This window comes from Mya arenaria, chromosome 15, assembly GCF_026914265.1.
Source record: "Mya arenaria isolate MELC-2E11 chromosome 15, ASM2691426v1".
Lineage (NCBI taxonomy): Eukaryota > Metazoa > Mollusca > Bivalvia > Myida > Myidae > Mya > Mya arenaria.
Genome location: NC_069136.1, coordinates 2,377,133 through 2,487,241, shown reverse-complemented (window position 1 = coordinate 2,487,241; position 110,109 = coordinate 2,377,133). Strand labels below are relative to the sequence as shown.

At 35.6% G+C, this 110,109-nt stretch overlaps 3 protein-coding genes and 2 long non-coding RNA genes across 5 annotated transcripts; 1 reads left to right on the top strand and 4 right to left on the bottom strand.

Annotated features, from left to right (window-relative positions):
• Positions 1 to 13,961: 13,961 nt before the first annotated feature.
• Positions 13,962 to 15,116, bottom strand: LOC128219747 (uncharacterized). Its single transcript, XR_008258647.1, has 3 exons — positions 15,032 to 15,116; positions 14,810 to 14,921; positions 13,962 to 14,310 (listed from the first exon to the last, which is right to left on the bottom strand). It is a non-coding gene; the product is annotated as an uncharacterized LOC128219747 (long non-coding RNA).
• Positions 15,117 to 25,681: 10,565 nt separating this feature from the next.
• Positions 25,682 to 77,281, top strand: LOC128220071 (probable ATP-dependent DNA helicase HFM1). The gene is made up of 39 exons (XM_052928324.1): positions 25,682 to 25,763; positions 25,987 to 26,050; positions 26,521 to 26,638; positions 26,837 to 26,910; positions 27,977 to 28,032; positions 30,880 to 31,356; positions 31,936 to 31,989; positions 32,779 to 32,846; positions 37,041 to 37,176; positions 38,879 to 39,030; positions 42,647 to 42,727; positions 43,101 to 43,306; positions 43,935 to 44,091; positions 44,408 to 44,546; positions 47,761 to 47,862; positions 52,065 to 52,174; positions 52,406 to 52,489; positions 52,697 to 52,877; positions 53,518 to 53,565; positions 54,014 to 54,097; positions 55,055 to 55,146; positions 56,019 to 56,125; positions 56,986 to 57,033; positions 59,067 to 59,164; positions 59,579 to 59,707; positions 60,563 to 60,648; positions 61,569 to 61,652; positions 65,579 to 65,730; positions 66,068 to 66,171; positions 66,567 to 66,640; positions 70,287 to 70,577; positions 71,908 to 72,010; positions 72,562 to 72,711; positions 73,096 to 73,210; positions 73,858 to 73,974; positions 74,136 to 74,802; positions 75,687 to 75,778; positions 76,231 to 76,341; positions 76,684 to 77,281. The coding sequence occupies exons 1-39, from the start codon at positions 25,682 to 25,684 to the stop codon at positions 76,724 to 76,726; spliced, it is 5,136 nt and encodes a 1,711-aa protein (XP_052784284.1). The 3' UTR covers positions 76,727 to 77,281.
• LOC128218762 (uncharacterized) lies at positions 67,335 to 70,049 on the bottom strand. Its single transcript, XR_008258447.1, has 3 exons — positions 69,813 to 70,049; positions 69,041 to 69,183; positions 67,335 to 68,644 (listed from the first exon to the last, which is right to left on the bottom strand). It is a non-coding gene; the product is annotated as an uncharacterized LOC128218762 (long non-coding RNA).
• A 22-nt stretch (positions 77,282 to 77,303) lies between the features above and the next one.
• On the bottom strand, positions 77,304 to 80,030 carry LOC128218761 (uncharacterized). Its single transcript, XM_052926452.1, has 2 exons — positions 78,569 to 80,030; positions 77,304 to 78,228 (listed from the first exon to the last, which is right to left on the bottom strand). The coding sequence occupies exons 1-2, from the start codon at positions 79,353 to 79,355 to the stop codon at positions 77,945 to 77,947; spliced, it is 1,071 nt and encodes a 356-aa protein (XP_052782412.1). The 5' UTR covers positions 79,356 to 80,030; the 3' UTR covers positions 77,304 to 77,944.
• Positions 80,031 to 84,536: 4,506 nt separating this feature from the next.
• Positions 84,537 to 109,909, bottom strand: LOC128219862 (uncharacterized). The gene is made up of 23 exons (XM_052927990.1): positions 109,780 to 109,909; positions 107,724 to 107,804; positions 104,956 to 105,044; positions 104,584 to 104,746; positions 104,079 to 104,268; positions 103,039 to 103,288; positions 102,589 to 102,883; positions 102,076 to 102,226; positions 101,644 to 101,765; positions 100,813 to 100,972; positions 100,324 to 100,464; positions 99,695 to 99,812; positions 98,967 to 99,123; positions 98,108 to 98,458; positions 96,785 to 96,956; positions 96,427 to 96,557; positions 95,373 to 95,529; positions 94,991 to 95,091; positions 94,092 to 94,229; positions 93,386 to 93,562; positions 93,012 to 93,123; positions 90,429 to 90,554; positions 84,537 to 90,264 (listed from the first exon to the last, which is right to left on the bottom strand). Exons 2-23 carry the CDS (start codon positions 107,791 to 107,793, stop codon positions 86,004 to 86,006), a joined length of 7,632 nt encoding a protein of 2,543 aa, XP_052783950.1. The 5' UTR covers positions 107,794 to 107,804; positions 109,780 to 109,909; the 3' UTR covers positions 84,537 to 86,003.
• Between the last annotated feature and the right edge of the window lie 200 nt (positions 109,910 to 110,109).

Below are 110,109 nucleotides of genomic sequence, written 5' to 3'. Positions count from 1 at the left end.
GTATTACTCCGGAGCGTTTAATAGACAGCGTTCATACATTGCCGGTGAAAGAAAACCAGGATTTGAGTTCAAAGACATAGAATCTGTATGTGTTGAGGTAAAATTAAACAATTCTAAATGGATCATCTATGGTACTTATAAACCACCATCTTTGAACAAGGACATTTTTCAAGAAAACTGTGATTTAACTCTAGATAAGTCTTTAAACAAATATGACAACTTGTTAATCATTGGAGACCTAAATTTTAACATGCTTATTGATGACAAATGTGTACCTCTTAGAAATTGCTGTGATATTTTTGACCTTGAAAATATTGTTAAAGATCCTAATTGCTACCCTGTTAACAGTAGCCCTACATTATTAGATGTTATTTTAACCACAAGCAAGAACCTACTCGGCAACATTGTTAATTTTGATTGTGGACTTAGTGATTGTCATAATTTTATTGGTGTACAGTTCAAACAGGAAATAGATAAGATGAAGAATAGGTTCTGCACTTATAGAAGTTTTAAACATTTTAATATTGAAAATTTTAACCAGGATTTATCCAAAAATCTTTTAACTGTAGATATGTGCCAGACAGATGTAAACAAAATGTGTAATGAATTTAGCAAAACTTTTACTGAAACTGCAAACAAACATGCCCCATTAAAAAAGAAAAAGATTTTCCAAAGACCAGCCCCATTCATGAATAAAGCTTTAAAAAATGCCATTTATAAAAAAAGAATGCTTTTCAATAAATTCAACATGAACAAATCAACCAAAAACTGGGAAAATTTCAGGAAACAAAGAAATTTAGTAACTAGCTTGAGTAGAAAATCTTTAAATAAATATTTCATTGACAGATGTGTGGGGGGTTGCCAATCAGCTGACTTTTGGCCTACTGTCAAACCTTTTCTTACTAATACGGGGAACATCAAGCACAAAGATACCATCTTTCTTGAAAACACAAAACTAGTAACAGACCAACAAGAAGTATGCAATGTTTTCAATGATTTCTTTGTCAACGTAGCCAAAAATATTGGAAATAATTATCTTGATGTAAATGAAAACCATCCAAGTATTGTATCAATTAAGTAAAACAACCTAACACAAACCGAACTTCATTTTAAACCTGTAGATTCTAGCTTTATTGATAAACAAATTGACAAATTATGTATCAAAAAAGCAACAGGCGCTGATGGTATCTCATCTAAACTGGTAAAATTAGCTAAACCTGTCATCGCCAATCACATTACTTCTATCGTAAACAAGTCATTTTCAACATCAACTTTTCCTGATAGTTTAAAAATGGCACGAGTTACTCCTTTACATAAAAAGAACAGTAATCTCGAGAAGGGCAACTACCGTTCAGTCAGTATTCTTCCAGTAATGTCAAAAATATTTGAACGCGCCATGAACACTCAATTAGATGAATTCTTTGAACAACATTTTAATATATTCTTGTCTGCTTTTAGACCAAAATTCGGATGCCAAACAACACTTTTAAAAATCATTGAAGACTGGAAACAGGCACTAGATGAAAACAAATATGTAGCGTCAGTACTAATGGACCTCTTCAAAGCGTTTGACTGCCTTCCTCGTGATTTGCTTAGCCTTAAATTAAAATATTATGGCGTTAGTGAAAATGCACTTCACTTAATCAAATGCTATTTGAGCAATAGGAACCAATGCGTTAAACTAGGTGAATTTACAAATGACTTTAAACATATCTATAAGGGAGTGCCCCAAGGCTCTATCCTGGGGCCTGTCTTGTTTAATATCTTCATTAATGATATTTTCCACTTTGTCAACAAAAGTAAATTATATAATTATGCTGACGATAACACTCTGTCACATTCTGATCACAATATAGATGACGTTAAAAACACCCTAGAACAGGACAGTATCTCTTTGATAAACTGGTTTTCAGATAACAAAATGCAAGCAAACCCAGACAAATTTCAAGCCATAGCTATAGGTCCTAAATCTAAAAAGTGCAATTTAACCATCAAACTTGAGAATAGTATCCTCCCATGCGAAGAAGAAGTATTAGGTGTTACTATAGATTTTAGATTAAATTTCAATACCCATGTTTCAAACACCTGTAAGAAAGCATCAAGGCAATTAAATGTGCTAAAACGCATTGGGAAAAATTTCTGCAAATTAGGTAAACTTAACATATACTACTCTTTTATTATGTCAAACTTCAACTTCTGTCCCTTAACCTGGCATTTCTGTGGAGAAGTAAATAATAATAAGATTGAAAAGATTCAAGAGAGAGCATTACGGTTTATCTACAATGACCATACATCAAAATATTCTTCTTTATTAATTAAGTCACATCTACCATCATTAAAAATTAGAAGACTAAGAACTATTGCCTTAGAAACCTTTAAGATCATAAACAAACAAACACCAGTTTATCTTCACGATTGAGTTAAAATAAAAAAATAACTCTTATTCTTTTAGGTATAGTAACACCGCAGAGGTACCCCAGGTAAGGTCCACAAAGTATGGCCTCAACTCCTTCCGTTCAACATCGCCCAAACTCTGGAATTCACTCCCTCAGCACTTTCGTGACGAAACAAACCTGAGTCAGTTTCTGAGTTTGGTCAACGCATGGAACGGACAGAGTTGCAGGTGTTCTTGTTGCGCTTTTCATAGTTAAACCTTCCCCTCTTTTGTTTCTACCCTGACTGTTTTTGTCATTATGCCACGCTTTGATTTTTGTCAAGCTTTGCTTTTTGCCATGCTTTTTAGTTTAGTTATGCTTAGTGCTTACTTAGCCTGTATTACATCAATCATATCTATCTCTAATCAGTGCTTTTGTCATAGATATCCTTTGCTTTAAATTGTATTTATGTGCTTGCATGTTCACTGCATAAATGTTTTCTGCAACTTCTGAGAGGCTGGTGCTAATCAGGTCATCTTGAATCTGATTCAAGCTGATATGTGTTTTAGTATCCTTTTAAGACACGCACACTTGTGCTATTTTTTCCTCTCAGTTATTTATAAATTTTCATCTTAAGATCTTTTTAGACTACGGTCAAGATTAGCGCCAGCATCCCAGTTTTTAAATGTGTATACTGTATGTGATATCTGTATTTTTGTCTTAATCATGTGCTAATTTACTTTTAGTTAGGTACAATTTCTTACATATTTTAATATTTTATATGTACATATGTATTAGTATGTGATATCTATATTTTGTCTTAATTATGTGCTAATTCTTAATTAGATTCAATCTCTTTAATACTTAAATATTTTATATAGATATATGCTTGTAATAATATATATATATATATATATATATATATATATATATATATATATATATATATATATATATATATATATATATATATATATATATATATATATGTAGTCGGTCAATAGCTATGAATTCATAGCTAATGTTTTCCCTGTTATGTCATACCGACTGAAAATAAAATTTGATTTGATTTGATTTGATTTAGAGATAAGAGGGTTTATTATTTGCTGGTTGAAAAAAGATCAGGCATTGTTAAAGGACATTCAATCTTTGTTAGGAAAATTAAATTTTATAGGGGCTTGTGTCAAACAAAGTAGGGTGTTAGTAACTAGAATTTTGAATTGGCTTAGAGACGTGTACAGTGAAACAGCTGGAAATCAATTCTTGTTTGTAATTCCACTGCAAGTGAAAAAAGATTTGCAGTGGTGGGATAATTTTTTACCAATTTATGATGGAATATCAATGATGTCAGGAGGACCTTGGTCAGGGGCTGATGAAGTATTTAGTTCAGATAGTTGTTTGACTGGTTGTGGAGGTTTTTGGAAAGGTAGCTTTTTTCATGCTAAATTTCCAGAATTCATTTTGAATAAAAAGTTGCATATTGGAGCCCTACAAATGTTGTCATTAGTGGTCTGTTTGCACTTGTGGGGCAAAAACTTTAAAAATTTATGAATAAAAGTTTTATGTGATAATCAGGCAGTTTGTATTGCATTAAACTTAGGGAAGGCTAGATGCCCTTTCTTACAGGATTGTTTGAGGGAAATTTGCTTTATTGCTTCTATAAATGAGTTTGAGATTAAGGCTGAACACCTTTCTTCTAGTGACAAAAGGATTGCTGACATTCTCTCCAGATGGGATAAGTCAATAGATAATGCAGTCAAATTTGCAGAGTTAACTAAGGACTTTAAGCTTTTCAAGTATGATGTGTCAAATAAAGACTTTAGTTTTTGGAATCATTGGTAGATTCCTCTCATTCATAAAAAAAAAAATAATAATAATATATATATAGTGATGTGTGGTACTCATAAGTCATATTAAGTATCTGTATTTTATTACAGAGCTTGAATTGAAGCAGCTGCGAAGGGATTTGAACAGCTCTAATAAAAATGCTTACGCTACAGGCACTAGGAGTAATTTAAGGATTCAATTTGAGTCGTTTTTAATGTTCTGTATTTATTTTGGCTTTTCATTTTTACCAGTTTCTACAGAAACATTGCAATTATATTCTCAATTTTTGAGTCGCACATTTAAGTCAGTTGATTCCATAAGAAATTACATTAGTGGTGTTAAAACCATGCATCTTTTGTTAGGTGCAAACATAGATCATATTAATAATTTTCTTTTAAATTTGTCTCTAAAAGGCTTAACTAAAGGTAAATTACATATGGTTAAGAGAGCGGAACCAATGACCCCTGAAATTCTTTTAAAAGTGTTTGATATGATTAAGGTATCAGAGCCAGGTGGTATGGTGTTTTGGTGTTTATTTTCATTTGCGTTTTTTTCTAATGGCAAGGAAATCTAATTTAGGTCCGACTGATAATAAAGATTTAAAAGATCCTAAGTTTCTTTTATCAAAAGATGTGATAGTTACTGATAATGGCCTGTTAGTGCACTTTAGACGGTCCAAGACCATACAGGCAGGGGAGCGTGTGTTGAGAATTCCTTTAATAGCATTGCATAATTCAAGTCTTTGTCCAGTTAAAGCATACTCAAATATGATTGATGTAATTAGGAGAACGCCTGATAAGCCTTTGTTTTGTTGATGACAGGGAAACCAGTATTTTATCGCCATTTTTTAAGTGTATTGAAAGAAAAAATTATGTTAATTGGTTTGAATGTGGAAGACTTTTCTTCTCATTCATTTAGACGAGGTATGGCTACTTATGCCTTTCGTTAAGGTCTACCGGCCGATGTTATTCAACTCATGGGGGATTGGCGGTCAGATGCATACAAGTCATATCTTCATTATTCATTAAATGATAAAGTAAGAATAGGAAAATTTATTTCGCAAAAGTTAGAAGATCCTGAAGTTAGTGAGTACAAGGGTGTTTTCTGAATGGCTTTTTCCTTTGTCCTAACGGAAAAGGGGTTTTGTTTTTAGAGAGATGGTTACACTTACTGGACAAGATATGGTATTCAAATGCCAGTAAAGTCTTCAGGGATCTTTTGTTTTTGGTCAGTAAATTTAAGATAGGTTTAAAGTCATGTTTAGATAGGTTTAAAGTCCTTCTCAGTTTTACTTTCTTAATTGTAGGATTAAGATTATGTTATTAGGTAAAATGTGCTACTTTAATTAGTTCATATAAATGTGTATATTACAATAATAATAAATGAAATTTTGTCATTGGTTTACATGTTCTTCGATGTATTTTTCAGAAGTTCGTAGAGGCATTATTATTGGAGACTCTATAATAAAACATTTATCACTGATCGAGGGAGTAGATGTGTATCCATTTCCAGGGACCATTATTTCACGACTAACACGTCAAATTGCTGGAATTAGTTTGCTGCAATTTAGTTTTATTTTGATACATGTGGGCACCAATAATGTGGCCAACGGTGAAAATGTTTCTTTTATGTGCAGTGCTTTTGCTGATCTGATTAGGGGAATAAGATCACGTCATCCTTATATTCGTATCATAGTGTTGTCAGTACTCCCTCGACCGGTAGATGATGCGGTCAAAAAAACGTTATCCACGGCTTAAATTCATACTTGGAAAAGGATGAAGGAATTGCTAAAGACTTATTTTTTTTATTTATCAGATCATATAGACCATTTTGTTAAAAAGGCGAAATAAAAAAAAGCATTTGTTTGCTCGCATGGATGGAGGTCTGCATTTAAATTTTGAGGGTATTAATCGTTTGAGAATTTTTTTCCTCAGAGTCATTTCAAATTTATAGTGATTTCTACTAGACTGTATTTTCAAGGGAAGTAAGCCATGGTCTTGTTTCATTTAATGATTGTTTGATTATCTTTCTTAGATATTAGGTTTTACCATTTCAGCAATTGTTGTAGGATAGTTAATGTTACTTTTGCTGTTGTTGTGTTTTCATCTTATTGTTCATATATTTATATGAAGTTCTACTTATTTATATAGTGAGGTGACCATGGTTTTGTATTGATTTTGCAGGTTATTGTCTGGTATGAGTTAAATTTATGTTTACCGTACTTTGATTTGTTGAGTTGGGCTTTGGGTTGACGGATTTATATGTTTCTGGTTATTTAATCATAAAATGTTTAATTATATGCATTTAATGGCACGACAAGTGAACAATACATATTGACTATCATTTGGTGTTGTTTATTATTTTCCCTTTATTAACCGTTAAGAGAGTTAGCACACTCATGTATCATAGAAGAGCTGAGAATAATTATATTGATACGGTGTTTGAACTCTCTTTCGATGAAGCTATAACGAATGCTAAATGATGCATATTTAACGCGATATAAAATCAACAGCTCGGAAAACACAATAATATTGATATAATGATATACAATGATATTTCTAATAGTTCACGCTGAACTACAATTCCAATTACCAGGATCAAATTAAACATTAACATGCACGAGGTAAAACCAAGTCACACATAGCCGCGTAGCCTCGCGATTGCGCCATGATGTTAAATTCCCCATAACGCCGTAAGATTGCAGGACGAAAATGATGTTTTTTATGAAGATAGTGATGTCACGGCGTTATTACGGCGATCTTGGCGTTTCTATGGAGCTCCTTTGCGTTCTACTGCATTCGTACGGAGTTCTAGTTACCGATGGCCTGCGCTCATGGCGCTCTCAAGGCGCTTCCACTGCGTCAATCGAGTTGTCGTAGCACGCGCACTGCAAGTGCACTACGCTTTCACGGCGCTCACACTGCGCTGATGGCGTGTTGTTTTGCACACAAAAAAAACAACGTCTCCATCAGTTCTTCATTCTTCCATTTGATCTCGAACGGTTGGGATCATACCCGCCAAAAGAGGTGGTAGGGAAAAGAAGGCAGAGAAAGATAATCCTGGATCTGCTGGACCTGCATGTAGGCAAGCAGTATCACCGTGTGTTGTTGCACATCAAAGTGAAATGAATGTTGCAGATATCATTTCTTTATATTATTTTGTTGGGTTGGTTTATTATTATTCAAAAGCTAAATGACGCGGTAGAAGCGTATTGGGAGCGCAATGATCGCCGTGGCGGCTTCGTACGATCGTTGTAAGAGAGCAGTAAGACAACTAAATCTCATTGTGAAATATCACAAGTACCCACTCCTTGTCCTCAATGCTAAGTATTGGATATAAGAAAACCGCAAAGTTTCCTTTAATTGACTGACAAAGAGTGAACACACACACACACACACACACACACACACACACACACACACACACACAAAATGGTTTTCGCCGGGTTTACTTAAGTAACTCCCAATAGAGTCATACTATTACACTAAGGCGTCGATCAACAGAATGACTACTTCCAGGTTTCGTGCGCCTTATCTATTTCGGCCAATGAGAGGTCACTTGTAATAGTAAGTGCCGTAGACGCACAATATCAGCGAGGTAGAGACGCAGGGTAATCTCGGAGAACGCCGTGCGATTACCATGCGGTCGCCACCAACAATCATTGCGTTCGCAATGCGACCTCTGTACGCGCCAATGGTAATCATGCGGCGATGTAGGATATCCTACTGCGCTGCTACGGCGAACTTACGGCGATCCAACTGCACTATTGTCAGAACGCCGAGCGACGGCGTTTGTTTTCGGCATGCTCCAAGTGCGCGACGTCGCTCGGTGATCTATGTGATCCCACCGTGTTAACTGGCGATGCCATTGCAATACCGCGTCGATGCAAGCGATTCCATTGCGCGCAGAGCGGCGTTTCTAGATTTTTCTCGGACGCCGTGGGAACGCAGCATTAGTATGACAGCGGTTTAAGAGTTAAGTAGTGTTTAATTTGCAGATACAAGCACGCCAATAAGAATATAATAGAATTTATTGGTATTAAACCTATAGTTCATCAGCCACCATCATATACATATTCAACCGTTACAATTAAAGTTAACGCATGTTAAAGTAATTCACAAACGTATGAACCATATATAAAACTAAACATAATGTTATTGAAAGCATGCGTCAGAATATAGTAACAGACATCAGAGTGATCAAAATTGGTAGAGATTATCGTTACTGACATGTATGAATGACCTGAATGAGGTGACAATTATGAGAATTTGCAACCGACTACATGTGTGCATATTACTAGCTGATTTAGGGGCGGGGCGTTCCCTCTCCCGTTACATCGTCCAAGTTTACTTTTTGTGTCAATATCGGAGGAAAGCGAAACGATACGCTGAAAATGCACCATTTTGGAGTAGGAATTATTAAAAAACTGTTTGGGAGTAACCCATCCCCCTGCCAACATTTTAAAGCATATAAATTTCAGGTTTGAGGGAGGACGCATGTCAAAAGATTACGCCCCCTCTTACTTCAATTTCTGGAGCCGCCCCTGCATATTAAAAGCATGGTCGATGCAAACAAAATTATAGAGCTAGTATAAGCGCCTTTAAAGTCATTTATTCAAAATTGAAAACGGATTAGTTAATAGTATGACTGTATTGAAACATTATTCCATTGACGTATAGAGATTAAATTCAAGATTGTGTTTAAATAGGGTAAAGGGAAGCTAAATTGAATAATCTTCCTTTTTTATATCGGTTATAAGAAAAAATAATTTTCGCCTTTCGCTCGCTACAGATTTTATAAAAAATGAAAAAAAAAATGTATTTATTTATTTTTAGCTCGCTCGTTCCATTTTTTGGCCTAAAACCGAGTAACAAAATATTGATTTGGTTTGACCTTATGGTATCATTTAAAGCATCAAGAAGAAGATATAGAACAGTTGTTTTTTATATAAATCGTTCTCAATGTGACTTACTTAATTGTTTTCAAACACACCTACAAGGTACAAAGTTCCAGACATGAGCGACGGTATCAATGCGATCTCAGCTTTTGTGCCCCCATATTACTCCTCCATTGCTATAAATAGGATTCCGAACGAGTAAAGTATACCATGGGTGATCACGTGAGCGAGGAATGCACCGATCACAATCACCCAGCACCAAGCACTATCCTGAACAAAATCCAATTGATTTTCTTTCTGTATCCGTGTTTTGTCAACCAGTATTATATTTAAGAGATAGTAAGTTATTGTTTCAGAAAAATGCATTCGTAAAGCAGTTATCTATATGGCTTCTCGAAACTCTTTCGCTATCGTAGTCGTCATTTTTTTTAATCTACAATACTGAGCACATTTGTTTTAAAGTAACAGTAACACATAATTGTAGATTGATCAAAAGCGTTCAATTTTGCAAACACTGTAGTCCCAATATATACCATATCCTTGATATTATGATTGCACTGTATATACAATTGCAAATACGCCACAAACATACTGTAGCTAAAGCACGTTAACAAATAAAAAGAACCGAACATGAATAATTCAATGCAAGGTCGTTTCTCCAAATCAATATCTTCTTTTCATTTAAACAGCCCGTAAGTAAATGAGTCCAATGGAAATCAATACAACGAGAGTACTACTTATAAATGACACTTCTGAAACTTGCCATTTCTCTTAAAAATCATGTTTAATACATGGTAAATATTTAATAATTGTTTAAATGAAAGACTACTGAAACAAGTCCAGTAATCGACAGTTGAAATATAAAAGCCGTGCAAGTCTTTAAATACGTTTAAAATGGAAATATCTTAGAGCTTGATGTAGCCATGAAAGAGACATTCGATTTTTAAGTAGTATATACAAAGGCCAATATTATGACTTAAAATTGTAACCAAGCAACCATTTCAGTCATTTAATTAACCTAGACGACAAATGGCGGCATGACGAGTCCGTTGAAAGAGCATCGAAAGAGAGTTGTAAGTATTACTGCTGTATTGCGTTTTTATTTTCCTACATTTAACAACTTGAATACTCTACTCCTCTTATACTCTCAAAACAATTTTATTGAGTAGTATACACATTTGTGAAGGATTTGCATTATAACGAATTATAGAAAAAATAACGAGTCATTCTTACGTTTTATGATGATGTCCGTTCATTTGCTCTGGCTCGGAAGTGTCATTGGCTCTTTTTATATACAGCTCCTAAAAGAGCTGGAGCCACTGTTTCGCACTCGTGTGTAGATTTAACATGTTTAAATTGATTGCCAGTGAAGTGTACTATTGCAAAGAAATAAGATTCCCAAGAATTAAGTTTAACTGCTAAATTGAAATTACTACGCGATCTACTTGCAGCGAAGTTAAATGTACCGAATAATCCGGTTTCATTTCAGTTTAACGTAAAACAAGGGCTGTCACAGAGACAGCGCGCTCGACTATTCCGCCGATTTTCAGTGTAAGGATTGAAAAGTTTTGGCGAAACATGCATGGAACACAGTTATCTAACTTGATTATTCAATTAGATTGGATGGTTGAATACAATTGTATAAAGTCTTAATGCAATACATCAAATAGTTGCTGAGATATTATCCTATGTGTGCTAACATGCAAGACCTTAACCAAAATGGCTAAGTCGCATAATAAAGGGGCAAAAATTATATAATATGAAAGACAGAGCTATCTTACTTGTTTAAATGAGAAGGTTAAATGGTTGGGAGCCTGTGTGTAAAGTTTCAATGCAATACATGATGTATTTGCTGAAGCATTGACTTAAAAGTGGTTACATGCAAAACCTTAGCCAGAATTTCTATGTTGAATAAAAAAGGGCCATTATTTGAATTTAATACAAACTAGAGTTATCTTACTTGGTTATTTAAGTAGATTGGATGGTTGAGTACCATTTTATAAAGTCTCAATGCAATTCATCCAGTAGTTGCTGAGATATTAACCTATGTGTGCTTATATGCAAAACCTTAACCAAAATTTCTGAGTCGAATCATAAAGAGCAATTATATGCATTAAATGCAAACTAGAGTTATCTAACTTGGTAAATTAAGTAGGTTGGATGGTTGAGTACCATTGTATCAAGTCTCAATGCAATACCTCAGGCAGTTGCTGAGATGTTAACCTATGTGTGCTTGCACGCAAAACCTTAACCAAAATTTCTATGTCAAATAATAAAGGCTTATTATTCGCATTAAATGCAAACTAGAGTTATCTAACTTGATTAATTAAGTAGGTTGGATGGTTGAGTACCATTGTATGAAGTCTCAATGCAATACCTCAGGCAGTTGCTGAGATGTTAACCTATGTGTGCTTGCACGCAAAACCTTAACCAAAATTTCTAAGTCAAATAATAAAGGCTTATTATTCGCATTAAATGCAAACTAGAGTTATCTAACTTGGTTAATTGAGTAGGTTGGATGGTTGAGTACCATTGTATGAAGTCTCAATGCAATACCTCAAGTAGTTGCTGAGATATTAACCTATGTGTGCTTGCACGCAAAACCTTAACCAGAATTTCTAAGTCAAATAATAAAGGCCTATTATTGGCATTAAATGCAAAGTAGTTATCAAACTTGGTTAATTAAGTAGGTTGGATGGTTGAGTACCACTGTATAAAGTCTCAATGCAATACCTCAAGTAGTTGCTGAGATATTAACCTATGTGTGCTTGCACGCAAAACCTTAACCAAGGGGTGACGCCGACGCCGACGCTTGGGTGAGTAGTATAGCTCTATCTCCTTATTCTTCGAATAGTCAAGCTAAAAATGGCCAAATATGGGCATCAGTTTTTATCACAGTACAACAAGGCTGAAATACACAAACACATTTACACTAAATTTTTAATTAAGATGTTGGAATACATATTTGCAATAGGTCCGTGGTGATATCAACTTAAGCAAATAAGCCGTTTATTCAAAGACAGAGTCATTTCAAAATTACTTCGGCTTAAATTTACAAAAAAATCACATAAATTTACGACTATATGCACATATATATATGAAAGTTGGTCTTTTTCGCTGATTTGAACAAATGTCTTCATGTGCCATACATTGTATTCTTTTAAAGTGCAAACCCATTTAAACAGATATTTAGATGTTCCATGAAAGTTACACAGTGGATATGGCTTACCTATTGTATCTTCATCTTTTCAATTTTTCCCTTTTATAACCTGTTGAGGTTACCTTTGGCTAAGGCCTGATGGAAAATAACCTAATTATTTAATGAATTAAAGTTAAATAGAGCAATAATTTGCACATTGTTTTTAACTGTAAGCACGTTGTTAATTTAAGTATCAGCCCAATTTACTGTTTGGTAGATGAAAATAACAAAGTCATTATTTCATTTCAAAAGCGCAATAAAGTAAATAATTAAGCAGAAAAAAGTCAAGTACAAGTAGTAGAGGAATTATTTAAGTCAACATTGATCTACTACGCGTCATAACCAGTGAAAAGAATTATTAAGAAGGGCAAATGTAACAATTATGAGGTCAAGTCTGTTAAGTTGTAAAACTGCAACTCTTATTGATTAAATGTGGTATAAATTGAAGGCCTATAGGCGATCTCATTGGCTTGAAATGTAGGCTTTAAGTGGGTTATTAGTGAATGACAAGAATGTATTAATATATCATGTGTTTTCGGTCCGGATCGAAACTCAGACCATACAATACACTACGTTGCTGGTAACTCGGCAGGCCTTGTAATCTGTTTTTAAGTGCGTGCCCTCGTGTCGATCCTTTCTACCTGGACCGGAAACACATATGATATATTAATAATTTATTGACAGCCACTGATAACCTATCAGTATCTTTTAACAGTAAAATGTTACTATTTATAAATATTCCTGGCCGGATCAAAAACTACAAACCTCGGACACGCTGTGGTATAGTTTGTGGACGAGTCGAAAAAACGAAACCGGAAACCTGGGCTTATGTTGAGATCAGACGAAACCGAGTCTTGTGGCTGAGAGGTTTGTAGTACATGTAGTTGAAGCTAAAATCGCATTCTTAGACGAGTGTACGGATTACCCAGTATAGTCTAGGTAATGTGATGCTGAGGACTACCACAATCGTGGCAGCGATTTTCTAAAAGAACCGTTGCGATTTTCGTCAGCTCGGAAGCCTTGTGACTCAGTTTAAATTTCATTTTTAGCTTGCCTTCCAAGATAGTATGCAATAAAACTATGGATAATTTAAGTATACGAGTATTGCTTTATTTAATTAAGTAACTATTGAACTTATAAGTATCTTCCATGGCCGAGAGTGTAAGATACATGTAGGTTCATTTCGACCCGAGCGTAGGGTGTTTTGCGGAAACGAGGTTTACCGAGTTTCCGCAAAACACCCTGCGCGAGGGTCGGGGTGAAACTATCTTACACGAGCGGCTATGGTACATACTAATATGAATTTGATAACAATATATATAATTGTAATAGGGTAGTTTTCTTATGGCCACGACTATATTAACGGTCTAACTCAGCAGTAAGGGTTCAGTGTACTTGATTAACACGTCGGAAGTCGTTAGGGGCTTTTATTACATGTATTATAAATCCACAGCTCTGAAAGTATATAAACATCAACTTAAGCATATCACACAAGAGTTAACAATTAATTCAGTCTATTTTCTATAATACTTTGAGAATCAATATTCCTCATAATTAACACTATTTTCTAGCTGCCATACTATTACGTAATATAATCATATTAAAACAATACAAACATCATATACAAAACAGGTACAAACACATTTCACAACATTACATATAATCTAACTCACCAGCTGTAGGCCAAACTGCCTTTATATTCTTCCTGACACATACATTCAACTGGTGCCGCAATTCTAAAATAAGTGGATTTATTAATATTACTTATAATATTAACATGCAAGGTTGAATCACTATCTTGACCTTTTAGAAATATTATAACTATCATATTTCCAACTTACTAAATACTTATATAGATACAACTGCTCAAATGTAATTAAAACAATTACACTTCTTAATAAACAATATTCTAGAAATACTAGGTTCTAAAAGTATAACTAATAGACTAACCTTCAATATCTTTTCCCGCCAATTCCAACAATTACAGACAAAGTAAAATATGATGTGTTCGCCTTGAAAACAAAGAACCGAATGATCCAGTGTTCCCACCAAAAAATGTCAATTTAGGGATTATAGTCACAGATGACCACACAGCAATTATATTTTAAAATTACTAAGAAAGACAACTCTGTACATAACATCAAATCAGCTGATTTGCTCGTTTTCTCCCTTGCATTACATCAAACTCACTTAAAAATAAAGATGTAATAATTATGAAACTTGGACTTTGTTACACAATTTTGCTGGATGACATTGAATTTAAGGAAAACAATGGTAAATAACATGGGCCTTTCGGATCCTGATCAAAGATCACAATTACACAAAAACTACTAGTATTTACAGACATTATTCAAGAGAACAATTAACATTGTTTTCTCATACAAAGAAAGTACAAATTGGCGCGATGTCAGTTGAGGGCGAATCGGGTTGCTAAAATTTCATTGAAACAACCTGGTAAAACACCAGAAAACTATTGCTATAAACCGTTAAACATGCATTGTATCAACTTACTTTGTTGTATTATTCAAAATATGAACCGTCGAGTCTCTAGAGGAGTAACTGACTCTTTCTCTCTCGTCAATATTCGTACACCTCATGGTTACACACCACCATTTGTTATTCCCTATATAATTCAATGTAAAATTATAATTTTTAGGCAACATTTAAAGGCATTTCGAGCGAATGCAGGCTATGATAACCACATATATTCTTAAAGTACAAGCTTTAAATTACCTTTTAAGCCAATAAAAAAGGGGGGTCAAGTTATTCCTAAGAAAAATCACTCCACTCCAAAACAAACTCTGAAAATTGCACCGTCCGCCATGACAGCTCTTCCAAAGTGACCTTTCAACTATAGGGCAGCGGTTATGCTTTAATCTCTACTCTAAATGATAAATCAAGCAAGAATAGATATTTAAAGTATAAAAGTTTCAGGAATAATGATAGTTTTGATTTACAGTGAATTGAGCATGTGAAAACATGTCTATCAATCATAAGAACTTTTTTTATTGAGAATTTTCCACACAACGGTAATGGTGACGTCATTCCTCATGAGCAATATGGCGGATCGAAATGGGTTCAAAATTGCGCGCGTCTATTTTAAGATAAGGAATTACAGTATTTCTGTAACACTACAATAATGTGTTATGCTGGATTCAGGAAGGACAGTGAACAACATGCTTTCCGATATATCAAGAACCATTGATTTCAATTTGTTTGTATAAACCTCCCCCACTTGGTTTAAAATTGACAGCAAATACGGTAAGTAACCGTTTGTATTACACTGTGATAGGGGAAGTAAATAAGACTACTTCGTGGAAGGGAATATTTTATTTTCGTTTTTTTTTCTTTAGGTTAAAACGTAAGGTTCTCTCTAAAAGAAGGTTAAGCACTGCAGACGACGAAAATCAAGTTTCAGTTATTTTCATTAATTTTCGCCATCTCGACAATGAAAATGGAAGCATTTCTATGACACGAATAAAATGGCAGGATACATTGACTTTAACCAGATATTTTCCGACAATGTCCGACTCCGAAATCCAAAGAAATTTAGGAAAATGTACTCGTGAACATCTTTTTTTATTTTGTGTTATGACTTAGCCCTTTGTGCAACGACATTATATCTCACTATTTGAATTTACTGATCAATGGTAATTCTCATTTCTGACACCAAATACAATTTTTGGTAATGAGGGTGCTTTTTCGTAATACAATTGACAATTAGGGTCTGTGGGATAAAGCTATTGAATGAAATGGAAACATTCTGTGGTGTTTGATGCTAACTTTAATACACCAATTAGCAGGGCTTCTAAAAACCGGCAATTTGCCGGTATGGACCAAATTTGACCAAGCCAGACTGATTTCAGTTTCAAAAAGTGTAAAAAAATTTATACATGCCATATTGCCCGGCGGGGAGAAAAATCCTCCGGAATTTCGACCCATCCCCTGGTCCCCTGCCAGGGGATTCATATCCCCTGGAATTTTTCAAAACTTGCTTAAGGTTGACAATGGAAAGCTTCAATAATATTATAAGTGTGAAATTCCATGAAGGTCCATGATGACTAAGTCCAAAAATTATTGTATTTGAGTGTATTTCTGTATTTATTCTTTATTATAAATGCACATATTAGTGATATTAATAACGGCTAGAAAAGCCCAACCGATTCCGATAATCGATTGTGTTTTCTTCAAGTCGATAGCGGATACGAATACTCATGGGTACGAACGAAGATTTCTGAATGGGAAATAACTCTGAAACCTAGGTACAAATCTCCATCAAAAAAGAAACAAGGTATGTAACTCAAACTTACCAGATTTCACGGTAGAGTCCAGTTTTATGTAAAGACTAACATCACAATGTTAGAAACAACTGTATCAGTCTTTAAACTAAATCCTCTTTAAATTTCGTAGGCACCCGGCCATTTTACCGACAAGCGCCCAGATGGTGTCATGTACATTTAACATCTTTGTACCGGCTTGAATGTGAGCCACACATGCTTGGATGGGTCAAATACTCTTCTTTGGAGGTTGATCAGAAACATCTGAGCGCTGTCAGGAAAATGTCCATCTCAAACAAAATTTTAAAGTGGATTTAATTTGAAGACTGATACGGTTCTTTCTTAAACTGTGGTGTTAGTCTTTGATATAAAGGAATGGAATTAATTTATCTGTACACTGAAGCATAAAATAACTTTAATAGGTCTGTGTTTAGTGCTGTTTACACGGGGAAAATTGAAGATTTTAATTTGCTGTACTTTTTCCGACTTAAGAAAAGCGTGAGAATTTGACATTGAATTATGCTTGTTTGTCTAAAGACAATATAGTTATACCAACATATTGTTAATCTTTTTCCAGATATTATACACCAACACCACTGGATAGTTTACACTTTATTCAGACTTCACAATAAGTAGTCACGCAGATATATTTCACACTGATGTTGCTTAGCAAGTTCATGACGTCATGACGTCACCTAATGTTGTTTCTAAAGGAAGAGTATTCTAACTTAAAACAGAGTTGTAGAACATGAAATTAACACATATCGCACACCATTTTAAAAGTAATTGACTCTTCTTTCCATGTCACGTATTTAAAAATGGATTGTTTATATGTTGGTTGAGAAATTTACATAAAACTGGACTCTACCGTGAAATCGGGTAAGTTTGAGTTACATACCTTGTTTCTTTTTTGTATATCAAAGACACTAAATATCTTCAGATGTGTTGTTTATCTCATTGCATGTACCCAAAATGGTTTTAAACAATATTTTAGTGACAAACAATGATTCAGATGCCTGTGGTCATTCTTAGAAATGCTACAGAACTCGATGAGAATCTCATTTGAATTAAGCTTGCATCAATGACTATCTGAATCGGCTTTGCGGCTCTAGAATCCTCTTAGGAATTGCGATATCGCGAAAAATATTGACAGAAAAGACATCGCGAAAATGTGTGACATTTCTAAATAATAGGACTTTTGAACAGGCCTTTTTATTTTTTTATTTATTTTTTTTTTTTGGGGGGGGGGGGTTGTCGCCTCGGATGTATTTGGACAGTTTACATACTCGAAAAGTGGTACGTTTAAGTTTGCTGCAAATAGATCGCGTAGTAATCTTATTTAGCAGTTAAAATTTATGACTTAACTCTTGGGAATCTTAATTATGTTTGCAATAAAACACTTCACAACTTGGCAATCAATTTAAACTGAGATCAATAAATACAACTCTTAAACACTACATTTAGTTAATGATATTATTCAAAAATTTACGAACTACTTCAACTGTTGTACCGGCATACATCCGAGGTTGTTTTTGAAAAAATGGCCAAGAATGCCCAGATCCTGGTTCCCAGTTATCTCCCTTGGACAAATCTACTAGCAGGGTACCAGTACTGAATGATACCACAATTCTAATGAAGAATGAGCCTTTTGGCACTTGTTATGATGTAGATTGTACATCTATCTATCGCTGTTTAATGTCAACTCCTCTTCCAAGTGTTACTGACATGAACAGTGCACGCCGGCTTGTCAGTGAAAATAATAAAACGCTGATGAAGCAAATCAACATCAGAAAAGTGAGAACTGGGGTATAAAAGAAAACACAATTTTAGTAACATGATAAAAAGTGATTGGTGAACTGGTAAAAAGATAAAAACATTGCTCGCTTATCTAATGCTTAATGGTTGCCACAGCCATTCATTTTCTTTCTTTTTTTCAAACTGACTATAGAAACGGTAGAATCAACGCCTATTTCGTAGGTAGGGTTGGTTTTGTGAAATACATGTGCAAATTATTTTCTTGGTTGATTTCTCTGTTAATTTAAAAACTTTTAAGTGTATCCTTAGTTCCAGTTAATTTTACATCCTCAGCCACTTTTTGAAGTTTTTCAATAATATTTTTGTCATTTCTCAAAGAAATATAATAAAAAAAATCAAAACGTTTAGAAACCTCTTACAAATATCTTTGATAAAATATTCATTTGTTTTTTATTCATTTAATGATTAACTGAAAAAATACCATGAGTGAACTGCCATCAAAAATATTCCTTTGTTTTTTATTCATTTAATGATTAACTGAAAAAATACCATAAATAAACTACCATTGAAAAACTTTAAATTTCAGTGTCCTGACATTCACATGTAACTTCTGCCATTTTATTATTAAGCTCCTGTAGGTGGGCATATTAAAATCACATTGTCCATTTATCAGTGTCAGTGCTATAACTTTGTCATGCAGGCAGGGATTTTAAAATTACCTGGCACATGTGTATAGTGAGGTATGGATAATATCCCCCCCCCCTCGGATGATTGCCCCCCCAGAAATTAGCCCCTAGGACCATAGCCCTCCCGGAAGATAGCCCCCCCGTCTTAGTGAAAAACGGACGATATCCCCCCCCCCAATATTAAAATGCATATTATAACCAGTTTATTTAAGCAAATTGACTTGTCATGTGCAAGACCCAAAATCTTACTTGAAAGTTCAAGGTCTCACTTGGAGTTTAATCATTATGGAATGCTGCATATATTCAGTGTATAGTTGGTTATGTCTGGGCTGTAACTTTCTCATGCAGAGAGGGAGCTTAAAATTACTTTGCACATGTGTTCAGTACATAAAGACGACATGTTGTGTGCAAGACTCAATCCCTACCTCAAAGATCAAAGCCAAAGTGACAATGCTAGCGATACTTTTTGTCTTTACAATTTCTGTTTAAGAGGGCGAATTAATTATCATTTTCAACCTACCTTATGGATAGAACAATTTGCTTGTTGAATGTTCATGGTTTGTCAAACAAAATCAAACAAATTCAGATATTTTCATGGCTAAAAGATAACAAGTTTTCTACGGTATTTGTCTATTGCAAGAAAAACTTGTTTCAAAAAGAAATTTTGGACAATGTAAAGATGATTGGGGTGGAGATTTTTACTTCAGCGGCAATTTTACAAATTTTACAAATAGCGAAGGTGTTGCAATACTGATTAATCTGTCTTGTAGAAATAAAAAATGTTCATGAAATAGAAATAGGTAGAATATTAGGTTTGGAATTAACCATAGAAAACAAAGAATTACTTATTATTAACATATACGGTCCAAACCAAGATGAACCTCTCTTTTTTGAAACATTAGAAAATTTCATAAATGAATATAGTGATCGTTTTATAATCATTGGAGGATATTCACCACATTTTTAGATAGTAGTTTAAATAAGAAAAATGGTAATGTTGAATTACATAAGCGATCAAGACAAACTGATCAAACATGATCACTTTCTGTAACCTTTTTGATGTTTGGCGTGAACAACACCAACATAAAAAACAATTTACTTGGCATTCAAATACTAAACCTATCACCCATAGCCAATTGGACTCTTTTTTAGTTTCAAATTTCATGCAAAATATATGTATAAGTAGCAAAATTATCCACGGATATAAAACTGATCATTGTTTGATAAGAAAAACTCTAAATACTTTGCAAACCTTGAAAAAAGGCATGCAGAAATGAAAACAATTCACACTTTGAAAGTTGAAAATAAAATTATTAGTAAACCTTCAGAAATACTGAACGCTCAATAGACATTTTACAAGAAATTACGGTATACACAAAAGATGATGTTGTTTTAAATCACAATATTGAGTTTTTCTCAACACCAATTGTCAAACTAAATGATGAAGATAAAGCTAGCTGCGAAGGTATTTTGACAGAATACGAATGCAGACAAGAATTAAAAGAGATGAAAAATCAAAAAAGCCCAGGGTCTGATGGTTTCACTGCCGAGTTTTATAAAATATTTTGGAACGATTTAAAAATATTCTTTGTCAATGCTATTAATCAATGTTTTACAGAAGGTAATTTATCTCCTCTTATGAAACAAGGTTTAATTTCTTTAATTCCAAAACATGGCAGTCTCAGATTTAGAAGTGATCTCAAACTGGAGACCAATAAGTTTACTTAATGTAGACTATAAAATAGCAACCAAATCCATTTCAAATAGAATGAAAAGAATCTTAAATAAAATTGTTAGCCCTTTTCAAACAGGTTTTGTGTATGGAAGATACATTGGTGAAAACATACGACTTATAGATGAAAGTATTAACTATTTCAATACTACAAATAAGCCTGGGTTGTTATTTTTTGCCGATTTTGAAAAGGCTTATGATACTTTAAACTATGAATTTATACTTATAGTTAAATGTTTAGAACATTAAGATTTTGGTCAAAGCTTAAAATAAATTGGGTCAAGCTCTTCTATAATGATATCAATAGTGTTATAATAAATAATGGTTTTCTCTCTGAAGAATTTCAAATTGAGTGAGGTGTCAGACAAGGCTGCCCCCTATCTTCTTCCATATTTATCATTTGTATTGAACTGCTATCTAATACAATACAGAAAAATAAACTTATTAAAGGGATACAACTTTATAACAATGAAATAAAACAATTTCTTTTTGCTGACGATGCTACATATATTAATGATGGATCCAAAACATCTTTCGAAACTTTGGTAAAAACAATAGATTTTGGAAAAATATCTGGCCTAAAATTAAATTCAACAAAATGTACAGTCTTACGAGTAGGGAGTTTAAAATCATCATAATTATATTGCATTCTTAGATAGTTATCAATTTCACAATGACAGTCAGGAAGCCAAAACACTTGGAATCGTTTTTAACAAGAGCAATAGCAATATGATTCAAAATAATCTTGTTCCAAAGTTACAAAGTTTCAAGGATTGTCTCAAGAGTTGGCAGCACAGAAAACTAACACTTATGGGAAAAGTAACAGTAGTTAAGACATTAGCGCTTCCAAAACTTATCTATCCCATGACAGTTCTACCTTCACCACCTAAATACATGTAGCAAGGTGCATATTTCAGTATTTTATCAATTTGTGTGTTTGGTATGGTTCTATATCGTATATTGTTTTGTATTGTTTGTGTATCGTCGTGTTTAGTGTTGTGCTACGTGGTTATTGTCCTCTGTGCGTTACTGTCCGTCAATGTCCGTCAATGTCCGTCTACGTCCGACTGCGTCAGAGCGTGAATACTGGTTATGCGAGTTTGTCTAAATTTATAGAGTGATTGATTGGTTCATAATGCCTTTTCCCCTTTTTTCCCGCTTCATTGCACACGCCCTTATTTATATATACACATATATCATTCCGTTCTGAATCATCATCGACGCAAGTCAAGATTGCAATTGTAACAGTTGTTACTATATTCTTACTTATTTAATATTCGCTCTTATCTTTGAGCTGAAATATTCTTTCATATATTATTATTATTTAGACGTGCCTGGTAAGTTTATTACTCATAGTTCTTAGAATGTTTTATGTATTTAACCGCAAAGTCTCCCTTGATATATTTACCGATCACTGTCCATTGTCTTTGTATTTTGTGCTATTAATAATATGATTATGTTAGCAAATTCTTTTATATGTTTTATTATATGTTTTAGGTTTCGTTCGACAACGTATAAATAAATATATTCGAACTCCGAAGTTGAGTGGTTTTGTCTTGGCACACCCACACTACATACATCCTTGATGACATTAACGCGTCAATTTTTAAGTTCATTTGGAATAATAAACCCGACAAGAATACTAAGGAACATTTTAAAGATGGTGGCCTTAGAGTTCCAAATATTTATATGTTAAATAAATTGATCAAAGCGTCATGGGTGAAGAGACTACTGGATTAAACAAATTAGTGATGAAACGATAATCGAGTACAATCGATTAATCGTCGCTGGCAATGCTATATCGGCGACAGTCGATAGTATTTTTCCAAAATCGATGTCGCTAATGTTACTTCCAGTAACTACGTATTTTTTGTTCTGTGGCAAAAGTCGAGTAAATGTAAATTTTTCTTTCAGGTAAGTTCTCGTTGAGTTTATTTAAACAAGAGATGTCACTCTCTTATACAATTGATTTGAATGTAAACACTTTTGCTTAAAAACTAAAAACCTCTTCCAAAATTACAAATTAATCTTAATTGTTTATATATTTCATAAAACATTCTTCAATAACCTGTCTTTATGATGTAGTGGATCCGGTCTTTCCTGTAAATACCGGGGATCCTGGCTCGATTCATTCTGTTTTTGAAACCATTTTTGGTATCGTTTGTAATTAACTAAATTACTTTTTTGTTTAAAGTTTTATGAAATTAAGATGTTCTAATGAAATGATGAATTTAACAGGTTCACACAAAAAAAATTATATGCGTTTACATGTATAAAAAAATTAAGATATCTTACATGTTCCAGTGTGCATCATTTTGCAGTTAATGTTTTTTTCGTTTAGTTGTTTAAATACAGTGAGAACGGGGTTATGGAAACCTACTTTCTGTTGCAAAAAGCATGTCTATAGCATCACACGTACTGAATCCAGGTTTAACTATGCTCGTGATACTATGTATAAATAGTGTATTCCTTACTGATATCATGAACTTTCGATTATTTTTCGATAGTAAATTGAAATGCTTGGTCCGATTCGATTCGATTATCGATAGCAAATGGGGTCTGATTTTCAAACACTAAAATAAATAGACATCAATACAAAACTTTTTATAATGACGCTTTACATAAATTTGGAGGCAGGTTGGTTTTCAAAAGTAATTTCGACAAAGTAACAATAAACATCATTGCACATAAATATAAATTTTTAGCTTAAGTACTCTTATCATGGTCTGAAATAAGCAAATGTATTCAAACTAATAGTTCAAGTGAAACAATATTATGGAATTACTCCGACATAAAGGTAAATGAACAAAGTGTATACTATCACAAATGGTATGAAAAAGGTATCAAATTTGTCCAACATATCTTTGATTACAGATCAAAGGAATTCTATACATTTGACGAGATAAAACATCTTTTTACTAATTAGGCAATTCTGATAAATTCCTGAAGTATTACCAGCTTACGGCTAGTATACCGAGTAAAATAAAACATAAATTAAAAGAAGAATCAATAGTAAATCATGACATAGTCTCACTTGTTCAAAAGGTTGAAAATACTAAGCAAAAACGAATAAAATTCTGTATACATTACAAATAAAACCCCTTAAAGCAAACCATGGTAAAGAAGATAAATGGAATCAAATTCCAGGAACAGATTTCGAGACAATTATGTGGAATAAAATATTTACATTGCCATTAACATGCACCATTGATACAACAATAAGAACCTTCCAGTACAAATACATTTATAGGCTTATACCAACAAACAGATACCTATATCAATGCAAGCTCACAAACTCCAGCTTATGCCAATTCTGTTCAGAATGTATAGAGACAATGGAACATCTTTTTTGGGAGTGCAGACTTGTACAAAATTTGTGGAACAATCTTAATAACCTGTTCTTGTCAATAAATATCCCAATTAGTCTAAATATCAAAATCATAAGTTTTGGATTTTTTCAAAAATCCAATTTTAGTCGTCTCATTAATTTCTTGATTGTGTTGTTGAAATATTTTATATACTTTATGAAGCTTAGAGATATTACTCAAACTTTTACAGCTTTCAAAAACTACATTGGTTTGTGATTTTACAAAATCGAACATGAAATTGCATTCATGAATGACAAACTAGCAGTCCACGAGCAAAAATGGCTTGTATTAAAAGAAAAATTACATTTAAGCAACACCCTGTAGTACAGTCTTTTTTTTTCTTTCTACCTTTTCCTAGTTTTACTTTATAAACTCTTTATTTACTTGTTAATATTGTCGATTGTATTGTGTAATGTGGAATATTTATGATAAAAAAAAAAGCCAAAGTGACAGGTTTATCATAATGGAATGCTGCATATATTCATGTACAGTATAGTTGGTCATGTATGGGTTGTAACTTTGTTAGGCTAAGAAAGACTTTTGAATAAATTTGCACATGTGTTCTGTGAGTACATAAAGGCGATGTGTCGCATGCAAGACACGCAACCCCATCAGTTGTCGATATTTGGGCCCTGACTGTCTATATTAAACTCCTCCCGTAGCTGACATTTCTGCCCCTATTTTGCGTCAGTGTTTTCACAAAAGCTGCAAATTATTTGCACCCAGGTCGCCCCTCACATGCCAATATTTGTATCACAGCTGTTTTGAATACTTAACCCATCCGTCGCCAAAACTTGGAATATGCTTATAGAAATCATAGCATAAAAAAACAATTTCAGTGTGGTATGTCTAAAAAGCTAAATGCCAATATCATCATAGCATTGTAATTATCATCATCATCACATACATTTTTGTTTAAGTGGCGATGATGTGACTTCCTCCCAGAAGACAATTGTGCCTGATGCACCAGTTTTCACCAGTGTTCCTGAATTTGACACTTTGTTTCCTCGTGACATTCCAGCTTCACAGTGGCTTCCAAAAACACAAGAGAATTGTAATTGTATTTCTATTACAGAGTTTTTCAACTAGCATTTTGTTTAAACACAAAAATCTGTATTATGTTATTTAACTCATAATCACATTTTTCAGTTCTGTGTACCTCAGTGGATTGAGATAAAGAAGCATCAATTTCCTACATATTTTTTTCATATTATTTAATGATTTTCATCAAGAACAAGATGCAAAGAACACCAGCTGTTTTTGATCTGTCTGTTTTTTAAAATTTATGAATATTCTTCCTTATACGAGGGGTGTTTTGTGAGAAGTTGCAACCAGTGGTCGAAATGAGCACAAGCCCGCTTGTTCATCCAAAAGACTAATTTCGATGACACAGCTTCCTCAAAGCATAACTATTGAAAAGGTGTTGAATTTTTTTATAAGCTCATCATTTTACACTTTTCCACATGCACACATCATACGTAACCAGTGTCAAGTTATTGCACTTTATTGCATCCAGCCACCCACGCATTGCTCTGCACTGGTTACAGAATATTTGCAACAGAACAATGGCCAAGTTTTGCCACATCCACCATATAGCCCAGACATTTCACTGTCTTTCCTGCACAGTGTTCAGAAGAACTTACAAAGGTATTTTCAGACAGGATTTACCGCTCAGAGTGTGTGGATGCCATGGTGGAATACTTTGACGGACTTAAATAGATGTTTCTGACCCAAGATAAAAGCTTGTAAGTGGAATAAGGTTGACATGCCGTTGCTTCCACTTTAAGTACTGAAAACACTCCTTGTTCAATATATCTAATCATTTGTTTATTTATATCATACTTAAATATACACTGTCATATTCTTGCAGATGCGCTATCAAGTCTAAGGTGTGGAAAAAACGGGGACCGATTTGTGGACCACGTTACAGAAAAGTTTGTAATTTAAACAGTTCATGATTGTGACCTTTTACCATTTTCTATTTGGAGCAGCTATGTATCACTGGCCGGGTTAAAAAATGGACTTTTTCCAATGGTTTTAATTTTACATTTTAAGTGCAGTTCCCTATGCTCTTGTTCATAATATAAAGAGATTTTAGGCTGACATTTGGGGTTTTCAGATATGGTCATTTGTTGTGTCTGTGATATTTATCTTTTCTATCATTATAAATTCAAATAATTCTAATGGTGTTAATGAAAAAATATACTTTTAACATTTTGAAAATGGTGATATTATGTAAAAATAATCTTTTAGAGAAAAATTTTCAGCCCTGTTCAGCTGCCAAAGCCAAACGTGTTAATAAAGTTATCCATATATGATTAAGCCAATTATGAGTAACTATTTGACATTGAAGATAATTCCCATGTAATATATAATACCAGGAACTGTTGTTTATTCTTCACAGAGGAGATGGCGGAGACTTAGACCTGGGTTCACAGTTCCCTCTTGTACATAGAGTCGGGGTGTCACCGGTCAGACAAGCCGGCAAGGCCCAGAGGCATGATGTTCACATCCTACCATCTGTGAGGCATACACCCGACATTGGACATGGTAATAAAAATGCTTGTATATAGAGTAGAAGTACCAAGGTCAGACAAGCCCACAAGGCCCAGAGACACAATCTTATCAGTTCCCCCTTTTACATAGAGTAGGGGTGCCACAGGTCAGACAAGCCGGCAAGGCCCAGAAACACAATCTTAGCAGTTCCCCCTTGTATATAGAGTAGTAGCGTCACCGGTCAGACAAGCCCCCAGGCCCAGAGACACAATCGTAGCAGTTCCCCCTTGTACATAGAGTAGAGGATCACAGGTCAGACAACCCCACAAGGCCCAGAGACACAATCTTATCAGTTCCCTCTTGTACATAGAGTAGGGGTGCCACAGGTCAGACAAGCTGGTGAAGGAGGCATGATGTTCGCATTCTACCTTCTGTGAGGCATACACCAGACATTGGACATGGTAATATACACACTTCAAAATAAAGAGTAGTCAGTGTCACAGGTCAGACTACCTAGCTATGCCAATCTTTGCATTCTCCTACATTGTAGCTCTTGGCCCTCAAAAAAACTGAAAGGCAAAAGTAGAAAAAATGGTAACTAATCAACTATGAATCTTCAATGTTAGACAATGAGCTGTGGTCAGAATTATCACAAGTCCTGCACTAGTATTATATTGGCATAGTTAAAAGAGTCTCTCACTACAGATCGAGATGGAACCAAGTTCAAATCCTGCTGCTACTTCTCTCTATTCTTATTGTTGACCCCGCTTGCAGTTGAGAAAAAGTTGTAGTTCTTGTATGTGTGTGCATCCGTACATCTGGTGTCTGTCTGGATGGAATCTAATGTCCAGGCTGTATCTTGACCATGCATTATGGGATTTTCAAAAAACTTACCATGAAGGTTAACCAAGGTAAGATGGCCTGTGGCACACAAGTTTTAGCTCTGCACCTCAAAGGTCAAGGTCACGCTTAGAGGTCAAAGCTTGAAATATGTCTGTGTCAAAGGTGTTTTCGCCAGGCTCAACATGTACTTATATAAAATCGGACCTTCTTAACTATATTTTTTTCCATTATTTTTTAGACATTCTTCGATAAGAAGAAAAATGTAGCTTATTTGCAGCTGTTAAATATGTGAAAGGCAGGTAGTTTTGAAGGAATTTTGAGGGAAAATTTGCATTATAAGGCAAAATAAAATCATATGTATGGTTTCTGTGACATGTCTGAAAAAAATAGGAAAGGTAGGTTTGTTTTTTCTTTTTTTTCTGTTCTTCTTTGTTCAGGGATGATAAAATTCCGGAATTCCGGATTTAAGGCCTCACAGATCGATTTTGAGATTAATGTAAATCTGTTGAGTTTTTTTCCAGGGGGGAGGGGTACAGGGAGCGAATCAAGCTCAGTTGGAACAATATGGGCACGAAAGGTGAGTTTTCCAGTAGTGTAAAGCCGGAAATTAACGAACCATTTTACGTCTTGGCAATCGAGCTATATGATTGGTTAAGATAGCATCCGGTGATTACTGAAATTACCAATGGGACTAGAAGACAGTATCCAGATGGTCGTATCCGGATATGACAGACGACGAAGACGAATAAACGAGTATTGGAAAATTGAAAAAAAAGGACCACCACCAACTTCTAAAAACATTGATTCGTCGATTTAAAGGGTATATTTGCCATTTATTTTTAAGAAAAATTCCCGAAACGTTTCTTTTTAAGTTAATAGAAAGTGATCAAACTAATAATGAATTTTGCGCATGTAGCATTATTTTGGACATCCCGATTCGGATTGTGTCATAATAATCAATTTTTATTTTACAAATTTTATTTGGCTGATTGAAGTTTACGCTGTAAACCGTTTATTATTCTCATAATGTTTGAAGCATTGTTCTCAATAAGAAGTGACTGTTGACCATAATGGGAGGTTCAAATGAAAATTGGTTTGGTTCAAATTTAAAAAAAAAGAAGAAAATAAATATTTTGTAGTAGTACATATTACGTAGAGGCAGTCATTTTATTTTCTATTTCGGTCAGTTCAACAAAACTTCTTGAGGACCCAGTTTGAGTGAGATTTAAATTCTATTGTTGTAATTTGTATTTCCAGGTATGTTGATGGTTACAAAAGTCAGGGATGAACATACACCTCAGCCAGACTGCATCCAGTTGTTCCTGTCAATGACTGACAATTCAATTCAATCCAGAGGCCATGATACTTGGATTTATGACTGAACATGCTCCCTGGCACCACAGTAGTGTGTCTTACTTAAGACACTTGCCAAAGATACAAAAGCTCTCAGCAAATTAAAACTGCAAAGGTGTACAGCATCATACAAGATGACTTACGGAGTGGCAAGACATTTCAATGATGAACATGTGGAGGAGTTAATGGATCTCGGTTTTGTTTCAACTAAGACAAGTCAACAAACACAATGAGAAAACTGTTGCAGCTATTTTTCTGCTAGAGAGAAAGAAATAGTGTTGAGACATTTGGCCTCCTTAAAAATCACAAGAGCTGATTCTGAATCAATTTTCATAGAATTTGAAAGCCAGTTTTAGAGACTTGAACTGCCGTGGGACAATCTAGTTTGTGTGCTACTGGACTCATATAACCCCACGAGGGGAAAGAAACTGGCTTAGGGACCAGAATACGTCAAAGTCCACAATGGCTACACTGCCAAAGCATTTAAGTCCCGTTTGGATATTACTTGGAATAATATATGGTAATAATTAATAACATTATATTCTCATCAAATGTGCAGAAAATGAAATAAATACTCTTTATATGATACATAAAAATTGGATAATCAACACTTTTACAATAAACATTTGCAAGTATGATAATCGATATGTTGTTCATTATTATAAATCAAGCAACCCACAGTGTAGACTGTTCATACACAGGCATTTGATCATAGCCAGTTGAGTTTTATGGGAAGTGGACAAATGAACCAAAATGTCAGTTACATGTCTAATGCCTGTGGCTTCAGATAAAAAAAGGTAAATTTAACTTTGTTTAAAGACAAAGGTGTTAAACTTCACTGCTAAGATTCCTGATAATTGTTCTAATTGTGGATGTCTCGTGTTGAACATAATTATATCGACCAAACCGAAAGGTGAACTCCTTGAACACTATTCTAAGGCAAAAAAGGGTATTAGAATCCCTGAAATATGGAAAGCTTCGGGGGGCTTTGCCCCCCTTGTCCCCCCACCAGGGCTTTGCCCTGGACCCATTGGAGGCCTTAAGCAGCCCCCTGAACCCCACGCAGACATTTTCAGGATTGGCAACTTGGCTCTGTTATCATCCCTGTTTGTTGTGTAACATACCCTGTATATTAATCATATGCATGTATTTTCTACAACTTCTGGCTGTAGATGTTGTATTGATAAACACTGCTTGTATTTACCTTTTGGCTTATACTTGTGTTTGAACAATTTCCGCATAAGCCAATAATGGGGCTCTCTTAGTGCACAGGACCCCAGTGTTCATGTAAGAAAGTTTGTCACATAAAATCTTAAACAGGTTCACATGAGGTCTTAAGCAGCTGACCAATGATGGCTGATGCTAAAACATAATCTGATTTACCCAGGAATATGTATCTGCCTTTTACTTCATTGTTTGACATTTCTTTTGACCTGGTGACAAACTTTTGTCTAGAAAACAGACTTATAACTTAAATACTGAGCACAATGTCTGAGCAACAAATAATTGTCCGAAGGTACAAATATCAATTTATTCCACATTTTACTTGTATTAGCGTATGTAAATTACTATTCATTTCTTACACATAATTTTAAAACTAGCTCAAGAGTATTATTTTATAGTAATGCTACTTTCATTAAAACAATCTCGTCCTTTTAGGGTTATACCCTAACTGCTTTAAAAATATTACATTGTTAGAAAAAACTATAGAAAAACCCTTGTAAGGATTCACTATCCTCATTCACGGACGCTGACACCAATGTTCCAACAGTTGATGTGATGCTTGTAGGTTGATGAAAGTTGTGAAATATCTCTACAAATGTCCAATTTTGGGGATATGATCCCATTTCCTTTGAAGTTTTCAGATTTACCAAATACGTAGTTAGTTTAGCGGTTTGAATTTAGAGTTGATCTCTGGAACCAAACATATTGTTTTGTTTGGCCAAATTTTTTTGTGGGGAAACTTGATGATGGCTTTTTCTATAAATGCTTAAATGCAATCTGGTATTCTTACAACAGAGGATTATAACAGTAATTTACACTGAATAAACATTATTTTTCTCTTTTGCAGAAAGCCATGTAGTGCCTAAGGGACACCAGACCAACCCTAGCAGATTCAGGTCTCATCCATATAAACAGAATATACAAAGGCAGAGCTTTAAATCAGGAAATCATAGTTTACCCATGACAAATGTCAACAATAAGGGTACAACAAACAAATCATCTACTTCATCTGGTAGGCAAAGAGGTCAGTTTTCCAGTGACCAAGCTGAATATAGTGGACAAAGAGGTACCGTGGATAGTCATAGGGATAGAGCAAATACTGGTTGTAGTAAATTAGCCGATCACCACAGAAATGGTGAAACTATTGTTCAAGCTGGTGCCTCTGGTGGTGAGATGTCATCTACTAGTGGTCAGTATGTTGGTCAGTATGTTGGTCAGTATGATGGTGAGACAGGAGGGGTGGTTGACAGCCAAGAGGACCTGTTTGAGGCTACTGGACAAATGCCTGATTGTGGAGTCTTTTACACACCTGGAGCAGCAACCGGTTAGGGAAGTTTTGCTGGATGCTTAAATAAAAGAGTATAAATAAAACTTATTGTCGAAGTTTCTAAATGAAATTTTAAATGCCACCTTCGGTATCATTGGAAGTCCAAATGAAAATTTCTAACATTAAATTTGTTCAGTCAACTTGTTAGATTTTAACATTTGCATAAGAACTTATTTGGGGCGGATCCAGAATTGATGTTACAAGGGGCATATCTTAGGGGCACAACCTTTTGACATTCGCCCTATCCTCAGAACTGAAATTGAAATATTAGATTAAAATTTTGGTAGGGGGATTTTGAAATCCCCCTAGAATAGTTTAACAATTTCAAGTATGAAATGGTGCATTTTAAGCTCTTTTTTTTAATACTTTTTTTCATAAAACATTATCTGATTTCATATCAGATTCTGTTTTCATTCACATGAGGTATATACTATTGGGTAGATTAAACTATTAAATTATAAAAACATAATTGTCTTAAAAAATAATTATCTTTATTGAAATGAGTATATATATATATATGATGGTGCCATATTTGTGTTACATGATTCTATAACTATAAAATCATGATTTTTTCAGCCCCAGCCAATAATCAAGGACTTGAAAATCGTTTGAAGTCGGTGTCTGAAATACGTATCCTTGCATACCATTATATATCATCAAAACTCAGTTTTTAGCTCACATGAGCAAGTTGTGCTCAGGGTGAGCTTTTCACATCTGGCTTCCATTCGTCGGCCTGTTCGGTTGTGAACAATTGCTTCAAATCACACCTCCAGAACCGCCTGGCCAATTTAGATAAAACTTCTCTGGGATGTTCCTTGGATGGTTCCTATTCAGAACTGTTCAAAGAAATTCCATGCAGAACTCTCCCGGTAGCTTTGGCAACGGAAAAGTAAAACTTTGAAAATCTTTTTAATAAAACCATAAAGTATAGACCTTAATTATATGGTGTGTTACATTGTCTGTTGGTCCTCTACCAACTTTGTTCAAATTATGCCCCTGAGTCAAAATTGACCATGCCCCTTGGGTGGTTTCCCTTGAAATATGTTCGAAGAAATGAATTTCATGCATAAGTCTGGTTTTGCCATGGCAACCTAAATGAATAATTTACTAAATGTTCTTGACAACAACCATAAGACCTAGAGCTCAGATATTTGGTGTGTAACATTGTCTAGAGATCCTTTACCAGGATTGTTATGCCCATGGGATCAAAAAATTTCAAATAACTTTCTTATTTCTGTATAGCAATTCAGTTATGACAAACACTTTCTAATGTTGATACCTTTAAATGACACATTAAGATAGTGATCTATAACATTATGTCATTTACAATGACTTACTGGTAGATTTTTTCTCGTGGCATTGATCAGTATATATATATATATATATGCTGATTTACAACAAACCTTAACAAAATATCAGCTATGGATTTCAGGAGAATATTTAAATTCCAACATTTTAATGTGGTTCAGTCAAAGGTCTTTGATGATGTAAGTATCAGGTATTAATGATAGATAATTGTTGCCTACTACTACTTTATGCAAAAATCTTATATTAGTGCATCAAAGCATTGAACAATGGCATGTTCACCTAAGGAATGAATTGTGGGATTGATGTCATTATTGGGGTATAATAATAATAATAATAATAATAATAATAATAATATCTTTATTTTAAGAAGGTGACATATTAAGATCATGTACAAAACTACAGAATCTTATTTTCGATATGGCCCTCTGAAACAGAATGAAAATATGGCAAATAATCATAAGACAAACATGAAGACGATGCTAACAACGATGACGATGATGATGATGATTATAAGTATGCTGTTGATGCTGACGATAATGATGCATATGATGACATGATGATGATGTTGAATCAATATTAGACAGATACTCTCAGTTAAATATAATTATGAATAAAACATCACAATTTGTATAATCACAAGTTTCCTATGAGGTACTGTTTGACCTTTATTTTATACGTATTAAAGTTTTTTGATTCTCGTATTTCCAAAGGTATATTATTCCAAACAATTCTGCTGTAATATGTAAACGATGCTTTCAAATAATTAGTACGAGGTCTAGTTTGTAAAACAATATCTTTGTGTGCCATTGATCTTAGCATATATACATTATTGTCTGAAACTGTTACTAATTCTGACATATATGATGGAGCCATGCTATTCAACGTCTTGTAAACTAATACTGCTGCGTGGTATTTACATCTATCCGAGAAGTTTAGCCATTTTAGTTCTTTAAATAGATTTGTTGATGAATCTCGTTTAGATTTACCAAGTATGATTTTTGCAATTCGTTTTTGTAAGTTATTTATTTTATTCACATATGAATTGGTTCCCTTGCCCCAGACCAAGCAGCCGTAATCAAAATTTGGCAGAATATATGCATTGTAAAACATTCGTTTTGTATCAGGTGTGAGGAAGTATATTATATTTTTTAGAAGTGCAATTTTCTTATTCAGATTTTTACAAACATAATCGATTTGCACATGCCAGTTTAGTGTATTATCTATATACAACCCTAATAACTTTTGCACAACAACATTAACTATTTGAACATCATTAATACAAAGTTCAAGATTCCCAGTGTTTTTTAATTTATTTGCAGACCCTATTAACATGCATTTAGTCTTGGAAGGATGCAATGACATATTATTTAGTTGACACCACTTATTAACATAATTTAAATGATGTTGTAATTTATTTTGAATATCCGTCAACTGATATCCAGATTCATAAAGTGTTGAGTCATCTGCATATAGATCTATATTTAATGTTGGATGCATAACTGCAATATCATTTATGTATAAAATAAAAAGCAAGGGTCCCAGTATGGAACCCTGGGGTACCCCAGATGTAACAGTGAGTTTTTGCGATTTAATTTTGCCAATCTTTACAATTTGGTTTCTATTTTCAAGATATGATTTAAACAAATTCAATGCTATTTCAGAAAAATGATACAGTTTCAATTTATAAAGAAGAATTTCATGATCAACTAAATCGAAAGCTTTTCTCAAATCCAAAAATATCGCACCAACTAGTTTACCACTGTCAACATCTTTAAGCCAAGTATCTATAAGTCTTATTAGAGCAGTGTTACATGAATGGTGTTTTCTAAATCCAGATTGTGTTTTGTGTATGACATCGGTTTTCTCAAAGTACAACTGTACCTGTGTCGCTATATGCCTTTCAAAGATTTTTGATATAGTTGGGAGTATTGAAATGGGGCGGTAATTATTGGGGTCCTCTTTGTTGCCCGACTTGAAAATTGGTATTACTCGTGCTTCTTTCAGTTTATTAGGGAAAACTCCATGATATGAACGCAGTTGGGCTGGTTAAAGTGTGTGGAGTCCAAAGGTTCTGTAACTAGAATGACCTGAATATAAACGGAAACAGTTTACCATTTATTATTGCATAAAATGTGTGTTTTCGGTCTGTTATCATGGTGCGTTAAAATGCAAAAACATGGACGTTATCGGTAGAAAACGTGCATTATTCAGTAAATTCACGTGCCTTTAAACCAGCTTTTTGTTTTACATAAGCGCTTTCAGGGCTCGCATCATAACAATGGCAGCTGAGCGACCTGGTTTCTGACCGAAAGTGGGTCAAGGATGCCAACTTTAACACAAAAACAAATTTCAGCATATCCAGCTGTAAACAAATATCAACAATTTAAATAAACCGCATCTAACTTACATATTTTCTTCAGAGTTGTCTTTTCCTGGCAAGCTGATGTGTGTTTACTAGATAGTACTTTCTGCAGTTGTTTTGACTATTTGTTTCCCTTAAAAGCACTAAATTAAGCCTAAAACATTCAACTCCTCCAAACTTTAGTTATTTCTGTCGATTTTATTCAGAACATAGGACTTATATGGACATGATTCCATTACGTCGTATGCAATGAACACAAGAAATTTCAAGTCTTTTTTCTCTGATGCTGAAGATGCTGTACATTTTATTAAGAACATGTTTACAAAATTTTCAGGCTTAAGTTAGTTGTAAAAAAACAAATAATGGTTAAAATAGGACTATATCGGTAATTAATCAATTACCCAATAGGTATTGTGTGTAAATAATCCCAGTAATCCAGTCACTTTAAAAAAAAAAACACCTTCCAAACGAATGAACACTGCAAAAAATGGCGTTGAAACAAAATGCAACTGCCCAGTTATGTTGCGGCCTGAATCAAGCTTAATGTAAAACTTTTTCAATGACCACTCATCACGTCACACAAGCACCTGTTATGGAGGTTATTTTGAACTAACTGTTTTTGTATTTTCGTGACATTTAACAGCCTTTTTAAACACGATCATTTCTCATGGTGTGTATTTTATGCAATAATAGCGATAATACACCTTTTTTCGGTAGTTACCATCTGCAAAGGCCCTTAAAATAGTTTACAACCCTCCTGCTTCGCACACGGGCTGTAAACCATTTTTGGGGCCTTTGCAGATGGTAACGACCTCAAAAATGTGTATTAACCCTATTTTACGTCACAATAATGCAGGGAAAAATTAATCACTTCAAATCACTTTTAAACATAAAATTGAAAAGCTTGTACAACAATACATTAAACATATTATAAATTTACACTTTCTTATACATGTTGATATAAGGGTTTTTTGTGGCCTGTTAATTGGCACAATACAAACAATTACAAGATAAGCACTTTAATTTGCATGTATAATTTTTATAAATGCGATGATTCACAAAGGGATCCGAACATACCAAATGATGTTGTGTTCATCGGAAAATATTTGCAGCTGCTCAAAGTTGTAATTATTTAAGGAATGGAAGTTGAGGTGAAAATATTAGGGATTGTTGTAGGTCCTTAACCATGTTAACCCAACCTCTATCTTAATTGTAAATCAAGTAGTTAATTCCATTGCATATAAAAAAAAAATAAGCCAGCAATCAGCATATAACAAGTGTTAAATTTCAAAACCAGTCTGACTGCACTAATACTAAAATTTGATAGATGAGTGTTCCCTGGCTCATATGATTGACATAGCGCTACTGCAAATGGTTGGAGTCAGTCTCGTGGTAAAGGTGTCTTAGTTTACCTCTCACACAATGGGTTGGAGTTTGATTCTGGGCACCACACTGCAGGGGACCTTTGCAGCCTCTTAAAAATGATACCTTAAATCAGTACTGGTTTTACCCAAGAAAAGGCATCAGGAGAGATTTATACCAGTTTTCAGCTGCCTTCACAGTTGAGCTTAATAGGCTACTGTGTAAAACTACACACTGCGAATGTCAAAAGCAGTGAAATTGTTTTGGAATGTTGAATCTGATTGTTTACTATTTGCTTGTAGGAACATTTTAGGCATGACCTCTGATCTTCAAAGTGGGGTTACAAGTTTTACATTAGCTTCAGCTTTTTCATTTCTTTTAAAGCAAATTTTAGGTATCCTTATGGTTGCTTGTGAAATTGTGCATGCAGTAATGTTATGGAAATACTGTGAAGTTAATACATATTGGAATAAAGCTATCTGCATGTATAATTTCAATAAAAAAATATTTCCAAATTATTATATGGTAGCATTTCCACAATTTCTCAGTTAATGTTAAAAGTTGTTTACATTAGAGATTATTTATAAGTGCGTATATGTATATTTATATTTGTATTTATATTTGTATGGTTGTAATGTATATTTTACAGGTGATGTATAGCGACAGGTCCCTTGTGTTGTGTTCTCCGACGGGGTCTGGCAAAACTGCTGTGTTTGAGATGGCCATTGTCCGCTTACTCTCTGGACAGAACAACACATACATCAGTAGCTATAAAATAGTGTACAGTAAGTGACTTCTTTAGTAAGTGACTATACATCAGTAGCTATAAAATAGTGTACAGTTAGTGACTTCTTTAGTAAGTGACTATACATCAGTAGCTATAAAATAGTGTACAGTAAGTGACTTCTTTAGTAAGTGACTATACATCAGTAGCTATAAAATAGTGTACAGTAAGTGACTTCTTTAGTAAGTGACTATACATCAGTAGCTATAAAATAGTGTACAGTAAGTGACTTCTTTAGTAAGTGACTATACATCAGTAGCTATAAAATAGTGTACAGTAAGTAGTAAGTGACTTCTTTAGTAAGTGACTATACATCAGTAGCTATAAAATAGTGTACAGTAAGTGACTTCTTTAGTAAGTGACTATACATCAGTAGCTATAAAATAGTGTACAGTAAGTGACTTCTTTAGTAAGTGACTATACATCAGTAGCTATAAAATAGTGTACAGTAAGTGACTTCTTTAGTAAGTGACTATACATCAGTAGCTATAAAATAGTGTACAGTTAGGGACTTCCTTTACAATCTATATACACAAGCTCTCAAGTTCTTGAACAAGTCTCCAGTTTAAAGTTTTTCAAGTTAAAAAAAATAATTACAAAGTGCATCATCAAAAATTAGTTGTCATCATGGGTGTCCTCACCGGTTTGCAAAATCTTTTATCTTTCTCCATACCTCAATTATTTTTACAATTTTTTTAATATGAAACTGTGGAGACAGATTTTCACATATGGTAACTACTATTTCACACAGTTCAGGCCTTTATTATCTATTTCCCTTGACCAAATGAAAAAAAGCACAAAAGTTGGTTTGTATTTTATAAGTTTCGAGCTATAGACGATGTGCTCATTGGCATGCAAAAACTATAACCATGGCCACTCGAAAACACTGAATGATATTCAATTAAACTTGTAACTTGTTACTAGATGCATGTTTATCAAGGCACATAACTCGGGCCTTTATACCGTTTACACAAGTTTATGCTGTTGGTGTGAATAATTCCCTGTTTGTTCACACTATACCCGGCCATGATATGAGATAATACAAAGATGAAGGTGTCAAGAACATTTACATACAATGTAAAGCTGTTGCTTTTATTAATTGTGTAGTTTCCACAAGTTTATCATTTCTGATACAATATCGACAAAGAAGAATTTGAGGGCTTCGAGGAGAGTGTCACGAGAAGGACAAAATTATATTGTTGTTTATTTTTATGTATGTAACAGTGCAATGAACTATTAATGTGCTTTTCTTGATCATTTTATGTTTTATTAAAAAGAAAACTACATGACGGTATAAAACAAATTAACAAATAAAATATGGTTATCATGGTTTACAATAAACTTTGCCATTTTCACAATTCAAAAACAAATAATAACTGAAAACAAACTTGCTGCTGCATTTGGTGGCTACCAGTGTTGTGACATTTTTCCACTGCGCCCTATCTATAGTATCAGATGTTTTGAGTCCACGTCTCTCTCTCTCTCTTCCCCCCCCCCCCCCTTTTCTAACATTTATTTGCCTGTGTCCTATCTATACTAGTGTCCTTTACACAGTGATTTAGGGTAATTGTTAAATTATAGTTGTCTCAGAAAATGCACAAAAGATGCCAATGCTTAAATGTTTTTTTCTGCATTCCGGCACCTGCTTTTTGTGCTGTTGTTTGAAATGACCATAATGTTGGTTCTTCAAAAATGTACTCTAGTGGCTCCAATCAAAGCTTTATGCAGTGAGCGATATGCGGACTGGCGTGAGAAGTTTGAGGCATTTGGTCTCAAGGTGATGGAACTGACTGGTGACACGGATCTGGAAGACTTCTACGAACTGCAGCAAGTCAACATCATCCTTACCACTCCGGTGAGTTGACCCTCCATTTCCATATGTTTACACTCCTAAGGTATTCAAATATTATTATATCCCCACAAACGAAGTTTGAGGGGGTATATAGGAGTGAGCTTGTCAGTCGGTCTGTCTGTCGGTTTTCATGGTTTCCGGACGATAACTCATGAAAGGCTTGACAGATTTGAAAAAATTTTGGTACACAGGTGTTACATCAGAAGATACAGGTCAAGTTTGATATTGGGGCTGGTGGGGCCAAGGTCAAGGTCACTGTTACTAAAAATAGAATAACGGTTTCCGGACGATAACTCATGAAAGGCTTGACAGATTTGAACAATTTTTGGTACACAGGTGTAACATCAGAAGATTCAAATCAAGTTTGATACTGGGGCTGGTGGGGCCAAGGTCAAGGTCACTGTTACTAAAAATAGAAAAACGGTTTCCGGACGATAACTCATGAAAGGCTAGACACATTTGAACAATTTTTGGTACACAGATGTAACATCAGAAAATACAGGTCAAGTTCAATATTGGGGCTGGTGGGGCCAAGGTCAAGGTCACTGTTACTAAAAATAGAAAAACGGTTTCCGGACGATAACTCATGAAAGGCTTGACAGATTTGAAAAAATTTTGGTACACAGGTGTAACATCAGAAGATACATGTCAAGTTCGTTATTGGGGCTGGTGGGGCCAAGGTCAAGGTCACTGTTACTAAAAATAGAAAAACGGTTTCCGGACGATAACTCATGAAAGGCTAGACAGATTTGAACAATTTTTGGTACACAGGTGTAACATCAGAAAATACAGGTCAAGTTCGATATTGGGGCTGGTGGGGCCAAGGTCAAGGTCACTGTTACTAAAAATAGAAAAATGGTTTCCGGACGATAACTCATGAAAGGCTAGTTAGCTCCACTGGCCCTTTTACTTTAAACGACATCTCCTCTGAAACTGATAAGCGGATTTTGACAAAACTTCACAGGAATGTTCCTTTGGTGGTCCTTTACCAAAATTGCTCAAATGGTTCCGGTCCATTGCACAATATGGCCGCCAGAGCTAAAAATAGCAAAATCTTTAAACGACATCTCCTCTGAAACGGTTTGGCAGATTTTGATGAAACTTGACAGTAATGTTCCTTGGGTGGTCCTTTATTAAATTTGCTCAAATGGTTCTGGTCCATTGCACAATATGGCCGCCACAGCTAAAAATAGCAAAATCTTTAAACGACATCTCCTCTGAAACGGATAGGCAGATTTTGATGAAACTTGACAGAATTGTTCCTTGGGTGGTCCTTAACCAAAATTGCTCAAATGGTTCCGGTCCGCTGCACAACATGGCTGCCAGGGCAAAAAAATAGAAAAAACCTTTAAAGAACATCTTCTCAGAAACCGATGATCAGATTTTGATGAAACTTAACAGAAATGTTCCTTGGATGGTCCTTTATCAAATTTGCTTCAATGGTTTCGGTCCACTGCACAAGATGGCCCCCAGAGGTAAAAATAGAAAAACCTTTAAACGACTTCTCCTCAGAAACCGATGATCGTATTGCAATGAAACTTGACAGAAATGTTACTTGGGTAGTCCTTAACCAAAATAGCCCAAACAGTTCTGGTCTGCTGCACAACATGGGCACCAGAGCTAAGAATAGAAAAAAACGTTAAACTACATCTTCTCAGAAACCGATTATCAGATTTTGATGAAACTTTATATAAATGTTCATCGGGATGCCCTTTAACCAAAATTGCCCAAATGGTTCCGGTCCGCTGCACAACATGACTGCGAGAGTTAAAAATAGAAAAACCTTTAAGGACTTCTCGTCCGCAGTCTTCACGAAAAACATTTTAACCTACTAGCCAGATGGACTAGCATAATGGCATATTTTACTAGTCCGAATGACAATCTAGTAGTCCGACTATTTTGCCACATTATAAAACTGTATGCTTGAGGTAAATACCTATTTCAATTGAGCAGCTTGCAGTTTGAGTAAACATTTCTTTATTATGATGCTCATGCAGTGATAGGGAGTGACATCCTTCTGTTGGGAATAGTGCTCCTTGTTTTTCAGAACCTATGGGTACTATGTAAAAACAAAAGGCATCTTGCTTGAATAGACTGTAATAATATCAACATGGTTAGAAAAGAAATGCCATGCTTTAATAGCTTTGATTACATTTTACTACTGAATTACCTCCCTTTAATAGAAAAAAAAATAATGTCTTAATTTTTCACGTATAGCATCTTTAAATAATTTTAAAACAATAATAATTTATGAGTAAACATATAAGCATAAAGTTCTCACAAAAAGATCAATTTAAAAACCTTACATTTATACATAGGAAAATATATATAGACTGAACATTAATTTTCGTTTATGTGACATTCTGAAAGTTTATGAAACAGCTATTTTTAGTAACTTAAATGGCCGAAAAGTGTAAGTGAAACACCAAGTTGATTCTATCTCGTCAGTTCTTGTTCAGGTTAGATATTTGCTTCATAATCTATTCAGATTAAATGTTAACCGATGATCAGATTTTGATGAAACTTGACAGAAATGTTCCTTGGGTGGTCATTAACCAAAATTTGTTAAATGGTTCCAGTCCACTGCACACCATGGCTGCCAGAGCTAAAAAATAAAAACTTTATACGACTTGTCGTCGAAACCGATGACCTTTTTTCGATAAAACTTGACAGAAATGTTTGTTTGGTGCTCCTTTACTCAAATTGCCCAAATCATTTCGGTCCACTGCACAACATGGCAGCCAGAGCTATTAAAGTAATTTTTTTTTTTAAATAACTTCTCCTCAAAAATTGATGATTGTATTTCTATGAAACTTGACGAAAATGTTCGTTAGGTGGTCTTTGCTTGAACCTTTTGGCCAGTGGAGCACAGGCACTGATGTGCCTCTTGTTTTTCTTGTCAGCAGTGTAACTTCTAAATTACTCAACAGATTTAAATAAAACAATACATGCATGATAAAAGAAAATGCAGTGTGCAGTAACCTTGGAGTTATGGCCTCTTTTCAAAGGAATGGTTTGCCATTACTGTGTCCAGGCGGCATTTGGGGGTATTCGTCACTCCTGTGACAGCTTTAGTTTAAATTGCATTCACATTCCGATGAAGGTAATAACTTTGGAAACCTCTGATCTTGCTGAATTGATGTTTGTGATTGGTCACATGACATTTTATTGCAGTAAATTGTTTGTGATGTCGACAGGTTATGTAACAGTGTTGCCGAAAAACACCAAACATTCTCATATTGTCTGAAGATGTCAAGTATGCATTTCTTTATACTACTCAAGGTTTTATTATCCAAAAACATGTCTCAAAGGATACATGTTTGAATCATGTAAAATATTGATATGTTGTAAAGTTATTGGCCTTCCCCACCCAGTTTGTATTGTTTGAAGCCCTTAAGTGTGTATTTCGAAAAGTTGGGCCAGCTTTGTAAAAAATTTCAATTTCAAACAAGTCTCAGGTTACAATTTTACCTGAATTTCAGTGAAAGGTCAATTAAATATATTCCACTCATCAGATCAAAGAATTTAATTACCAGCTTAAATCTGGGCCTCCGCAGTGAAATTATATTTCGATCATGCACCAAAATTCAACAAATGTCTTCACTGTTTCCCCTTGCAGGAAAAATGGGACAGCATGACAAGGAAATGGAGAGAAAACAAGTCTGTCATGCAGGCCATATGTCTCTTCTTAGTGGATGAGGTCAGTGAATTTCCATTTGTACCTTACATATGTCATGAAAATACCTTAGGCCAACAAGTGAAATGATTTTGACTTGAATTGATGGGCATTATATTGAACAACCTGAGTAGATATAAGAATGAAAGATTATCTTAAATAAATGCTAAGATGTCTAACTTATCCTTTAGTTACTCATTTCTGTCATTGTATTTGACCAGACAGTCATAGATAAAATACATAGTGATGGGTCACAATGGTGTGGGTTTTTTTTACCGCAATGTGAACTGTGATCTAGCCATGGATAAAACATATTGATGGTACTAGCTTGTATTTGACCAATGTGTTACAAATAATTTCATTATATCATCTTACTGACCACCCTACCACTTCTCAGATCCATGTGTTAAATGACCGTACACGAGGATCTGTGATAGAAGCAGTAATGAGCAGAATGAAGACCATTGAGGCTGCCCGGGAGAGAAACAACATTCCGGACCAGTTTCCTTGCCTGAGATTCCTGGCGGTGTCTGCTACCATTACCAACATCGATGACATAGCTGCCTGGCTTGGCAAGGATGGGGTACCGGCATTGCATTACAAGTAAGTTCACTGCAGGCAGGTAGAGTAACAGCATTCCTGACTCATTTCTCTTCTAACATGTCCGCTACCCTTTCCGACACTAACAACATTGCTGCATGACTTTGCGGCATTGGAGTACAAGTAAGTACTGTTGCACATACAGAAACTGAGCATTCCTGACCAGTTTCTCTCCCTCAGCTTTTCATATCAGCAGCTAGTTTTACCAACCTGGATGATATCAGCTGCCTGGCTTGGTTTGAAGATTGGATATCAGCATTGCGATACATAAAAGTTTTACAACTATTAAGTTAAAATCATGTTTTCAATAGTACTGTTTTATTGCTTAAAATGATCAAATTAATTTAAGTTTTTATTTTCAAACAGTAATGGATGCTTTTACCAGTCATTGAAATAAGACTTTTTGGATGAACAAGCCCGAATTCTTGTACTATTGATTGGCATCAAATTTATTAACAAGCCCTGCTATATAAAATTCAGAATTTGAGCAAGCCTGGAAGACATTTTACTAGTGCAGGGCTTGTGGGCTTGTTTTGACCACTGTTTTACCAATGATATTTTGTTCTAATATGTGGGTTGTACTAATGATACAGGCAAAAGGTAACTAGTTTGCCCCTTTAACTGCATGCAGGATGGATGACAGTGTGCGGCCAGTGCGGCTAAGGAAGGTGGTGCTCGGTTACAACTTTGCCGAGGGTCGCCAGTCAGAGTTCCAGTTTGACATCTCACTCTCCTACAAGCTCGCCTCAATCATTGCCACATACAGTGATAACAAACCAGCGCTTGTGGTGGGTACATTAGGAGAATAGCAGTCCAAAAGGTATTATTGTTTTTTAAGAGATTTAGGAGGTTAAACAAATTAAAAACATTGCAGTAAAATGAATATGTCTCACTCCTGCAAGCTCTCCATGATCCCAATGTTCAGGGATAACATTTATGTTTGGTTACTGAACATTAAAGATGAGGATTTTTGGTGTTTCTCAGGCTCTTTGGAGTAAAGTTTTGAACAAATATTAAATAGGACAACAATAACATAAGTACTTATAATGTTGGGTACATGTAAACTATTTTACTCAAGTGATTGAATGGAATCTCCTGTTACAGTTCTGTGCCACCAGGAAGAGTGCCATGCAGGGAGCTGAGATATTGGCCAAGAATATTCAGGGCTCACTCTTACACAGTCCTCAACACAGGCTTGACCTGCAAAACTTCTCGTTCATTATCAAGGATGTCAAACTAAGGGGTAAGATAGTACTGTTAAAGTTCTGTGCAATTTAAAAGGGTGCTTGCAGTACACAAGCTGGACATTTTGTCTAGTGTGCATGAGGCTTACGCTTTTATGGTACACTGGACATTTTGCAGTAAACATTAGTGTTGGGAATTGATAAAAACGAGAGAAAAGAACAAAAACAACGCACAGGTTATATCGATGATTGATAATGACCAGGTATAATGGATTGTTGCCAATATCTTACTCAACCAATCAACTTTCGATTATATTGGATCATTGGAACATCACTAGTAAACACTTTAAAACATTCACAATTCAGCTTTATGATTTTTTTTATAGTACATCAAAAGGATATACATTTTTATGCCCCCAAAGGTGGGCATATTAAAATTGCACCGTCCATCCATCCGTCCGTGTGTCCCGCTCAATAACTTTTGTCCGGGCTGTAACTTTCTCTTGCATGGACAGATTTTAAAATAGCTTGCAACATGTGTTCAACATACCAAGACAACGTGTCAGGTGCATGACCCGTGTCCCTACCTCTAAGGTCAAGGTCACAGTTAGGTGTTTATTCACAATGGAATGCTGCATATAAGGACAGAGAGTATAGGTTGTCGTGTCCAGGCTGTAACTTTCTCTTGTATGGACAGATTTTAAAATGAGTTGCCACGTGTGTTCGAAATACCAAGACAACGTGTTGCTTGCAAGACCCGTTTCCCTATCTCTAAGGTCAAGGTCACACTTAGTGTTTATTCACAATAGAATGCTGCATGTAAGGACATAGAGTATATGTTGTTGTGTCCGGGCTGTAACTTTCTCTTGTATGGACAGATTTTAAAATGACTTGCCACATGTGTTTGACATACCAAGACGATGTGTCGCGTGCAAGACTCGTGTCCCTACCTCTAAGGTCAAGGTCACACTTAGGTGTCTATTCACAATGGAATGCTGCATATAAGGACATAGAGTATAGGTTGTCATATATATGACAGATCTACAACAAAAACTTGGCACATGTGTTTGGCATATAAAGATTGTGTGTCATATGCAAGATCCACATGCATACATCAAAGGTCAGTGTTTGATCTTTAACTTTTCTTATACTGACCTTGTTCATAGGTCAATGTCACATTTTGGGGCATTCTTCACATTCTGTGACAGCTCTTGTTCAACCTATGGTACCTGGGCAAACACTCATTTTGTTTATCCCAACATGTAGACTTAATGTTTAAAAATTAATATTTCCATCAAACTTGTACAAAACTTTAGTTTAAATGTAAAAGCAGTTGTTTCTGAAACACTAATTTACTGAGCTATATTTGGCATGGCTGTTTTAATACTAATATTATCCCTGTACAGGTATATGACCTTGTTCTATAAAATAAACTTCTGTTTGATTAGTAAAAAACAACTGCAACACACTTTGCGATTTCATTTGTGTAATGACCCTTTCCATCGTCCAGGTTGCCAAAAAAAAAATATTTGTTGAATGAACTTCTTCACAGTTTATGAGGGATTGGTCTTAAACTTTGTACACATGTTCATTTTGATGTAAGATTCAAGGCCATTGATTATTATGCTCAGGGGTGTTTTGCTTTGCGCATGTTCGTTTGTCGGTAGACGAAACCTTGTCTGATTCATAACTAGAGTAAGCTAGAGCTTAAAGTCCACAAACTTGTTTGTGAGGTTGGTCATGACGGACAGATGACCCCTACTGATTTTTAGGTCAATATTTAAAATATCTGATGTCTTGATGTCCTTGAACACAAAAAATAATGATCGATAACTCGGTCCTATGGTCTTCAACTTGGCATGGAGGTTGGTCATGACCAGCAGATGATTGAGGTCACAGTCATGGCCTTGTCCGATTGAAATCTAGAGTATACTTAGGTGTACTGTCCTCCAATTTGTTAAGGATGTTCAAGATTTAGGTCCACAGCGACCTTGAACACAAAAACCTTGTACAATTAATATAAAGAGAATGCTTGAACCTACACTTGGTTGGTCATGAACTTAAATTACCCCACACACATCTAATGCAAATGATTAATAGGCTGCTATTATAGGGGTATAGATGTTTTACAAACATTTCTTGTACTCAAATACTGGCTGTCTGTCCGACAAGGCCCAATCAAGGGCATTTGTGACATGACTGACAACATTTTTTATGCTTAAATCCTACATAGTGGTCATCCATTTTTTAACTCGACTATTCGAATAATAGGTGGGCTATACTTCTCGCCCCAGCGTCGGCATCGGCGTCTGGTTAAGTTTTAGGGCAAGTTGGGATTTTCATTTATAAGTCCAATACCCTACATTCAATTGACTTAATATTTCACACAGTTGTTCAGGGCCATCACATGATGAGGTTTGATAACTCCATAATATTCTTTACACAGAGTATGGCCCCTGATTGACTGGAACTCAGGTTAAAGTTTTAGGGCAAGTTGGAATATTTATTAATAACTTGTATATCCTTTGTTCAATTGACTTAATACTTCACACAGTTGTTCAGGACCATCACACAATGAGGTTACATAACTCCATATTATCCTAAATACAAGTTATGGCCCCTGATTGACTTAGGTTAAAGTTTTAGGGCAGGTTAAAGTTTTAGGACAAGTTGGGATTTTCACTTAAAACTCAAATACCATTTATTCAATTGACTTAATACTTCACACAGATGTTCAGAGCCATCACATAATGAGGTTAGATAACTCCATATTATCTTTTATACAAATTATGGCCCCTGATTGACTATGAAACTTAGGTTAAAGTTTTAGGGCAGGTTGGGATATTGTTTAATAACATCTATACCCTTCATTCAATTGACTTAATACTTCACACAATTGTCCAGGACCATCACCCAATGAGGTTACATAACTCCATATCCTTAATACAAGTTATGGCCCCTGATTGACTTAGGTTAAAGGTTTAGGCAAGTTAAAGTTAAGGGCAAGTTGGGATTTTAATAAAAAAAACTTCTATACCGTTCATTAAATGCACTTAATTAAATTCAAAATTATTTGCGACCAACTTACAACAAGAAACATAACTCCGTTTTAAGCCTAAATACAAATTATGGTTTGGTATTTTAGGTTTATAAGAAAAATCGAGGAATTTAGCTTGAAAATCAGAATCTCGAACTGTTGCTGCCACTTCATGAACAAAACAAGTAGGGAACAATTGTATGAATTTTAGCTGGAAGTTTATTATAACTTTGCAGACCTAGTGTGTAAGGGTATAGGCTTCCACCATGCAGGCATGGATGTTCATGACAGGAAGAATATGGAGGACATTTTTGCTAGAGGGGAACTACCTGTACTTGGTAAGGTCTTTTTTAAATCCCATTAAACATTCATTATCATCAAAATGATTGACTTAGGTTAAAGTTTTAGGGCAGGTTAAAGTTTTAGGACAAGTTGGGATTTTCACTTAAAACTCAAATACCATTTATTCAATTGACTTAATACTTCACACAGATGTTCAGAGCCATCATATAATGAGGTTAGATAACTCCATATTATCTCCATGGCTTTAAGCGCTTATTTTGGAATATGTACATCATTGATAAGATGTATTTTAAGAGCTGTCATGAATTTTTGAATATGTACATCATTGATTAGATGTATTTTAAGGCTATCATTTTGACTGAAATGCTTCCTTTTTGTGTCGCCTGACTAGGCAACAAATAGGGGTTACTTTTGTCGGCGGTGTTGGCTGCAGCGTCCGCGTCCAGTTTTCACTTGTCCAGGGCATATCTCGTAAACTATTAGTGGTATCAACTTGAAATTTATATGTAGATAGATCTCATTGAGGGCAAGTGCAGTGCACAAGAACTGTTACTCTTGCTTCCATATTTTTAGCTCACCAGAGCACGAAGTGGTCAAGGTGAGCTATTGTGATCAGTCTTTGTCCGTCTGTCAGTCCGTCTGTCCGTCCGTCAGTCAGTCAGTCCGTCTGTCAACAATTGCTTAAAAAACATCTCCTCTGAAACTACCTGACCAAATTCAATCAAACTTCACAGGAAGCTTCCTTGGGTGACCCTTTACAAAATACAACAAGGGGTCACGATTGATCAACATCAACAACAACAAAATGGCTGACTTCCTGTTTTGCTTTAAAAAACATCTCCTCTTAAACTACCAGTCCAAATTCAATGAAACTTTACAGGAAGCTTCCTTGGGTGACCCTCTACTAAAATACAACAAGGGGTTACGATTGATCAACAACAACAACAACAACAACAGCAACAACAACAAAATGGCTGACTTCCTGTTTTGCTTTAAAAAACATCTCCTCTTAAACTACCAGTCCAAATTCAATGAAACTTACAGAAAGCTTCCTTGGGTGACCCTCTATAAAAATGCAACAAGGGGTCACGATTGACAACAACAACAACAATAGCAACAACAACAAAATGGCTTACTTCCTGTTTTGCTTTAAAAAAACATCTCCTCTGAAACTGCCACTCCAAATTCATTGAAAGTTTACAGGAAGCTTCCTTGGGTGACCCTCTACAAAAATACAACAAGGGGTCACGATTGATCAGCAACAACAGCACCAACAACAACAAAATGGCTGACTTCCTGTTTTGCTTTAAAAAAACATCTTATCTAACACTACCAGACAATATTCAATGAAACTATATAGGAAGCTTACTTGGGTGACCCTCAACATAAATACAACAAGGGGTCACGATTGATCAACAACAACAACAACAACAACAAAATGGCCAACTTCCTGTTTTTCTTTAAAAAAATTCTCCTCTAAAACTACCACTCCAAATTCAATGAAACTTTACATGAAGCTTCCTTATAGGGCCATTTCACCAAGGATTGTTTTGGTCCCGAGAGTACCGGATCTCTTTCTTAGTTGATCGGCCCTATTTTTGCAAAATAAGTCGGGAACGTGCACTAACCTATACCTTCGGGGTAAGATCTGGCGCGATCGCATTAGTCCCCCGAGGGTCGGGTACCTAAAAAGTGATCGGCTACTGTTTTTAAACAAGTTGAAAACCAGTTGCCGATCAAAAATAGTCGGCCCGTGGTCGCCTTGGTTGCCCGAGGGTCCTCTGAAGGTCCAGTTGTCTCGCCCGCAGTCTGGAGCCCTCTGGAGCCTTCTGGAGCTTTCGTTTAGCCTCTGCCGCTCTCTTCCGAGGGTCATGCGTAGTGTCGTCGGAGTGTAAGCACCCGACCATCAACAGAACATATAGAAATCCTTTTTAAACTGCAAACTTTTCTCAGAACAGGTACTGAAACATAACACAGGTGAAAAACCTTTAACAATTCACAACAACTTACTTCTTTTTAGCATTTCTTCTCTTGACCCTTTTCCTTCTGACCTCAGCATAATTTCTAGTCTTGTAACATTTTGCTGTAATATAGCAGTACGAAGTTGTAAAGCTACAACAAACCCAGCACTGCTTGTTGGTCCATGACCTTCACTTGCTTGTTAGAAAATGGTGAAAGGCTTTGATCTGGCTCGATTTACCGGTATATAGTCGGGCCACAAACACACCGATCTCTCGCCGATCTGGGCAAATTTAGTCGGCCAAAGATCGTTTAAATCGTTTTAATCGCGGCTACCTGCGTCAACATAAGCCTACATTCGGCCACTCTCACATGAAGAACGGCGTACATCTGCCGCAGAGCGGCCGAAAGTGTTCTCTCTCCAGCCAGGATCGCCCATTTTCGGTCCCTCTCAGCCGAACAACGCGCGAACATCGCTCACTTGCGCACGAGATGAGGGTCTCTATCGGCCCTTTGTCTTGTACCTGCGGGTACTTTCGCATACTTGCGGCCCTGAAACGTGTCGATCGCTCGAGGAACATCCGTGAATCGTCCCTTGCCGTGGCTCACTGGTCGGGATTCAATCGGCTTAAAAAATGGGGACGATTGGAGGCGATTCAGGACGACAATCTGGCCGATCAAAAAAATTGTCACATTGATCAACAATAACAACCATCTGGCCAACTTCCTATTTTGCTTTAAAAAACATCTCCTCTGAGTCGTGGCCCTTTGCTTAGGTGAGCATTTTAGGGCCATTATGGCCCTCTTGTTAGAGTTAATTCCCTTTGTTAATTTTCATGCTTAAAGTTTTGTCCGAGGCATATCTTGTAGAATATAAGAGTTATCAACTTGAAACTTCATATGTAGATAGATCTCATTGAGGGCAAGTGCACAGATCTCATTGAGAGCAAGTGCAGTGCACAAGAACTGTTACTCTTGCTTCCATACCATAAGAGTTATTGCCCTTTGTTAATTTTCATTCTGAAAGTTTTGTCTGGGGCATATCTTAAAGAATATAAGAGGTATCAACTTGAAACTTCATAGGTAGGTAGATCTCATTGAGGGCAAGTGCAGTGCACAATAACATTAACTCTTGCTTTCTTAGTTTTAGAGTTAATGCCCTTTGTTAATTTTCAAGCTTAAATTTTGTCAGGGGCATATATCATAAACTATACGCAGAGATAATTCTATGTAAGATTTTCAATGAGAGAATTGCTCCCATTTGTCCAATATAGGTGAGAGAATCTTAATTTCAGTGAGATTTTTATAATACATGGATAACGCAGTGAAAAATTAATGCATAACAATAACTTTATTCATAAATATCAATACGGTATATTTACAAATTTACAATATATCGATATATAGATATGATGTATACATTTGTTTGACTAGAAGAAAACACTTGTTAACAGTTCCGACATCATGAACATTCATACACATCATACTTGAGCAAAAAATAGGATTTAGCCATTTTAGCTGATAGGTGCATTGACTTTTTTGGGGGGAGATGAAGGCTTTCCATTTTTGTTTTCATCTGAAGCTGGTATTTTATTTTGGTCCAGAGACTTTTTTCAAGGAATGCAAACAACGTTTTCTGATTTGACATTTTGACGCTTCCGATATTGTAGACGCCTTTAAAATGCAGTGGTAACCCGTGTAAACAAAATTATTCCGGGTCGCAAAAACGCTTGAAAACAAGTGCGTGGACGATATCGATTAAAACATTTGATAACACAAATGCGTTCAATGTAGGGGAGGCAATTCGTCAGTAATTCAATGAATATAAACAAAAAGCCATCAGCAATTACGATGCTTTATTTTGTAAAGCAACAAAAGGGAAAAGACACAAAATACACAAACTGCGATCAAGCGTGAGAATATCTCACATTTATATGATTTGGATGCGATTTGAGGGATTTTTATGCGAGAAATCGCGGAAAACGCTTACTAGAATTATCTCTGTATAAGAGGTATCAACCTGAAGCTTAATAGGTAGATAGATTTCATTGAGGGCTGCGGTGCAGTGCACAAGAACTGTCACTCTTGCTTCCATATTTTTAGAGTTATTGCCCTTTGTATGAAATGCCAATCTAACAGCTATAATGTCGACAGTAAATAATTCGTCAGGCGACACATCTGACTCATGGAGTTCTAGTTAATTTCTTAAATTTTCTCAAAATTGGAATCAAACTTTCAAAATTGTTATATCAATATCTCTGTTTCCCACATATGTCAGTTGCGACAAGCACTCTGGCCATGGGTGTCAACCTGCCAGCCCACCTGGTGATCGTTAAGTCAACCATGTTCTACAACATGGGGGTGCATGAGGAATACCCTGACTCTCAAGTAGGGATAAGGCATTTACCTATCAAGATATTATAATTCTGATATTTTGATTGCGTAAAGCAAAATTATTTGTATTGTGATATATATGGTTTACAAATGAAATGATGTTATTTATTAACAATTAAAGTTTTCTTCATGAATATTTATACAAATTTATATGTAGATTGTTTAGTTCTTTTCATCTTAAAGTTTTTTTCCTTGTCCGTAAATATTGCACATTCCATTTCCCAGGTTCTACAGATGATTGGGCGTGCGGGCAGGCCACAGTTTGACACCAGTGCCACCGCCGTCATTATTACTAAGAACCAGACTAAGGTGTGTGTGTAACAATGTCAAGTTGTTATCATAGATTATTCTGTTCTTTTATTAATTTGATGGCTGAGCATTGGTTGATAGCTAAAACATGTTGCAGATCTAAGTGCTGACTGACAGTTGGAAAAGGATTATGAATTTCCTTGACTTAAAAGCCTTCCTTAATACATGATTATATAAAATTTCCTTTCTTATATGTAATGTTTTCAGATGAAGTATGAGAGTCTCTTGAATGGTACCCAGCTGATTGAGAGCAGTCTACACAAGAACCTTATTGAGCACTTGAATGCTGAAATTGTCCTCGGAACCATCTCCGATATATCTGTGGCCCTGGAGTGGCTCAAATACACATTCCTTTACATCCGGGTCATGAAGAACCCCAGACACTATGGTTAGTACATTCTCTCACATATTTATTTCAGCTTAATTGTAAGGACAGCTTGATATTAGTCACACTTGAGTTTATTATTGTATAACATCCAGTACCTGAGTGTCCACTTTGAAAGACCAAGGTAAAATGCTCCTTTCGGCTTGAACACATGACCTCTGGAAAGAGTGGTTGATACTTATACCATAAGCACATTCTCACTCTGTTAGGCACTTAGTGGTTGGTAACTTGCCGTATAACCACGGAATAAATTCAATACCACAGACAACATTTAATGTAATAATTTAACTTATATGTATAAGATGTTCAGGAAAGTAGTCATTATACTGACAATGATGCAGAATTAAGCATATATCTATGTTGTATATGTTTTAAACCCAGGTCTTCTTAAGCATTGCATTATATAATTAAACACTTATTATGCAAATTTAAAACTGAAGATATCAGCTGATATGTATACTTATATCAGCAGTCATTCAAGCGATTCCCTTTGCTCATGAAAATAATCTTTATTTGACAATCTCTAACAGTTGGCAGCCACTTTAAACTTAGCCACGTAGAGCCTAGCTCGCCCTTTGGCAGCCGCTTATGTGTGGAAATTTCAATTCAAGAGTCCTTACATGCGATTTTGCTCTTTATTCAGGAATGCCGACAGGTTTGACAAGGAACTCCATTGAAAAAAGACTACAGGGTAACTGTGTTATAATATATAGAATATACAGTTTGTACTTAACACATAGTTGCTCATGAAAGTAAACATTGACAACATTCTCTTTATAATAGCAATCATATTTTAGTTAAGATTTAAACTAATGGATAAGAAACTTTGTATTGCTGTATAATTTTAATTTTTGATACTTTTAATTTGTTAATAGAAATTCAGTTGTAGTTCGAATTAGAGCTAAATGATATTTGCTTTCAAATAATTGATACCCCTTCCCCTAAAATTAATAGAATAACTTATAAAAAATTGCTGATACAAAATGATAGACCATTTCAGAACTCTGTGTGATAATCAAGTAATTAGATAAATACAGCCAATCAACATTGCTGGACAGATAAAAGGTATAAGAAAATGTTGCATCTTGCTACCAGCTGTAATAATTGGACCTAATTCCTTTTATTCTTGTCTGTTTCAGACATGTGTATGAAGAGCCTGAATGAGCTAGGTAGCCTACAGCTGATCAACATGAATGAAGAAAACATGGACATCAAACCAACTGGTATATCCGCTCTTTTTACATATTGTAATAGCTAGATTCATTGCATAAATCTAAATCATTGAGAAAAGTTACAGGCATGGCAAAAAACATGTGGTTGGATTCATGTTGTTATCAATCCTGCTAATAAATCAAGTTTTTATTCCAGATCACTATGTTAAATTTTTGAGAAATGTCCCCGTCATAAATTCAATAGTTTTTATCTAATTATTATGAAACTTGGTCAGAATACTTGTCTCCATGTTGTCTTGAACCGTTATGAATATGAGTCACCTATGTTCTAAAACTAGGTAAAAAATCTTAGGAAAAGTAATCCTGTCATAAATTCAATAGTTTTTATCAAATTGCTATCAAACTAATGGTCAGAATGCTTAATTTTCTGCATCTTGTCTAGAACAAATACGAATATGGGTCACCTCAGGTCAAAAAAAAAAATATAACCATCAAAGGTGTAAAATAGAAAGCACAAAGCCAATTTGGTCAATTTTGATCACGGGCCATAACATTTAAAATCCATACCACTTAAGGCCCTTCCCTTACAGTACAGTTATCACTACCACCATGCAAATCATGTGACCATTATGGGTATCATACGTAAAGATTGTAATTTAATATATTTTAAGGGCTATTCCAGTAAAACATATAACCCCCGAGGGGAAGGCAATTATTTAAATAGAATATGGGTAGGTGTCTTATTTTACTAATTTGGATACTAAAAAGGGTAAATTTGCTTCTGTAGGGGGATGGCAGAATTAAAAAGGCCTTCCCGCGGGGGTTATATGTTTAAATGGAATAGCCCTTATTTAAACCTCATTGCACATTATTTTATTTGAAATTTTGATTTAATTATCCAAAAACTTTAGAAGAAAAAAACATGTAAAAAAACCCAGTTTAAATAGCTATCCAGCTATACTCACTCATGGTGACAGAGAGCATAGGAGATTGTGTGTTTATTTGCAGAGAGTGGGCGACTGGTGGCCAGGTACTGTGTATCCTGCAAGACGGCAGAGCTGTTATTAGGGGTCAAAGGAACAGAAACCATCCAGGAACTGGTCAGTTGTATAGTCATATATTGGAGATTATCATTTTACTTATTAGACAAACCAAACTTTCGAAATTTATAGATGACTGTCCATTCTGTCAGAAATTATGGTTTCTGTGTGGAAGTGATTTCTTCTTTAAAGTGACGCTCTTATTCAAAATCAATACATACACATGTATAACAAACATCAATCTTGACTGATAGACCTTTAACTACCCACTAAATAATGCATTTACAGAAAATATTAATTACTGATAACAAGATTGTAACTGTGTATCGAATAGCAGAAAGCGCAAAAATATTAATAAGAGGTGAATGCTAAAAGATTTACTATGGTCTACTATAGTCTCATAAGGTAGAAATACCGTGTTTTATGCCCATTTCTTTCAAATTAAACTCGGTATCTTTTTGGTACATTTCTTCATCCTTTTTGGAATATTTAAACAATGTTATTAATTGTGGTAAATCTTATCTGGGAGAATGAGTGCATCTTTAAGCATTATTAGAATAAAACCTTCAACTTTCGCGGGTGTTTAAAGGTCCACCTACGGCCACTTTAGACTCCCTGTGTCTTATTATGCATTGATAGTGTCAGCCAATGAGGTTGAATTCTAAGTCGCTATGATCACTCTGCCCATTCTTAGTCATTTAAGTTTTAATTCATGTCATCTAGCCAATTCATATTTATTAGTGAACATTTGCTGATCAATCCTTCTTACTCATTAATGTTCTAAAACACAAATTAAGTGTCTTAATTTTATCCAAAAGGAACATGCTCTGTGTAAAGGCTGTTTTATTGTATTACATGTAATATATTTTTGGTATATATTATATATGTGTATGGTATGACTATTCTAAGAGGGAATGAGTATTTTGTTGTAGTTGACAATACTGAGCCGCTGTGGGGAGTTCATGGATATCAAACTAAGGACCAGTGAGAAAAAGACTCTCAACGCTCTCAATAAGGACAAGAATATGGCCACCATCAGGTGAGCAACGTAGCATGGTATTTCCAATCTTTAAAAAGGTTGTCCGGTTAGCAAAGTTTTTCAGTTTGCTCCCAAATTCACAAGACCACACTCTTGCACAACATCATAAAAACATGAGTGGTTTAGCATAAGTTTATATTTAACTTTTATTGTTAAGCATATTTGTTCAGGAAATAGTAGTCACTTATAGCTTGTCTGTTCTTATAAGATAAAAAGTCAGGGTATTGTGATATCCTTGGTATCATTGTGGCATCTGCTTCGTTGTCCTTGTTGTTGTTCAAAAACTAACCTTAGCCATAAACCAAAAAGCATTCCAAGGGAAACTATTCAAACATGATAAATATGTTGCAAAAAACAAAACGCACAGGTATAATGAGGCCTATCCCTCTTACAGTAATCATTATGTCGCAGTGATAATTGTAGAGGTATGCACATTGTTTGACTGAAGAAAACACAACTTGCTCCACAGCACTCTCGCTTTTCATTAATATTTCAAGATGATCGTAGAAAATTACATGATATATATTCATTGATCACTTTCTGCTCTAACAGTCAACAAAATTAGTCTTTTGAATGAACACTGCCAAAAAAATTTTGGTAAGAAAATTTGTTAACATGAGGCCTGCTATTTAAAATCCATGATTTGAACAAGATCATTATTCAAGCATTTTGCTGGTGCAGAGCTGGTTCTAATGTCGACCCCTGCTTAAAATTTGAAATTGAGAAAGAAAAAAAAAACATTGATTTTTTGTTCAGCTCATTAAACCATGTAAAAAAAATTATTTAAGTTGTATAGAATTCTGAATATGATATGTATCTGTAAAAAAAGATTAGAGTGACTGATTTTAAGTGTGTTGTAGATACTCATTGACTGGGAAAATCAAGTCTGCAGACATGAAAGTCAATTGGTAAGTGTTTATTTAATTACAAATTATACTTAAGCAATAGGAAATAGTTTTATGCCCCGAAGGTGGGAATATTAAAATCGCACCGTCCGTCTGTCTCGTCCGTCCGTCTGTCCATCCGTCCGTGTGTCCGGCTCAATAACTCGCGTCCGGGCTGTAACTTTCCCTTGTATGGACAAATTTTAAAATAACTTGCCACAATAATGTGTTCCACATACCAAGACGACGTGTCGCGTGCAAGACCAGTGTCCCTATCTCTAAGGTCAAGGTCACACTTAGTGTTTTTCACAATGGAGTGCTGCATATAAGGACATAGAGTATAGGTTATCGTGTCCGGACTGTAACTTTTTCTTGTATTGACAGATTTTAAAATAACTTGCCACATGTGTTCCACATACCAAGACAACGTGTCGCGTGCAAGACCAGTGTCTCTACCTCTAAGGGCAAGGTCACACTTAATGTTTATTCACAATGGAGTGCTGCATAAAAGGACATAGAGTATAGGTTGTCGTGTCCGGGCGGTTGCTTTTTCTTGTATGGACAGATTTTAAAATGACTTGCCACATGTGTTTGACATACCATGACGACGTGTCGCGTGCAAGACACATTTCCCTTCCTCTAAGGTCAAGGTCACACTTAGGTGTTTATTCACAATGGAATGCTGCATATAAGGACATAGAGTACAGGTTGTCATGTCCGGGCTGTTACTTTCTCTTGTATGGACAGATTTTTAAATAACTTGCCACATGTGTTCGACATACCAAGACGACGTGTCACGTGCAAGACCAGTGTTCCTTCCTTTAAAGTCAAGGTCACACTTAGGTGTTTATTAACAATTGAATGCTGCATATAAGGACATAGAGTATAGGTTGTCATGTCCGGGCTGTAACTTTCCCTTGTATGGACATATTTTAAAATATCTTGCCACATGTGTTTGACATACCAAGACGATATGTCGCATGCGCGTCCTTACCTCTAAGGTCAAGGTCACACTTAGGTGTTTATTCACAATGGAATGCTGTAAATAAGGACATAGAGTATAGGTTGTCGTGTCCGGGCTGTAACTCTTTCTTGTATAAACAGATTTTAAAATAACTTGCCACATGTGTTCGACATACCAAGACGACGTGTCGCGTGCAAGACCCATGTCCCTACCTCTAAGGTGAAAGATACACTTAGTGTTTATTCAATGGAATGCTGAATATAAGGTCATAAGAGTGTAGGTTGTCAAATATGGGTGTGTGTTTTTTTATGTTCAGAGGCAATTTAAAATAACTTGCCTTATGTATTTGACACGTAAAGGCAAGATCAACTTTTCATGTACTGACATTGTTCATAGGTCAATGTCACATTCGGGGGCATTCGTCACATACTGTGACAGCTCTTGTTATTTCTAAGTTAGAAATGTTATTTTCCTTTCTTTTTCATGTGGTTTTATATGTGGCTTCACCCAGTATAATTTGCAAAGTTATGGCTCTCACCTAGTTTGTAGAGCATGCAATCTTGCTTGGGTGTATCTCCAAAAGCATATGAGCAAGATTCGTGAAATTTAACAGGCATGTTAACCAGCATGTGAAGTTGTACTGCTGGGGTACAGCGTGTGACGGTCTATAGTAATAGTAGATTAAAGGCCCTTTACTTATTTAAGATTGCATATAAAGAGCAATAGTTCCTAAATACCAAAAGCATATGAGCTGAGAATTAGAAAAATTCCATGCGATGTTAACCAGCATGTGAAGTTGTGCTCCTGAGTGGGCTCAAGGTCACAGTTACTAGAATAGAAACAAAGAGGTCTTTTTTCATCCACTACAAAATATTGACGTGTATGTAAAATACATCCTTAGGTTATTACTATAAGAGGATAAGATTTGTACAAAATATCATAGTATGAGAACTAAGATTGATTTTTTTCAAATAGCTGTATATAAGTTTCTCTACAGAAATGATGCACTTATGAGTTGGCTCATCAAACACAAACGAGGTCTTAACTATATAGAATTTGTTAAAGATTACATCCAACCTTTTTCCTTGTTCAGTCTGATCCAGGCCAGCTTTGGGTGCCTGACAGTGCAGGACTTTGCTCTACAGCAGGACACATCTAGAATCTTCAGAGCTGGGGTCAGGATCAGCAGATGTAAGTCAGTGGAATCCCAGGTGCTGGATTTTCCTTTATGTCTCATTAATGTATTTCACAGCATAAGTAAATGTTGAACAATTCTGTATACTTTGTTCTTAAACATTTCCACTTTGAATGCATCAGCATTATAGATATTATGTGAAAATTATGCAAAACATTGTGTCCTTACATACTTTCAATAAAATGCCTGTCCGCTCTAATTGTAATATCAGTGTTTTGATTTAAAAAAAAATTCACCTACCTAAAAAATCTCTGTACAATAAATAGATTTATAGAAACCCGATGTCAAATATCTGAGAAACTATTAATTTGTGATCAAAGTTTTACAAGAGTAAGCCATTTTTCCCTTAAATAGGTGCATACAAACTTGTCTAAAGGTACACATCATTACACTGTGTTTCATCCTTTTAGGTCTGGTGGAGCTTTTATGGCCAAGAGGAGAGTTTCGTAGCCTGCTCAGTGCAATCCTGGTGTGCAAGTGTTTCCGGGCAAAACTGTGGCATGACTCCAAGTTTGTCAGCAAACAACTTGATGGAATTGGTAGGGAATTAAATTGCTTGCCAGTTCATTTTTTAAGAAATAGGACAAGGTATTTTATAGCCTGTGTGTTGTCATTGTTTGCTTTGATAGCATCCTGCAAAATCTGTGTATCAATTCAAGCACAGTTAAAGACCCTATTTACATGAAACTAAATAGCGCACATATTCACTAAGATACATTTACACATTTATTGTGATTGTATCTGAAACCATAAAACTTTGGTCAAACGGTTGTTAAATTATATCTATGCACATTGATTGGCTTAAATATTTGTGAGTATTACCACACTCTTGCAACACTCTTGTCATTTTGAGGTAACAGTTTTCATTTAATTTATACAATATTGTTCTCAAAGTTGTCCATTTAAAGTTGGCACAAACAAATTATTAATGTCTGTTATATGCATATAAAAATTGTTTTTGTTAAAATATTTTGGCATAGTTGCATGAATGTCGTGCTGCTTTTAAATATTGATATCCGACCCAGCGCTCTTTCTGCAAAAATTGGAAGGAGGCCAGGCCTTTTCGATGTGGGAAATTATATTAAAGCATAAATTCTTCAAAGTGGGGAAAATTGAATGCACAAACTTCAATCTCATTTATCGAAATAATGTATGATTGACATACAATTAGAAACAAAGCAGCTATAACATCAGCACAAACACTCATTCCATTTTTGTTTGTTGATTAATTGTTGTATTTTGGGGGGAGGGGGACAAATGTCTAATATTTGAAAATCATATATACTTTTTTAATTGAGAAGTAGAAAAATCCGTCCTCTGCTAAAAAAGTTGAAATGGCCTGGAAATCAGTAATGAAATTTGAGAAGATGATTGAAGATGATTGTTGTTTACAGGTCCTGCATTCTCCAATGCTCTGGTCAACGCAGGCATCACCAGCTTTGAAAAACTCGAGGAGACCAATCCAAGAGAAATAGAACTGGCAAGTTGATTGAGAGTATAAAGAATTAATGCCACAGCAAGATATTTATGTATTGCGACTGAATAAGGAGGGGCTGGCCATGACAAGTTCAACTAAGTGGGAGACGTGAATAATAAACCACAGTCGGTGAAAAGGACATTTATTCAATGTCAAAACTAAATAATAAATACGAGTTTGACATCCTCGTAACATATTATTCACGACAAGCACATTGGGCGTCCAAATGACCGCCCAATAATGAATAACCGTGTAACAATCTAACCAAAATATACTAGAACAAATGCCTAAACATGTATATGTTCAAAGAAATGACGTATAAAACAATACACAAACAATTTACAAATGAGTTGAATGCACTACAAATATACAACATAAAGAAATGCATAAAATAATATATACATAGATTATTTGAATATGTATGGAGGTGGAGGATAATTATGCAAAATATTTTGCTCAAAATATGCAAGCACGTATCTCAGAAGATTTTTCTAGAATGGCTGACGCGGGAGGCTAGTGATAGGCTGACACCCACCACGTGACCACTGGTCACGGCTTGGAACGCTGATAAGCCAAGCACACACCACGTGACCACTGGTCATGGCTTGGAATGCTGATAAGCCACGCTTTAATTGTAACCGGTTAAACCCGCCAGTTAGCAAGGGGTGATTCAGTTCAACCTGCAGATCCATAAAACATTTTATTTTATGTCGGCATAAAATTATATTTATCAAATTAATGTTCTAATGATTAGGTAGCATATATTATAGCAGTTTTACCTTGAAAAATGCTTTTGGTTTGACTTAAGTGCATCAAGCCTCTGATGTTATTCTGAGTCAAAATAAACAACAGGTACATTTCAGCTATTAATCAAACGTATGTTTGACATATGCAATTTAGGTAAAGTGAATATTTTTCTTCAGATTGTAAACAGACATCCACCATTTGGAAACCAAGTCAGAGAATCAATTGCTAAACTGCCAAAGTATGAACTTACCATAGAGCAGGTAATAGAATTTCCTTTTACCCTTTTAATGCTCCCTAAGGGTGTCATATAGTGATTGGACCAAATTATTCTGCCAGCATGCACTGATGGGTATATATATATATTAGGGATGCAAACGAATGGCAAAAGTGATATTCGAATATTCGGTAATTCTTTCGATCGAATATTCGAATATTCGAACACCAAAATGAACCTTTAAGAATTGCAGTAAACTATTATTATTCACTAAAGTAATAGTGGGGGCCCTGTTACCCTTCCTGGTCGTATTCGGTACACGCGACGGACCCTTATTGTTCCACAAATTTATAGCCTCTGAATTTCCCATTTACAAAATATATCCCAAGAAAAAGCAATATATCTTTAACAAAAAAAACAAACCTCTGCGTTCATTTTTGTAAAAAATGCAAAATAAGATCAGGGAATTGCGTTTGTCCCGGTTAAATGACGATATGCGCCAACGTGGGACTTGCAGCCTCGTTCTGGGATTGATGTTTACGAAATATATTTATAGAAAACGACACCATGTCTAAACGTCGCTTTTGTCTTAGGTATTGTACAACAATACAGGACATATATCCTTAAACGTTAAACCATACACTTTCAGTTAATTTTTGTACGCAAGAGCTTTACATTGAAAACATGGAAACAGTTTTAAGCACATAACTAGCACATGTCCTTCGTATCATCAAGGCGATTTGAGCAATATCGCCAAGCTTGATTAGCAGTGAAGATAAAACATTGGTATAAAGGCCGATCTCTTAAACTCTTAATTGGCATGGTCATTTAAATGTACCCAAAATAATTGGAATGTGTTTTATGTCACTTGTCTAACAGCCAGTAAATGCAAAATTACGGGGACTGTTTATAGTTCCCGGCGATATATCCGATATGACGCGTGTATAGTGTCATCAAGTTCACACCTATGGCATTAGGGGTCGTTGTAAAAACAAGACAGACGAAGATGACAGTTGTAGGCAAAAAGTGTATTAATTTATTATTTCAACAAAAACATCGAATATTCGAATACCTATTTTGACATTCGAATACCAAACGTTCGATCGAATATTCGAATATTCGTTTGCATCCCTAATATATATATATAGGGTACTAATTCCTTCATTCTGTATAGGATATAAATTTTGAATTGCCATTTGGATTTAGGGTTGATGATGGTAAGTCTATTGTTGGGTTTACTTTAAACATTATATATTTTACAACGATTGTGAAGGAAGCTATGATAGCTTATACTAAGTCACTCTCGTTGGCACGATGTTGCGCGAGAGTGTGGTCTTGTGTTGTGGGGGAAACCGGAGTACTCGGAGAAAACCCACTTGTCCGGCTTGGTGACCACTAACCAAACTCACATGCGCCCAGGCCGGGAATCGAACCCGGGTCGCCTTGGTGAGAAGCGAGTGCGCTAACCACTGCGCTAACCGGACAACCTATGGTTGGGTTTATTTTTTATTATAGGGAGTAATTGGAAAGTACCCAACAAAGGCCCATGCGTAGGAATGTCTGTCTGTCCCCATGGTTTCTGATCAATAACTTGTGAACAAATAGGCCCTGGGACCTTAAACTTAGTAGACAGGTTGGTCATGACCAGGAGATGAACTCTATTGATTTTAAGGTCAATTGATAAAGGTCAAGCTTGTGTTGACATTGAGCTGAAAATCTGTTTCCCATCAATAACTGAAGAATGCTCAGACACAGGGACCTCTTTCTTAATGCACAGGTTGATCAAGATCAGTAAATGAATCCTATTGATTTTGAGGTCATAGGGTCACGGTTTGGGTGACTTTGAGCTAAAAAACATTTTTTTTCTATTCTAGATTGACATTAAACTTGAATCCTGGAAAATATCTCTTTCATTATGTAAAATATTCTCATACATATATGTTTATTGATGCCCATCTCTTTCATTATGTAAAATATTCTCATACATATATGTTTATTGATGCCCATCTCTTTCATTATGTAAAATATTCTCATACATATATGTTTATTGATGCCCATCTCTTTCATTATGTAAAATATTCTCATACATATATGTTTATTGATGCCCATCTCTTTCATTATGTAAAATATTCTCATACATATATGTTTATTGATGCCCATCTCTTTCATTATGTAAAATATTCTCATACATATATGTTTATTGATGCCCATCTCTTTCATTATGTAAAATATTCTCATACATATATGTTTATTGATGCCCATCTCTTTCATTATGTAAAATATTCTCATACATATATGTTTATTGATGCCCATCTCTTTCATTATGTAAAATATTCTCATACATATATGTTTATTGATGCCCATCTCTTTCATTATGTAAAATATTCTCATACATATATGTTTATTGATGCCCATCTCTTTCATTATGTAAAATATTCTCATACATATATGTTTATTGATGCCCATCTCTTTCATTATGTAAAATATTCTCATACATATATGTTTATTGATGCCCATCTCTTTCATTATGTAAAATATTCTCATACATATATGTTTATTGATGCCCAACAATCACATCTGAAAATATTACAGATAGGAATTGACATCCACTCTATCTTGCAGTGACTTATCTTCGAGTACATACTTTGTTTTTAAAAATGTTTGTGGTCAATGTTTTCAAACTTCATGGAAAGATTTGGCAGGTCGTCATAAAAATGTGTTGGATACTGAAGTTCTATGCCCATTAACATGTACATGCATGTGTAGTTCTATGCCCATTAACATGTACATGCATGTGTACTTCTTTGCCCATTAACATGTGCATGCATGTGTAATTCTATGCCCATTAACATGTACATGCATGTGTAGTTCTATGCCCATTAACATGTACATGCATGTGTACTTCTTTGCCCATTAACATGTGCATGTATGTGTAATTCTATGCCCATTAACATGTACATGCATGTGTACTTCTTTGCCCATTAACATGTACATGCACGTGTTGTTCTTTCTCATTAACATGTACATGTATACATGTGTAGTTCTATGTCCATTAACATGTACTTACATGTGTAGTTCTATGTTTCATTAACATTTACATTATCAGGGCTCGAATTTAGCACTCGCAAACTCGCAAAATGCGAGCCAAAATTGGAAAATGTTGAATTTAATGACACTCGCAAAAATTTGCGAGTTCAAAATTTGCAGAAAATTTGCAATCCTTGAAATAGATTCGAACATAATCGGTGATCAATTCCTGCACAATAAATATAAAACTAATTTTAGAAATGCCTACTTTCTTTTTCCGATAAACACACAGAAATTGATGACGTAGATTAACGTTGTGCGCACAGGCAGGTACTTGTAACTATGTGGCAGGTACTCGTTACTATGTAGTTTTGTAGACTGGTCTTTCGTTTCCATTTTTGGCGGCGGTATTTAGCGATAATCTTATCGAGACACAGTCTGTATAATGATGACAAGCAAAAAGATAAAGTTTTTTCACGCGTGTTGCTTTAAAATCGCTGACGGCTGATGGCGATGATCAATCAGTTCCCAAAAAGAAGCCAAAATGAAATAATCCATCCGTTATAAATGTTTTGAAGTGGAAGAGGGAGTTGAACATTAAACTAACCATCAACACAGATGACAAAAGGAACATTTTCAAAAATTAATATTTTGCACAGACCTGATCAGACTTCCTCAGTACATACTGTCAGTGTTACATATATGATGATATCGTTTAATGTACAATTGCATGATAATTCATTAAAACAATTAATCTATACCTTAAATCATTGTTTTCAAGGCAATATATATTTTTCCTAGCAAACCCAAAGATTTGCCTTAAAAAAATGCGAGTGACTGAGTGTCTGGTTTTGCAAGTTAAAAATTTAAGCACTCGCAAAAACTTGCGAGTATCAAAATAAGTTAAATTCAAGCCCTGCATTATAACCAGGTGTTCCGTTGTAGATTGCTAGGTTCAGCCCACAGACAGCAGAGATAGTGATAACTATAGAGCTGAGTAACAGAGAGGTTCTACAGACCCTCCCCAACACTGGCCATACATGTGTACTGATGGTGGGAGACCTAGATAACCATGTGGTCTACAAGTGTAGAGTCATGTATGTACCGCCCCTTACAAATAATATTGTTGTTTAAGAAAAAAGAAATGAATTTTGTTCTTGCATGACTAAGTTACAGATATGTTGTGAACCATTTGTATTGAATTTGGTGGGTTTAGGCTAATGATTTGTCTAAAATAATGTATATAGCTGAGTCTTCATGACGGAGAAACAATCATTGTTTATCAAACTAGTTTTTCATCAAATTATAAACATAGAGTTTGTCAAAAGAAAGTATGACATACCAACAAAACTAACTTATTGTAAGATCCCTGTACAATGCACTTAACAATTTAAATACTGTCATAAATTCAACAGTTATTCCCCTTTTCTGCAGGGATGCCCTTTTGGTGAAGGAGGGAAGTTGGAGTAAAAAGTTTGAAGTGAGGCAGGCCAACAAGGGAGCAGAATTGTCTATACACTATATCAGTCAGGAGTGGGGTTAGTTTTGTTTATGTTTCAATGACTTGGCAATAAATTCACCAAATTTTTGCTAGACATCCTGAGGTAAGATATTCTTGCACATTCCAAATGGGAATATCATTTAAAACCAAACAGAATTTCCTATTTTGACTTAGACTAATAATCAAACTCCTGGATTTTTCATTTTTAGAATTTAATTTTTACCAAATTCTAAAATCACTTGTTCCCAGTAGTTTTCTGATTTTTTTCTTGAAATACTTTGCTAATCTTTTCCTGGAAATAGTTGGCTGATCTGACAATGAAATACTTCACTAAATTTGACGTGTGATAGTTTGCTGATCTAACCATAAAATGAAATAGTTTGTTGAACTTTTCCAAAGAAGTGAAGACCGTTTGAACCTTTTTTGTTCTAGTTGGGCTGGATATCGAATGTACCTATACTCCAAGTTATCTTGGTGGCAAAAGAATTACATCTAGCAATTATGTGGTAAGTTGGTATTAGATGTGTCTTTATATGAAAGTTTAATTGATGTCAATCAGAGTCTTAAATCTTCTTTACACATAAGGATGATATGGAATTTCCAGTAATGTGAACATTATTATTTATGATCAGTGATAGGATAAACCACAGACATATAAGTTATGGTTTATATCTTCACGGATAAACTTACTGTTATATATACAGCAAAATTAAAAAAAAAAATCTTTATGTTTTAGTGTCATTTTTATCATTTAAAGGAAATTTGTCCCAGTCATGGTTGATCAGTGTTCAATTCTACATAAAAGTTACATGTGAGGCAGATCAATTTTCAGATTTTTTTATCCTCTGTTACAATGTGCTAGGTAAATAAAGGAATGTCATCCATTCTTATCTCTGACTATCCCTGTTTGAGCAACATATACCTCCTCAATCCATTTAAGTATTTCATATCTCCTAAACTCATTGAAGTATTTTCATAAAACTTTGACAGATGTGTAAATTGTCAAGTTGACATGCAGAGACAATTCATGATGGAACCTCGGAGGGTTTCAGCCTTGATTTTGTCCACTCCATATCTCCTACACTTATTGAAGAATATTTATGAAACTTCACACATGTTTTACTCATCAAGTCAACATGCAGAGACAACTTATGTTGAAAATGCGCAGGGTCAAAGCCTTGATAAGTGTGTCAGCTCGATAACTCCTTAGCCTCTTGAAGGATTTCTATGAAATTTGGTCAATGTTTTACTCATCACTGTGAATTTTCACCACAGGAAAAATTTATGCCAAGCATTTTGTATCTGCTCCTTATGGGTATCAAATTCACTCTGAATGGAACATTTTTGGAAACTTGAAATTAATGATATAATATTATCCTTAAAAAAGGACATTCATTTATAAAAAAAGGACATTCAATTATTATGTTTGGAACTTCTGAAGAATGATTCAAGCAGAGTTTGTTTAAAAACCTCTTAAGGTATTAGCCGCGTAATACACACTTTTTTAACAGCTTAAACCGACAACATAGTTATAATCACGGTACACTATGGGACTTTTATCCAAATTTTGAAGATTTTTTACCGTGAATTAAAAAAGTTATTCATGTTTCATTACACCCACCCCCAAACTCCAAGGGCTACAAAGAGCGACAAGTAAATATTTTGTCTATATTTGATTTTTTTTCGCATTATCAGAGATTATGAAATAAACACAACAGTTTCTGGTAAAATAAACTTCAGTTAAAGAAAACTAAAGTTCAAAAGAACACATTATTGATACACATGGAAAAAAATCATTTTGATTGATCTTATGATTCTTCGGAAAAGAGCAGTTTTTCGATGTTTGAAAATATATAGCAGTTTTATAAAATTCATAAAAAATAGTAAACTATAAGGCAAGCTGCTGAAATCATTTTAGATATTATCTATGATGTCTATTGAACTATTTAAAAGACAATTTATGATAGTTTACCATCCAGTTTTGAAGAAAATATACATAATGTCATGTTACCATACATTTTTATAGCTAATAAAATGCTTAAAAATCAACCTTTTTCTTGTAAAAAATTATAAAGCTTAATTGGACTTATTCATAAAATGTACTCTTTCAAATAAATGAATTTTACTTATGATACTAACTCAGAATACAGAGTTTAAAACAAATGAGTGTACTTAAACTAAAATATGTGAAGAAACAAGAACACTAAGTGGGCTCGCCCCTCCAAAAATATCAGAGTGAAAGTTCTCAACTAATGTTGTTTTTTTTAATATTATAACATGTAAACAATCTCTGTGGGTAATTTGATGTATATCTGTTTTATTTTGTCATTGGTATTTTAACAATTAGTTTTTTTCACAATAATTCTTCACTCTTCAACATTTGAAGTTTGGTCTGTTCCCATGCTTTGTACTTGTAGTGTGTGCACAGATGATAACTACTCAATGCTGAGACAATGCTGATTTGGTTTTCATGCACCTTCAGGTACTTTACCCATCAAGAATGTTTAGTGCTGTAAAGGAAAAAAGTTGCACTTTAAAGCCTTTCTAACTAATTAGTATAGATAATTATACTGCCATACATATACAAAATAAAATATAAACAGTTTAATATTTCTCGACATTATTTTGAAAAAAACAACAACAAGCTGATACATACATGTATATATATATATATATAAAGAAAATTATTAAATTTATCAATAAAATTCATCATCATCATCATCATCATCATCATCATCATCATCATCTTCATCATCATCATCATCATCATCATCATCATCATCATCATCACCACCACAACCACCACCACCACCATCACCACCACCACCACCACCACTTGATTATTGAATACAGTAGGTTTATAAAAACAAAAACCAAGTCAAATATGTTTTATATGAAATACTCACATCATCTCGATCAGATGCGACTGCCTTGTGGATGGACATGGCTGTCAAATCCGCTCTCAAGGATCCAACATAGTATTTAATGCAGGCTGGAATTCTTCATAACCCAGTGTTGTAGACTAAGTAATATTCAGTCATTTTCCTGCCTGGAAAAAAATAGACTTCTGATTATCAACCAGCAGAAACTACCACCGTAAAATACAAATGCACAAGTATTATACATTCTGCACTAATATCTGTTTTAGCCAAGAGTAAGGGTTGGTAGGCACAAATGTGCAGTTGTGCATATGGTTGATAATGATTCACAACGGTATGGGGTTTTAACGAGACCTACACCAAGCCAATGAATGTCAATAGGGTCCTAGCAGATGCGGCTTCAAGCCCCAAACCACATACAACTTTTTTTCACAGGTTAATTTTGAAAAGATGCATTTTGTAAACAAATAACGGGTATGTACATGTAATGTGGTATGTTAGAAATAGGTCACGTACCAAAACACATCATTTTTAAACAAAAATTTAAGTCTAATATATTTCTAAGATAAAACAATCAATTTAAAGATTACATACTCATATTATATCTTAAACATAAGTTATGTACATAAGTATATATAAAAATATGTAACATGTACATAAGTACATAAGTACATGTAAAATATGAACATGCTGTCTAAACATTTAGCTAATAAAAATGATTTAAGAATTCCAAAGATAAATTAAAAAAAACAAACGTTTTTGAACACATCAACGTACAAAACTGCCCAAGGATACTTACATTCAGAGCCCTTTGATACGAATATCCCAGTTCCATGCCGATTGTTGACAGTTCGTTTTTTTCGAGAGAAAATCTTCTCTTACGCGTATATTTCACTTATAATCCATGTTTAACTGTAATGACTCAAATTGTTGGATGTATCGTAATCAACTGTCAGCGTGTACTTTTAGTGTTTATTTATTTTAAACGTATATTCATGAGAAAACATCACAATGTTTCCAAATCCTACGATGTAGAAATTCCATTATTGACCTATGAATAGCCGGGAAATACCTTCTGTTTCTAAAAATAGCAACATCCGGTACAGGCCGAATACGCCCGATGTTCGTCGCGATCTGTTACGGCGAGTGGCGATATATGTCGATGTTACCCGATGTTTCCCGAGTTGTATTACATGGCTAATACCTTAAGCTGATCTTTGTTTGGTGTCATGAAAATACAAAGTTTCTTGTTTAACTTGCCACTATTCTACAGGAGAGCACAGCCCCTATAGTAATAGATGACAGCTCCCCAGTGTGTGGAAGGCAGCCATGTCACCACTCCTGTCACAACAAACAGGCCTGTCAACATGACTGCTGTAAAATGGGGGTGGCCCCAGGTAGACATTCAGGGGCATCTGGGAAGTCCCGGCCCCCGATACAAGCCGGACCTCAAGCTCAGTCCCACTCCACCCGTGGGGTCAACTCTCATGTACAGATGCTGGAAAAGTGGGTGGACAAGATGCTGCCCACTCCTGGCCTGCAGAGGAACAGCCAGAAAACAAAGGTGAAGCAATGTCAGTTGTCATTGTTTTTCTTCTTAAAAAAATTTGGCTTCATCGACATATATGAATTATGTCAAAACTCATGATGAAATCTTAAGGTTATGTCAGATTTATGTCCTGTTTCATATTCATACATAATTTTGAATATGATGCCTTTTTCATAATAACATAAGCAACATTTTGTCTATGAAAACATTAATTTTAGTAAATTCTCCTTTGAAAGTGTGAATTGTTTTATTGTTTGTTTTTCACTCAAGGTGAGCTTTTGTAATTGGTCTTTATTCAGTGTCCATCTTTGGTAGTCAAAAATTGCTTTAAACAGCATCTCCTCCTATATCACTTGGACTTTTTTAATGAAGCTTAATGGGTATGTTCCTTAGTTGTTGGTGCCAAATGAATTGCGCAAAGAAGTGAATTCAATGCTGGACTCTGGTTGCCATGGCAACCGAAAGGATTTTTTTTTTTTGTGTGTAACTAGTCGTCCTCCACCAATCATCTTGTCTGAAACCACTAAACTTGATATTTTGTATGTAGTATCATATAGTAGTCCTCTATCAAGTTTGTTCAAATCCCACCCCTGGAGTTGAAGCACTGGTCCCACCACTTTTGACCTTACATATTTGAAGCTACAGCAATGAAATTTGGACCATGTGTACAGTTTAAAAAAAAAAAAACAAGTGTCAATGTTGTCGTCTGATCAACTTGACTGTGACCTTTTTACCTTCTTTCTTATATTTAAAGCTACAGCAATGAAATTTGGTCCATGTGTACAGTTTTGAAAGCAAATGTCAACCTTAGATATTTAGTGTGTAGTATAGTCTAATGATCCTCTACCAAGATTGTTTAAAGTAGCCACTGGGTTCAAAACAACCCCGGGGTACCTGACGTCCTGTGTTACTTTAGAGATATATAGGAAAAAAATTAGAAATTCATTGTCTTAAACTGAAAGGCCTAGATATTTGTTGTGTAACATTGTTTAGTGGTAGCAAAGGTTTGTAATTGCCTTCTTGTTTATCAAGCTTTTTTCGTACAATATAATGTTTTTTTCATTAATAGTCATATTACATGAGTGGTCATTCAATATGAAATTTATTCAAGAAGTTTTGTATATATATATTTGATAAAAACGAGCCTTGGCAAGATTTTACTAACTTTAATTAACAAGATTAATAAATGCCATAATGAATGACCACCAATGTTATATTCTTTTTATATCATAAATACTAATTTAATGATTGATAGCCCTCAATACAACTTACGCTATTTATATGTGCAATAAGTAATGAGTTATTTCATTAAGGCAACATCATTTATGATATGCCCTCGTTGCAGAAGAACACAAATCTTCAGCAGACGGATCTGTCACGGTTTGCATATGCTCCACACAATAATTACAGGATGACATCAGAATCAAAATACTATGACCAGGAGCCAGGTACCTTAATAGCTGTTTAGCCAAGAACTGGTTCTTTAATAACTGTTTGTCCGAGAGCAAGGTACCTTAATAGTTGATTGGCCAAGAGCCAGGTGGAACTTGAATAGCAGTTTACCCAAGAGCCAGGTACCTTAATAACTGCTTGGGCAAGAGCCATATGCCCTAATACATGTAGCTGTTAGGCCATTTTGCATTAATAGATATTTGAGCCAGGTGGTAACTCAAAAGCTGTATGGTAAGGAAAAGGTACTTAAACAGCTGATAAGCAAGTTTGACCAAGAGCCAGGAACTTTAAGAGCTGTTTGGCGAAGCTCACGGCCAGGTACTCTAATAGCTTCTCATTTATTATTTTGCCCTGGAAAGAAATATTGTAGAAAAGAATGAAGACGTCTCATTATAGTTTGGTGGAAACTATTATAGTCCAAGATGGCTTGTTAAAAAAATGGATACAATATTTTGTATAGCATGGCATGTTATGTTTTCAAAGCCAACATTCAATAAATTGAAAAAAAATGCTGATCCAAAAGTCTTGGACTGTATTCCCCTTTGAGGTTCAAGAAGAAATCATATGGATGGCTACTCAAGTAATCAGAACCAACAGACCGAGAGAATGGGAGATTTCAATGTCCTCGATAGAAGGAGAAACACAGACTGGGCTGAGCTGAACTTGTACATGCAACATCGGCAGAACCAGACAGACAGTGAGATTTCAAGAAACCAAAATCAATATAAAACAACAATGCAAATTTAATTGGCATGTTATTGTTTTTCTCTGTAAGCCAGTTACATTACTGAGAAGTTTTGGCTTTTACAGTGTGCAATATAATTGATTGATTAAACATTATATTTATATTTCAGTAAACAATCTGGAAGAAACTTGAACAGTTATATATAAGAAAAGTTAAAGGCATGAGATATGAACAATTCATGTACTTAACATTTTATTAACTATTCAGTATTGAAATTATTTAATAAAAGTATATAACATTATATTTTCCAGGCATAGCAATGGACATTTTATAAAGTTTATATTGCAAAAGTGCCAATACATGATACAAGTTCAATGCATCTGTTTATTTTGACAGCTCCACAAGTGGAAGGAGATGATGAGTCACTTCCTGACTTAGAGGCCCAGAATGGTTATTTAGCTGACCAAGGTCCTGTATGGGGACAGGGGGTCAACACTGAAGACTGGAACAGGTCAGTTTTAAAATTCTTATCAATTAATCCTAAAATAATACGAAGGGAGGGAGTCACTACCAGGTCCACAAAGGCAGAGGGCCTCGAACGCCTATCTAGCTGACCAAGGCCCAGTATAGAAACAGGACAACACTGGGTACTGGAACAGGTAATGTTTGGAATTCTTCATCAATAACCTCCAAATGCTGAGTTTCTAACAGACCTCAAGTCCCAGAATGGTTATATAGCTAGATAAGGGGGACAGGAGGACACCAATGGAAACTGGAACAGGTCAGTTTTGGAAGTCTTGTCATCCAAAAGTCTCCGAATGCCTATAAAGGAAGGGAGATGGCGAGTGGCAGAAAAATGCTGATTCTCTAATAGACTTCAATTTTCAGAGCTGACCATGACAATGTTCTGAGACAGGGGGACAACGCTAGGAACTAAAATAGGCAAGTCTTTTCCAATCAACTACACAAGTCGACCAAAAGAACGATTTGCAGACTTTGAGGCCTAGGAAATGCTACCAGCGTTGAGAGAGGGGACAACACTTGAATTTCGAGTTTCTTAACCAAACTTTCTGAGGCCATAACAAAAACAAAATTTAGAATGTTACATTAAAGATAAACATGTGCAGCAACTAAAAAAAATTTTTCCTGTATGTATAGGTCTCACTTAGGAACTGAATGTGAAGAGCCGGAGAATGTTCGTCCAAGATTTGGTGAAGCTCTTAACTGGAATGAGAGAATGGAACAACATCTTAGCTCTCTCCACAACATTAAAAGGTTTGTTCTAATGCGTGTATATTTTACTACTTGTACACTTGTGAAATATGTCTTGTAGTTGTTAATTTTCCCTTGGTCCTTACTAAAATAAGGTCAAAACCTTCATTGATTTTGCAAGATAGTTGACGTATAATTTGTCAATTTGATTTCTGATTTTTTAGTGGGAGAAACAAGCCAAAGAGAGCAAAACCCACTTCAAATTCAACTCAGAGCAGTTACAACTATTATGGCCAAGTCAGCAGTAACAACCAGTTAACAACCAAATCTGTTAATGAAAGGCCAAACATGCCATACAATGAAGTTGGGAAATCGAATGACTCCGTTGACATCGATGAATTTTCCACTGATGAATCATTTGAGGCGCTTGTCAGTGATAAGTTGGAATGTAATCAGCAAGGTCTAAATACCAATACAAATTTATCCAGAGCATTTGCTAATCCATGTATTGTAAACCAGAACAGATCTAGTAGTTATAAGGGTATCCTGAAACAAACACCCTCAGGAGGCAGCCAGTGTGGAAGGGAGTTAGGAGCTTACAACACCCCAGCTGTTACAAGTTTCTATGATCTCACAGATGAGTGTGATGATTACAATGCAACAAACAAAGGTTCAAAATGGACTGACTATTTCAGCTCTCAGTCGTCAACAGCAAGTGAATGTCTAAACTCAAAATATCCAGCAAGGGCAAGTAATAATCAAATTGTTATGAAGAACTGTGATGCTTACACACAACAGTGTGTGTCTTCAAATGCCTTGGGCTTCTCTGAGGTGGTTTCTAGGGACGTCGGATGTTCATCCAAGGAAGCACCAAAGCACAACTATGGACAGGTATGATTTATTTATTGAATGTTTTATATGTCACATGTTAAAGGCCTAGTTTAGCCTTCTATAAGTGACCCCCCTCCCCCCCAAAAAACAAAAAAACCAAACAACTGTACAGTACACAACCTCTGTTTATTGATCTTAATCTACTTGCCTTGATCCCTCTTATCAGATCTCTGATCTGAGTATCCTGCTGTGCAGTTTTGGAAGTTTTATTAAAGAAATGGACCCTAAATGGCCGTGAGCCAATAAACGAATACACAAGAAATTGGCCCCTACTGTGACACCAGTGCAATTAGAAGGAGATGCACAGCAGGGGATTATCATGCCAAACATTCCTTAAACTAGGCCTTTAATTGAAATATCTGATGATGTTTACATTTTTAGCTCATCTGTTTTTAAAAGAAAAAAAGCCGAGTTATTGTCATACTCTTGTAAAAATATTTTTATCTTGGGCATAACTAAAACGCATTCAAGATATTCAACTGAAATTTGGAATGCAAGTTGCCAGAGAAAATACGCGTGTATATATAGCAAGGCATATTTATAACTCTGGCTTTATCAATTGTTATGAGTAATGCCTCTATTTTATTAAAATACAACATACAAGTTTTGGCATTTGCAGCAGGGGACTTTTGTTAAACCTTACATTGATTTATCCTTTACTGCCTGCTAAAGACGTCTTTTTCTGCTGAATGTTTGATTGAGGATATATTGCTAACCTATTACTTTTGTTCATTTTCGTATTGAAAAACAGTCAATGCTTTTATTATATTTTAATAATTTAAAGCATTTACAATTCCTGGTTAGACCTCTGTTTACCTCTTTGTCATCATTCATGGTCAGATGTCAAACATTCCAATGCAATAAAAGAGGATACTATATTGTAGGTGCTTGCCTGGGTGGCGAACCAAGATAATAACCAGACTACTGGTGAAAAATCTTCACCATTTTCAAGGAAACCTCAAAAAACTTCAGACTGGTATTTGAATGTTCTTTTTTTTCAACATTGTAAACATAAACTTTATTAAATACAAAAGGAGTTGTTTCTCTTAAACAGAATTATCGTTGTTATAGAAAGATACATTATAATTTAGACAACTTTCATGTCATAACCTGAGGTACACCAATATGTACACAGTTAAAAAATTCATGTCTCCCAAATTTTGTTGTAACTTTCGCTTTATACTTTACAATTGATGGCTTAGCGCAACACTATTGTAACGCCTTCTTTTTCTATTTTGAGTAACAACCATTTGCAGGTAGCAAATTACTGTTACTGTTTTTGTGACGAGCCTTCATCTGTATTTTCCAGATTACCAACTTTTTATAATGCACTGAATCTGTGTTTTGCATGTTTATGTGAATCGTGTTTTTGCGTAATAAGCTATATCTTAAGTGTTAGTACTGAAAATAGAACCTTTGTGTTTACAGTGTTTACAGTGGGAACAAGGAAAATGTGGTTCCAAGCAAACTTGCTGTTAATACTACAGAAGACAAAAACAACAAGTCATTTGCATCGATATTTAACAACAAGCAAAACAGGTACATGTACATAGCAAGTCTCGTAATCGTTAGAGATTTATACAAATGTAATTTACCCCATACCCACTGTATTTGGTTCACACTCCCCCCCCCCCTCCAAGTGAATTCTTACTTAGTTTCCACAGGCCATGCACTTACCCCACCATTTATGAATGATTGTTTATGTTGGCTGTTTTCTTGCGTTTTGCCCCTTGTTTTTTGGTTGTTTGGCCCTAAGCCTTGTGCCTTGAAAATGGTTATGGCCTCCGGGCCTCTGCCTGCTGCTTCCAATGTTTAATTCATATGAATGTACTGTAAAATAATGATTTTGAGGATAACTGAATCACTATATTTTCATTACAGATCTACGGATTCTTTCCACAACATATTTGAAGGACTGTTCTAAGCAACGATATCTAACTTCCCATTCCAACACTGGTTATGATGTGTGTTCTGAAAAAAACCCGTATGATCAGAAGTCCATGGCAGTCCAGTCTCGGCACACGAACGATTGTAAATTGACTGTGATATTTAATATGTGATAATTTTTACATCAATAATGAACATTGTCTTTCATTCAAGCGCTCCGTGAAACTACCTAACGATTGTTAATTGACTGTGATATTGAATATGTGATATTGTTTACATCAATGTTATTTTATGTTCTTTTACATACATGTATATCTTGTTCACGTTTAAGATTGTTATTTTACTTCCATATAAATTGTTCTACAATCATCATTGTATTGTCCCAAAAATAGTATAAGCTAATGTTAATTTTTATTCAATTTCTGTTCAGTGTTACGGTTATTTTCGTTCTCTATTATAACGTATCTACTGCTATAAAGTTTGTTGGTTAGATTCTTTGTACATTGTAGTAAATAAAAGGAACTGGGTTTGAGTGAAGTTTTATTCATCTGCTAATTGATTTACATGAATGTAACTCAACTGTGCCTCTCAACGAAATAAAAAAGTCATCAACATGAACATTAAACTCAACTATGATACAATAATTCAAAAATTTGAAATAATAAGACATTATAGGAAAAATGTATTCAATGTTTATTAGTGTAATTATGTTTCACTGACAATAAATATTATATATCCGAACGGAACATACATGATTCAGCATTATGTTCACCCATGTACAATTATGTCAATCTTTATATCGGTATGAGGCCAAAAGACAAGACATTTGTAACTCGATATAGAGAAAGAAGGAGCTATAAGTCTTGGACTAAGCCCTCGACATGATGATAATCAATTTTCGTATCGACAATATATCGTATGGCAACTTTGTAATGAAGCGAATATATGTTATTTTTTGTATAATTTTCGAAAATGTTCGTGTTGATTGTTGTTACGATTTGCTAATACATTTCGAGCTTTCAGATCGGGTGTATGACCTGTTGTACTGACATTCCTTTAATATTCCGTTATATCTTTAATTTAAGTCAGACTGACCCATAAATGAACAAGTCACATATAGTATGCATACCATTTCGCGCCAAACTGTTTAATACATAAACATAAAATCATCATGGTGCAACAACACGATTCCGCGTTCTCCAATGAAGCATTTTGACACGGTTTTAATGCTATTTTGGTTTGGGTTTCATATACACTAGCGATACACATGAATGTCCACATCATTAGCGATGCGGAACTGCTGTGAAAATTTAGTGTACATTCTGAACATCGCTGGCAGTATTGGATCCTCACACTTCCGTACAAGTTGCGGAAATGCTGCCCGGAAGTGACACGTGGCCGCCTCTAGGTTGTAGTGTGGAATGCGCGGGAAAAGGTGATGTACTTGATGCGTGCCGATGTTGTGGATAATGTGATGTGCCCAGCCGTAGTTCCGGTCCACTGAACTCACCTGACCTTTAACGTACGTCCAACTGCCCTCTGAAGGAAAAATAACATTTTTACAAGAATTTTACACGATTACACATTAGTACATGTGATTGATCTGACACCTTCAAAACGTAAACGATTATGACATTCAAATGCCATCGTCGGCTTCTATCATTTATATTGAAAGTATATTGAATATAATAAAGATCAAATTGTGATTGAACATATTTTGGTAAGAGTATGTTTTAAATTTAATTTCAAAAAGTAGTTCAGCTGTAGCACCATATAACATTTTTATTTAAAAAAAACAACACAATTTTGTTGTTAGACCAACAAAAAGACAAAACGTTAACTGTACACAACAGAGAACAAAGAAAATAAAGACACATACCGGAATACCATGGAGTATTTTCTTCGATATGATGAAGGAATGTAACAACGAGCAACCAACTCGCAAACACGATCACTGGAACCACGTAGTACACTAGCAGGGCAATGAATCCTCTCGAACAGGCGTACAGATACAAGCAATACACCCAGGCTAGCATTGCCATGATAGACAATGTACATCCGGTCACGTGATGCCGGAACATGGCCTCTAGTGGATTAAAGTGGCATATCTTTCGTGGATGGTACCCGCGCCATAGATAAACGAACCAACCAAGACCTAGGCCAAAGAGAAAGGCAAAGTCATTGCCATTCTCGTTTTCTTTGCGCACGGGATAGAACACTTCATCCTTGTCGATGTTACCAGTGTTCTTGTGATGGTTTCTGTGAGAGACTTTCCAGGAGAAGTATGGGGTTAGAATCAAAGTATGAAGCACTGTACCAACACTGTCGTTGATTATCTCGTGGCGGGAGAATGAGCCGTGTCCACAGTCGTGCCCCAGAACAAACAGGGCCATCAACATTGTTCCCTGAATGTACCAGTAGAGGGGAAGAATAGCAATTTGAACATACACTGGAAACAGCCATTCTGTAAGTCTTAATCCTACATACAATACCGATATGATGAGAAAATCTGTGAAAACGAAGTATAACGATATGAGCAAATTTGATTCAAACAAACTGCTTGGAATTGCAGCCTTTATTTGAATAATAGGTGGATATTGTATGTTTTTGTTTGCTGTATGCGTTGAACCTTTAACCCTATTATCGCTTTCTTGACCAGTTTCCATTGTTGCGGTAAAACGATTTTTGTTCTTTTACATTAAAAAAAATACTAATTAATATTGCAATATCCACTTTTCGTTGCACAAAGCTTTAGTTCTTCATAACGAAGGCATCCATGAGTTCACTTCCAAATGAACGAAAATATTCTCAAACGGTGTAATCCGTGATGAAGACCGTCCAAATTGAGGGGAAAAAAACTATCAACATAGACATTGTCGAAGCACTATCTTTGTACACGTGTCTGTATTTCCTCAAAATATGTTCATTCATGCCATATCACGAGCTCAAACGATGGTGTCCATGATTTAGCTGGCAAATTCACGAGACTATTTCTTAAAAAAGCTATCGGCATATGAATAAACTAAGCCCCATATGCTAGTTTTCATGTTCAGGCATCCGTTTTTCTCCAATATCTGAAATTGCATATACATCCAAAGATCAATCGATGCTTTCCTTGATAAACCGTCCAAGTTGTGACCAAAATATGTCTTAAAAGGCTATCGGTATATAAAAAGACGAAGCACTGTCTGTTCGATTCCATGTACAAGTGCACGTTTTCTCCAATATCGGATTGCTGACGTCACAACCAGCAAACAATCGATCAGGATTTTCGGCGCCTGGCTCACACTTATTCCCAAACTACTACTTTACGGTCATAATTGATAAACTACTTCAGCTGTATAAACCCACAGAGCTCGATATTTCATATTTAACAGTCTGAACAGTACCGAGCGGAGGCGAGAGTTGTTGCGTTCACCATACATGTAGTTTGACAATATTTATGTACATAAAATAAATATAAAACAACAGCAATTTTAGCTGCAAAATTCAGAATAGTTCACATATCACTGGGCGCTCGTTAAAGTGACTAGACACCAGATGGTCCAAAAATCACCAAATACAGTATTTCTTCAAAAAAGCCTAGAATTGTTAATCGCAATGCGAACTTCAAAAAGCCTAGAATTGTTAATCGCAATTCGAACTAGTGGGAAGCCGCTAATACATCACTTTACATGGTTAAAATGATAAACGAAACAATAATGTTTCCCCATTTAAAATAACGCATATTGATTTTCCACTTGAATTTATATCTGTTTATGTGTACAGATGAATATTCCGACGCTATTTTTAATCTTACTGGGAATTACGTGGTAGACAACTATATAGTAAAATGCGCATCAACTGCGACGGATGCATTTTGTCGTAAGCGATGCGAAATCAGTTAGTAAAATTCAATGCGTTGACCACAACGATGTCAATTTTATGTAAGTTTTTGACAATTTCTTTTTTTATTGCAATTGTATCATCTGGTGCCTAGCCCATTTAACGTTAATTGTTCTGTTTGTCAAATGCCTCAAGATAAACGCAATACCAAAAACTGATTTAGATTTATAATTCAATCTGTTCGAGTCGCAGCTTGAAGTTCAAGTGTAAATTCAAAGAGAGAAATATACCATGCAAAAGATCCTATTTGGCTTGCTGTGGATATTGCTTGTCGAATATTTCGTTTGTAGTGGCATGGATAGCACCCCCGAGAAAACAGTATTGACGTCATGAAATGGTTATTTAATAATGCAGGCTTTCCTCTGTTTTGGCAGAAATAACGCCTTAACATGTATTTTATCGACTAAACTGACAGCTAGATTAATTATGCCTTTGGATGCCCCTGTACATTCAATAATACCGAAGAAACACTGGGAAGTGAGACTTTTAATCTATTTGTATGAATAAAAGTGGATCATTTATTTGACGATATGTCGATAGTGCTGCTTTTACAGTATTTTTTCAAGTGGTCTGTCAGAACAAAGACATTAAACAGACCTCATTTTCACTTCCGTCATAAGTATTGTATCTAAATAAAAAAGTAGAATATGTGGTTACAGTCATATAGAAGGCATAATGCTTATTCTAGTATTTACTTAAACTATCTCATTACTATGTGCAGCATGAATCATTGAGTCTTATTGAATAATATAAGAGAGCCAAAATGTATTTGATAGAGCATAATAACAATCATATCATACATGTACTGTGTTTTCAAAAAAGTATTGACGGAGGATATATTTTCTGTAAGATAGTACAAATCAATATATTTCTGTTCAATTTTTCCACCCGGTCAATAATTACACATTGACCAGACAAGTTGCCAAAGGACACTTCAGTCTTCTTTAATAAAACGAAGCTCAAGCATAAACATGCAATTAGCACACACTGTTTTAATATTGATGCAATCGTAAATCAATTAAGTTTTGGTAACCACCTACCTCATCAGTCAGTTACGCAGAGGATATCACTAGGTTGTGTGTGTATGTGTGTGTGGAGGGGTTTCCAGTTATGAAACTCACGTTAAATATCTTTTATTTTTGGGGTCAAACCTTTGTGAACTGAACCATTATTTAAAATCGTCCCTATTGGGATGAAAATAGTCATAGGGGTTATCATTCAAGGTCGTTCATGTTGAGGTTTAACCGGGGTTATCATTCAAGTTCGTTCATATTGGGGTTCAACCGGGGTTATCATTCAAGTTCGTTCATATTGCGGTTCAACCGGGGTTGTCATTCAAGTTCGTTCATGTTGCGGTTCAACCGGGGTTGTCATTCAAGTTCGTTCATGTTGGGGTTCAACCGGGGTTATCATTCAAGTTCGTTCATGTTGGGGTTCAACCGGGGTTATCATTCAAGTTCGTTCATGTTGGGGTTCAACCGGGGTTATCATTCAAGTTTGTTCATACTGGGGTTCAACCGGGGTTATCATTCAAGTTTGTTCATACTGGGGTTCAACCGGGGTTATCATTCAAGTTCGTTCATACTGGGGTTCAACCGGGGTTATCATTTAAGTTCGTTCATATTGGGGTTCAACCGGGGTTATCATTTAAGTTCGTCCATGTTGGGGTTCAACCGGGGTTATCATTCAAGTTCGTCCATGTTGGGGTTCAACCGGGGTTATCATTCAAGTTCGTATATATTGGGGTTCAACCGGGGTTATCATTCAAGTTCGTTCATATTGGGGTTCAACCGGGGTTATCATTCAAGTTCGTTCATATTGGGGTTCAACCGGGGTTATCATTTAAGTTCGTTCATATTGGGGTTCAACCGGGGTTATCATTCAAGTTCGTTCATATTGGGGTTCAACCGGGGTTATCATTCAAGTTCGTTCATATTGGGGTTCAACCGGGGTTATCATTCAAGTTCGTTCATATTGGGGTTCAACCGGGGTTATCATTTAAGTTCGTGGGGGTAAACCGGGGCTTTCAATTTTGTGATGGTCAAACCTATTTTTCCGGTTCTGAACTTATCATTTCCGATCGTTCATTAACTCATCATTTGTTGTATGTGGTGTTTATGTCTGGAGTGAAGTTCTTATCATTTAAGCTCACTCAATGACTTTACCTGTCAGGTCAGTTTGTGTCAGCTTGTGTAAATGTGAGTGTTAATTAGTTTCTTCTTGTGAACTTATTGTTTAAGTTCGTGCATGTGATACCTTTTACAACCTGAATGTTACATAATTATATGTTTAGGTCAAAATATAAGAATAGTTAATAAACAATTTTGATGTGCATGCATTAAACTATTGGGTTTAGGGGCATCCCCTTTCGACTGATTTACTGATACGTAGTGTGGCTAATGACACATTTTGGCTTTTATCTGACAGGGAAATTAACATACACGATACCTAAAGGTCTAATTAAGTTTTTTTTTGTTTTTTTTCTTTACATGAAAGAATGATGTGCAGGCCTGGGCCTTTTAATATTCCTAGTGTAAGCTGAGTCACTGATCAGACTATACAGGATCTGTCACGGATCCTCATTTAATACACAAATGTATTCAATGTGTTCAGGACATGTGTTTGTAAGCAAGCATTCCTGGATATCATCTCCGTATTCATCAGTGTGTGTATACCACGTGATAAATTGCGTCATAAATGCTACGCCGGAAGGCAATATTTTGCTTCGGATGAAAACTTTAAACAGTGATAACTTTCCTTTTTCTTCACCATTGTAAATACAAAACATAGCGCAGTCTACGCCGCCTATGGAGCCCCGCCTTCGGTCTTTCACCAGAGTTTGATTGAGAGTTAAGTTTCTTAAAACACTTCAACAATCCTTTTCACAATACGGCCGCCTGACGTAGCTCTGTCAGAACATTATTTTGGAAACAGTTTTATCGAAGTGTTTGATGAAACCAATCACATAATCAAACTTCGGTAATACAGCGAAGGCGGGGCTCTTTAAGCGGCATAGACTGCCCTTTTTATCTATTTAAAATGATAAAGTAAAAAAAAAAGTTATCTTTGATTTAAGTCTTCATTTTTAGCCAAATGTTGCCTTCTGACGTAGCATATATGACGTTATTTATCATGTGGTATACACACACTGTTCACTCTAGCTTTACGCGGAATAGGGAGATTGAATACAGTGGAAATATCCAGTAGGAATCACAACATAACCACTGACACTTGCTATTATTTAAATGGTGACGTCACACCCGGTTAGTTCAGTGTGTGTATACCACGTTATTAATTACGTCATATATGCTACGCCAGAAGGCACAATTTTGCTTTAAATGAAGACTTAAATCAAAGATAACTTTTTCTTTACTACACCATTTTAAGTAAAACAAAGGGCAGTCTATGCCGTTTAAAGAGTCCCGCATTCGTTGTATTACCGGAGTTCGACAAGGTAATTAGTTTAATCAAACGACGAACCAGTTTCCAAAATAAAGTTTTGTTAGTGCTCCATCAGACGGCCATATTGTGAAAAGCTTTGTCAAAGTGTTTTAAGAAACTAAACTCAATCAAACGCTGGTAAAAGACCGAATGTGGGGCCCCGTAAGCGGCGTAGACTTCTATATGTTTCATTTAAAATGGTGAAGAAATAGTAAATTCATCTTTGTTAAAGTCTTCATTCGAAACAAAATATTGCCTTCCGACGTGGCATTTATGACGCAATTTCATATGTGGTTTTAATACACACACTGTAGATGGCATCATAATTCGGTAGTGCGTCCATGGACTTTTTTCTGTTGAAATAATGTAATTGACGGATCTTTTCTTTTACTTTTTAGTTCTTTTGTTAGTTTGTTTTTAAATCATAAGGAAATGTCTTTTTTTTTCTTACGAAATAAATAAAAAAATGAACTTCTTTATTCATATGTACACTTCATCATTTATAAAAGCAAAATAAGAAATAGACGTATGACTTGCTGGAATGATACCAAGTAAGCAATATTTATTTCTTATTAAACAGTATACAAACATGTGGAGTGAAATTGCAATATAACATATGTGTATTCCAAGAAAATACAATACAACCAAAACTACAGGGCCAATCCCTGAAGTCGAAAAATCAAAAATAAGCCCTGTTTAGGAGCACAGACAAGGGCCAAAATGACAACGAACTATAAACACAAACATAATTATTAACATCACATACACATTACAAAGACAAAACACAACAAACACAAATACAAACACAATAGTTCAAACAAACCATACCCTCATCCAAAATTGCTTTACAGTTAAACGATGGGATTACCGCAATGAAATGGTAAGTGAAACAAGTCTACTGGGGGTTTATATTAGTTTGCATGGCAATAACCATATTCTTGTTCTATAATGTATTAATAATTGATAGAATTAAACATATATGTCCCACGAATATATAAGCCTTAAATCGAAAACAAGGTATAACTTGATGATGGACTGTGAACAATGTGCGTATGACTGAACTATAGAACGGATGTTCTCACAGAGAAATGGTGTTTCAAATTAAATTTTTCTATCACTGTTTGACATTTGTTGACGTTGTTTATGGTCCATATAGGGGTTGCATCGTCGTTATATTACGGGCATTTGTTGTTTGAATGTATACATGAGAATTAGATACAAGTAAAATAATAAAAATTAAGATCAAGCCAAGAACATTTGACCGAAATCATGGTATTTAAGGCACATGGAACAAGGCCATATAACCACTTTACGAGACACATAATTGTTATAGAAATTTTATCTTCACAAATGAGCACTTGACTTCCATAATAGTAATTGTACACGTTTAAATATAGTGAAAACTCCATATTTACACAAGATAGGCTTAGCTGTATGATTAAATTACAGCTGAAATACGATTAATACGTACGTTTTCAATAAAACAAACATAATTGGTTTATTTCTAGTTTATATGATAGAAAACAGGTCATAAAACATTCACCTTCGAATGCTAAGGTATGATGTTTGAATTACGTTATCATAGATCGCTGATTCGTCAAGCACATAAGCTCGCAGTTGATGTCCCTGGTGCAAAAACTAATCAGATCCCTTTTCCAAAACAAAGTGTAAGGTATTCAACAGTGTGCATTATATTGATCCATTGATAGGTAATTACTACAGTCATTTGAATCCTCAGAGTCCTCTGTAGGGCATTTCGTTTTAACGTAAGGCTTTCTGGATTCTTTCTCTGTTTTTAAACCGTTCATTGGTAAATAATCGTCCCCTTCGTTAGCATCGGCTCCTTCTTTTAAACCGTTCATGGGTAGATAATCGTCCCCTTCGTTAAGATTGGCTCCTCCTTTTAAACCGTTCATTGGTAAATAATCGTCCCCTTCGTTAATATTGGCTTTTGTCTTTAAACCCTTCATTGGTAAACAGTCGTCCCCTTAGTTGGTATTGGCTTCTGCTTTTAAACCGTACATCGGTAAATAATCGTCCCCTTCGTTCGCATCGGCTTCTGCTTTTAAACCGTTCATCGGTAGATAATCGTCCCCTTCGTTAGCATCGGCTTCTGATTTTAAACCCTTCATCGGTAAATAATCACCCCCTTCGTAAGCATTGGATTCTGCGTTTGAACCATTCATCGGTAAATAATCGTCCCTTTCGTTATAGTCGGTTTCTGCTTTTAAACCCTTCATCGGTAAATAATCGTCCCCTTCGTTATTGTCGGCTTCTGCTTTTAAATCCTTCATTGGTAAATAATCGTCCCTTTCGTTATTGTCGGCTTCTGCTTTTAAATCCTTCATTGGTAAATAATCGTCCCCTTCGTTATTGTCGGCTTCTGCTTTTAAACCATTCATCGGTAAATAATCGTCCCCTTCGTTATTGTCGGCTTCTGCTTTTAAACCATTCATCGGTAAATAATCGTCCCCTTCGTTATTGTCGGCTTCTGCTTTTAAAACCTTCATTGGTAAATAATCTTCCCCTTCGTTATTGTCGGCTTCTGCTTTTAAATCCTTCATTGGTAAATAATCGTCCCCTTCGTTATTGTCGGTTTCTGCTTTTAAACCCTTCATTGGTAAGTAATCGTCCCCTTCGTTATTTGCGGCTTCTGCTTTTAAACCGTCCATCGGTAAGTAATCGTCCCCTTCGTTAGCATCAGCTTCTGCTTTTAAGCTGTTCATCGGTAAATAATCGTCCCCTGCGTTATCATCGGCTTTTGCTTTTGAACTATTCATCGGTAAATAATCGTCCCCTTCGTTACCATCGGCTTCTGCTTTTAAACCCTTCATCGGTAAGTAATCGTCTCCTTCGTTATTTGCGGCTTCTGCTTTTAAACCGTCCATAGGTAAATAATCGTCCCATTCGTTAGCATCAGCTTCTGCTTTTGACCTGTTCATCGGTAAATAATCGTCCCCTTCGTCAGCATCGGCTTCTGCTTTTAAACCCTTCATCGGTAAATAATCGTCTCCTTCGTTATTTGCGGCTTCTGCTTTTAAACCGTCCATCGGTAAATAATCGTCCCCTTCGTTAGCATCGGCTTCTGCTTTTGACCTGTTCATCGGTAAATAATCGTCTCCTTCGTCAGCATCGGCTTCTGCTTTTAAACCCTTCATCGGTAAATAATCGTCTCCTTCGTTATTTGCGGCTTCTGCTTTTAAACCGTCCATAGGTAAATAATCGTCCCATTCGTTAGCATCGGCTTCTGCTTTTGACCTGTTCATCGGTAAATAATCGTCCCCTTCGTCAGCATCGGCTTCTGCTTTTAAACCCTTCATCGGTAAATAATCGTCTCCTTCGTTATTTGCGGCTTCTGCTTTTAAACCGTCCATCGGTAAATAATCGTCCCCTTCGTTAGCATCGGCTTCTGCTTTTGACCTGTTCATCGGTAAATAATCGTCTCCTTTGTTGTTGTCGGCATCTGCTTTTAAACCGTTCATCGGTAAATAATCGTCCCCTTCGTTATTGTCGGCATCTGCTTTTAAGCTGTTCATTGGCAAATAATCGTCCCCTTCGTTAGCATCAGCTTCTGCTTTTAAGCTGTTCATCGGTAAATAATCGTCCCCTTCGTTAGCATCGGCTTTCGCTTTTGACCTGTTCATCAGTAAATAATCGTCCCCTTCATTATCATCGGCTTTTGCTTTTGAACTATTCATCGGTAAATAATCGTCCCCTTCGTTTTCATCAGCTTGCGATTCGAATTTGTTCATCGGTAAATAATCGTCCCCTTCGTTACCATCGGCTTTTGCTTTTAAACCCTTCATCGGTAAATAATCGTCCCCTTCGTTATTATCGGCTTCTGCTTTTGAACTGTTCATAGGTAAATAATCGTCCCCTCTGTTATCGTCGGTTTCTGATATTGAGGTTTTCATCGGTAAATAATCATCCATTTCATCATGGGCAGCCTCTGCTTCCATGTAGGAATTTTGATTTTGGAAAGGCCCCATTTCTGCCTTTCTTTTGTTCGTTGAAATACACCACTTTCCATCGACATTTTCATTATGACCAACTGAAGCACCATTCTCTCTCTCGACGTTTTCATTATCCGCTGCTAAAGAATGCATCAGTTTCGGATTATGATATGTCTTTGCTCTGAATCGATCCATTGCGAAATAATCATCATCGCTTGATTTTTTGTTATTCTCCAAACACGAGTAACCTTCTTGGTAATGTTTGATATCATGTATGTTTTGTTTCATTGGAATAATATTTTCTCTCTCGGCTGCAGCATTAGCTTTGAATTCAGGTTCCGTTTCTAATCTGTATTTATCCATAGGTATGTAATCATTAGTTTTGTCAGTCATATTTGAATTTTTCGCCACTTTATTTTTAGAATTGTTTTGGTGCTTATGGTCAATATGCTGTTGCATTTCAATGCCCTTTCCATCTCTAGCTTCTGTGTTAACTACGAGTGTCAAATAATCGTCTGATCCTTCATCTGAAAAAATATTTGAATCGATGTTTTCTGCTTTAGTGCCCGTTTTTCCACCAGGAACTGGTGTTAAATAGTCATCGTCATCATCATCTGAAAGGTAAACTTGTTTATGATTTTGTCTTTTGTGTCCTTTTATTTGTTTGTTACCAGGTTGAATATGCTCATTGACATTGGAGAAACGTCCTTGTTCGATAACTGTCATATCTAAATAGTCAGCGGACGACTGTGATTTTAGTGAGAAACTTTCACCTACAGGAACACATCTTTTACTTATCGGATTAAGACCTAAGTCCTTAGCATTTTGCGGGGATTCATTACAACGTACGTTTTCTCTTGGAATCATGCTGTTCGTTTCATGCGAATGATTTTGAATTGTCAAATTATTTTTTGAATCTGGGATGCTAGGTGGATGCAAGTTATCCTCAACATATCCGTCAAAATAGTCATCGGGAAGCTGGTAATTGCTGTCATGCTTTGAAATTCTGATATTATCTGCTGCATCTACGTTTGATGAACAGTCAGGTTTTTGGCAAGCGGGATGCATACTGTCAAGTACACGCTGTATATCAACAGTTGATGGGTCGCTAAATTTGTGAGGCTTGCCTGCTTCCCCGCCGTGTCGTTCTGTTAAGTTATCATCTTCCACAAAATTAGGGTTTTCGTAATTACTATCTGGGTCATTATCAGGTGAGAAAGTCGATAAACATTCAGATGATGGGAAAGGGTGATAGTGGTTGTGTGATCGGTCATGATTCTGTAACCTTCGCTCAAGAAGTTTTGTTTCTTTAACCATCCCATGCTGATAATCTAGTGGCTTCATATAATCGTCAGTTTCAATCTCTTTCACATGATTTACACCTGTTGCAATTGTGGCGTTTACATGGAACTCCGTTCCTTCGGTAGATAAATCACGAGAGAGATCTTCAGAACTGGGAAATGGATGATAAACATTTTGTCCCCTGTTGCTTCCTGTTTTTTCATCAATGACTGGCAAATCATTGCGTTGCTGACAGTCGTTACCCGATCTTGAATTTTGTTTCTTGAAAGACTGTTCTTCACTAGTTGAATTATCAAGAGGACCTGGAAACGGATGATAAGTATTTTTACGCCTCCATCGTTTCTCGTTGCTCAAATATTCCATGTCCTTGCTGTCACTTGCCTCCATATAATCAGTCTCGTCGTTGAATTCGGTTTCGCCGCCATTGATCACAAAATTAGCTTGATGTGGAACAGATGACTCTTCTGTGAATTCTACTACTCCACAAGTGCATTCATCGTCTTCAAACGAAGGATTGACGAAAGAAGCGGATTGCTTATTAGAAAAACCTTCATTGTCATTCGCAAACGCAGAGAACTCATTATCTTTCTTGTACTTTAATAGTGTGGAATAATGATTTTGGGGATTTGCAGGTCCTTCGTTAATAGATTGTCCACGCATGGATACGTTTTGTGTAGAACCATAACCAGAGGCTACTTTTAGAGACCTCGACAATCTGTTTGATCCAAGTCGGTCATACTGATCATCAATTGAAATGTCATAGACATTTGAATCAAACGACACATAGGACAACCCTTTCGATAGACTTTTTTGGACATCCATTAACGGAGCGGTTTTTTCTCGGTCGGGTAGGTTTGGAGGTACTATCTGCGATGTAGGGAAAGGATGGTAGTCATTTCTGCCCCTGCTTTGTTTTTCGTGTTTCGTTGGAAGATCCACACTTTCTGCCAAAATCACTGTCTCGTCTAGATCAGCATAGCATTCGCTCTGCACTCTGAAACGATGGTCATTGCATTGTATATAAAAATCTACATACATTTTATATTGTTATTCTATATTATTTAATTATTTTGTTTTCTGATTTTCTGGGAAAATATTATTGAAGTGTTTCGGTATTTGTTTCACGAATTAAAATTGTAATTATTCGTACGTCAGTACCTTGAATTTCTATCTGCACTTTTGTTGCGAGCAATCGCGTTCGCCGGGTCGTAAACATGGTCACTATCATAGGCCAAAATATCATGACGATACGCAACTACGTATTGTTCATCGAGACGGTCGAACCTTTAAAATAAAACAAATAATGGTTAAAATATAAATAAATATGGAACATATATCAGTTCAGGATGGCATTGACGGACCCGTCGTAAGCGTAATATTCAATCGAAATACGACTAGATGGCTTTCGTTATATTTTGATTGATTCAAATCTTGAATATCTTAACAATATTAATTACATATATACACTATTGCATACATGACTTATTTCGTTAATCATTGTAACAAAATAGGTACTTAGATAATTAGAATAAAATGAAGACACTGTGCAAGGCATATCTAATAATGGTGATAGTTATAATTATACTGATAGCATAAAATGTTCATATCTTTTTGGTTATTGTGCAGCACGAATTTGTTTTCTTTTATATCAATTAGATTTTTACTGCGGAGACACAGATGTCTTAACAACTGGTACAACGATACATGCTGCAGTATCTCTGAATTATTAAGCATGTTTGCATATAAAGTATGCATGTTTCGTCGTTATATCGTGTTATTCAAATTACATCTGGGGGTGTCGTTTTGCTTATGTCGAACATATGTTCCGTTCACATTTCGACGTCATTCATTCTTATCTCTCACTTCGGTAATAAAAGCTTGATTCTCAAAAAAATGGTTCATATATTTGTTTTCGTTTTACAAATAATACAAAGTTTGGTAGCATCATCGCATGTATATGTTTAAACACTGAAATATTGACATGCTTCTACGTAGCTTATTATTGTTTAAATAAACATAAAAAAAAACTAAAATGTTAATTCATTTTGATTATGCTTGCAGTTACTTTAAAATACTGTCTTAATCTATAATCTCACCAAACATAAGATAATAAGATAGTAAGATGTCAGCAACTTGATATGATATTAAGAAAGTCTACGTATATTTTTGAATGGCCCTCGTAAATGAATAACAAAGAAACTGAGCCTTGGACGAAATAATTCTAAAATAATGTCATGTCGTTCGATGTTTCCATGTTGTTTCACTCAATTATTTTATAGATAAATGTTACTGTGGTACAGAAAGGAAGGTCCAGGTATATTACTACGATACAGACAGGAAGGTCGAGGTTTATTACTACGATACAGACAGGTAGGTCCAGCTATGTTACTTTGATACAGACAGGTAGGTCCAGCTATGTTACTTTGACACAGACAGGTAGGTCCAGGTATGCCACTACGATACAGACAGGTAGGTCCAGGTATGTTACTTCGATACAGACAGGTAGGTGCAGGTATGCTACTACGATACAGACAGGTAGGTTCAGGTATGTTACTACGATACAGACAGGTAGGTGCAGGTATGCTACTACGATACAGACAGGTAGGTTCAGGTATGCTACTTTGATACAGACAGGTAGGTTCAGGTATGCTACTACGATACAGACAGGTAGGTTCAGGTATGTTACTACGATACAGACAGGTAGGTACAGGTATGCTACTACAATACAGACAGGTAGGTTCAGGTATGTTACTACGATACAGACAGGTAGGTTCAGGTATGCTATTACGAAACAGACAGGTAGGTTCAGGTATGCTACTACGATACAGACAGGTAGGTTCAGGTATGTTACTACGATACAGACAGGTAGGTGCAGGTATGCTACTACGATACAGACAGGTAGGTTCAGGTATGCTACTACGATACATACAGGTAGGTTCAGGTATGTTACTACGATACAGACAGGTAGGTTCAGGTATGCTACTACGATACAGACAGGTAGGTTCAGGTATGCTACTACGATACAGACAGGTAGGTTCAGGTATGTTAATACGATACAGACAGGTAGGTTCAGGTATGCTACTACGATACAGACAGGTAGGTCCAGCTATGTTACTTTGATACAGACAGGTAGGTCCAGGTATGCTACTACGATACAGACAGGTAGGTTCAGGTATGTTACTACGATACAGACAGGTAGGTGCAGGTATGCTACTACGATACAGACAGGTAGGTTCAGGTATGTTACTTCGATACAGACAGGTAGGTGCAGGTATGCTACTACGATACAGACAGGTAGGTTCAGGTATGTTACTTCGATACAGACAGGTAAGTGCAGGTATGCTACTACGATACAGACAGGTAGGTCCAGCTATGTTACTTTGATACAGACAGGTAGGTCCAGGTATGCTACTACGATACAGACAGGTAGGTTCAGGTAGGTTACTACGATACAGACAGGTAGGTGCAGGTATGCTACTACGATACAGACAGGTAGGTCCAGCTATGTTACTTTGATACAGACAGGTAGGTCCAGGTATGTTATTACGATACACAAGTAGATCCAGGTATGTTACTACGATACATACAGGTAGGTCCAGGTATGTTACTTCGATACAGACAGGTAGGTCCAGCTATGTTACTTTGACATAGACAGGTAGGTCGTGGTATATGTTACGTGAACAATTTTATTATTGCTCTAGTGTATTTATCTATATGTGTTTATAACGTGTGTAACCGTACTTAGAAGATCTTTTCCTGTGTATAATGAAGGCCACGACTGCAATAACCACTAAAACCAAAGCGAAACTCGCAATGCCAATCATTAGCCAAGTGTTCGGCGGCTTTGATCCTTCTGTTAAAAAAAATATATATTCCAAATCTTCATCAAGGTTTCTACGATTTTCATAATAGTAAGTTCATATAATAAATTTAAAAAAAAGTTATATGAAAGTAACTTTGCAGTGAATAAGATTGCCTTTGTTTTTCTATGGGTCTCTATGTCCAGTAGAGGAAAAATAACTATTTAAGAGAACCCTTTAATGTAATGTGATAAAAAATACGTCACACTTTTATGTCTTCGTTTTGCATTTTTTTAATTGTGAGATAAAACTTACCCGTACATAATTCCTCGATCGAGGCATTCCAGCCTGTAGGCTGGCATTTGAGTTTGTAGGGCGAGACTTGCGTGAATCCGTCCGCACACGTGACCTTGCACAGAGCGTCTGGTTGTTCAGGGCAACAGTCATCCAAAACGGATATCGATTCTTCCTCCACTACCGGACATCTTGAGGCTGAAGAATTGCAAACTAAAATTGCGAGGGCGAATGCAATAGAGCAACAGACTCAATAGTTAATATTTGTCAAACAAAACATCCGTCTGTCTAAAGCAACGTTTCTTCAGGACGGATATGGACACCTCCTCCCGTTCAGTTTCACCAGAGGCAGTGTAAGGGCAGTACGATCAATAGATATACACACTTCTTACACTGAGCGTTCATCTGTTTTGAGAAATATTCTCCCAGATCTTATATTGCCTGGATCCCTTACTGCAAAACTCATCAATGCGGAGAACAAGGGCGATATTTGTGAATAAATTTAGGTAGAAACGTTACAAAATAACTACATTCGACGATGGTTTAAAATTTTAAATATGAATAAGTTCAAGCAGTACATCAGTGTTTCCCAAAATTGTAGAGCTTATACGATCAAATATTCTACTAAAATATATTTTAGGTTCATTATGTAGCTGTTTTGGTGGTGTAAAAAAGGCAAAAAAGCAGTCACAATCTACACATCAACTGTATTATAAGTGTGTATTACACTTCCTGCAGTTGGTAGCGTCGTTTAGTTCATCTCCAAGATCACAGGCGCACGTCCGCCCGTCCACTCCGTCTGGTAGGCAGATATCGCTACACTGACCATTGCATTCACCACATTGGGAATGGACAGAAAGCGGACCTGTATGATATTGCATAGGATAAAAGTTAGACATAATCGTTTATTTTATTAGTATTATCCGTTAACGTAGATCGATGTACACATACCGAAATACTTGCCGTATTTGAAGCCGAAACTTGAGCAGAAAATCCCATGTATAAAGGCCTATATTTTATCTGTACAGAAATTAAATGTGTTTTGTTTTGATCACTTAGTCGAATGAGTTAAACATAATGCATTTGACATCGACTTATTGTGTACGCCTTTAAAGGAAACCAGCTCCGTTTAGAAACAAACATATATGCAACGGAAAAGTATCGCATAAATTCAAAATCAAATTCGAATTCGGCTTATTTCCAAACATCAGATTAAAAAAATGGCTTAGATCTAGATGATCTATGTTTCAGAAGTATTTGATACAACTGCATACAATTTATTTAGTTTTCCCTCTGTAGAATTAATCTGAACATTCCGTATGAAGTTAAACGTTTCAAAATGTGCTTCATATACAAAATAATATTATATTATTTAATAGATTTCTTTAAAGGTTTTACCTTTATAATTACATTACCAAAAGTTCAGTACAAGAAGTGTTTCACAAATTAGGTTTACATTTGACTGCCTTTAAAATAGCTTTTGATTGTCAATACTGAAAAATACAGTTGTTATAACCATTGTGTAGATGGTTTCGTGACCTTAATGCAAGAACTCAATATCTGCTTTTATTTTAATATGCAGTTATTACGCTATTGCACTAAGGTGATGGTCTGATGCTTTCTAACCAGAGTGAGAGACGAAGAAGTTGTTAAGGGATCCAAGCAAAGGGTTCTCAAACACAGTCTTTTGCCCACTTCCATCTGACTTGGACATTCGTACGATTCTCCTATAAGGATAACACTGCTGCATTAAGTATTTATCTATTAAATCAAAAAGCGGATTCTGGCATTTGCTAGATCAAATTCCTGGCAGTTAAAGTTTGTCAAATAAAACTATATTAAAACATACAAACTAAAATTGGCTGATAATAAATCTAATTCGGTAAAAAAAGCATTCTTAAGTAATCGAAATTGGCAAAAACACATGTACATGTATTTATGAAATAGTTGTAGTCAATAATTAGAACTTATAAATGCTTTGAAATTAAATCATTATATTGGCCCAAACCTTCCTCTGTATGGGACGACGTAAACATACTCCCCCGCCACGTCTAACGCTATAGGTTGCAGTCCGCCATCGGAATACACCATTTTCTCCTGCCTTGTCTCAATGGCATATCTTCCGACCTTGTCAGTCTTAGCTTCACACCAATAAAGACTGTCACCTTCAAATTCGGACTTTTTGTTATTATACTTTAATCTTGATTTTTGAAAGTATAAATAACTCAATGAAAACTACAGGGACAGGCCCAGTAGTCGATAACTTTAATGAAAAAGAAAACTTGCTAGAGGCACAAACGTCGCACCCAAGAGACGGGGGGCAACATGTACAAACAACACAGACAGACCACGCATGCGTCAGGTTTATTAATAAATATTGGGGTTAACTCTGGTATGTTGATATTAATCAATTAAACATTACTGTCTTCAATACAGTTCGATCATATTGAGACTGCTGTGTTCTTACGTTGGACTTAGTTTTGTCTCTGAAGCCCTTTTGTAAGAAAGCAGCGGTCAATTGTATAAAACCCTGATAAGTTATCCATACATTATATTTTGGCTATTTTCACATTTAAATTATTTGATTGGACGATAATAATTATTGGATAAATATTGACCAATCAATGAACATTTTGGCTAACTTTAACCAAACCAAAGAGTTATCCAGTTTTATACAATTAGCTACAGTAATCTAATCAAATGTATGATACTTAAAATAAAAACACTTTAGAAAAAAACGCAATTCCCCAGTGGCATTAAAATCGTTCCTTTGCAGCACAGAGGTATAGCAGGTTTAAACATTTATTTGTAATTTTGCGTAATTTTATGCATTGAACGATATTTTCAAAAAATATTGTTGCACGTTATGAACTATAGGTAAAATGTTTAAATGTACCTTTTGTAGCATGCTTTCCATGTTCTAAGTATATGCAATTCAAAACGTTACTATAATTTAATTTGGTTAACACATTAGATCGATAAACGCATTAAAGATCCGCTTTAAAAACTCAGGATAATTCAGCATTATTATTTGCATAATTTCGTAGTACAGATATAACTACCTGTTTCTACATCGAAAATTAGATCGTCAATCATACTCTCAGACTGTATCGCTAGTTTTCTGTTGGTTCTATCCATGTTGGCCAAGAAGATCATCCATCTACCAGTCTGTGTGGCTATCCAGGCCATTTTTCTGAAAATGTATCTTAGTAACTAAAGTATCTGCTATTTCGGCACACTTGATAGAGTTAAGACATCGCTCTTTATCACTTGTATGTACAATAGAAGACATAGGTATGAAGACATAATTAAATATCACGCTTAAACCCGTTAATAAGCCTATAAGAGTAAGATATCGTTATATATTCTGCTATTCTAAATCGTCTAACATTATCTGTATTAAATATATGTTGTACAAACCCATGTGAAGATAGCAGCGCGATAGTCTTCATTTCTATGTTTTCGGTCAGCGAATCATCAACAAGTTCATGTACTTTTCCATTCTCGTTGATCACATTTATTTTGTTTGCCGACAAAACGTAGACATTACCGGTAGAGGAGTCAATAGCCACATAACCGTTTTCCATCATATCTGTAACGAAAACCAAATGTAATGTGTTTCCAATGAAAATAGCTTACAAATTAGTATAACGCCACTTTGAGCAGCTCTTCACTTTGTTTTATTGTCGGGGTTTGACTGTTAGATGTATGGAATGGGATATCCATTAATTTATACATGTACATGTAGTTTAAAGCGGTCATCCCCGACCCCATATTTGATGTCCGGTGGTATGAACAGTCGCTTGGCATCAAACCTTCCCAGGTTTCCCAGGTTTGATTCCCGACTCAGGCGTATGCGGGTAAGGTTTCCCCAAAAACAACAAGACGGCAATCATGCTTAACACCATTACATTTAATCACTGAATAAAATCTATAATATAATTTTTTCACGACCCATATAATTTTAACATGGTTAGAATTAAACCTTAGCCATTTTGTGAACTCTTGTTTCGATAACCGTCCCAAGGCTGTGACCAGAACATGCATTTATAATGATATGTGCGTGTGGTGTGTCTATATTGTTTGTTAACTGTGTCGTTTCTCGTTCAATGTTTGCTAGGCATTAGCCGTGTGTCATTATACTAGCTTTGTGTTAAATGTTAAGCTTATGAGCTTGTCTCTATACTAACCATTAGTTTAAAGGATTTTAGTCGTAACTTCGATTATCTTGAATCTGTATAAAGAGCACTAATGGTAATACATCATATTGATCTTATTTCCTTATCTCTGTGCTCATTTTTAATGATGGTTAAAGCTCATTTCACTCAAATTTGAAGCAGAGTAATGGAACTATGATACTAAGATAATTTCAATTTAAGACTAAGAACTTCATTGAAACGCCCCTCAATATTTTACAACGATTGTGAAGAAAGCTATGATAGCTTATAGTAAGTCACTCTCGTTGGCACGATGTTTCGGGGGAAACTGGAGTACCCGGAGAAAACCCACTTGTCCGGCTTCGAGCCAGGGTCACCTTTTAGACAAGGTCGCCTTGGTGAGAAGCGAGTGCGCTAACCGGACAACCTTACTAACCATTGTATAATGCGAACCTGTGGTTAAATTATTTTTAAAGAAATGCAATCCGATTTTTGGTGAATTGAATAGTTGATGACAATCTGCGTCATGTTTAATTAATACTTTGTACAAATATGTATATCAATCCATTACATGAATATTTCTTACTAAATTCGACAATTCTTTCATCATTTTGTCCAAGCTTCTTGACTTTCACTGTTCTGGTAATCGACTCATCAACCCATGCAATCGTAGACGAGTCACTGTCAAACGCCAGTGACACAGGAGCGTTGTCTGTGTGTATGTCCACAGCATACACCTCTGACGAAAAGTCTGTTTTGGTCGCTTGAAAAAGACGTCCGTGAATTTGGTCAAGAATGATGAAATATTCGGAATCCAGTTTTCTTGTGGTGCAGTTCTTCTCGTTGGACAAAATATACCCAACTTTGCAAGCACACTCTTCTGTCGCATTTGAAATGCAATAATGCTGGCATCCACCGTTACGTACGTCACATGGACCTTGAAAAAAGAGTTCACAAGCATTGTTATAATCTTATCATTGTTTTATTCATATTGTTCTTAATTGTTTGCGTTGTTAATTGTTTTCTGTTGGTGTGTCAATTGGCCTGTCAGATCACTCTCAGCTACTTCGAAAAATAGACCACGGCCGGCACATTTAAAGTTCGGTACATCAAATAACATACAACGATGAATTAATAGGTATGCCTTTTAGGTTTTTTTTTTAATGAAAACAATATATTAGGAAGAATATTATAAGTTTTAAAGGCATGCGTTTGTTGAATCTGAATCTGGGTATAACTTTCGGAGGTTCATTTCCTAACCGATACGGGCATACTGATGGCCACTAAAAAGCGGACTAGGTTTGCGGCTACTGTTCTGACCTGTCATAGTATTATCTATTGTATTGTCTCTGAATGTCGAAACTCGAGACATTGAGGAATATTTGTCTTTAACTTATATCAATATCATTCTCACATGATTTATTTATTCTAAAATCTTTAACTACCCGTTTCTGATGGTTGAAGCGTTTTATCGTATACATGCATGTCATGGACGAATGTGTCGTAGATTGACGAAAAGCTCGTGTAAATCATGGACTGGTCACCTTCATACAGCACATCAAATTGGCGCTTAGCCTCCTCAGTAGAAGAGAAGATAAATTGCTGTAATGAACAGATAACTGCGTATTTAGGTGTCCACCCAACAACCGTCAGTGAGATTACTTAATTTTCATTGGCCTTGCCAATATTTACTTAAAATGATATGTGTTACTTGAGTAATGGCTTTGCTGACTTGTGACTTTGTGTGTCTCGCGTTAAGTGATTGTTTGGCCTTGATCCATGGGGCTTTGGACAAGAAGTAGGTTAAATGTTAGCCTACAAGGATTGTCCCTATAGCTTCGATTGTCGATTGTTTATTTAAATTTGTAGTTACATAATATGAATTGAAATCTGGCATTCATACAATGATATCAAAATTGTTGGCATTTAAATAAATATAAGACATACAAGAGTATTCGAGGGATTAACTCTAATTGTTTCATGGAAATGTAATTTAATGCTGAGTTTAAAGTTAACCATTGACCGCGTACTTTCATTGAGATTCAACATTGCAAAGATTTTAATATAAAATCACATTTTGTCAAATAAACTCTGCTGAACATGGATTCTATTTATATATCCTTATAAATACGTCAAATATTTTAAGAAGTGTTGAGCATAAGCAGTAATTTACTTTATATGGCGTTATTGCATGGCGTTTCTTGCCTCCGTTTGTTTCCACTTTTGGTATCTGTTTTCTGTCACCGAGAGCAAGAAAGCCTATGAACCCACCATCATCATTCCAGACTAGCCTGTGAGAGATCATACAATTCCGAATATATATCATTTCACAAACCTGTTGTTATTTGCAATGTTAGGGATATACAAAAATCAACTTTCAGCTTTATTTCCGGAGAATAAAGTCAAGTGTAAAGAATAGTGATACCTCTTTTATCCAGCATTACTTACGAGTTATATTATTATGCTTAATGCTACCCTCACTGAACATGGTCCAAGTAGAAAGTGTATTATTTACACAATTAATATTATTTTGATAACAGTAATGTCATCACAAACGTAGTACTATTCATAACATTCCTACTTTTATTTCCAAACTTGAATTGAAACAGACAAGCTATTGATGATGGTCTAAAGAGCCAAGCAAGGAATTGTGAAATGTATTGAAGGTAACGCCATAACAGTCATGTTTGTCTGTGCGACATTTTTCACAGACATGAACATGATATACGAAACATCAACCTTACTTATGCGTGATATCTCAATAGCATGTATTCAGTGTAAACAAAACATGATAAAACATACCTTTCCTGAAGTCGGTCGTACTCGAGGTCAGTTGGTCTTCGCAAATTGTTAACCTCCACTGTAGTTACAGTTTCGGTAGCAGCGTCATAGACATTAAGCTCGAATGAGTCGTCTCTGCTTCTTACCACGAAATATATTTTCCTAGAAACGATATATATTTTAAGCACTCTACGAAATGAATGATGAGTGAACAGAAACAAATATGCATTTGACTTAATACGTTTTAGAGTTACGAATATACACGGTCTCGAAGTAAATTTATCATGTCGAAGTTAACCCAAATGGTTTATATGACCGTTATCAAGGTCAAGCTAGTAGCCCAGCCCCGTTGTTTACGCTCATGTGAATGTTCTGAACAATATGACCAAATAATCAACCAATCACTTCTAGTTTCAGTGTTGGTGTGTATTTGTTGCTTCCGAAAGGTCGACCGCTTGTTCATGTGTGTCATCCTGTGGTATTATGTAACATAACTTAATAAAATCTCACCTGTTGAGTGGATCTACTGCCAAGTTTGTCAGCTGTCCATTTTCTCTTAATTTCTTGAGTTTGATAGACGTCTCTGTTGAGTAGGGCTTGATAAAATGTAATGCAGATGAGTCGCTTTCGATCCAGTACAAAGTGCGGGTCAGCCAATCAAAATCCATATCTGTTGAAATAAAACGGATTCTAGTATTAGCTTTTGTAAAATACCTCATACAACAAACAAACAAACAGCGCATAATTCCTCTTCCTAAAATACATAGAGGATATTTGTTTATTTCAGTGTAGGATCGTATTTTATTTCACGAGTGTCATAGAAAAAAATATTTTCACGAGTAGCGATTTGAACAATGATATTACATTCTTTTAATATTCGAACAGTTGTTTTCCTCTGTAATTTGTTTGGTATGAAAGCAAATGTTCAAACATTCAGCTTAAAGATTAAGAAAACGTTTGAAAAACGGGATAACCATTTTTCTAATAAACGGTAAGTTGTTAATATCCAAATATATCTATATTCAAATTTATGTAGCATTTCTTTAAATTCTAAGTATTTTGTTTGCCAACATTTTCTGGTTAAAAGTGAAGTGTTCTGTTTTGATCAAGGGGAAGTTACTACCATGGATTTTAAAAGTAGTTCTGAAAGTTGATATTTTCACTCCATATTTTGCAGTGAAAATACCAAATCGATATTTTCAGTGTTGTTATTTCACTGATAAAACTCCATATTTCATCGAAAAGCATGAAATAAATTGTCTTAATTGGTCTTTCGCAAGTTCAATATATGAAATCCATCATTTTGATAAAAGTCAAACAATTACAATGGCATATACTTGCCGGTAATTTTCGTTCCATTTGAACTATAAACCGTTCGTTTTTCGGAAAGAAATGGTGTTTGCATAAGGATGTGCGTGCTATTGGTGAAAAATATGTTCCGCCCTGCTGTATCAATTGAAAATCTGAAATATTATACACAATCATATATGGTGAAATCTTAGGAGATTGTGCTTTCGTGATACAAGGAAGCTTCTGTATATTTGAATATATGTACATGTTCAAAAAGCTATGAAGTATTTACAAATGTATGAATGTTTGTAGTGCATTTGAACCATGCGCTCTAAAACATTAAAACTTTTCAAAAGAAACGTCGGTTAGTTGTGCACAATAAGATTCTTCTTTTTTTATATGGATCGAATGAAAACGAAACCGTATGGTTAATAGTGCGCTGTAAGTAAATGATATAGCGTCATAATACCATTCACTGTCTACCTTGTGATCTCTCCGTACGAGCCCCTTATCACACTGCAGTTGTAGGGGAACCCCTTGATTGAGTCGTGGGCGGTGAAAGCGTTGATGGCGATAGCGCAAATAGAGTGAGAGTTGGTAAAAAGAAGGTGTCTCTCTACGTTATAGCCTCCATCTATATGAAATTAATAAAACTTGTCATGGTGTATTTGTATCTTTTTATTTGATAATAAATATGAATGTGAACTTCCGCATTACTTATTATGTGGACACATTTCATGGACTCTTACGTTTAAGATCATATTGATATATAAAAAGACTAAATATTGTGTAATGTGGAACTGAACGAACTTGTTAAAAATACAAAACCGTCAAAAGTTGGCAAATATCTGAGTATTTCAAAGTTAATATTGTGAGCATTCAGTTTTCATCTTTACTCGTGCGAAATTTATCCTTTGATATACGCGTAAATAATTTCCTTATCTTTATGATTAAATTTTGGAATATAAAGAATAAAAAAAACATGCCCAACAATACCATAACATGCTCGTCCTTGGAATCTGTCCAAATCATATCCATCTAGGCACAGACAGGCAGTATTGCCATTATCGTCTTCGTGTATGCATATCTGGCTGCAATTGGTGTACGCGTTCTCACACCTCTCTCCCAGCGGATCTCGTGGTTGAGACGCCCTGTCATATACTGCCACATGGTACAAAGTTTTGTTTTGTAGCACTCGGTGTGACTGATCTTTCCAGTTGGTTGTATGTATGTAGCCGGTGTATGTAGTGTTGGCAGTTTCGCGATAGAATGCCGAGTAAAATACGTAGCTCTGAAATTGTAAGCGCGTTATACAAAATATAATGGAAACTTTCACCAGCAGTGAAAAATAAAATTCTCAAGAAAAAAGTTTACAAAATATACCGGTCCCGACCTTTAAGAATTAACTAAATTCCGTGCCAAACCCCATCACATCGATCTGGGTACCTGATAAACATCTATTCCGTAGTATTGCAAGCCGTTAGAAATCAGTATATTCCTGCCAGTGCCGTCAAAGTTACAGAACTCTATGGTCTCCCTGTCCTCGTCCGTCCAGAAGAGTTTGTCCCCTTGGTTGTCAATGGCAAGTGCCCGCGGGGTGATAAGGCCCTGCCAGACAATAACTATTCTGCCATTCCCTGTCATGTCGGATCGTTCAATCTTTGGATGCTTGCCCGCGTCGGCCCAAAACAGGTAACTGCAAAACAATCAAGTTAAGTTTTTGATAGAATGGCAATCACATTTTATAAAAAACGAGTGTTAGTTTCGATTTCCTAACATGTGCTTAGGGGCGATTTCACATTATTTTTGCAGAAAAAGTAATAAGATGAACCTTTTTAATTTTTAGGTCAGTTGGTCTAAGGGCAAGGTCGTGGTTACCTTGAGCTGAAAACTGAACTAGACTCGGGCCCAGTGACATCACAATTGGTCGACGACATCCTGGTCATGACCAAAATTTGAACCCTATTCATGTTTGTGTTAGTGGGTCAATGTCAAGGTCGTGGTTAGTGGTGACACAAGTTGAAAATCAGTTTAGGATCAACACTGGAAGAACCCTGGGGCCCAAGAACTTTAAACTTGATAAGTAGGAATGTTGGTCATGACTTTTAGATGAACCCCTTTGATTTCGAAGTCAGTTTTGTTAAAGGGCAAGGTCGTGGGAATCTTGAGCTGATCATCCATTTCCATTCATCATCTAGCGAACGCTGGGGCCCAGAGACCTCAAACATGGTAAGCATGTTGTGCCTGACCAGTGAGTGGACCCTATATCACTATTTCATCCGAAATCACTTTGAGCAGGAAATCCGTTTTCAACCAATAAAAATGAATAACGCTAGCGCCAAGGGACCCCAAACTTAGTATTCCGGTTGGTCATGACCAGTAGACTTTAAAGTGTTCCTGTGACATACCTTGTTTAATTGTTTAACAGCAATTTAGGTGCTAGCCAAATTATTATTCAGATTATAATCGATCGGGACTTATCTCACTATTTATGTGGATGTACAACGATTCCTGTTGGTGTTTCCAGCTGATGGTCAACTATAACTTTCATCCTGGTATCCAGTGAGTTGTGAGAGGTTATGTTTTTAGGTAGCGCTTTCATGGCTATCCAGCCGAACCCGGCGTCTGTCCAGTATACATTACGGGCTCGCCAGTCTATAGTTACTTGGCCAACCCCTATGTGAAAGAATAAAAGAACGTAAACAAAAGTGATGAACATATCAAGATGATTCAATAAATAAGGACCTTTTTTAATCAAAATATCAGTTAATTAACATATAATTGTAAGTAATGTTTAAACATTGTATAATTTGTTCAAAATCTTCTGCTATGCATTACAAGTATTCTTGAGTAAGTAAAAGTTGATAAAAAACAATTTATGGTTTTTTTTTCAGTATTTCAGCCATTTCTTACTCATTAACGATAATATAATTATTTCAAAAAGACAAAGTGTGTTTTCTTGTTGCTTCATATAATCAAAAACATGTCTACCCTTGGATGTTCCAACGTAGAAAAACGCTGCCAATTCCTTATTCAAATCCACGATGACAAGCAAATTGTTCCCGGGGTCGCTGATAATTGCATGTCCAGTGTGGGTGTCCACTGCCAAACCATAGCCCATGGAAAGTTTAGACATGTTCATGCTATAAATTGTCTGTAATGGAAATGTTGATCGGTTGATAAAATTAATGAATTGAAAAAACGTCTTACAGTTTCAAAACCACAACCCAAACAAAAACAAGAAACATTTATAATATGTCATGATGCGGGACACAGATCGAGCTGTTCTCGGTTTTATTTGAACTGTCCCGATATAGATGTACGCGTTTTTGCACAAATGGGAAGATGTTATCTGTACATTACCCATGGATAGTCCGTGTCTTCAACCCATTCATTTAACTTGTCTGTCAAGTATGTTTCGCTGCTTTTCGAAGTCCATACTAAAGCTTTATCTACAAAATCAGCAGAATCAAACATGTGCTAGAACGTTGAATCCGAACAGAACAGAATGTTTATTTAATTTAACCATATATAGAACGTTATATAATAGATAATCGTTATAAACACAAAGACAAATATACATATTTAATATTGCATGCTTGAAAGAACAAAATAAATTATTTTGCAATATGTTATTTATCAACTTATACAATATCGCGAAAAACCCTAAAGCTAATTTATCAGTAGTGAATGTGAGGAGGTCTTTATGTGTGATTTATATATTCAAGTCTCTTATTTTAAAAGATTTGGTACAGAAATTACTTAATCTTACTATCAGAGGTGTATTGTCAGAATTGGGTTATGCTATAAGTTTGACCATACTTAGATTTCTGACATAATATTTAGGAATATAATTCTGCCTTATATCATTATACATTGAACAAACTAACACAAAATGAAAGAGACAAGCACGTGCTAGAACGGTGAAACCGACGTTAAATCAAACGTGTGTTAGAACATAAAATCCGACGTTAAATCAAACAGGTGCTAGAACATTAAATCCGATGTTAAATCAAACACGTGCTAGAACGGTGAAACCGTCTTAGAATCAAGCACGTGCTAGAACATTAAATCCGACGTAGCTAGAACGGTGAAACCGTCGTAGAATCAAGCACGTGCTAGAACATTAAATCCGACGTTAAATCAAACATGTGCTAGAATATAAGTATCTATCATGTGTTTCCGGTAAGGATAGGAAAATCCGACCCGAGGGCACGTGCGTAAGCCGGTAACGAGGCTTGCCGAGTTACCGGTCACGCAGCGTGCCCGAGGGTCGGATTTTTTGATCCGGAACGGAAAAACATGATCGATATTTTTTCTTGCATACCTAAAATTATGAATTTGTGGAAAAATGACGTAGAAAAAACGAACTTTTGTACAATTACACCAAAAAGCGCGTGCGACGTTGTTTACTGACGTCATAGAGCGCAGTAATTTTAAATAACTAAAAATAGCGTTTTTTACGATGAATTATTTTTTATTTTAATTAAAAGTCTTGCAAACATATATATTTGATTGCGCTTTATTGAAATGGCATACTATATCTTTCATAAACCATACTGAAATAAATGAAATAAGAAGTGGCGCGTTGTTGCGCGTGACTCATCTTACATGGGGTATGTAAGATGGGGTTTTCCAGCACTGGTCACATGACCGGAAACACACGTCCGGTATGCAAGAACATTAAATCCGACGTTAAATCAAACACGTGCTAGAACGGTGAAACCGTCGTAGAATCAAGCACGTTCCAGAACGTGTGAACCGACGTTAGTTCAAACACTTGCTAGAACGGTGAAACCGACGTAGGACAAGCACGTGCTGTAACGTTAAATCAGACGTAGAATCAAGCACCTGCCAGAACTTAAAAACCGGCGTAGAATCAAGCAAGTGCTATGACTCTAAAATCGACGTAGAATCAAACATGTGCTAGAACGTTAAATCCGACGTAGAATCAAGCACGTGCTAGAACGCAAAAACGGACGTAGAATCAAACATGTGCCAAAACGTTAAAACCGACGTAAAATCAAACACGTGCTAGAATGGTGAAACCGACGTAGAATCAAGCACGTGCTGATACATTAAATTTGACGTAGAATCAGTCACGTGCCAGAACGTTAAAACCTACGTATAATCAAGCACGTGCTTAAACGTAAAAAACCGACGTAGAATCAAACACGTGCCAGAACGTTTAAACCGACATTAAGTCAAACATGTGCTAGAACGGTGAAACCAACGGAAAATCAAGCACGTGCTGTAACGTTAAATCCGACGTAGAATCAAACATGTGCTAGAACGTTAAAACCAACGTAGAATCAAGCACGTGCTAAAACGTTTAAACCGACGTTAAATCAAACACGTGCTAGAACGGTGAAACCGTCGTAGAATCAAGCGCGTGCTAGAACATTTAATCCGACGTTAAATCAAACATGTGCTAGAACATTAAATCCGACGTTAAATCAAACACGTGCTAGAACGGTGAAACCGTCGTAGAATCAAGCACGTTCCAGAACGTTTGAACCGACGTTAATTCAAACACTTGCTAGAACGGTGAAACTGACGTAGAATCAAGCACGTGCTATGACGTTAAAACCGACGTAGAATCAAACATGTGCTAGAACGTTAAATCCGACGTATAATCAAACACGTGCCAGAACGTTAAAACCGACGTTAAATCAAACACGTGCTAGAATGGTGAAACCGACGTAGAATCAAGCACGTGCTGTAACGTTAAATCAGACGTAGAATCAAACATGTGCTAGAACGTTAAAACCGACGTAGAAACAAACACGAGTTAGAACGTTAAAACCAACGTAGAATCAAGCACGTGCTATAACGTTTAAACCGACGTTAAATCAAACACGTGCTAGAACGGTGAAACTGACGTAGAATCCAGCACGTGCTGTAATGTGAAATCCGACGTAGAATCAAGCACGTGCCAAAACGTTAAAACCTACGTAGAATCAATCACGTGCTAGAACTTTAAAACATGTGCTAGAACATTAAAATCGGCGTAGAATCAAGCACGTGTTAGAACATTGAAACCGACGTTGAATCAAACAGAATCCGAAAATATTACAAAATCTGAATACAGTTTAGATATACCGTATACGTGTTTTGTTTTGTTACCTTACCATCTATTCCTACTGTGCAGGATATGCAGATGGCCCATAAAATAGTCGAAATTATCAGTTCTTTGGCCATTTTTGGCAGTTCTGAAAAGCACTACATGGGTTATAATTATTTTCATAAAATTGTATGAGCTTTTATTCATATGTCTTTGTACGATCCCCATTGATTAAAATCACGTTTTAAGAGCTTAACTTTATGAACATTTTAACATGTAAACTACTGAATATGAAAAATATTATTCAAACAGTGCTCCATTTATTGTATGTTTTAATTGTTTTTATTGTTTTTACCGAATACAGCTCACCTTGATTTCAAACTAGGTTAAGCTAAGATTCCGTGTTAATGTCAATTTAACATTTACAGTTAAAACAAAGTGTTAAATATTAATGTTAGGAAGTTAAAAGTGAATAAGGATAGAAGACACGGAAAATAAATTGTGTGTGTTTGTTTATAACAACTGTTGAAGTACATGTTTTTACATTTACGCAGTTTATGTTTTCTTTTGGAAACGCATATTCAATACTACAATAAAGATTGATATATCAAATAAATATTCAATTTTCATCTAGGCGTAGGAAGTGTAACTCTAACACAGATGGTTTTGAAATGTTTCCCATCGTTTTGTTATATCACGTTTGCTTTGATTTGATTGAAATGGTGTTCAAAATCCGATTTGGAATTTTTTTAAAAATATAATGAAGCTTTGGACACGTGAACCTGTGCACTGCAAACTAATTATAACTCAACTTCCATATTAACAACTCCAAACACTTGGCCGCAGTTTCCTTCTGTTCGGTCGGTCGAAGTATAGGTAGGTCGGTCGGTCGGTCGGTCAGTAGGTCGGTCGGTCGGTCAGTAGGTTGGTCGGTCGTTCGGGCGGTCCTACATATGAGAAAAAACTGCCAAACAATTGCTCCTTGCAAATATATATTTCTACGAAATTGATGTCACTTCAAAGCTCACTATCTGGTTGAAATGAATTGTGATTTATATAAAAGTAAAGGAAACATATCAAATAATTAAAAACAAAATTGAAAATATCAATGTGCTATATAGTTACGTCAAGAGGGTAAATTCAATTCCAGAATGTTCCATAATGTATGACCTTTGTAACCACAGCAACCATTATTTCAGTACGTTTGTATTGTAATTGTATACAAAATATTTGAATAACTTTACAGAAACTGTTTAAAATTTCCATTGAGTTTTACTAAAATACATAAAACTGTTTTTGTTTCATTATGACAGTCCGCGAAATGTACGGATGTATGATGGCGTATAACTGCCGTAAGATAACCTGTTAAAGTTCGCGAACTGGTATCTAGTTGACCAGTTATTATTTTACTTATTTAGTGAAATTGGATAACCATAACTAGTTAACATGATAGTGTTGTACAGCTAAAAATGGTAACAGGTGGCAGTTCTTGGCACTTTCAAGCCTGTTTTTAGTCTTACAATATTTATCTAACAAAATAAATCGCGAAATTTAACTAGTCAGCTAGATAATGATCGCGAAAAATGTAGTGGTTAACACGAAACAATTCGCGAACGCTTTTAGGATATATTACGGCAGCAATATGCCATCATACGAATGCTCCACGCAGAAACAAACTTACGTTGAGGTTTGCACCGGTTAAGGGAAGAAATGCTGGTTTTCAACAGGGTCCATGCCTAGTTATCACTACTTAGGTATTATATGACAGTATATTAAACACAAATATATTTCTATCAGTAACACATAAATATATTGTATTTTCAGCATATGTTTATGATAAATATGTTTTAATCATAACGGACTACTTAAAAATATATCTGTAACTTAGATGTCACCTAAACAGCTCACTTCTATGTTACTATTTAAAACATGCAATAAACCTAAAGCTGCCAATTGACTAAAATACAAACACACACTTTTCAGATTTCTCCATCGCCTTAATATGCAGTATCTTAAAACTTTTTTGAATTAGCTTTTTTAATACATTTATGAAAGGATGAGTCTGTTCAGCCATTAATATGTAGAACAAACAAATTTAAAACTTAAAAAAACATAAACCTTACCTAAATGGTATCTAATCTATTTATCATCGTCTTAACCATTTTGAGATTTAATAAAACTGGCTTTTAAACAACTGCGCACTTGCATGTGTAGACAAATTTATGAGCGTTTATCATATTTAGGATATGTTTTGGCACCTTTCTACCACCTCCCCTTTACCTTCCCTCTTCCTTCATCTGGACTAAATGTACACATTGAGGAAAATAAACCAAGTCAACAAATTGAGATGAAACGTACTTAAGTTACACTATTATTCAGCAATAACAAAACAGGCACAAGGTTAACCTCCTTTAAACGGGGACATGCCGATCACTGTTATGATGTTTTTGGTG

Bases quoted from the DNA above. Each gene is read 5' to 3' on its own strand.
- LOC128219862 (XM_052927990.1), bottom strand. From the start codon at position 107,793: ATGGCCAAAGAACTGATAATTTCGACTATTTTATGGGCCATCTGCATA. The intron at 96,558-96,784 runs GTTTGTACAACA...ATACATTTTCAG, and splicing joins GCGCTGCTATCTTCACATGG to AAAAATGGCCTGGATAGCCA. The intron at 95,530-96,426 runs GTAGTTATATCT...CCGAATTTGAAG, and splicing joins AATTTTCGATGTAGAAACAG to GTGACAGTCTTTATTGGTGT.
- LOC128218761 (XM_052926452.1), bottom strand. From the start codon at position 79,355: ATGGAAACTGGTCAAGAAAGCGATAATAGGGTTAAAGGTTCAACGCAT. The intron at 78,229-78,568 runs GTATGTGTCTTT...TTTTTCCTTCAG, and splicing joins AAATACTCCATGGTATTCCG to AGGGCAGTTGGACGTACGTT.
- LOC128220071 (XM_052928324.1), top strand. From the start codon at position 25,682: ATGGCCAAGTTTTGCCACATCCACCATATAGCCCAGACATTTCACTGT. The intron at 25,764-25,986 runs GTATTTTCAGAC...ATATTCTTGCAG, and splicing joins GTTCAGAAGAACTTACAAAG to ATGCGCTATCAAGTCTAAGG. The intron at 74,803-75,686 runs GTATGATTTATT...ACTATATTGTAG, and splicing joins CAAAGCACAACTATGGACAG to GTGCTTGCCTGGGTGGCGAA.